The sequence below is a fragment of the Xenopus laevis genome, chromosome 9_10S, assembly GCF_017654675.1.
Source record: "Xenopus laevis strain J_2021 chromosome 9_10S, Xenopus_laevis_v10.1, whole genome shotgun sequence".
NCBI classification, from domain to species: Eukaryota; Metazoa; Chordata; class Amphibia; order Anura; family Pipidae; genus Xenopus; species Xenopus laevis.
The window spans coordinates 43,718,703-43,862,881 of record NC_054388.1 but is presented as its reverse complement, the minus strand read 5'-3'; the positions used below and the strand labels follow the sequence as shown (position 1 = coordinate 43,862,881).

General features: G+C 42.1%; 1 protein-coding gene, 1 long non-coding RNA gene and 1 pseudogene across 2 annotated transcripts; 1 reads left to right on the top strand and 2 right to left on the bottom strand.

Annotated features, from left to right (window-relative positions):
- Positions 1-11,326: 11,326 nt before the first annotated feature.
- Positions 11,327-22,586, bottom strand: metrnl.S (meteorin, glial cell differentiation regulator-like S homeolog). The gene is made up of 4 exons (XM_018238568.2): positions 22,098-22,586; positions 19,131-19,519; positions 13,042-13,101; positions 11,327-12,424 (listed from the first exon to the last, which is right to left on the bottom strand). Exons 1-4 carry the CDS (start codon positions 22,193-22,195, stop codon positions 12,111-12,113), a joined length of 861 nt encoding a protein of 286 aa, XP_018094057.1. The 5' UTR covers positions 22,196-22,586; the 3' UTR covers positions 11,327-12,110.
- A 5,883-nt stretch (positions 22,587-28,469) lies between these two features.
- Positions 28,470-141,082, top strand: LOC108702224 (annotated as a pseudogene).
- Positions 43,146-54,745, bottom strand: LOC121398998. Its single transcript, XR_005964682.1, has 3 exons — positions 54,588-54,745; positions 49,909-50,047; positions 43,146-43,232 (listed from the first exon to the last, which is right to left on the bottom strand). It is a non-coding gene; the product is annotated as an uncharacterized LOC121398998 (long non-coding RNA).
- Positions 141,083-144,179: the final 3,097 nt, after the last annotated feature.

Sequence of the window (144,179 nt, the reverse complement as noted above, 5' to 3'; positions counted from 1 at the left end):
TGATGGAGGGGGTTATATCTGATGAAATCTATCAGCTTTTGTACCAACAGTTTCCTAAAATACCTTATATGTACTTACTTCCAAAGATTCACAAAAGTTTGGAAAACCCGCCTGGTAGACCCATAGTTTCTAACGTGGGTTCTATATGGCAACCATTGGCCATTTACATTGATATGTACCTCCAGGTTGTTTTGCCAACTTTGAAACCATGTCTCCTGGATACAATGGATTTTTTGAACAGATTAAAAACGGTCACGATACCAACAGGTGAATTTTATTTATGTTCTTTAGATGTCAAAGATATATTTACATCCATTCCACATACTGAAGGCATTGAGTGTATACGCAGGTACTTAAGTGTCAGTAACCTTGCGGACTTCAAGGTTAATTTTCTTTGTAACTTGCTCGAGATGGTATTAACCAAAAATTATTTTTCGTTTTCTGGAGAATTTTTCCTACAGCTACAGGGTTGCGCAATGGGGGCCAACATGGCCCCTGCGTATGCTAATATATTTATGGACCACTTCGAGCAAGAGTATATTCTTACTAACCCTGCCTTTTGTCCTTATATTCAGAACTACATGCGTTATGTGGATGACACCTTTTTTGTTTGGACAGGGTCAATGGACATGTTACAAGCTTTTTTGGTGTATTTAAACAATGTCCACCCCACTATTAAATTCACCCTTGAAACTGACACCAATACATAACATTACATTTTCTTGATGTTTTTATACAGGTTGCAGGGTCCTCGTTTACGACATCTGTGTATAACAAACCTACTGACCGTAACAATCTGTTAAAAGCCACAAGTTTCCACCCACAAGGTCTATTAAAAGGCCTCCCAAAGAGTCAATTGCTTCGAGTTAAGCGTATAACCTCTTCTGATGCCCTTTATGCACAGGAATCTGAAAAAATGGTTCAAAAATTTGTGGAGAAGGGATATAATGAAACTGAATTAAACAACATTCGTGATGAGATTGGGGTACTCTCAAGGGAGGATACCCTTAAGAAAAAAACAAAAAAATACTACCAATAACCAGCGTATCCCTTTTGTAACAACATTTGATACTAACAATAAGGTCATTAGAAAAACAATTTTAAAAAATTGGGGAATTTTACAGTCAGACCCCAAATTGGGACACCTGTTTAAACAACCCCCAGTCTTTGCTTACAGAAGGGGTAGATCTATACAAGAGCTGTTAAAACCTAAAGGCACCAGCATGGAAAAACCATTGGGGAAATTATCTAAACAAAATACAGGCACTTTCCCCTGCAGAAACTGTGGGCATTGTAATGGAATAATTCCAGGGTCTAATGTGCTACACCCCCAACATGGTACAAAACACATAATTAAAGGTTTTTTTACGTGTGATACTAAAGAGGTAATATATTCCATTAAGTGCCCTTGTGGGTTAGTGTACGTGGGCCAGACAGGTAGAGCTATAAAGGTAAGGCTCAATGAGCATAAATCTATTATACGCAATTACAAACCCCCTGTTCCTGACACTAATACGGATCTAAACCCTAGGTGTAAGGTTGTTGAGAAATATAAAAGGGAGACATTGTTGGCAAAACATTTTTTTATTCATGGACATAGAGTTTCACAGCTGCGTTGGCAGATACTAGAAAAGGTGACACAGAAACAAGGTTTTGATATTAAAAAGCGTCTTTTGCAGCGTGAATGCTATTGGATATGGCTGCTACAATCCAGGCATCCTAAGGGTTTGAACGAAGATTTTAATATGACATGTTATTTGTGAATCTTTGTATTAATTCCCTGTTCCGCTTTTTCTAGATAACCAAGTCTTCCAGTCTTCTCGATTTCCGCACAGGGACAGACTTCCTTTCCTCTTCCCTTTCCTGTAGGGTAAGATAAGATATCTAGTTATAGTTGATACATTTCCTTGTAATGGATTAAGTACTTATACTTCGACACAATGTCAGCAATGTAATGTTTTTTGTAAATGGCTAGACTGTTAATAATGCTTTGTAACAATGTCCCCTTTCTTACAATAACTTTTCTCTTGGCTGCTGGACATTTTTCATCTCTGATCGGGTTTAACCCTTAGATTTTATAACGATTTTGTAAAATGTTTTTTTATATCACCATATATTGTGGGTTTGTCTTAAATACGCGTTTTGGATAACACTTTTTACCTAAAAATTTTTTAATGAGTCTTTTCATCTATTTGCACTATTTAAATATTTATAATGAACCTGTACGTGAATGTATTTTGCAATTTTTACATATTGTAATTTTTTATTATTATTGTGGTCACCAGTAGGTGGCGATAGGTTTGGATTTTTGTGTAAGTTCTCTTCTGCACACAGTGGTAATTAACCAATCACGTTGCCTGTGGCTTGTTAAATGTTTGTTCACTGTTCACAATTTTTATGCTTGACAAAGGGGTACTACCCCGAAACGTTGCTTCTCTGCAAATAAAGACACAAGGGATTTCCCTGTTTGAATTGCCGTGTGTGCCAGTGTATTTCTACTATTCACCCTCGGAAACCCAGGAACAGAGAGAATTAAGTTTCACAAGGGAGAGGCTGACACTGAAATATTCTAAACCCTCCCCCCCCATAATAATTTCCTCTAAGAGCAAATGTAAATTTCTATAAAGTAGAGATACGGCAAATCCACTATTTTGGGAGTCAGGCAAATCCCAAATTTTATATGAAGGATTCGGCTTAATCCTGAACCGAATCTGAGCCCTAATTTACATACGCAAAGGAGGGCAAGGAAGGTTTAAAAAGAACCCTGTACAACAAAAGAAAAAGATTGTGGTTTCCTTGTTTGTGTGATGAAAAGTCACATGATGTTAAGGTAGTATTGGACTGGGACACCAGGGGCCCACCATCAAACCTTAGACCAGGGCATACCATCAAACCTTAGACCGCGGGCCCACTCTCAGTACTAATATTCTTCATCTCCTCAATTAACAGTATTCTCCTAGTTTATTTTCTTTACATAGTATAATCTATTATTCCATCTATTTAGCCTCTTTGTTCTCATATAATTGGGAATGGCCATGAAATAGGCCAAAAGTTTAGCAGCATGAGGGTCCACTGACACCTGGGCCCACCTGGAGTTTTCCTGGTATCCCCGTGGGCCAGTCCGACACTGTGTTAAGGTTCTGGATTTGGCTCTGCGAGGCCTTTGAATTAGCCCGAATCTGAATCTTGTTTTAAAAAAAGGCTGAATTCTAAACCGAATACTAGAATCGATGCATCCCTGGGAAAAGAAATGGAGAAAAGCCAGTGGAGTAAATCGATTTTCCAAGGCCTTCCTGCAATATATTTTTGGGCACATTTCTGCAACCCCTTTCTTCCTGTCCTCCCGAGCACATGGATCAGAATGCATGGGTGCAGGCATGAGGGATGGTGCCAAGAGGGATGTGGGTCATTACTGGATCCTCCCTGCAGTTACAGAGTTTGTTCATACTGTAAGTGAGTATGCTTGTGGCTCTGTGCCATGGGATGAATGACTGTATTTAAGGGGAAGCTAACTTTTACTAAATTATAGACTGTTGTTATTATAAAAATCTATTGTTCCTGAGTTAACAGCTCTAGACACTGTCTCTGTCTGATTACAGTAGGAAGGGGGAGAGGAGCAAACTGAGCATGCTCAAGCCCAAGCCCAAACAGGAAGTCTGCTACAGAAACCCATGTATACACAATAGAGGGAAAGAAATGTGCTGTTTCTTTTCACAGAGGACGCTGAGCAGCATTACTTTGAGGGTTTACTAGTGTATTCATATAGCCCTTTCTGATACAGCTTACTTAGTTTAGACCTTTCTTTCTCCTAAGTGGGGCCCTATAGTTGCCCAGGCCCCAGTGTAATGGTGCATCCCCCAACTGCACCTTTTTTTAAATAGGTTGGTGAGAACAGTTGTCCCTGCTCTTAGCTGGGCTTTGTGGAAAAGCCTGAAGGATGTTACAAGCGTTAAAACCTTGGCATCAGGATGAAGGCAACATTATTGTGTTTTATTGTGTTTCAGCTACAGTTGTGTTGCGTCCAATGTTGCAATAATGACTCGTACATACCAGACTTTCCCAGAGAGTACTGAACTGTGCATGATCTGTGCAGTTTGTATCAGTGGCTTAACTACATGTTAATGGGCCCCACAGCAAATTCATTTTAAGGCCCCCCTATATATCCAGAGCAGTGATGTGCGGGCCAGCCCGATATCCTCGGGACCCATGGGTCAGTCTAGCTCGATCCGACCTCACACCCCCATTTGCGGGAGTCCAGGTCGAGCTCTTTTTCCTGTTCTCCCCGCCCAGCACTTTACACTGCGAGCATCCGACTTCCGGTTTTTATAGCCGCACACCTACTCGCCCCTTTTGTGACATCATCGGCGGGGCGGATCTATCAAAGGAACCCAGAAGTAGGGCTCGGGCGGGCACGGCTGGAGGGAGGACGGGTTCAGGTTGGCTTTTACGCAACCCCCACATCACTAATCCAGAGGTTGCCCTGTTTTACCAATATTTGTAGAAATTGCTCACTAATTAGGGTCTCCTGGGGCCCCCTATAACTCCTGGCCCTACCTGCAGCCGCAGGGTCTACTTCCTCTGCAGTTGCGCCCCTGGTTTGTATGTAGTGTGTTCAGTGTTGCATGCAGTACTGGTCAATATCATATACTAAAAATTCCATCAGCCAACTAGTCTGCCAATGCTCTCTTGGGGACTTTCTTTTTATTTCCTCTGCACGTGTTGCCAGTGCCAACTTTTCTTTGGGGTAAAGAGAGAGTAACCTTGTGCTGCCTTCTGGTTTAATGGGAATAAACCAAAACTGTTATTTAGTGGAAGAAATTGGATTTACTTGCTCTTAGTTTAGATGCTGCGTTGTCTGGAGGTAGAGGGAAGGAGGACCTTTCATTCAGACAATGTGCCAGCAGGTGGTTCATTCCTATACTGCACTGCCCCCCTCCCTTTCCCAAAACTTCTCTCCTCCTGACAACATCAAACCTGGACAGAATCCCTTCATGTATCCCCCAGCCCCCATGTCACGCTTCATTGGCAGCCAAGTAGGGAATAAGGTTTATTAAAAACATTTGCCCTGAGCAGAATAAACGCTGTGAAGTCAAGCTGTGTAAGTCCCTTCTCTGTGCTAGGCTCTTACTTGATTTAGTTTTAAGCAGTCCTTCTACTCTAAGCATGGGCAATAATAATTCATAATAATTAGTAAAAATAAATATATGGAGCTAGAGTTATCCATTCTTTTTTTATTTACAGAGAGTTTTATTTCCACTCTGGGGTGCACAACTAACAGGGACTCATGGGCATGAGTAATTTAATCTCTCATTAAAGACTCAGGGGGCCAAAGCAATTTCATGGGGACAAATCACAATCCACTAGAATGTTGTGTGACTGCACAGAAACCAGTGCAGCCTGCAGCATGTAAAAGCTGCCCAATGATTTTATCAAGTGTTGGTTTGGAACACAACCCTGGTGATGCACATACTGCACACTTCTACAAAAAGCCATTCTTCCCCCACCCCCCGTAGGGTGTCTGCACCCTAATAAAGTTGCCTTTATGTTTGCCTGTTATAGTGCCTGTTATAGTGTTTGTTCTAGTGCAATTAGATTGTTAGCTCCAGTAGGATAATAATAGATTTAAATTGATAGGAGGATAGATTTGAATCGTGAGGGTGACGTGCAGGGGTGGGTCTCCATTTCTCTGCATTTCTGTAAGCGGAATTAGTGATTTTTCTTGCTTTTTCTGGAGTTTGTCATGAAACAAAAAGGCCTTTATGCTCCGCTGATATCACTTCCAGGAAGGACACAACTTGAGTTTTGGATTCCTCCATCTGTGCTCATTGATTTAATATGGATTAATGATGATTAATAAGGGAGCTTGGTGGGCAGGAGCAGCTCACAGCACCCAGACGCCACAAGCACGGTTATCTTTTTTATCAGGAATATCTAACCTGTGCCCCTTTGGCTGTTGTTAGGGGGGATAGAAGTTGTAGGTACAGAAATATATATCTAGGGCTGCAGATTGGCCAATATGGACATATGGAGTTGCAATCTTGCCCTTCTGTTGCTATCTTGTGCTGCCAGAACCAAGTTAGGTATTATTGGTAGGCCCGGACTGGCAGTCTGTGAGTTCTGGCCAATGCCAGGGGGCTGCTGTAAGATGCCATAGACAGTCACTGTGGAGTGGGCTGGTGGGAGACTGTGTATTTACATGCCAGGGCCTATTTTGAGCCCCACTCGAGACCTGATTATTGGTGTCCAAGGCACTACTATATTGGCCTCCTGCCTGCTTGCAACCCCTACCTAACCACAGCCCCTGCATCCACCACCAACACACCTCCCCAACCAGTGTCTCCCCTCTCCCCCAGTTGTCACTCACTCCCTTCCTCACCACCAGTAACTTTCTCCCTCTCTCACTGCCCCTGCTAGTCTGTGTTTACTGTGCCTACCCCCCATAACCAGGGCAGCCATCAGGGGGGGACAGGGGGGAGAGTTGTAAGGGGCCCCGAGGGTAAGGGGGGCCCTGCCATGCTACACTTACTTGAATAGTAGGGCCCCCCAACTTTCTGAGAGTTGCTGACTTCGGGAAGGCATGGACGTTTAAGGGGCCCTGGCCACCAATTTTCTCATAATGTGGGGGGGCCCTGGCCACCAATTTTTCTTTTCTCATGTGGGGTCACTGCTCCTGTATAAACTATAACAAAGAAGGGAAAGTTGTGCTCACCACTATTTTTTAAAACCATTAGGCGGGGGTGCAATGAGAGTGTGACCACAAAATACATATAGACAAATACAAGAGTCCTCTGCACTCAAGCAGTGACCAGCTCCATGTTGTAGCTCCCACCCTTCCCAGCTATAGTCAGGTGATCCCACTGGTGTCTAATAAAAGGGCAGCCAAGTTTGGGAGTTTTACTTTGAAAGCAGCTAGTAAGTTGCAGGTAAAACTTAGTCCCTTTGTAAAATGTATAATGAAGCAATAGAATTCTTAATGAATCAGATGAAAATTGAGCGTAGGACTGGCCAGATATGAGATGACTTAGTCATGACGTAGTTGGCCATCTTAAATATATTGCAATATATGGACAAACAATCCCTGTTTTCTTTAAAGGGTAAGACATTTTTCAGTAGTGACATGTGGGAACCCTAGCCACCAATATTTTTTTGTTTTTTTACTGTGTGGTGGGGGGCGGACTTGCGGTGGGTGCAGCCCAGGGGGCCCAGGAAATTTTGTCGTATGTGGCCCTGCGATTTCTGATGGCGGTCCTGCCCACAACTGCACCATAGTCCAGTGCTTATCCTGCCTACCCCTAGTTCCAGTTCCCAACAATCATCATCTTCCCTATTGTATTATTTTGGCCCACAGTATTCTTATTGCCCTACTGTCTCCACCTTGTCCAATTTTTCCTCTCCTGATGTTCTGCTACAGGAGCTGCTTATAAGGGTGTGAGATTAACATTTTGTGTTGTTCCAGGCCAGGTCATATCTAGTGTCACTATGGTTGGGCAGAGCCAGTTGAATTTCTTGCTGTGTGGGATTCTAATCCTGGTGAGGCTGATGCTATTGGTGGGCCCTTGCTTCAGATTATGACTTTTTTTGTGCTGCAGAAAGGGGAAGTTCTTTCCTGTCCTTTTATAGATGACAATGTCTCCCTTAATAGACATTCACATTGAAATATCCCCAAGCCACAAGCTTGCCCAAGAGTTTAGTACATTGGCATTTTGTACAATCTACCTGACCGACCCAGTCTTGAGAATTGCCTTCATATAAAGGTAACCAGAATATACCAAGTGCACCTACATATTCCCCAAAGGTCCACGAGTGAGAAAACCCTGACACAATGTTATTTACCAGCCAGATGCAAGTAATGAAAATACACAAATCTCTGACTTCCCTGAGGCGGTGACAGACACTTGGGGTGATACAGAACCAGTTTTTCTTGTACAGGAGACGCATGGCCACAGTCTATGCACGTGCAATGGAGAGTGCAACCAGTAATGCCTGTAATATGAGAGGCGTCATTATGTCATATGGTATGGATTCAACAATATCAGGAGCAATTTTTGCCATTTTTATAACTAGGGAATAGTTGCCATGACTGTAAGCTCTTGGAACAAGGAACAAAGCGGTAGGATTCTCTTACAAAACAAAAAAAAAAAAACAAATTTACAGTGCGTGTAGCTGTATCCATATTACCCTAAAGGCAAATGTGTGACATGATCTTTCTAAACTTCAGACACTACTTTTTTAGATTTTGCTTTTGTTCCAGGGCTTCTTTTTCCCCTTCAAAGTGACACTGTAGAGATAAAAGTCCATTTGTGTTTTCCTGAAAATAAAACATGTCATGTGATTTATTCACTGGAAATAGGGGGGGGGGCTTCCACATTCCACAGCCCACCTTGTTCCACTTGATTTTATAGGGGAATAAACAGAAGCTAATCCTTGTTAGATAGGTAATTTGCCCCCTTATCTTATTACACTTTATATGGATTGGGGGTTGATAAAACAGAGGCAGTGTGGCTGGAATTGGCAGCCCAGCAGAGAAGCTCAAAGTGACACTTATGTTACATATATTTGTTGGGGTGGCATTTTAGTCTTATAATCATCTGTGTTATGGACTTCAAGTATCAGAGAGCCACATAACGCAGGTGACATCATAGCATTGATTATAACTGATGACATCACTAAGGACTATATTTTGTTGCTGTTGAATGGACAGCACTTTTTCTTTTATGATACTTAATAGAACTTTCAGTTTCCACGTTTTATTGGGATTTCCTGCCCGGAGCATTCCAGCTAAGTTTTATGGCAGTTCCTTCCCCCAGGGCAAGATCAAGGGTTATTTAAGTAGCTCCTTTTGTTTGCAATACCCATCAAGTGAGAACTCGGTTGGAAAAAGCCAACCAAAAGGAAAGCTGGGACTAGACAAGGCTTTGAAGATGTCTCCTAAAGCACCCTGTAGTGTCCCCTGCCCTGTAGCTATTGTAGCTGTGCTAGGAGGGCGTCAGCATTGTAATACCAAGGAAAAAGTTTGATGAACAGCACTAGCCTATGTCTTTTATTGCTGGTGCAGCCAAACACACTCATCATTGAAGACTTCTCTATAACAGACCAACTGCCATATATAATTATATAGTAATATATAGTTATTGGCAGGCTCACCAATCATATATTTCACCCACTTCCTCTTGTTCTGCCTGAGCACAGCACTTGTGAGAAATTATATCATATCAAGACATCTATATCATAGGTTGCAAATGTCCTTATTTAGGTGGAACAGCCCCAGCTGGCAATTCCAGGAGGTAGGCTATTGTGGAGAACAAAATACATTTCTTATAGGGCCACATTTGCCCCAATAGGCTTCCAGTAAAAGACTTTGGAAGTGGTTTGAAATCAATATTTAGACAAAGGGGTATGAAGGCATACATGGAAGTCCTTGGGTCTCTTAAGCAGGGTATACAATATTCCCTGGCCTCTAGTCATTCCTTAGGGTCACATAAAAAAAAAACCACAGACTTTAACAAAGATGAAGCTTTCCAGGAAAACATAATTTCCTCTGCCTCTTGATAAAAATATATTCAGGAAATAAAGGGAGATTTAGGAATTTAGACAAAAAAATACTGTTCATTCGTATAAAAAATGCAACCTAAAATAATAAGGGCAGTTAAACACCAGGAGATTAATCACTAGCAATGAATCGCCGCTTCTCTATGCAACTAATCTCCTGCACTCTCCAGTAAAAAGCTTTCCCATAAGCAATAATGTGAATCGCTGGTGGTAAAACCCATGTGTCGCTCCAGTCTCCTAAAATCACTTGAAGTTTCCTCTTGTAAAACTGTTGCTCTTGGGATTTTATCAGTGGAAAGTGTTGAAGAATGCACATCCCACACGACACATCAAGGTGTTAGATGACTTTTCCCATTTGGTTTTGCCTGCCCTTTGTAATGCAAATAAAAGTGGATTCCAAGTTGAGAGGAATCTTTGCAGTGATGGAAGTTTGGCACAGATAAATTAGCAGAATTATGTAGAGAATTTGATAAGATCGGTTGAGTGTGGCATCTCTCTCTGTGTCTCTGACATGACTTCTGACCCTTTGCTTTATTTTAGGAAGCCTCATGCACCCTGCAGTTCTGCTCATTAGAGACCTTTCATCATCCCTCACTATGCAATTACTCTGGGTATTTACTGAGGCTTCATTGTTACATGAACAACAATGTGTCTGTGTGTGTATGTATTGTATAAAATGCACGCAAGCTAGGAAAAATCTCATAAATATGATACTTAATGATGTCTCCCATATCACATGCCTTTTGCCATACTGAAACCTGTCTATTAAACAAAATAATGTATTTTAATTTACCTTGGCAACCTTATAGAGTCAATAGGGTGTACATTATCCCTTATAATAAGAGTGATACTCAGAGTTCCCTGTATAAATCAGCCTGCAGCCTTGTGCCTTTATATGGTCACAGAACCCCTCAGTGACTTCTAATATCCTTATAATTTACAGTAGGGGGTACATTATCCCATATAATACACAAATTATACTCAGAGTTTACTAGCCTTATTGTTTTTACTATGGGGTGATATGTCCCCATATATTAATATAATGCCAGCCTAAAAAGTGACTTCTAATAACCTTATAATTTACAGTAAAGGGTACATTATCCCTTATAATACATTAGTGATACTCAGAGTTCCCTGTATAACTCAGCCTGCGGCCTTGTGCCTTTATATGGTCACAGAACTCCTCAATGACTTCTAATATCCTTATAATTTACAGTAGAGGGTACATTATACCTTATAATACATGAGTGATACTCAGAGTTCCCTGTATAACTCAGCCTGCAGCTTTGTGCCTTTATATGATCACACAACCCCTGAGTGACTTCTAACACAATTTAAGGGGAAGTCATCTTTAGGTGCTTCAGAACTTGATTAATTATTTTTTTAAGCGTTTCTTAAAATCAGTAAGCTATACGCATTCACATAACTATATCACTCCTTTTATGCGCTCACAGGATACATTCTATGGTTCTGGTGGCTTTGCCCATCTTGGATGCAGTTAGGCTTCATTGAATTTTATGTACTAGGGAAAAAAAGGCGGCACTTCGGATAAAAAAGGTGGTGGTTTATTGCAACTGGTCACAGACCAACATCACCTGACATTTTTCGGGAATAACTCCCTTATTTATAGGCTTTATTGAATTTTAACTGCATCCAAGAAGTCTCTGAAGTGTAAGTCATTTATTAAATCATTAAGTTGTGTATGTAGTAGACTTAGGAGCAAAAGCATCAGAGTATCATCTGCTGCCTTTAAAGCAATCAACACAGACAAACAGAGTCTATTCCAGCAAATGTTTTATTTCTCTGGAACAGAAATGATTTAAAAGTCTGCATAAAATGCCAGACTACCAATGTACATTTTGGGGGGAGGAGGGGAAACAAAACAAACAAACAATAAAAAAGTTTTAGAGTCTTTTCATTTCTTTCATAAGAAACAATTTGAGAAACTGTACATCAAGCTTTTTACAAAGCAACTGTATTCTGAACAATCTGCCATCCTTTGTTTTAAAGAACTGGCACCTTTTTTATCGTTCATAAAAATCTTCTTTTATCACTGAGCGTTAGTATTTATCAGTCACAAGGCACTGGGTTTCCATCTCTGGAAAAGCCTTTTAATAACTTAATAATCCCAAGAGAAGAATTCAGTCTTTCTGGTTCTATGGCAGGCTTGAGTCGTACCTCCATTAGTGTTACAACGTGCTGTGTTGGGGGGGGGGACAAAGGTACGGACTGCTGTGAGCCCCAAACCCTCCAGTTGTTGGTTGGAAAGACTGCAAGGGATAGCAGGGCAAGAAGGCAAACATAGTGCAAGATGGTGACACTAACAATGCTGCCTAACCTTCAGTACTTGAGTGCAAGTCCAACACCAGATTATGGTCCATAGGGTCTTGGGCAGTCCTACAAAGTCTGACTTATACCAGGTCCCCCCATAAATAAGAAAGGCTCTAAATGCAGACCCCACAAAGCCTTGGCAGATACTTCAGAGGATTGTTGTTGGGAATCAGAGTTCTGCCCAACGTCCGTAGGTCAACGAAAATATGTTTGAATATTGATGACGGTCATCAGTCTGTGCTGATTTCACATGGGTTTAAACCTTGCTTTTGTGCTTCTAGGTATATCCTTTTAAAGTCTGTATACCGGGGCGTGCAGCCCAATCTGGGCTCCCCAAAGTGCATGCGTCCCGTGAACAAGAAGCTGCCTGTTCCGGCTTTAACCCCACATTCCAGAGGTGTCCGTATGGTTCCCTCCCATCCCCCATTTCCTTTGGGAAGGAAGATTTTACTCTTCTGCCTGTACAGTTTATCCACTGTGACACCGATAAGAGATTCCTGCAACTCCTCATCATTGGTCACGGTGCTGATTGTCCCTTTCACCACTGCAAAAATAAAAATGGAAAATTTTAGTGTATGGCTCCAAATTTATGTATGGATCTAGGCAGAGTTTTGTTTTGACTCTAAGTAGACAGACACAGTAAAATTGTACTATATAAACTGTATTTATACAATACACAAACTCAGTATCAGTATAGATTGCCATCATGGAATATACAATGGACTGCAATCAAAAATGGAGATTGGTATCATTCAGAGTAGATTGCAGTCATGGGGGTTACAGTGAAAATAAGGGTAAGGGCAATGGTAGACGAGAAGTCTAGTCTCAAATATCCTCTTCTGCAGAATTTACATAAATTATACAATTTCAATGGTTTATAAGTTATTTGTAAATGTTATTGCTACTTAAAGTAGTGCCTGAAGCAAAGCTGCAAAGCCGGCAGACCAGTCTTGGCTGGAAGAGAGCGGACTTAATAGACTGTTGCAAGAATGAGGAGTGGGACTGTACAAAAGAGTCAGAAAATGGCTGTGCAATTACATGTACAATGGTAAACCATTATCAATATTTAATGAACATATTGTAAAGATGTTCAGAATTATATTATACTTTATGAAGAGTACTGCTATTATTATTAGCTAGAAATCACTCGCAAGGACTTACCAAAATCACTAATACAGACAGCTAGCAGGACTTCTGTATCACTGCATGGACGGCAGGGATCTGAAAGAGAAACAGGAGAAATTACTTAGCTTGGGAGTAAAATGGAGAAAAACAAAATCACTTAAAGTGGGCTAACAAAACAGCACAGTAAATCCCTGCCCAGCAGAGCATGCAATCTAATATTTGGTGCCCAGTTTATAAGCAAATAAAATATCTAGGGCACTTTCAAGGAGTTCACATCACAAAAGAACTAGAGGGTTATATGGAGATCACAATGGCAATCAGGGCTTAATGGTAAAAACAGACAGGGGATCCATTGGCAGGACACAGAATCTCTTCTGCAAAGGGACAGAAAACCCTAATATATCTGCCCTTTCAGATGATAACATGACTTGATGTGCTGTCAATATTCCTTTAAGCCATAACCTTTGTCCCCTTCAGGGAAGATAAAAAAAAAAGACGGATTTACACTTTCAATCAACTGACTAAGGAAAGGTTGTGTAATGGCGCTGGGCAATGAGCAGAATACAAAGGGCATATTTCTGGTTCAGCAGGATGGGCCCAATTTATAATTACCAGCTGACTGATTCAGGAAAAAGTGTTCCTCCAAACCCATGAAGATCCAGGTAGCTGCACTGTAGCGGCCACTTAGGGTGCCACTCTTTTGGGAAAAAAATCCCCATCCTTCCAATATTTTCATATAAATTTCATATTAATAACATTGGCAGGGCCAATTCTCAGTAATGACAGATGAACAAATTTACTGTGCACATACTACATCAACGGCGCATTTATATAATGGCAGGCTGCAGAACCATAGAGCAACATGCTAATTGTATAGGGAAGGATCCAAAGCCTCTGCCGCTGCTTTACCCTAACAAACCCCTATTCATAAAGTAAAAAGAGCAGCATTTTACACCATCTCTCCAAAGCCCAGGGGAGTGTAATGCCACTAGCCCCAGGATAATGCCTCCATTGTCCGAGGGGAGATGCCAAAAGCTGCGGGGAATATCTTTAACAGACTCTAACATTATCCTTAGGTAACCTGAGGCGGTTGCTGGGCTGAGGCCGGTGCCCTCTCTCTCTCTGGCCGGCCCACGAAATGTAATTACGTTAGTGCTCCCAAACAGGGGCCACAATGATTTCTGCCTATGGGAAGCAACAAACTGAAGATCCATCCAGTTTCCTATTGACCAGACATGTGAAAGACAATGAAAACATTCATTGTTTCAAAATGCACCCATATCGCTGTCCCTACGTTAATAAATTAGGATTGTACAAGATATTAGGCAAGAAACATCGCAGGTCCTGCTCAAGTGCAGAAACATACAGAGAAGGACAATACGCAGGGCTGGGTTGCATTGCAGCAAATCCCTTTCTCCTGGGTCATTGGATTCCTAACTGCAAGATGAGGGTTAATGGTTTCACTGTAAGAAGTAACAACATATGCCCCAGGAATAGGCAGAAGTGCATTCAAGAACAGGATTAGAAGGAGAAGGGGGGGGCAGAAACCCAGGACACAATTTAAAGGACCTGTTATTTATATAATAATAAAGAAAGACTTTAGAGGGCTTAACCCCAGCTGCCTGGACGAGCACCTGAAGGCTTATTGCTTTTGAATGCCTACTGCGTCGAGACTCAATTCATGTCCAGCCCAGCAAAAGGGGGTCTCCTTTCCCTCCAAGCCCCCCTGCAGCTGTGTGTACACTCCTTCTAGTCAATTGCCAAAAAAAAAAACCTGAAAGTCTCACTATTGTTCCACTTCAAATACTAGCCCCCACAGCTGTCTAATGCCTAGCGAGCCAATGGACTGACCCAGATGTGCATAGTAGTAACGGCACAGCTGCCTTTATAGTGAATTTTCCAGACTATTAGAGGTCTAGACAGAAGCACTTATTTAACCAAATATAGACACTGTCCTGGAGTCTCATAGGGGATTGCTAGGGTAACCCATGGTCAGTGATCCCCAACCAGTAGCTTGTGAGCAACATGTTGCTTTCCAACCCCTTGACTGTCGCTTTTGCGGTCCTCAAAGCAGGTGATTATTTTTGGATTCCAGGTTTGGAAGCAAGTTTTAATTGCATAAAAACTAAGTATAGTGCCAAGTAGAGCCTCTTGTAGGCTGCCAGTCCACATAGGGGCTACCAAATAGCCGATCATAGCCTTTATTTGGCACTCCAAGGGACTTTTTCATTCTTGTGAAAAGCAAAGGTTCTGTAAGGGAATTAGTTTCTTGTCTCTAGATTTCAGACTAAAGCTGGCCATAGATGTTGAGATTTTTAAAAGATCCGATCCTCATCATGAGACCACGATCTTCTCAGAACGATCGTACAAATTGACCATCAACTAAAAAGACCAATTTGCCAGGAAAACAAAGGGGAGCTGCCTGCTTGGCCCTGCAAACATAGATAGATTGCACTGGGGCCGACAAAGATTTTTTAACCTGACCGATAAATTTCCTGACAGATGTCGGCCGAAAAATCGCAAGATGTACAATCGTTCGAATCCCACTAACTGCACGATAATTTCGAAGGATTGGTCGGACTTCCCTAAAATCGGTCGTTCGGCAAGAAGAATCGACACGTCTATGGGGAGTTTAACTCATATCTGGTCTATTTGTCTTATTGGGCCCTCCATTATTTAGCTTGGAAGCTGCCAGGAAAGCATTTGCTATGTACAGTACATGATAAGATTGTCCTCAGCCCAGTTCCACAGCAAACAGATTGGACATTCCATAAATAAAGAGCAACAAAGCCTGCACTGCAGATTAGCATGATTTCCTTCTCCCTCGTTTCCAGGCTATAGGGATTAGAGCCACAAATTGGGAGGAAATGAAGATTATTATCAGGGTGGGGGAAACAGTAATAGTTGTTTCTGCTTATTTCTAATTAACAGCCTAAAGGGACTGCCACTCTGGGAAAGTGGCTACTAGCCAAAGTTATATTTCAGCTTCAGTGGTCTCCTTTGATCCCATTAGGTGTTGTGTGCTAGAGGATGCTGGGAGTTGTAGTTACTTAAAATCTAAATAGCATACACTGATTGCATTAGCACTATTACTAACCCAAATCTACTGCCCCTTCCACTGGCACCTTTTGACACTCACTTTTCCAAAAGTTCCAGCCTATTCCCTGAAAAGAACATACCAGAAGGTTGGGTAGTTGACAGTTCTGGTAATGTTAGTATTTCCCATCCCATCACAGCTCTTGATTGTAAGCTGCTAGGGTCAGGATGGCTCCTTTTGACAATAGACTGTGAGCTCAGACTGCCCATATTACATATTAATTCCCCTACAAACCTTATACAACAAAGGAGCACTCGGCAGTAATACAAATACGTCAAGTAAGAACTCCCTGGAACCTTATTGCCGTAGTGCAAAAACATAAAGGTGAAACCAAAGTCACTTCCTCCCTGCAGTAACGCTCCCACCTTTAAAATCCAGTTAATGGGTTACCCATAACTGGTTAGTGACCAGTAAGGAAATGCCCCAGGCAAGGGACTATTACAAGCTGGGTGCCTATGTATGGATTACTAGCTAGGTGACTTATAAAGCCAGAGGGTAAGTGTATAGCATGCCCCCCACAACAACAATCTTATGGGCACTGGGGGGGAGTTTGTACACAAGGAGAGATGCCTGGGGCCGCGTAGATTGCTAGTTGCATACAAAAAGCAGGCAAAGCATCATTTATCTTTTTTTTGGGGGGGGAGGTTTGCAGCAGTAGCACTGTATATTCAGAAGGCAAATATTATTGATCTGCAGGAAATACTTGGCGCAAGAGTAAAACTGCTCCCAAGGTTATTGCACATTCCAGTAGTAAATATTGCAACCTTCTCCTACCAATGCAACAAACGCATGTTTTACTGCTGAACAGAAACTCCCTGCTGCACTTCTATAATTCCATTATCATTTTAGCAGAGCCTGCGACATATATTTTGGACAGATGTCTGTTTTTCTCCACAAGCAACCAGATTACTGCTGAATTGCATGCATTCCTTCTCAATTTGCTCCTGTTTACCTTCTTTTAACAATCCAGTGCCTGGGGGCTCCCATCCCCCACCATCTTATTTCCATACAACTATTCTGCTAAGTGTCCACTTATTATAGGTCGTCTTTTTCTAATAGCGCATTTCGCTTTAAAACTTGACCTGCTAAGAGGTTTTTATGGGTATAGCCTATAGTGAGCTCAGAGCATTCCTTCTCTGTATATTTGTATTTATACATAAGGGTAGGAATGATCATATTCTTTCCTTTCAGACAGTAAAGTATGAGGGTATAGCTTAATTTCCTTCTTTGTATATTTGCATTTGTAGATATGGGAGGGAGGTGCCATATTGTTTCCCTTAGACATTAGAACAGGGAACCCCAACCTTTAGCACCCGTGAGCAACATTCAGAACTAAAAGGAGTTGGGGAGCAACACAAGCATGAAAAATATTCCTGGGGTGCCAAATAAGGGCTGTGATTGGCCATTTAGTAGCCCCTATTGGGATTGTCAACCTACATCGAGGCTCTGTTTGGCAGTGCACCTGGTTTTTATACAACTAAAGCTTGCCAGGAATTCAAAAATAAGCACCCGCTTTGAGGCCACTGGGAGCAACATCCAAGGGGTTGGTGAGCAACATGTAACTCATGAGCAACTGGTTGGGGATCACTGCACTAGAGTATAAGAGTATAGCTGTGGTATTGTGTGCCCAGAACATTCCTTCTCTGTATATAGCGGTATAAAATGGGGTGTATTTCCCATTGAACCAGAGCAATAATAATAATCACATTAAATGCGAATCTATCCGTCCCCAAAAGTCTCTAAGAACCAGCACTAATCCAATTCCAATGTGATTTAATAAAATAAAAAAAAAGCCAGCTTGGCTAATTAATGCGTGGGCCCTCTGCCAGCAGTGACAATTTGTCAGCACTCCCGGAACTGTCAGCTTGCTCAAAGCGCCAATCGGTTTGCGAGAAGATTTTAGTCAAAGTTTTCAGAAAGACAAGCAGTGCTGGGAGGGTGGTGCGAATTAATATGCAGCGGGTAATGCCGCCTGGCACATCAATCAGTTTGTCAGGGTGAAAAAAAAAAAGGTTTAATCCAAAATCCATTGATTAGGGTGCAGGGAACCAAGAAAATCTGCTAACCTCTCTTACAGGAATAATTATACCCCTCCCAGCCATTAGCAACTGTGTTCTGTGTTGCATTACAATAGGACTTCCTGCTGTATGCAGCATATAATTGCTTCCCCCATGGAACACCGAATAGCAAATACCTTCAGATCTGAATATTTATACTCTGTGTGTATGGGAATGTATAGCAATCTCCTCTTTAAATACATCAGGCAGGGTGGCAATTAGTACAATTTGGACCTGGGGGGGACTGACCCATAAACACATCACTGTTATTATTTAACTTTGGGCCTAGGAGAGACTGACTCATAAACACATAACTGCCATTAGGCCCAGGTGGATGAAGGTGTGTTTAGGCAAAGTTAATGGCACATATATAACAGCGGGTGTGTGTAGGTAAGTGAGTGGCTATCCAGTAGGTGCACACCCAATTATTAAGACATTTATATCTATAAATATCAATTACCTTGCTGATCTCTGTGAGACTGACTGCACATAATCTCTGGGTTTTCCATACAGCAGTACCAGCCCTTCTCCCACTATTACAGTTGCAGAACACGGGCTGATTTGAACCTGCTCGTTACTTGCAATTATATGATTATTATGCAGCCAATCACTAACTGGCTTTACAGTCCAGCTTTCATGACGGCACCAGGACCGGCTGCTTTTGGATCCTGCTTGTGGGATTTGCACATACTAATGTTTTAATGGTGAGCATAGGATTTGAGCAGTAATCTGTCATGAACTCTCCTGTAGCAAACATTTCAGAATTATAGCTTTTAAATGATGTTTTCTCCACATATGCACCCTAATTAACCAAACTGATTTCTAAGCTAAATATTTAACCAACATTATTCCAATGGAAGCATTAGCTGTAGGTTTTGGTATTTTGCACCACCTAGTGGTCACCAATAATATTGCAACATACAAAGCCATTGGCGAGGTCCAGCTATGAATTCCGGGGATTAATTCCTTACCAGAAACTGTGTGCAAATCTGAGAGAGTCCTCTGGCTGATCAGTTCATACTGGAAACCAGTGATTTTGCGGCTAATATCTTGTGGGGGGGTGGCCTCGATATACAAACCCCCTCGATCTAGGCCAAAGCAGTAGACTTTGTGTGGATTGTTCTCTCCATCAGGCACCACAAGTTTGAGTTCTCCAGTTTTTTCGGAATAAATATTAGCTCCCTTGGAGTCTTTAAAAGGTTTGATGCAAACTGTTAAGTGTTTGTAGGCAGACGTTAAGGTGTTAGGCCTCAGGTTAATAACCATGGCACCCGTTGGGTAGAGCCATTCAACAGAACCTTCGGAGCAGCGGAGGTAGACTTGCTCGACGTCTTTCGAGTGGCCCTCGTGGGTCAGGCCGCTATTAGGAGACAGAAAGAAGAAATTAATACCATGGCCTAAGGCACAGCCTGAACAGGTCCGGACTGGCAATCTGTGGGTTCTGGCAAATGCCAGAGGGGCTGCTATAAGGTGCCATAGAAAGCCACTATTTAGTGGGCTGGTGTGGGCTGTTTGGGCCTCTTTGTGAGCTGATAGGGCCTCTGTCTACCTGAAATGCCAGGGCCTATTTTAATTCTCAGTTGGGACCTGAGCCTGAATGCCAATTATGTTTAGATTGAGGGGGCAATGCCTATATTATCTTCTAGATACCCATTAAAGCCCAGCTAGAAGGTTAGTTAGGGTGAGATCGGGGGGGTATTTACTAGAAGTACATATCTGATAAGCTCCAACAAAGGTAAAAGTGCAGTTTATAGATGTTATCTCAATAAAGAATTTTTGGTTGGGTTGGAGCCGGTTTATAAGGATTAAATATAAATGAAAAACCCTGAGTACATTTACCAAGTCATTTATGATGAGTGGGGTAGTAAATGTCCCAACAGGACAGTGGGGGCTATAGACATGGTAAATACTGAAACCCAGCAGACAATGGATATGCTAAAGAGGAGATGGTGGAGATACTAGTATCACTGAGTGGGCTGTAAGTGAAACTCCCAACCCCCCAATGTAAGGTAGCCCTTGCAATAAAGGCTGAAAGGTGTTTTACCATTAGCTGCTCTTTCCCTCCAAAACTGCACCCAACCCACCCCCTTTAAACAAAGTTATAGGAATAGTATCTGTTACATGTATAATTTATTATATTCCCAGCCAGACAGCTACCCTATGCTATATAGATGGCTACATATTACCTCTTCCCCTTATACTGAGTAAAAGTTGAATCCTCCAGAGATGCAGTACCTTCCCTACAGTGCACCAAACTGATCATTCAAGTTGTATCCTGGCACCAGGATTCACCATCCTATATTAGTCGATTTTCCTTGGGCAGATTTCAGTTTACTTTTACTCCCAGCACACAAACTAATAAATAAAAGTCACTGAACCAGGGAAAGGCAAGAACATTACTGAATGCTTCAGTGCCCCCAGCACCCCCCTGTGCATTGTGCCTGAAGGACTTTTAACCCTTTCTCTAAATAACATTTATATATATATATTAAAAATAACCCAAGCCCCTGATACAGGACGAAACTCTACATCAATGTCAATAAAAAAAAGAGTTGGTCTTCTATTAACTGCCCACTAAATAAAACTGCCAGCACCTCTATACAATATTAATCAACCTTTGCACCCATGCAACTGAACCCTAAAGCTGACCATAGACGCAAAGATCTGATTGTACGAATCGAGGATTCGTACGATTTTCGGACCGTGTGTGGAGAGTCCCGACATTTTTCGTCCGGCAGAGATCGGTCGTTTGGTCGAACAAACATGTTAAAAGATTTCTGTTGGCTGCCGATAATATCTCTGCATGTATTGCCGATCGTATGATTTTCAGAGGGAGACTGGCGACAGCTTTGGTCGGACTTAACTTTCGTACGATTGCTGTCAGGGGCAGAACATCGTCTGATCTGTTCTTTTCTACTTTATTTGATCGCAATGGTTAGTGGCAGGTCAGGAAATGGGGAAGTCTGATCGTACGTTGATCTTACAATCAGATCTTTGCGTCTGTCATGCCTGTTGGATATGGGAGCGTTGGGCTCTGGCCTGGGACGTCCCATTGTGCACAAACATCTGATGATCAGCTGGCTTTTACAATCGGCTCTAAAGGCTGACTAAACATTAGGCTCAGAATAACCCTTTCATTTAATCAGCTGCAGGTTATAAACACAGCAAACATACAAGCAGCCAGTTTAACGCCTGGGTGGCCAATTTCTCACTGGACATTCAGATTGGCACTTTAACAGGGAAAACCAAGTTGTGGACATATACATTGTATAATAAAGGGTTTCCTGTAGTTCCATAATGTCTAAATCTCAGAACCCTCCCTGGTACTACTATACTGGTAATACTTTACTTCTAGTGCCTAATCCCATTTCCCACCCTGTGGAACAGTGTCAGAATAAAATATATACCCATGAATTGACAACTTTTGCTCCCTGGCTGGCATTGGGGCATAGCAAACATCTCAGCACCCAAAATCTTCAGCACACACTCCACGTAAACCACATTCCATAGGAACGGAGCACGGTCTCTGGCCACGGTGTAAAGGAATTTAGCGTTACACATACAAGTTTGTTTGTGCCTCACAACAGTGTCAAACTGCTACTAACACCTGTCCTGTTACTGGTTACATTGCAACACCCAATGTGCCAGGTGCCCAGATTGATTGGGATATAATACAGTAACACCCTGAGAACCAGGTGCTCATATTAAAAAATATACAGTATATTTGAACACACAGGGAGCAAGGTGCCAAGTATATTGTAACAAAACCGGACTGGCTAATATGGAGCATTTACTGTTATCATTACTGAAAATCTTGATGCCACACACAGCATCAGAATCTTGAAAACTCCCCTTGTCCACCTTAGACATTGGCACAGCCTTTGCCTGATATGGCACAGGACCTGCATGAGGCAATACCAGGATCCCAAGGGTCTTACCTTCCTTTCCAATTGCACATGTCACTGGAGTACTGCTGTGAGGTCCCTCTGTCCATAAGAATCATCATGAAGAAGCTCAGCAGAACCCTCCTTAACATGTTGGCAAAGAAACTTGGTTAATCTCTGGGCTAAATGTGCAAATAAAATCCAAATCTCAGCAGCAGGCAGTAATCCAGGAGGGTTGGTGCAGGGCAATGCAAGGGGAGATAGACACCTCCCAGCCAGGGTTGATAAGAAATAATCCAGGGACCCCCAGCCTAGATCTCCCCATCACTTGGGAAGCTCTGAGCTCTTCCTCTGCTCCACACAGATGCTTCCTCTGTCCCTGTTAAGTGCAGACTGATAGTGCCTGCCTAACCTCCAAGTACAGAGTGCACAGGACACACCCACATGGGAGGGGCAAGGAAGTGGGCGGATCCAGAGTGCAGCCTGCAACAGTTGCTTTCTCTCTCATTCCTCTCTGCACACTGAGCTTGTTTTGGAAGGAATCTCAAAACAGCAGTACAAAGCCCACCTGAAAAGGCGGGGCAAGAAAATGGGTGTGTACAAATGCTTAAAGGGATAGCAGCCTAAGAAACTCTACTTATTCATTCATAACAAATAAAATTAATTTTTTTTTTTCCCTGTGTATCACAAAGTATTCTGTGTTGAGAAAAGCCACAAAGAGACAGAGGCACTGATGAAATGGGGCGAAGTATGGAATTACAGCCTTTCGAGGAGTTCAGCAATAGGGCCACAGGTTGTCATCGCTATAGGAAAGGCTGCAAGACAATAAATACTTGTGAATCAGATCATGACTTCAACATGAATCAAGTCTGAAGGGTGATTTTAGTTTTAGGATAATGTCAGCAGGCAGACTGGATAAGCCGGTTAGCTCTTATCTATAACACAGACGTGCTGCGACTAGAACAATGTGTGTTTAAAAACAGGGTAAACGAAGTAAGGGGGAAACGTTTCTCAATGTCTTAAATCCAGGAAAGTAACATGGCAGCTGCACATTCGTGTATACATTCAAATGGACAGAGAAAGAATGTTGTGTTTACAATTAGCTATACCTAATTGACCTTCAGGCTGGGTCCCCTTAGCTCATAACAACTTTACAGATATATATAGAAACATTGGGGTAACAGTCACCCTGCTATAGTTCCAGGGGTACCCAGGGCACAAATAAATACTCACCCCAAATCTCCCCCTAACTGGCCTTCAGACTGAGCCCCCTCAGGTCATAACAAGGTTACAGATATATAGACACATTGGGGTAACAGTCACCCTGCTATAGGTCCAGGGGTACCCAGGGCACAAATAAGCATTCACCCCAAATCTCTCCCTAACTGTCCTTCAGACTGAGCCCCTTAGCTCATAACAAGGTTACAGATATATAGAAACATTGGGGTAACAGTCACCCTGCTATTAGGGTTGCCATCTTTTCCTTTTCTGGAAAAAAATACCGGCCTTCCTATTTTTTTATCGGTTTTCCCTATAAATAACATTGGCATCAAGCTACATTTTTACCGGCCAGTCCGGTAAAATACCGGCCAGGTGGCAACCCTACCTGCTATAGTTCTAGATTTGCCCAGGACACAAATAAACACTCACCCCAAATCTCACCCTAACTGGCCTTCATGCTGTGCCCCCTTAGCTCATAACAAGGTTACAGATATATAGAAACATTGGGGTAACAGTCACCCTGCTATAGTTTCAGGGGTACCTGGGGAATAGATATATAAAACTCCATCCCCTGACATCACACCATATTGACTTATTATACACATTCCCATTCACTTTAGTGATAGTGGCGGTACTGGTGCATTTCAGTCTGTAAAAATTGCTAGATACTTTCAGTATATAAGTAAGTAATGTTTAGTTTTCTGCTGTCAAACTATTATTACCACACAGCTTCCAGCATCCCCTTTTACAAAATCAAGAGATGTTGACAAGGCAACAGTGTCAACATTGGGGGGAGGGGTGTTTCTCAATAACCAAAACACATTGAACCACAGAAAGTTGGAAATTTGCTTAAAATAATGAAGGGTGACTCTCTGTATTCCTGTAAGGAACATTTCACTCATGAATAATCACCCCATTGTACTAACACAAACCTGCCTATGTGTTTGTGAGTGGGATTATTTACAAAAAGACACCATACATGGCTAAACCTTAAAGGGGACACAATCAGTAAATTCAATTTTGGTATCTAAGCAATAATGCAGGTGGCCTTCAGCTTTGCTTTATTATTTTTTTTTTTTATTATTATTAAAGGAGAACTCAACACAAACATAACATAAGCTATTTGAAAAGTAAACGTAATTTCCAGCAACTTTGCAATATACATCACTGCAGACTTCTCATAATTTTTAATGGTTTGGAACAGTTCCCAAAGCCTAGCCCACTGCTCTCCTGCTGATCTCTCTGACTACTTTGCTAAGCTGCCTGACTACTGTTGCTTTGTATCAGCCGCCAGCTGTCCTCAGCCTGCATCCTCCAAACCCCACAATTCCCACAATCGCAGTGCAATGCATTGTGGGTTATGTAGTTTCTGCATGCTGTCTGCAAGCTGTGGAGAAGTTATTACAATTTGTAACATCAGTGTTTTGTCCATCCTTCCCTGCAAGGATTTCAAATGAGGCAGAAAGGGAAGAACTGTTAAATAGCTGGACTTCAGCATAGAAATGGCATTTATTCATACTTACTAAAAAGAAACAGGTAACTGTGATGGATATATTACGGGTTTCTGTGTTATGTGGGTCTCTTTATCAAATTTTGGTTTGGAAGCCGTAGTTCCCCTTTAATTATTGTTTATTATTAATTATTGTAGCCGTGTTATTTTAGTTTACTAGGTTCACTGGTCTTAGAAACCAGCCATTTGTTCAAGTCTCAGAAGAAAGGATGAATAAGAGAAGACCAGATCTTGTCCTATTCATGCTTTCTTTTGAGACTTGAACAAATGGCTGGTTGCTAAGGTCATTGAACCTACCTAGCAACAAGATTCATGCTCTATGTAACATGTGACTTACCTGCCAGATCTCTACCTTGTTTCACTGACCAGCAAAAAAGTACCCTTCCTTCATGCCCCTGGGCTACAGAGGTCACCCAGCTCTCAAGCCCTCTCCTCCCTGCTGCCCCACAGCCAATAAACTAATAAAAATCTTAAGACATTTGCTGGAATATAGAGATTTTCTGTTATTTGATGCTCAGTTTGAAACGGGGTCTGTGGCTGACAGAGGGGGGGGGATTAATTTCCGGCTTTGTGCAATGCCCAGTAACGCCAGTGATGGAACAGATAGAGCTTTTTTATCTCTATGAATAGTCACTTGTCAAGCTTGTTATTATTATTTTTTGGCTATTCTTTTGCACTGTTGGGCCCCAGCAGGGAGCCTTCGTATCACTTTACAGCCCGTGGAGACATGCACTGAATCAGCATATTTGCCTCTCTGGATATTAATTTGATTTCCTCTTAGTCCATGCAATATAATACTGAGGTTGCTGAATATGTCATGCATTGCACAGTTAAACTCTGTTATATACAGTTTGGGCATAGGACAGAGTTGACCCATAAACACATCACTGCTATTATCAGTATACATTGGGGCCATAAGGGCTACATTCTATGGGGAGCAGAATCCTGTCGTGTGAATAGGAGGGGAATACCCAGGAAGAGGTGACACTGAGGTGACAATGAGAGGGACAAGATTGGGGTGGAACACAATGAGTGACAGGGATATGATACACAATAGCAAAGCACCACAGCAGGTGGGGACCCAGTTTCATGTCACACTCTGGGGTGAGTTCTATTGTATGGATAGTGGCAGACGAGAGAAGCCCCTGTTGGTGCCAGTAGTATAAATGTGCAGGTGGTGGGGGGTCATTATTTGGGCAGATAAGATTTTGGCCATTGTCACACGTTAAATGGATTAATAAACAAACGTGATATTTCATGACGTACAAAACAATTAGGTATACTTGCCAATAATGGGGTTTAGAACAGGGAGGATCCAAAAAATATTATTATACTTTATTTATATAGCACTGACATATTCTGCAGCTATGTACTGAGATTATACAGCATGCCCATCATTCCCTGCATCAGTGGAGCTTGCAATCTAATTCCATATCTCATTCACACACTCATATCCTGTGGTCAGATATATGGGTAACCATATGTAACTCATATAAAATTTAGCAGCTGGTAGGTCTAGGCAGCGGCTGACAATCAAACTAGGCCAGGGATGGAACTAGTTGTAGGCAGAAGAGGCAGCTGCCTAGGGCGCAATAATAGAGGGGTGCTTGGCAGCTACCTCTAAAATTGTCTTCTGTCTACCCAGCTAGCTGGGTTTGCACCCCTTACTCTCCTCCCTCCTGTCACCTTATCCTCCCCACCGTCTCGTTCCCCTCCATCTAGGTTTGCATCCTTTTCCAGAAAAAAATACCGGCCTTCCTATATATTGATCATTTTTCCCTATTAATAACATTGGGATCAACCATAATTTTTACCGTCCAGGCCGGTAAATCACCAGCCAAGTGGCAACCCTACCTCCATCGTGTTCCCTGCCCCTCCTTCACATTCCCCTCCCCTCTGTTGCACTCTACCTCATCTGGTGCGCACGCAAGAGTAAACGCACGGGCATGAGGAGCGCACGGTGGCCAGCTGGGTTGCCTTGGGAGCCCGGTCAGCCTAACCTGGCCCTAAACTAGACCCTGGCATTTTGGGTGCACAGAGGTCCAAAGCCCCCCCACCAGCCCAATAGATAGTAACTGTCTATGGCACCTTAAAGCAGTCCCTCTGGCATTTGCCAGAACCCACAGATTGCCAGTCCGAGCCTGTTATTCTGTTTTATACAAGCCCTTGTCAAATAAAGGCTTTTTAAGGAATTCTTTCTGAACGTGTGGTGCTGTCTATCTGGGAGAATTGAATTTGTGGTTAACTCTCAGGGGGTCTGCAGGAAAGGGGTGTCCGGCAAGAGCCCACTTTCTCCTGCACCATTGCACCACCTGTGGGTACAGGGGCAGGGCTGCAGGAAATTAATGAATCTAGTTCTAAGGAGAAGGGAGAGTTCAGTAGGATGTACAGAGAGGGGTATAAACTGTGAGTGCAAATAGACGGGCATGTAACAGTTAGGGTGCTGTTCCCTGGTTGGTGCCGGGGGCAGTGTCAGACTGGGATGCCTGGGGCGCACCAGAAACCTTAGACTGTGGGCCCACCTTAGACCATGGACTCACTTTCCAAACTATTATTCCTCCTCTCCTCACTCAACCTCTTTATTATCCTAGTCTTTTATATCTACTTAATATATTCTTCCATTATTAAGCATTTGTTTCCCATAAAGAAATAGGGAATGACCATAAAATATGCTAAATGGTTAGAAGCAAAAGGCCCACTGACATCTGGGCCCACCGGGAGTATACCTGGAATCCCGGGGGGCTAGTCCGACACTGGCCGGGGGCCAGTTGAGGAACTATGAGACTGAAAGGCCATTTTGTTGTGCAACAGTTGCTCGTATCTGTGCTCATTCTAGTTGTGCTCTATGTGGAGTCATTGTACAGAATGCCATGCTCCATTCCTGTTATTTCCAACAAGTCACATCCAATCAAACCTGGAAGGTCTCCTCATTGGCCTTATTCTGTCCCTTCAGACCTATCACTCATACAATGGCCATTAGTCTGAGTTGGCATCCATCAGCCCATGTATGAGCATCTGTTGGTGATGACCCTACACATTCAAACAATATGCAACCCTCATTATATAAACTCAGTTACTGCAAGATCTTTAAGGAAAATAACATATACAGTAGGTGTTTAATGTCATGAACATACTGTATATTTATGTGGAATTGAGGGATAGCCAAAATCATTCAGATTATGTTTTACTATCCATAACATATACCATAACCAGACTTTGATCGTTGTTGTAATTTAATACTTGATTACGAATTTTTTCGGGCGAATTTTCGCGGGCGTTTCACGAATTTATTCGCTGACAATTTATTTATTCGCTCCGCAAATTCGCGCCTGGCGAATAAATTCGCCCATCACTACTGACAACTATCTCTGTTAAGCTGGCCATAGACGCAAAGATCCGATCGTACGAATCGAGGATTCGTACGATATTCGGACCGTGTGTCGAGAGTCCTGACATTTTTCGTTGGGCGGAGATCGGTCGTTTGGTGGATCGGACAGGTTAGAAAATTTCTGTCGGCTGCGGGTAATATCTCTGCGTGTATTGCCGATCGTATAATTTTCAGAGGGAGACTGTCACTAGCTTTGTCGGACATAACTTTCCTACGATTGCTGTCAGGGGCAGAATATCAGCTGATCTGTTCTTACTACTTCTGAATGGTAAGACTTTGATCTTTATGGTTAGTGGCAGGTCGGGAGATGAGAAAGTCTGATCGTATGTTGATTCGTATGATTGGATCTTTGCGTCTGTGGCCAGCTTTAGTAAACCACCCTCACTGTGGATAGGTCATATTGATGTGACAAGGGCATCTGAAGTTCATTCCCAAAGCTGGAAATTAATTGGAATTAATATGCAAAGGAACCATTAGCTTTGTTCTTTATAGCATCTTCCTGCTGATGGCACTCATTGTCTGTTTGAAGCCTTGTCCCATGGAGAATCCAGAGGTATGTGGACTGGGGGAGGGAATGGAAAGGAAGAAGAAGCCTGAAGTGGTAAGTTGGTTGTGTTTTGGCCAGATTTGTGTGAGTGAGCATTTAGGGAATAGTGATCATAACATGGTCTCCTTTGAGATTCTGTTGCAGAAGCAATTCTATAAGGGAGTAACTAAAACACTAAATTTCAGACGTGCAAACTTTGACAGTATAAGGGCATCTCTGCAACATATTAAGTGGGAAATGCTTTTAACAGGGTTAAACACAGAACAAAAATGGGAAGTCTTTAAAATGCTGCTTAATAGATATACTTGTCAGTATATTCCACTTGTAAGCAAGGAACGTCGTTGCAAAGCAAAACCTTTTTGTTTCAATAGAAGCGTTGGTGTTGAGGTGGGTAAGAAAAGACGTGCTTTTAAGGCTTTCAAGTTAGCTGGTACAGCCAAAACATTTATAAGGTACAAGGAGGCCAATAAATCATGCAAAGAAGCTATAAGGCAAGCTAAAATTGCTATAGAAAAGGATATTGCAGCAAGCCGTAAAAAAAATCCAAATTTATTTTTTAAATATGTTAATAGTAAAAAAATGAAACAGAAAGGGGTGGGACCCTTACTATCAGAGGGGGGTCAGCTGGTTGATGAAAACAAAATAAAAGCACAGATTTTTCTGTCTACACAAATGAGGAACCAGTAAGTGAAGGTTTCCTTCTTAACATTCCCAATTCTAGTAATACAACTAATGATGCATGGTTCACACATGAAGAAATTCAAAAGAGACTAGAACATGTTAAGATTAACAAAGGTCCAGGGCCAGATCGTATTCATCCCAGGGTACTTAGCAAGCTTAGCTCTGTGATTGCCAAACCTCTTTACTTAATTTTTCAGGATTCATTGAGATCTGGCATAGTGCCAAGAGACTGGCGAATTGCTAATGTGGTGCCTCTATTCAAAAAAGGATCCCGTTCTCAGCCTCAAAACTATAGGCCAGTTAGTCTGACGTCAGTGGTAGGAAAGCTTTTCAAAGGGTTAATAAAGGATAAGATACTGGACTTCATAGCAAATCATAATACTATGAGTTTGTGCCAGCATGGTTTTATGCGTAATAGATCTTACCAGACTAACTTAATTTCTTTTTATGAGAATGTAAGTAGAGACCTCGATTCTGGGATGGCAGTGGATGTGATTTACTTAGACTTTGCTAAAGCATTTGATACAGTGCCACACAAAAGGTTACTGGTTAAATTAAGGAATGTTGGCCTGGAACATAGTATTTGTACCTGGATAGAGAACTGGCTAAAAGATAGACTACAATGAGTGGTGGTAAATGGAACATTTTCTAATTGGACCAGTGTTGTTAGTGGAGTACCGCAGGGCTCTGTACTAGGTCCCTTGCTTTTCAACTTGTTTATTAATGACCTGGAGGTGGGCATTGAAAGTACTGTTTCTATTTTTGCAGATGATACTAAATTGTGAAGAACTATAGGTTCCATGCAGGATGCTGCCACTTTGCAGAGTGATTTGTCTAAGTTGGAAAACTGGGCAGCAAACTGGAAAATGAGGTTCAATGATAAATGCAAGGTTATGCACTTTGGCAAAAATAATATAAATGCAAGTTATACACTAAATGGCAATGTGTTGGGAGTTTCCTTAAATGAGAAGGATCTAGGGGTCTTTGTAGATAACAAGTTGTCTAATTCTGGGCAGTGTCATTCTGTGGCTACTAAAGCAAATACAGTTCTGTCTTGCATAAACAAGGGCATTAACTCAAGGGATGAAAACATAATTATGCCTCTTTATAGGTCCCTGGTAAGGCCTCATCTGGAGTATGCAGTGCAGTTTTGGACTCCAGTCCTTAAGAGGGATATAAATGAGCTGGAGAGAGTGAAGAGACTAAGTGCAACTAAATTGGTTAGAGGGACGGAAGACTTAAATTATGAGGGTTTACTATCAAGGTTGGGGTTGTTTTCTCTGGAAAAAAGGCGCTTGCGAGGGGACATAATTACACTTTACAAGTACATTAGAGGACATTATAGACAAATAGCAGGGGACCTTTTTACCCATAAAGTGGATCACCGTACCAGAGGCCACCCCTTTAGACTAGAAGAAAAGAACTTTCATTTGAAGCAACGTAGGGGGTTCTTCACAGTCAGGACAGTGAGGTTGTGGAATGCACTGCCGGGTGATGATGTGATGGCTGATTCAGTTAATGCCTTTAAGAATGGCTTGGATGATTTCTTGGACAGACATAATATCAAAGGCTATTGTGATACTAAGCTCTATAGTTAGTATAGGTATGGGTATATAGAATTTAATTAAAAGTAGGGAGGGGTGTGTGTACGGATGCTGGGTTTTCATTTGGAGGGGTTGAACTTGATGGACTTTATCTTTTTTCAACCCAATTTAACTATGTAACTATGTAGATATCAGTCGGGGGGAAGCCCGTCGGAAGGCCCCATACACGGGCCAATAAGCTGCCAACTTGGTCTGTCCCTCCCAGCAGTCAGGTTCTGACTTTGCTGGAGGAAAGCGAAGACAGGCGCGTAATCTCCCAATGTGCCATCAGCCTTGGCTAAGAGAGACCTAAGTTTGATTCATATGGCAGCTCCTCAAGCAAGTTAGTAAGTGAGTGGAGGAGACCGTTTGGGGTTTAGGTTGGGTGCCTTGTGGGCCTATACTACTTGTCTAAGGCCAGATCATCCTGCTGCAATCCACAGGCTGATTTGAGCCCTCAAACTCTCAAACCCTCAAACTCTAGCAAACTCCTTTTCTGTGTTCTCATCCAGAAGCCTTGTGTCGGCTCTGGCATGAACACACTCGGCAGATTTTGGCTCGAAATGCGAAGTCTCACGTTTCTTCGCCGAAAACCGATGAGGAGCCAATTAGCAGACAGGCAGGGGACCAGCCAGAAGTGCTGTACTAATCAGGGAAATGCTGGGTCCATGTTGGAACAGAAAAGTGCAGCAATATATTTTTTAAAGTGCATACTTTACGTACTTTGCATACTCCACCTTCACTTGATGAATGACCTGTTTAGTTTTGGTGCAACCATACACGTGACACTGTACTGCCTAGGTTTGGTAACATTTCTGTCAATTGTATATTTTTCCCTTTGTGACCTTAGTTTTGTAAATATTGTTTTCTTGGCATCTGGCAGCTGCAACGAGATGTGTGATAAGCTTCAGTATTTCTAAGCGCGCAGACTGAGTGCATGTTTGGGTCACATTGGATTATCCACAGGTCACAATGGAAGGAACAGCTGTTCTCCAACATTAACGTTTCGTCTTCTCTCGCCTTTTCAGAGCAAAATTCAGAAATCAGATTTCATTGTCTCAAGGGGATGGGGGGGGGGGTAAAACCATTTCAGAGATCTGTGCAAATTATGTTCCAAATACACAGCCGGCTTTGATTTATTGCTGATAATCTTCCTATACGAATTTATATTCCCTTCTCGCTAATAAAACCCAGGGGGGCAAATGAAATCCAGTTGTTATCATCCATCCATAAACTGAAATACATAAATATATTTTCCTTAGTGGTGTTACACAGAGACTCTGTACGCACAATGTAGAGAATTGTGCTTCATTGTTTTTTCACAGGTGATTGCAACTGATGGAAAGGGAAGCAGACCCCGCAGTGGGTGAGCAGGAGGCGGGCCCCAAGTGGGTGTGGGGGCCACTGGGGTTCTAGCCTCCATGGGTCTCTTAAATCCTAGCCCAACCCTGTCTGATGGCTAGGGATGTAGCGAACTGCCGATTTGGTGTTCGCGAACGCCGTTCGCGAACACCGGCAAAAAATGCGAACGTTCGCAAACAGTTCGCGAACTTCGAACACCCGCTAAAATCGTTCGAATCGAACGATCGAAGCATTCGATCGAATGCTTTTCATTCGATCGAATGCTTACAATCGTTCGAACGAATGGAAATCGTTCGATTTTTAGCGGTCGAAGGAATTCGAATGGTCGAATGGTTGAACGGTTTGTATTCGAATCGAACGCGAACTCAAAATGCGAACGTCGCGCGACGTTCGCGAACATTCGGCGGACGCGAACGGTCGAAGTTCGCGCGAACAAGTTCGCCGGCGAACAGTTCGCTACATCCCTACTGATGGACTGCCCACCTGATAGCTGGCTGAGTTAGATATCTTGCTCATTGATAAAGTCCTTTTCTGGAAGCATATGCAGGTTTACAGTATGATTTGATTGTTGGCCAGGGAAATAAAATCGTTGGATCAGCCTGATATGGTCACACTCACCCATATTCTGGGGCAAACTGGTTAGCATGCTTGTTTGGTGACCTTGCCAAACAAGTCACTCTTTTGATCAGTGATCCCCAACCAGTGGCTCGAGAGCAACATGTTGCTCACCAACCCCTTGGATGTTGCTCCCAGTGGCCTCAAACAGGTGCTTATTTTTTAATTCCTGGCTTGGAGGCAATTTATGCTTACATTAAAAAAAAACTAAACAGAGCCTCATATAGGCTGCCAGTCCACATAGAGGCCAAATAGCCAATCACAGCCTTTATTTGCCCTGCCCCCATGAACTTTTTTCACGCTTGTTTTGCTTCACAACTCTTTTTAAAATTGAATGTGGCTCCTGGGTAAACATAGGGATGGGCGAATTTGACCCGTTTATTTTTGCCAAAAATTTGCACGCCGGCGAAATGTCGCAGACGCCCATTAAAGTCTATGGGCGCCAAAAAAATTTTGCTGCGCTTTTTTTTTTTGATGCGTCTTTTTTTTTTTTGATTCGCAACGCCATACAAGTCTATGAGCGTCAATTCCAAGGTGAAACAAGGCGAAAAAATTTGCCTGTCCTAAACAAGTTTGAAGACCCCTGCTTTAAATGTGGCCAACTTTATTGTATAGGAATGCTTGGGATCTGGTGGTTCCCCTGCGTACGGGGTCTTTCCATAGCGCCTTAGGCTAGGGCCACACAGGGCCGAAATCAGCTTGTTGAAATCAGCAGGCCGATTTCAGCCCTTACCGCCGGCAGCAGCCTCCCTCTTCTGTTTGTGTCTGAAATCATTGTGCCGGCTCTGGCACAAACACACATGTGGGATTTCGGTGAAGATACTTTGCATTTCGCTCCAAAATCCATGGGGTGTGTTTGTGCCAGAGTGATCCTAGCCTTTAAGTTGCTAAAAAAAACATTAAAATGGCACATAATAATCTATTACTATGAAAGGACCCTCTACAATTCACCTTTAAGTCTCTCATGCAAACCACTTTCTTGTTGCTAGGATAGACTCGATCCTAAAAACCAGATACCTACTTAAACTGAATAAGGTGTTTAGAGATAATAAACGTCATACCTGTATTTATCCACTGATCTATCTATCTCCCTGCCTGTCTGTCCTATTTGTCTTTCTCTGTATATATGTCTTTTCCACATATCCCACTTTCCCAGACTTTGTACATCCCTACACAAAGCTGAGGCCAAACCTTTGATATATCCTCCAAAGGTAACTATGAGCTGAAGTGGGGGATATTCTTAGTGGAATTCTTGGCTTAAATGCAGTCTTCAGCTCCTGTCTGCTCACTTCAGTTGATATTGTCCATCCCGAGCCAATGTACTGTACTGTAGCGTGTAATGTTTTTTTCGAGCTATGAAGGATGCACATTGTCTCAACATCCTGCTGGAAAGGCACTGTGTTAGTGCAAAACATTTATTTTAGTGCAGAACATTTATTTCTACAAGAGAAAAAAAGGTAAAATTAAAGGGACTATGAACTGCTGAAAGCTGCCATGTGCAATTGTTTCCTTGGGTCACCAATAGATGTATTTGTAAGGGTCTTTCCATTAAAACCAGAGTGAAACCAGAGTGTTCATTTGTTCCTTTGAAGTCCATCATCCTTCCTGTGTACAATGCCGAGGTCTGGCTCAATGGGCGCTTGGAGTCTGTTGCACAACAAGATTTTGATGGCTGCCTGGAAGTCTCCATCTACAATGATGCCTGTAATGTAGGTAACGTTCCACCAGATGCACAAATACTTGCTTTTGTACTACTCTCTTACTATTATTGTCTTGTTGTGTTATAAATACAGGTTTCTTTTGTCCAAATATATTTATCTTGTGGAAAGTCTCTCTGGGAAAACAACATTTTTTTCCAGCTAAAGCGTATGGTGGCAGCTCTTAACATGTTGTCTTTATCTCCCTGAGAGCACTTAATGGATGTGTAATACAGTTGTCTGAATGAGCAACGTGTGTAATGTAGCATTCATATTCCCTCGTTCCATTTTGTTGGTGCTCATGAACACCAGGACTTGAATTTCAGGTCGGAGTCTTACAGAGACACACACATGCACAGATTGGGGCCAACAATTTCCACTGAGCTTTCTTATCAGTCCCTTACAGTTGGCATTGACCAATGCAACCAATATAATTCTAGTGCCACACAGGGACTGAAATCAGCCTGCTTAAATACACTTGCCGGTATGAGCCTGTACAGAGGCAGTAGTCTCCTTTTCTTTTCACCAGGCTGATTTCGGCCCCTGTATGGTACTAGGCTAAAGACCAATGCATCACAATGCAAAATCTGAGCCTTGCCCCAATTTTGTTCCTCAAGCCCATGTCAACACAAACTTCTTGTTCCCACTCTCTTTCTAACCTGTGTGTCCCTAGCCCATTTGGTTTGCATGTTGGGCCTTCATTTTCTGAATGATTGTGTTTGTCTTTTAGTGCCACACCCATAAGTACCAGGGCTTGATATCATCCCCCTGCAGTTATAAGTCTACTTTTTACTGAGTGCCCCCTTCTGATTCCCAAAGGAGGTATAGAGCTATCACCCTCTGCTATATGTATTGGCAGTGATGAGTACCATATTTCTATGCTTTTGACAGCCCAGCCTTGAGACAGACCAAGAACTCCTCCTGGAGCTTGTAGCATGTTCATCATGTACAGCAGCTCAGTCCTGGCAGTAATTGATTTTTATATCATTTTATACCTCTTTCTATAGGATGGCACTGCTCAGAAAATAGAAAACTGGAGAGACAGGCTTGAAGGACAGGGCATCACTGTCATTGTTGGGAGCCATAATTCTTCCCAGCCAAGATGAGGTATTTAACTACTTTAATTGTACATTTAATGGTACCTGGTCTGATAAACAGTGATTGGGAACCTAAGCCGTGGGTGAGACTAGAACACTAACGGCTGCTTACAGAGAGAGGGCCAAGGAGCTGGTAAATCAAGCACTCTGATAGCAACTTATAGTGGAATGTAAAGCTGAACATACATGATCAGATTTGGTCAGACAGTTTGGTTAATTTCGATTGTATAGACCAATCATGTGGACATGTGTGGCTAGTCATGGGGCCCCTCATACCACTATGCTGTGATCCTTGTGGAATGAGGATTATCAACCCTGAAAGAACTACTAGACAGCGCCCCCCCACACACACAAGTTAAAAACGAAAATTGGTGGCCAAGGTCCACCACAAGTTAAAAAAAACATTGGTGGTCAGCCCCCTCCCCACAATTTAAACAAAAATCATTGGTGGCCAGGGCCCCCTTCCTACAAGTTAAAAAAAAATCATTGGTGGTCAGGGCCCCCCTACAGATAAAAAGGGGTCCCCCATACTTTACTTACTAGATTAACAGTCCTATCATAGAAGTGCAGACTTCAGAAGGGAGGATGAGAGCTTAGGTGCCTGCCTATTCTTTCTGTACTGCCGATACGTCACAGAAAGTCCAGGTACAGTTGCAGAGGGATTGGATGGGTCAAGTTTGAATTTCTCCAGCCTATCCAATCCCCATGCAGCTTTCCTGGTAGAATTCAGTGGCCAATCAGCAGTAAAGGAAAGCTGATCCCCCCACCAGGGGCATAACTACAGAGGAAGCAGACCCTGCAGCTGCAGGGGGGCCCAGGAGGTATAGGGGTCCCATGAGGCCATAATTCATATACAATTTCAAGGGGTCGGTTGAACAAGTAAGTGCAGCACGACAGGGCCCCCCTAAGCCACAAAAACCCACAGGGCCTGGGACAATTGTCCCCTCTGATGGTGGCCGTGATAGCAGCACACAGTGGAAGGAGTTTAAGGGGCACATTTACTAAGGGCCGCCAGATAACCATTCGACCATTCGATAATTGAAGTACTGTCTCTTTAAAAAAAACTTCGACTTCGCCACCTTAAACCTGCCGAATTTCTGTTTAGCCTATGGGGGACCTACTATAACCTATATAAGCTTTTGGCTAAGTGGTTGAGAAGTCTAATTTTTTTAAAATCGTTCGAATCGTTTGAATCAAAGGATTTAATTGTTTTTAATTCGATCGAAAACGGGCATATTCCATCGAAAAAAAACTTTGACTATCGTACTACTTAAATTTGTTGGTTGGATTTCGAAGTATTTTCACTTCGAAATTCGACCCTTGGTAAATGTCCCTAAAGTGTATAACTAAAGCAGCGAACTTGACCAAAACAGTGATGGCGGCTTACATGGGGAGGGACTCAAGCAGTGGGCTGGACTCCAGTACTTTTTCTTGCATTACAGGAAGGAGCCTTGACTTTTTTAATGGTAGCTTTTAAGACAGAAAGTGGTATAAATCTGAAGCACTGAAGTAGTAATGTTCTCTAATTTACCATTCAGTATAATTATGTCTTATCTATTAATTAGGGTTGCCACCTTTTCCGGAAAAAAAATACCGGTCTTCCTATATATTTATCTTTTTTCCCTATTAATAACATTGGGATCAGCCATCATTTTTACCGGCCAGGTGGCAACCCTACTATTAATCCATGAGGTCATTTAACCTGCATCTCCCATTTACATTGTATTGATGTTCTGAGATTACTTTAAAACTGGGGATACACGCAAAGATATAGTCGTACTTCATTTTTAGATCGTCTGTGGGCTCAGAATAATTATCCCAACATTTTTAGTACCATGGTGATCGGTGGTTTAGGTGAATGGAAAGGTCAGAAGATTTCTGTTGGTTAATAATACATTTGCATATACTGCATGTCTGATGATATCCATGGGTGACTGTCACTATTCTTGGACATAACTTTCATATGTAAAAGTTCAATTAATGGCCAGAATATCGTCAGATTTGTTATTTTTCCTACATATTTTAATCTGAATAGTTAGTTGTAGATCATTACATTGAAACGAACAATCCTTCATGGTACAAAGAATAAAATCTGCACATCTATGGCCAGCTTAAAGCTATATAGAATAAGGACAAACTGCAAATGTTCTTACCGCTGCCTACCTCCTACTGCGTGTTGAGTTTAAAGTGAAGGGGATACAACTTCGCCAGTGTCTGTTTGCAGAGCAAAGTGCTAATTTTTGCATTCTTATTACACAATATTGAAAGGAGAGGCCATTTCTGCTTGAATGATGAACTCTGTGTGACAAGGAGCTTTATTCCAATGTAAATTTCCTTTTAGCAGAATTTCTCCCCCTTGGCTATTAATCAGGGAACACAGATCCTTTCTCCAGCAAAAACATAAACTCTGTATATACATTATGTATTTAAACGCGTGAGAGCCGAATTTGATGACTGACAGACACCACCCCTTCCTCTCCAAACCCATTCTATTCTTAAACATTCCCACATGACGTTTGTGCTGGGTATGGGCTGCATTTGTCAAACTTTAGAAAAAGCTAATTTTGGCCCCAAAAGGGATACCACGTTTTTTCTTTATTTACATATTTTTTGGCCAAGGCTTTATACATGTGTTTTGCTGGCTTGTTAGCAGCTTGAGAACTGGCATAAACCATTTTTTCCTATGGGAGAATTTTTATAGGCGTTGATGAGCAAAGCTGGCTGTACATGGGCTGTGAACTCTGCCAACTTGGAGGATAAGCAATTGGAATAGCCCTAGTGAGTGGCAAAGTTGGACAATGATCATTTCCAGTTCTAAGTGCAAAGTGCACAAATGGACGCAAAACTGATTACACATTGACACAATTGCTAAAGTCAAAGCTCCTGTAGTGGGTTGCATCAGTGGCCGCAATTTGTACCAGAGCCATCCTTTTGGATTGCAAAAATGATGCTGGAATTCTGGGGGAAAAATCAGGGAAACTGTTTCCAAAACTTCATTCATAATTGAGGCTTATTGCCATGTCAGCAAACAGGCAAGAAGGTTCTTTTTTCCTTAAAATTGCAGGCCAAAGTTGCAGCAAATGTTCCCATTTCTTTGGGCCACTTTGTATGTGTTGTGTGAGTGTGTACCCAAAATGCTCTTTTTGCAACACTATTTGTTGTGTGTTGTTTTGTAACTTAACTTGTAACCAGGTCCGGACTGAGAATTAAAATAGGCATTTCAAGTACACAGAAGCCCAATCAGCCCACACAGAGGCCCAAACAGCCCCCACCAGCCCACTAAATGCTGACTTTCTATGGGACCTTATAGCAGCCCCTCTGGCATTTGCCAGAACCCACAGATTGCCAGTCCGGGCCTGCTTGTAACCCATCTGCTTTGTGGGGCACTAATGAGGTTGCTGCAAACCAGATTAACGCATTCCTTCACTGTATCTCCAGCTACTAAATGGGATTTGTGTTTATTTGGTTAAAATGTTTAAACAGGGTTTTTGCTAAAATATGGGATCGCTCTCCCTCGTTCCACAGTGAGGAATGTTAATATTGTGTTGGAAATTACATTTTCCGGGCTGCCGCCATAGTAACAGAATTTTTCCTTTTTTGTTTCACAAAAGTTGCTAATCCTAACCGAAACCACAACTGTTGGCCCAAACGCAGGAATTTATTTCCACCTCAAACCAATATCAAACAAAAGGCAGCAGCCCCACTGATATATAGTTATTTCCCCTGTCCTGGGTGCATCCAAGAGAGTTTTTTCCAAGCCGTTTCCGTGGGGCGAGATCCATTAGTGAGATGGGAGCTGTCAGGCCCAGCTGTTCCCAGCATGTTAGCCAGACCCGCACCAGATGTGCTACAAGTTTAATTAGTTTGTTGCAAATACAAATATTATTGCAGTGATCGTATCTGTGAAATCTGAGTCCTGTGTGTCTGCATTTGGCGGGGGAACATTAGAGAATTTGTAGTTTTCCCATGCAGAAACTGTAACCTTCCAGAAAAGCACCAGGCATGGGGATTTTATGGCATTCTATGAGTCAAACAAGCAGGGACTGCTGCAGTTTTCCCACATGCCAAATTTGATTCCAAGAATCTGGGCAGCTGACTTCCAAATGCTAGTCCAATGATATCTCGGCTCAGTCGTGCCATCTTCAATGAAGCACTGCCATGGGTTGATTGGCCATGACTACACTGGACCCTTACATTTAAAGGACAAGGAAAGTTATATTTACTCTGGGTGCCAGTCTGTGAATTCACCCTTCAGTGAATATAATTACTAATTTTCAGAGTCTGGGCCGGTCTTTCTCTTCATTGAAAAGTGCACTAGCCTGATACACATCTATGTAAGCTCCGGCATCGACATCTTTGATACGTTTATTTTATCTTTCATACATTATCCAGGTGTTGCATGCAATGCATGTGCAGTGCAGTCATACTGTATGTTTTACTGTAATGCTCATGGTCCCTGACTACCAAAATGGATGTTATAGAAGCACTTATAGTGTACTGGGCACGTACAGAATGTGGAAAGTTGGCGGTGCATGAGCTCCCACATGCCTGTGTGTTTTTCAGTAAAAAAGAGGTAACGAATAGGGATGCACCGAATCCACTATTTTGGATTCGGCCGAACCCCCGAATCCTTTGGTAGAGATTCGGACGAATACCGAACCGAATCTGAACCCTAATTTGCATATGCAAATTAGGGGTGGGAAGTTAAACCATTTTTTACTTCCTTGTTTTCTGACAAAAAGCCACGAAATTTCCCTCCCGCCCCTAATCTGCATATGGATTTGGATTTGGTTCGGCTGGGCAGAAGGATTCGGCCGAATCCGAATCCTGCTGAAAAAGGCCGAATCCCGAACCGAATCCTGGATTCGGTGCATCCCTACTAACGAATTAGCTGCCCCAAATTTGTCCTTTAAGCTTGCCATACAGATTTAGCTACTTGTAGTCAACTCTAAATGTACCACCTGTTCAGGCATGTTTGCCAGGTCGTGGCAATTGAGAGATCATCCCGCAGTCCTTTCACATTACAGATGTTTACAGACATTTGAGAATTTTGTCTGCCAATGCACAGTGTTGAGGACAGCCGGGGCACTGGCAGATAAAGAAGCGGAAGAGCAGCCTCAGCTCAAACAAAGGGCACAGTAGAATGTGGCCATATGTGTATATGGTCAGTAGTAAATAATCTATCCATTCAGTCTGATGGTCAATATATTCTAATGTTTTATGTAATCATAAAAAGTGTCAACACCATATTCCTTCATAGGCCTTTACTTACCACCGCATGACATAATTTACAATGGCTGCTACAGGGCTTCCTATTTAATGCTGCTTCTTCTAACTCTTTATTAGGGATGTAGCGAACGGCGGAAAAAATGTTCTCGAACATATTCGCGAACTTGCGTCCAAAAATGCGAACGGTTCGCGAACGTCGCGAACCCCATAGACTTCAATGGGAAGGCGAATTTTAAAAGCTAGAAAAGACATTTCTGGCCAGAAAAATGATTTTAAAGTTGTTTAAAGGGTGCAACGACCTGGACAGTGGCATGCCAGAGGGGGATCAAGGGCAAAAATGTATCTGAAAAATACATTGTTGACACAGCGCTGTGTTTTGTGCTGTAAAGGGCAGAAATCACACTACGTCACTCAGGTGATGTTTCTGGACACGGAATGTGAAAAAGCTCACACAGCTAGGTGGCACTTGGTTAAAGACTGGGCAAACAATGCCTGCAAGGGCAACGTATACAGTAGTGGATACGGAATATATTATTGCTGCTGTAAAAACATCACACAGGTGATGTTTACGGACACGGAATTATTATTGTTATTTAGACAGAATGTGAAAAAGCTCACACAGCTAGGTGGCACTTGCATACCTCCCAACTGTCCCTCTTTTGACCACTCAACCCCCTGTCCCTCTTTTGTACTGGAAAGTCCCTCTTTTCTCTGCACTGAACAGCCAGAAAAAAAACAGTTTCTAACTTAATTGGCTTTTGGCAGAGAGCTCAGAACAGCTAACAGGTGCAAATAAGATACTTTGTAACAATTTTGACTCTGGTTGGTGCTGGTGGTGGTGAACTACTAGGAGGAGCAGCACACCAGTCCCTCTTTTCTCTGAACTGAACAGCCAGAAAAAAAACAGTTTCTAACTTAATTAGCTTTTGGCAGAGAGCTCAGAACAGCTAACAGGTGCAAATAAGATACTTTGTAACAATTTTGACTCTGGTTGGTGCTGGTGGTGGTGAACTACTAGGAGGAGCAGCACACCAGTCCCTCTTTTCTCTGAACTGAACAGCCAGAAAAAAAACAGTTTCTGACTTAATTAGCTTTTGGCAGAGAGCTCAGAACAGCTAACAGGTGCAAATAAGATACTTTGTAACAATTTTGACTCTGGTTGGTGCTGGTAGTGGTGAACTACTAGGAGGAGCAGCACACCAGTCCCACTCCCCAACACAGCTAGACTAATAGCACTGGGCTCTTATAGTAGCAAAGTAAAAAAACAAAAAAGAAAATAAAAGCAGTCCTTACAAGGACTATTGGGTTATTACAGCAGTCAGCAGATGAGACCAGAAGCAGTGCCCACAGCAGCTACATACAGAGCACTGCAGTAGAAGGTAGATTACTAGTCAGCAAAGCTAACTAACCTAAACTCACTGTCCCTCAAATCCCTGCAGAGTTCTGTCATTACAATACAGAGCAGTATCAAGTAGATTACTAGCCAGCAAAGTTACTATCAACTGTCCCTCAAATCACTAAACAGCTCTCTCCCTACACTAGCTCTTCAAAGCACACACAGGCAGAATGAAAAAACGCTGCAGGGCTTCAGTTTATATATGGAAGGGGAGTGGTCCAGGGGGTGTGGGGGTGGTCCAGGAGGGAGAGCTTCCTGATTGGCTGCCGTGTATCTGCTGGTCTGGGGTGAGAGGGCAAAAATAAGCGCCAGCTAAGGCGAACCCAAATTGGCGAACGTCGCGCGACGTTCGCGAACATTCGGCGGACGCGAACGGCCGATGTTCGCGCGAATTAGTTCGCGGGCGAACAGTCCGCGACATCCCTACTCTTTATTTTTCTGCTGTACGATATACTTGAGCACTGAATGGGTTCTTCATATCAGCAGCATTTTTACTTATATACTCTAGTGTGATTTCACTCATCTCAGTATCCAGAACTAAAAAATTAGTATTGCCCCAAGGCCTAATACTAATTGCCATTCAGGTTGACCTATCCACCACTACTTTCAGTGCTTGGAAAATACTCCCTGCTGATTGGGTACCTAACCAACTCACAATTGGTGCCAAACCAATATTGTCAAGTGGAGCAAACGTCTCCAAGCAAATGTGTTTGTTCACTTCTTAAATATAATACCTGATGCTTGATTAGCGAGTCTGTAATCCTTGTGTCTTCGCTTACATAACCCAAGTGGAACAGTATTTATGTGAATCACTCCGGTCTCAAATTCTAGTTTTGCCTTGTGCCTTCGTATTTGCAGCACGTCTGTAAGGGAAAGAAAATGTTTAAATAAATATTTGCAAGTGTTTCATAAACTGCATTCATAGTAAAGCACATGTATGTCAGCTATAGCTTCCCTTCACATAGCAGCCTTGCTCTTTACAATAACAAATTCCTCTCCTTTTCTGTGTTTTTCTTTTACTGTCGCTTACAGCATACAGCGGCGTGGCAGAATAATACGAGAATAATTGAACTGGCTTGTGTTTGTTATGACAGTTATACATTACTGTCTATTTTGTGAGTGCAGTATACAATGGAATTATTTACCCTCATCTGCTGAAAGGGAAAGAATAACTGACAAACAGACATGAAAACACACGTTTCACGCAGGAAGACCATTGGCCTCATTACATTTGGTGAAGTCCTGTTTTAGCACAATATTGTCCCAATGTACAAAGTCAGATCTGTACAGAATAGGTTTGTTGAGATGGGAAGAACCAACTAAACTGTAGGGAACCCCAAATGAGAGCCCAAGCTCACAAATGCTCGTGGCCAAACTCCCAGCAATAAATTTGCAGCATCTACTGAGAACCTTCACAGCTGAGTAGGGGCTGTTATAGCAGCAAAGAGAGGGGCAACTTCATATTAATTCCCAGTGGTTTGGGAATGAGATGAGGAATAGGTAGGGGAATGTTACCCACAATGTAATTGCAAATCCATGTTACAGACGTCCATTTAATATTACCTTGTGAAAAAAAAATCTGTACTCTTTATATGCTGCTGCCTGGGATGCCTTCCAAGAAGAAGATAATAAAAGAATAATTTTTGGTCATGCAGTGGAGACATTCTTAAAGTGCCAGAGGCTGTAAATCTCTTGAGCTAAGGCCACTCTCATTGTTTTATAAGGAATTCTGAAAGTTTATTGTCTGAAAATGGCCAGACAGGGGAAAAAATGGTGTGTATTGGCTTTCCCCACTTTCCTTAAGCTATATATATTGAATCTGTGTGATTTTTCTTGGAAGCTGGGACAGGTCAGACAAAGGGTAAGAGGCCTAGGCTGGCGTGTGCAGAGGAAACATTAAGTAATTTTGGAACGTTCCCCACATAAAAATGGAGACATTGGCTGAGAGTGGTGGGATATGTATTGCCATCACAGAATGTCCTGCTTATTTTAATTAGAGGTGCGATGAACATTGTTTTAGCTCCCCTTTAAATATTTTTATTTTAGTGTAATCTCACTATAGGCACAATCTTACCCTACTATACCAGCTATCTCACAGTACCTTCCAAGAGACTATAATCGCACTGTTACTTTAGGCACCATCTCTCCCTACTATACCTGCTATCCTACAGCTACGTCCCTTCCCAGAGACTATTATCCCACCATCAGGGCCCCGTACAACAACATTTTCAGGCGCCCAAGCCCCGCCCCAGACCCCGCCCACTCCACATCACAGTTAAAAGACCACACAGACATCAGCGCTAAAAAGTAACCCCCCCCACACAAGTTATAAAAAGCTATTGATGGTCAGGGCCCCCTTATAATTTAAAAAAAAAACCATTGGCGCCAGGGCCCATAAAAGTTTTTTTTTTAAAAAAAGCATTGGTGCCAGGGCCCCCCTGGGAAAATTTGGACCCCAAAATTTTTTTTAAAAAAAAAAAACATTGGTGCCATTTACAAATTAAAAAAAAATTGGGCCCCCCAAAAAATGTTATTAAAAAAAAAAACATTGGTGGCCTATAGAATATTAAAATAATACATTGGTGGCCAGGGGATTAAAAAAAAAAAAAAAAAAGAACACAAATTGGTGTTCAGTGAAATTGAACTCATGGCTTCAGGACTTCAACTTCGCCTCCTTTTATGACTTTGGGTCTTTATGTCGCTTCAGGACTTCAATTCCGGCTATTTTCGTTGCTTCGGGTCTTTTCGCCGCTTCAGGGAGTTCCGCTATTCGGCTTTTCGTCACTTCCGCATTTTAGGCTGTTCGCGATGGCCGCAAATCTTCGGCTCTGCAGCACTGCTGGGCCCCCCTTCATGCCCAGGCCCGGGACACTTGTCCCCCCTGTCCCCCCCTGATGGCGGCCCTGATCCCACTGCTACTATAAGCACAATCTCTCCCTACTATACCTGCTATTCCACAGTAACAGTCCATTCCCAGAGATTATTATCCCCACTGTTACTATAGACACCATCTCTCCCTACTATACCTGTATTCCCACAGTCACAGTCCATTCCCAGAGGCTATTATCCCACTGTTACTATAGGCACCATCTCTCTCTACTATACCTGCTATCTCACAGTCACAGTCCCTTCCCAGAGACTATTATCCCACTGTTACTATAGGCACCATCTCTCCCTACTATACCTGCTATCTCACAGTCACAGTCCATTCCCAGAGACTATTATCCCACTGTTACTATAGGCACCATCTCTCCCTACTATACCTGCTATCTCACAGTCACAGTCCATTCCCAGAGGCTATTATCCCACTGTTACTATAGGCACCATCTCTCCCTACTATACCTGCTATCACACGGTCCTTTTCCATGTGTTACAATTCCAATAGATTTCATGTAACTTAAACATTTTCATTTTTCTGATCTGGTTACACTCATGTATTTAAATAATTCATGAAATTCCTTCCATTCCGTTTTTTTCTTTGGCTGAGAGTTTCTTTTCATAAGTCTAAATACCTGTATTTATTTTATTTTATGATAGGAGGAAACAGGGGGCGGGTACGTTGTGGTGGAATGGGTTCATGGGAAACAAACTGTATACATTTGTGGGAGTGAGAGAATTTTGGAGTCTCACTGTTAATCAGAGGAGATCTATGTGAGTAGTATCTGCTAGTGATCCCTGATGCTGGGGGAACCAAGGGCATTCTGTTTCCAATTCACTCTCATCCCTGGGAAAGTGTTTGCCCCCAGGTGATTTTACAGGCCGTGGGGCTAAAAATATCCTTTTATTAATGAACTCTCACGGATGCTGCCTGTGCTACAATAGATTCCAGATGTCGTGATATCAGCACAGACTCTCACAATAACGCAGAGCTGCTGCCAAATTTTGTTTTAACAGCACAGCGTTTTATGTTGCATTTTTTAAACGTAATTTGTTACAACTTTTTTAATGTTTTTTGGGTGGAGGGGGGAGCAAAAAAACTGCAAAATTATTAATTGAGCTATTGCCCAGAAATACATTGCAGACTTCATTATCCAATCACCAGCTATATAAAAGGAACATGGGATAAAATATAATTTGCTTAATTAGTTTTATGCTCTCTCTACTGGACCTGGACTAAAAAAATCCCCTTAGATGAATAACTTCCCTTTAAATTAAGTTTTAGAATAAAGCAGACAGTGATATACTGACGCAAATTGTAGTTGGTCTTCATCATTTATCTTTTTTGTGTTTTTTTAATCAAACATTCAGGGTTTTGTTCAGCAGCTCTTCAGTTTGGCAATTCATGAGCTATCTGGTTGCTATAGTCCTGTTTACCCTAGTAACCAGGAAGCAGCGTGAATAAAAGACTGGATGATAAATAGGCGAGGGCCTGAAATAAAGATAAATAATTGAAAGTAATAATAAAACAGTAAACTCACAGAACAATAGTTTTTTGGGGGGAGGGGTTGGTTGCTGTGGGTCAGCAGATTGTACGTACAAGGTTAGTTTTTTTACCGTTAGTGCCCCATTCTGCTTGTAGGCAGGACCCTCCACCCAGGGGCCAGGTTACAAATTAGGGCCCTGGGATTCATGATGTTCCTGGAACTCATATAACAAAATATTATTGGCGCTTCCCGTATCAAAAGGAAGAGCATTTGTTTTGTTAAGAACCCAAAGGGGCCCCTATACATTTGCCCTGTTTTCCCAAATATCAGCTGGATCAACTTCCCATAGTGTCATACCCCTGCGTCAATGGTGATAGGCGTTTATCATTGTGAAGAAGATCCTATGCAAACCCTGAGCAATGGGTGTATCTGCTAAAGCTAACCTTGCTTGAGGGCTCTGGGTGGTGCACTATAGCGGCCAATGATATACATCTGAATTTATTAGGTAATTGATTATTTGGGCATTGATAATGAAATCAGTTCTATGTATCTGAATACCAAGTAGCTTAGATTGTGATTTGGCTCAAATGTGTCCCACGTGCAGTTTGGGATGCACAAAGTCCTGGGAAAGGGCACAGTATTTAACTGACATATTTACAACTGCTGCAGGATAATCATAAGCTGTCAATTCCCCAGAGTCCTTATACAATAAGCCCTTGTAATCATAATCAGCAATTCAATAAACGTCTCAGAAGAGCTGATAAGAGCTTGGCCAATAAAACTGTCAGTTTTCAGAGTTTTCTGTCTCTCCTCAAATTCAACAAATGCTATTTGTTTATTTTCTCTCATTCTGTTGGCTATGCAAAGAACCGCACCATTCTGCAGAGCTCTGGCCACTACTTGTGTTTCTTGGATTTGGCGAGTCCATTTATTGATCAGCAAATGAACTTAAAAAATAAACTGACCAAGATGTTTCATGGACTTTTTAAACTGGGAGTTTCCATAAACAAACGTTGCGTTTGCTGAGCCTTTGTCATTGATGTTCACTAGTCAGAAATTATAGGGCCCCGTACAACAAAATTGCCCACCCCAGCCTCCAAGTCCCACCTTAGATCCCAACCCGGCTGGGGCCCATTAGGGAAATGTTATTAATCGGGAAAAAAGATAAATATATAGGAAGGCCGGTATGTTTTTTTTCAGAAAAGGTGGCAAGCCTATATGACAAGTCTTTACCTGGGGTGAATGGAGTGTATAGCTTGCTGAAAAAAAATACCGCCTTCCTATATATTTATCTTTTTTCCCTATTAATAACATTGGGATCAACCATCATTTTTTACCGGCCAGGTGGCAACCCTAAGTGGGAATAAGGCTGATGGATTCAGGGTGAAACTTTGATTGTTTGGAGACTCACAGATAAGGGAGAAGAATATGATGGCAAAGAGTCAGTGGGTTTAGAGACTCTTTCAATTTGGACGCTTTTTATAGAATTGTCTGATACTCCGTTTGACTCTGAACATTTCACCCCCCCCCCATTTAATCAGAACAATGAACGTTTCAATAAGAGAGGATTCTGTTTTGACCAACCAGCATCTTTGTGATCACACCAGAGCAGCGCTGTCACCAAAATACTTTTCAATAATGAAAAGATCCTCAAAATAAGTGTTCTCTCCTTGAAAGGGAAAAAATCAACATTAAAGGCTATGTTAACCCAAAAATAAAAATATTTACTCAAAGATACATTCTAAGCTTTTTCCCAATACCATTCATTCCTAATTCTCACCAGTTTTACAATTATGTATACATGGCATTTCTGTTGAAAGCAGTGTTTGTCTGGCCACTGTGGATCTCTAGGTCTGACCCTCCTTTGATACCATGTTACAGAAACCAGCTGATTGACAGACCTGTGCATTCATGGCTAACTTGTACAGATCAGGAAAAACTCAACCTGCACCTGACCCTAACCTTAAACCCACACCTGACTCTAAAACACAAAATGTTGCAATTGTAGGACCAGCGCCCTACCGGTACCTGAGTGTTCTTTCTCTGTACACTACTTCTTCATACGCTAGTAACGCTACTACTTCATAGGCTTTTACTAAGTGTTTGTAACACAAAAGGCGTAAGGCTGTGGACACAATAAATTGTTTTACTTAGATTCAACTACCTGGTGGAAGATTGCCTTCATTTGAGTACCTGCTCTAAAGAATTTTCGGTTTGTCCGCTCCCCATGCTGAGGGCTCAGGGCAGTGCACCTGGGTATCTTCCTTTATGTGTTGAGTAATCATTTTAATACTTGGAGATCCTTTTTCAAGATTTATTATTAGTTGCTTAGAATGCCATATTATTTCATGAGGCAACATTTTCTGCTTGGAATTACATCAATACATAACAAAGGCATAATAGAGCAGGCAAAGGTTTCCAGCTACTGAGACATTTATAATTAAACTCTAATAGAATCTCAGCAGCTCCTGTATGTTATGAGATTAAAACCTGCTTCTTCAGGGTCAGTAGGCAAAAGGCCAGCGTCCCTCTTAAATGCCCTTGATCTTAAAGGATAGGCAAAGTGAGAGCGAGCAAAGGGTAAGTGCTGCTTTTCATGACCATCCTTTTTTTTTCTAAGTTGGGGTCCAGGTTCTCTTGTGCAGCCCTTTTTTCCCCCACACATGGGGCTGCACAGTAGTGATGTGCGGGCCGGCCTAATACCAGCAGGACCTGTGGGTTTACCCGCGGGTCGGGCGGGTTCGGGCCGACCTCGCACTCTTCCTCGTGGGTGGCGGGCGGTCAAATGCTGGCTTCCGACTTCCGGATTCGTCTTTCAGCCCCTTTTGTAACATCATCGACGGAGCTAGCGGGTCTATAAAAGCAACCTGGAAGTTGGATGCAGGCAGCAGTCTAAGGGAGGGCGGGTTAAATCCTGACACACACATCACTACTGCACAGCACTTGCCAGAGGATCCCAAAATGCAAGTGGGTATTGAATGGGAACCTATGGCTGATGGTTGTGGGGAACAGCTCTGCAGCACTTTTAATATTAATAGCATTAGTCTGTACCTATTTCTGTGCTTTATTTTGATAAACCTCAGTTGCTTTAAATAAACACTGTTAAAAGTCTCTGGGCCTCTGATGCAGAGAAAGGTGCTGTATAGTAGGTGTGGGAAGGAGAGAGGTAATTTACCTTTTTGTATTTGCCCATCTGGAGAAGGTAAGCTTGGGAAGGCATATGTTCTCAGCGCAAGATTCCATATTAATGTTTCTTCCGGGATTTGACCCTGCCGAGTAACTTTCTCACCCCACCCCCAGGTCTCGTGGAAAATCTGCAGTGAAAATGTGATGTTTTGAAGAGAGGTTGTTAAATATCTCAAGGTTCCTCTATATTTGACAGTTTGATCTTAGTTTGACAGTCGGTGCTGCTGTTTACACACTTGCATCCCTATGTTTGGACAAGTCCTCACCCCAACAGAAGCCCTTTTACTCGGAAATATCCAGGTACCCAGGACAGCTGTTGTTCTCTGCCATCATTATAAAGAAATAAAGGACACAGTCTTTGGCTGTGCATTAGGGAAAGGGCTGCTGGGAGAGGGAAGGGTGTCTGGAGCCATACAGGGCATAGTTTGTGGTCCATGGCTCAACTAAAGGTAGCCATACACGGGCAGATAAAGCTGCTGATATTGGTCGTTTCGTCTAATTTGACAGCTAATCTGCCCGTGTAAGGAGGCTTCCGATGGGTCTTTCCAATTGATATTTGGACACAATATCGATTGAGAAGGTTTGATTTTTCTCCCGACAGACCCGTTGGAGCCCATTGTGCTCGTCACAATCCGATCGTTTGGCCATAAGGCCAAACGTTCAGATTACCCCCACTATAGCCCTGCCGTTAGTGGCATATCGGGGAAAAGATCTGCTCGTTTGGCGATGTCGCCAAACGAGCGGATCTTATAGTGTATGCCACCTTTATACTCTCAGTGGGCAAAGTGTTACACCCGAGGGCTCCAGGTGTGAAGAATTTTTCCCAGTAGTGGGACATGGGGGGCACAATATGTAGTTGCAGGGAGGAAGTCTGAAAGGGAATATAAAGAAAGGCTTATATTCCCATGGAACACATAGAACGGCCTTCCTGCTGATGTAGTGGGAACTAACTCAGTAAAGGAAACCAAACACACATGGGATAGATAGAAACCAATTATAGGACCTAAATCAAACACAGTATTTTGTTTGAAGTATATGTGTTTCAATAGGTTTTTATCAAGTTTTTTTTGTTTGAGAAATCTTACAAAATGTAAAATCATACGGTAGCATTACACAATGGCAGTATACAGTATTAAGATTTGCCCAGAGCTTATATAAAGCAATGCCTTTACTCATTTTTCATCCTTTAATGTGGGCTAGGTTAGTAACTAACGTTGGAGAGTTAAGGTGCCCATACACTGTAAGATTTGCTTGTTTGGCGACTTTGCTGGGCAATATTGTGGTGATGCGATTGGCCCTAAGGTCACACACACACACACACATATATATATATATATATATATATATATATATATATATATATATATATATATATATATATAATGTTCAAAGTGGACCAGCACACCGAAGTTTTCAATCAAAAGAGCTTTATTTCAACATCACTCATGTGTCCAACGTTTCGGCCCACATTAGGGCCTTTATCCTTATCCTTGATAAAGGCCCTAATGTGGGCCGAAACGTTGGACACATGAGTGATGTTGAAATAAAGCTCTTTTGATTGAAAACTTCGGTGTGCTGGTCCACTTTGAACATTGTATACGCTGATTGACCAAGCACCCATATTTGAACAACAAGGAAGGAGTGCAGGTACTTTGTGAATGCTTATATATAGCATCTATATAGCATCTTTATATATTTATAAAGATGCTTGGGTGTCCGCACTCTGTCTTTGTCGCAGGCGAGTTGCACGATCAATTGGAATGATACAATCGATGCAGGGATCAGCACACTCTAGTAAAGGTGAATTAAAGTGTTTTTATTTGTAACACAGCATTGTCCAACGTTTCGGTCCCACCTGGGGACCTTTAACAAGGATATATATATATACAAACATGTATGGAATCCGTTATCTGGAAAGTTCCAAATTACGGAAAGGCCCAATAGGGGTATATTTATCAAAAAGTGAAGTTAGAGATTGCCAGTCCTCTAGAGTGAAATACCGCCACTCTCCATTTATTACTATTGGATTTTTAAATGAGTATTTATCAATGGGTGAAAGTGAAATTTTCTCCATTCATTTCTATTAATGGAGAGTGGCGGAATTTCACTCTAGAGGACTGTGGGGGTCTCTAACTTCACTTTTTGATAAATATTTAGTTTTAAATGATCCGAATTTGAAAATATGATTTCCTTTTTCTCTGTATTAATAAAACAGTGTCCTGTACTTTATCCAAACTAAGATCCAAAATAAGAAACTAAGAGTTTCACTATGTTTTCTGCAGGATTAACTGATGCAGTATTACTGAGAACTGGGAATCCTGGGGCTTCATTGCATGGTGCCTTCCCCTTGAATGCTAAGGAATACAACTCAAGTCAAGGAACAGGGTTGCTATGCAGAATCATATGACCACATTCACCTACCTGGCTATTTTTCTAATCCCCCAAGACCCACCCCTGTAGCAAGAAGCCCCACCTCTTCTGTTATGGTCTGGGCCTGAGATACCCAACCTTTTTACTCGTGAGCAACATTCAAATGTAAATAAAAGTTGGAGAGCAACACAAGTACACAAAAAAATCCTGGGGGTGCCAAACAAGGGCTGTAATTAGCTATTGGGTAGCCCCTATGTGGACTGGCAGCCCACAGAAGGTTCTGTTTGGCAGTACACTTTGTTTTTATGCAACTAAAACTTGCCTCCAAACCTGGAATTCCAAAATAAGCACCTGCTTTGAGGCCACTGTGAGTAACATCCAAGGGGTTGGTGACTAAGATGTTGCTCAAGAGCAACTGGTTGGGGATCATTAACAGGACTCCTGCCTGGCCAAGCTCAGATAAAGTAAACTGATGGTTTATTTAATGGAGACTATATAAGTTGTGTAAATACATTAAATAGTGTTAATATTTCACAGTCAATGTGTATATAGATGGAGGTTGTTTACATATAAGGGACCTGATTTCACACAGCACTACATTTGTAGTTCAGGAGCATCTGGGGCAGCCACAGATTTAAACTCCCTGTTTAAGGGCAAGCAAACATCCTGTATGTTGCATTTGGACTTGATGGCAGATTGCCCGTGTGATGAAGTGCCTTGTCTGGTTCTGTAAACAAACTCTCAAGTGACTGTGAGTGAGTTGGACAGAGGTCAGCAAATTAAATACATATGGAGAGAAGGCGTCTTATAGCAAGGAAGTGCTCTAATACACTGGGAAGAGAAGTGTAAATAAGCACTTTCCCTGCTGGTGGATAACAGAGCACCAATTCTGTTTATAGGGCCCCCGCTGATTGACTGTGCAGCTCCACGGGCTCAGCACTATAAATTATAAAATTAAAAAGTGTTGGGTGGGTGCAAATGGGTGCAAAGATGAAGTTTACCAGTGATCATTGTGCCTTTGAGCTCTACTTACTTGCAAATTGCAACTCACATTCATTATTAAGAAAACTGGGGTCAATTTTACTGCCAAGCAGACAGAGCAGAATGTAACTTTCAGTAGTCTTATTGCCATTGTCTGAGCAAAATTAATATCTGATCAATTCCAGGGGTGCTCAGAGAAAGAAATTTTGTCTAACAGCCGCTGACCTCAACTTCTGCTGTTCCCTCCACCCTTTGAGTGCTCAGCAGTGCAACCTATTTGACCCACAATGCCCCCTGTACACATCTTCCACTTACTACCCCCTCTTGCCCTGCGATCCCATGTTAGTTATGAAACTGTTCATAGCTAGGGGGCAGAATTCCCTATAGCAAAAAAGACCTGGTTTTATGAATTTATTCCCCACTTAGTAAATCTTTGGGCCCCTGCTTTATGGGCCCAAAGAATGGTATGATATTGAAAATCTTCCATTGTTCTTGGAAGGCATTGATTGATTAGTGACTTTGGATTCTAACTCAAGTCATTCTCCTTCTGTTCCCTCTTATAAATCTGATCCTGCGTCCATCATATCTGGAGAGAAGCCAAACACTTATATAGAGCAACTAATCTGCCACATCTTGCACGCCTGTTATTTATTTGTGTGTCGCTCTCCCCCATTCTGTCCCACCTCCCTTTCCAAAACTTGCTGTTCTCTTCCCTGTGTTTAAATGCATGAAATATCAGTCAGAGATCTAGTAGCCCACTCCTGTCTGGCAGGTGCAAACCAGACTTTCCCAAATAATCCTGACTTTGCATTTTAATCTCAGCTCCCTCCAGGCCCCCCTCCTGTTTATAAAACTCGCCAACTGGGATTGTGAGTTACACTTTCTGCTTGGATAGTTTGGCTTGACTAGTTAACCATTGAGCAGACCTTTAAGTAACTCAGAGGGTTGTACTGATCTGTGTTTGTGAGCCCTGTTCCAACATTATAGAAAATAATGTCACCCAGGATGGGGGAAAAAAACTCTATTCTGCACCACTCTACACGGAAAGGGCACATGTGTCTCTGCTGCCTTCTCTAACTCCAGCTCCATATTGCAGTGTTGTACAGAGAATATATGGAGTGGGAATAGGTGGGCAAGTGAGCTTTGGGGGATGGGCTTTTGGTGAGCAGGTGGGCGGGAGGGTGGAATGCAGGTCAAGCTCTGCCATTCGACCTGTAGGTAAGTTAGTCAGATACTATGTGGCATCAGCCATTGTATGGCCACCTTTAGTGCTGTAATTACACACAGCATAGCCCACAATGACCAGGTTGCACTCACCTTGGCTCTTAGTAATCCTGACGGCTGACAACTTGATGGCTGAAATGAATCCCTTATAAGAGGCCATCTGTGCCCCTCAATGTTCACGGGCCTTTCTCATTAAAACTCTTAATCCCCTAGACTGAGATGGAATCGCCGTGGAATGCGTGTCTGATTGTGCAAAGGTCACGCTCAAAGAGTGGTCAGATTGTGCAGCAATATATATTCTCTCTGCTCAGCGCAATAGGTAACTGTGTGACTTACTGTGTGAGTCAACCATTAATTAAGTGTTAGACACCAAATCAGATTTACTGTTTAACTCTTTTTTTTTTCACATGATGGTTTAGGCCAGGCAATGGGGTTTTTTTCAGCTGGCCTTATGTGCCCAGTCATTGACCAGGTAATGCTTAGGGGCAGATGTATTAAGGGTTGAATATCGAGGGTTAATTAAGGATTTTAATCCATCGATCCTTCGACCAAAAAAAGCTAGCCAAGCCTATGGGGACCTTCCCCATAGGCTAACATTGACTTTGGTAGCTTTTAGGTGGCGAACTAGGGGTCAAAGTTTTTTCTTAAAGAGACAGTACTTAGACTATCGGATGGTCGAATAGTCGAACGATTTTTAGTTCGAATCGTTCGATTCGAAGTCGTAGTCGAAGGTCAAAGTAGCCCATTCGATGGTCGAAGTAGCCAAAAAAACACTTCGAAATTCAAAGTATTTTTTCTTCTATTCCTTCACTCGAACTTAGTGAATGGGCCCCTAAATGTTTGTTCGGGTACACAGGAACATGTACAGAAAAAACATAAAACGATGTCAGCATGGGTATTCCCATATTCAGTTCCGTGAGTTTATGTAGAACGTTATTGGCGCTTTAAGGAACAAATGTTTTAATATTTTCATGTTTTTGTCATAATCTGTTTACCAAACCATTTATATCCTCCCAGCCAAACTCTGTAAGAAAAGCACATCTTTTTGTACCAAATGTTGATTGTTGTTTGTTTAACTTGGAACAAAAACAGCCCAAAGTCTCTCCCTGGCCAACAGGATGGCAGGCTGTGGATGAGCCCGGTTGCTGTTTGATTTGGCACTGCCACTTTGCTACAGTTGAACTTTATTTTCATTTATGTTGTTAATAAAAAGCCATTCGCTACTGGGAGAGACTCCTATTCACCCCCAGCGCCGCTGCAAGGGTTCCTGATGCTACTGAAGGGAGACCTTATACAGGTGCCTTTTTGCGTCCCAGGACAGAAGGCTTTGCCGCCCTTTTTGCCTTTATTAAAATATTTGCAGCTTGTTGATGTTGGCATTTGATTGCCACTAGAATCAGTTTTCCCTTTGCAATAAGAGTCTGGCTCCCCTGGAGGCACCCTCCTGCCTTTGTAATATTAACACCCTCCCCAAACCTCTCATTTTATCTAAATGAACAGAGAAAGGATGAAAGCCAAAGTACATTCTTTCAGCCAAGAAAAATCTCATTATTGACCCTTTGTGCATTGGATAGATGTAATCCTGCTCATACAGCTCACAGAATCATGATGCCAACAGGGGGATTAACATATCTACAGCCTGATAAACAGCACAACCTGTGTGTTTTTGTGCAGAGAGTCATAATAATATTTAATGTAATATCAATGCTGAGCTCCAAACCATCAGTACAAGAACTATCCATGTGGAGTATGATGGTGGTGGGGAGTGTGTTGAGCAGTTTAGGGAAAGGTTCTTTGCTTTTTCAGCAACACATTTTCCCCATGCACAAAGCCAGGTTTGTACAGAATGGATTGCTGAGGTGGGAAGAACCTGACTGTATAAAGATCTGACCTTAAACTCAACTTGGAATGAATGAATAGTAACCCTGATTGACCCAGGCATGACCACCAACATCAGTTCCCAACTTCCCAACTAGATATGGCTATATCTATAGAAATAAGTCAAGTCAACTGGACTTGTGTTTTTTTTCCCTTGAAGACGTTTCATCAGTCATCCAACTGGGTGAATTGTGAAACATTTTCAAGGGAAAGAAAAACACAGCAAGTCCAGTTGATTTGACTTATTTCTATAGATATACGATGACCTGGATGAATGAGAATCTTCACAAACATGTTGTTATGGCTGAATGACATCTAGTAGGAAAATTCTCAGAAGAGTAGGGGCTGCAAAGAGAGGCGCAACTTCATATTTATCCCGTTGGTTTGGGAATGAGATGAGTTGGACAGACAGGTGCTGGGATACTTGTGGTCATATAGCATACATGTTTGTATTTAAAAATATGTGATGAAGCTGCCAAATTCCTTTCTCTGCAGATGTAATTTAAAATATGATCCAATAACTACAAATACATCATTACTAGTAGCCATTTTATCAGGTGTAGAGCAGAAAGCATGTGTGTTTTTATAGAGTAGTAAACTGAGCCTTTCTCCTGGGGCGCCTCTGTTTTGCTGCACAATTAGAGCACTATGTAATGTGTATTGCTTTGGCCAGCGTAACATCTCTTTTAAAACCAGGTGAGGCTGAGTCCCCTTCAATTTCAGCATTAATCGCATTCTGCTGATGTTTAAATATATTACCTCTGCCAACAATACGCACCTTGTCTTAAACCCCCCACCCCATGCGTACTCACTCCTGATACCCACCATGTGGAAACCAGGAGCCGGCCTGGTGCCTGACTTTCCAATAGGTGAATGAGATCACTGATCTTACCGTGCGCCAAACATCTGTCTTTGTTTATAGAGACCCCCTGAGGGGATTCAACCCAAATAAAGGCCAATTTTATTCTGACATCTTTCAGCAAACTGCGCGTCCGTCAGGAAGAGTGTTTGCAATTAGCGAGTTCCTCCGTATCCGACTCACAGCATTTGGCTTCTGTTTTAGTCTCTCCTGCAGTGTTGAGCTCTGTCAGCCCCTGTGTGCCCTTGCCAGTAATGCAGCCCCACCAACAAGCTTCTGGTTCCCATTCAGCCACAGTCTGGCCCTGGATTCATCTTTCTGTTCTAGAAATATCGGTTTAACCAGCAGAAAGGTTCCTGTTCCTCCCTTTTTGTAGAATTGACATAAAGCCTGCAATCACTGGAATGCCCAAAAAAAATTTCTTTCTGCATGTGCCATAGGCACCATGGAGTCTAGACTTTTTTCTTTGTGGTCCAACATTTGGTCAGGGCCCCCCCTTTAATGTATAGCAAGGTTATATTCAACAAAAACATTGTAGAATGAGTCGCCTGTGCCTAATTGGCCATCAAACTCGGCTGCAAGGTATCAGTTTGGGCCTTCAACCACTTCTTTGAGGTCCCCATGGCAGCCAGCCCCAATGTTTGTAAATCTCTGTTTCATTTGTCTTATTGCAAGACCTGAAGGAGCCTCTTGGGCCCTCAAGCTAGAGTAGCCAAGGCCAGTGCCGAGATTGCAAATATATTGACAATGTAGTTGAGCCCCTAGCCTACCCCCAATCCAACTTGATCCAAAAACAATGTTTTTCTTCTCCAAGTAGGGATCACTTGCTAATGTGGTGGGTCTTAGAGGGGGGAGGGGTGTTCCTTGTGTTCCAGTTGTTCTTTTTATGACTTTTTCTGTGATTTGAAAATGGACTGGGTGAATAAAAGCTTGAGGAACTCTCTTTGGGCATCTCCAAAAGAAGCATTGTTTGTGCCCTAGCAAACATATAAACGAGATAGGGGAACTGTGGAGTTTGGGGCAATACAATGGTAAGAGAAACAATGTGCTCCAGATTATAATGTAGATAACTCACCAGATTGTAGATATGGTCCAGGTGCACCAGCCCAGACCTCCAGCTTTAGGGAGCGGCAAACCAGGATATACATCAGAAAGAGCAGGAGTGTTCGGCACTCAATGGGATCCACAGGACCAAAATATTTTAGTAAAACAATTTCTTTATTAGTCAAAGATAAAAAAAATGTATACAGTACTTTCATCTCCATCTGCCCTACGCGTTTCGCACCCACAAGGGCACTTAATCATGGCCTATGATGTCACCCACAGGAAATTAGCATTTATACAAAAAACAACCAATCAAAAAATAATTAGGAAAAAAAAAGAAAAAAGCCTTTCTTAAAGGGACAGTGTTGCATATATCTTTTGAAAGAACTACATTATCATATACAAAATATACAATGAACTTATACAATAAATATCATTTAAATGAACAAGGTGTGGACATGAATGGTTGTACATTCATGTAGAAGGTATTAACATCACATTAGTTTACAATAGCATGAAACATCGAATTCTGAATCTGAATCAGTTACAATTAATATATTGACTAAAGCCACAAAGGCTTTTTTTTAATATAGGGGCAAATAGCACATTGCTTTTCACCATTTTTTAGATACCTATTGTCTGTAGCCAAGTAGGACTTTTTTCTTTCTTAGTTTTGATCATACTGGGTGAAAGCACATTGTTAACGCAAGTCCTTTACTGCTGACAAATTTGCTCCCTGAACTCATCTACTGCATTTAAATTACCTTCAGTCCGTAGAATAGAGACATTTTTTTTCAATAATACGTATGATCAATGGACTTTAAGTTAATATGCACAATGGTTTGTCAACACTTGGTGACGACTTTTTTCTACCTTGAGAATTGGGAATGTATTTCTGAAGGAGAGAATCTCTGAGAGTTTAATCATTGGAGCCTTAATGCTTTCTTGTATAAGGTTACATTTTTCCCCTAGTGGGTTAAATGTTTTTAGGAGGTGTGGTTAAGGTGCTTTTATTAAGACTGGTGGGGGGGGTGTTCCCCATGCTTCTGAGGAAGTGGCAAGTTGCCACGAAACGCGTCAATCGTTGGGGGTGATGCTATACCCATACCATATGTTGATTTTAATGGATTTTCAATAAACCTTTAAAGTTTTAATCTGTCTGGCCACTGTGTGCTCCGTACCTATGTTTTACAATTGCATGAAGCCTGTCTGGAGTGAGGGACGTGATACATGTTGAAGCACCAGGGTTGCCGGACCCACGGGTTAGGAGCGGGTGAGTGCTGGCACTTTTTTGTCGGTACAATTTCAATTGTAGTGCCTCCATTTTCATGTTATTTGTCAGCTCCAGTACGTACTGGAGAAAAAAGAATTCTGCTGGCAACAGATTAATTTGCACCCTAGTCAAGGGTCTCCTAAGCTCTAGGCTCTGTGTACATTTGCGTTTTGTCAGGATTTTACCATTAACCATTTCTGATGATTATTCTAATGTTACAAAGATGAAACATCTGGATCTAGCAACTTTGGCAGCAGAAATTTGACCTTTGTACCTGCAGCGCATTATACTGAATCGATAAATAAACATAAAACTATTGTGCCCAACAGTAACAGTTATCTCTAACCTTGGGAAATCAACCAGCCTCCACCCTAGACTGACTCCTCTATGCTCCGTGTGCCTCCCAGTGCATTTTATAAAGATATGAAGGTCATTGTGCTGCTCCATGCCATGTTATTGCTTCTGTCAAAAATTGACTGGCTCATTTCTGAAAGCTGTAGAATGTGTTTGGCTACTTTGAGCAGTCGAATACCATGTTCTGCAGCTCCCCGCCCAATCAATAATCCCAAAACGTAATAAACATTATCGCAGTGCAAGTTAATAGGATGTTTTTAACTATTTCAGAAAAAAACTTAAGACACAACTTTGCCCTTAGGCCCCTGACACACGGGCATTTGGTAGGCCTTGCACAGCCCCATCTTGTCTATAATTCAGATAATTCAGACATGCGATTTAGGGAGTGCAGTTGGGTGCAAGTCCAGGAGAGGCCTGTATTTACTACCTACCTATATGTGGAATTAAAGGGGGGGGTTCACCTTTAAGAATGTCGTACAATGCTCACTTCTAAGCAACTTTTCAATTAGTTTTCATTATTTATTTTTTAGAGTTTTATAAATATTTGCTTTCCAGCTTTCAAATGGAAATGTAAAAACAAATGCTCTATAAGGCTAAAAATGTATTGTTATTTCTACTTTTTATTACTCATCTTTCTATTCAGTCCCCTCTCCTCTAATCATATTCCAGACTCTTTTTCAAATCAATGCATGGTTGTTACGGTAATTTAAACCCTAGGAACCAGATTGATTTACTGTAAATGCAAGCTGGAGAGCTGCTGAATAAAAAGCTCAAAAATAATAAATGAAAACAAGTGGCAAATTGTCTCAGTATATCACTCTCTACATCATACCAAAACTTAAATCAAAGGTGAACAATCCCTTTAAGCCTTTTTGTGCGCAGCAAAGTGTCCCATGTATGGATAGTAAGTGGTGCACTATATAATATTTATATTATATAATTAGACTTCAAGTAGGGGGACTTATTTATGAGCCCTTGTAGCACAGAACCAATAAATATATTTTAAAAAGTGTAATTTATACATTTTACCTTAAAAAAAATTTTGCATTTGAGATTGCAATTCCATTCTACTCATTCTCCTAAAATAAAAACAAAAACCTATGAGCCACCCCACTTTGTAGAAAGAGAAGAGGGAGTGATTGCAGAAAAAGATCTGATCTCATGTGAAAGGACAGTTTACTGTTTATTTAGTCATATGGGGCAAATTCACTAAGATGCGAAGTTGCGCCAGGCGCAACTTCGCCGCACTTCGCCGCACTTCGCCAGGCGTAGTTTCGCCAGCGCTCCGCAAATTCACTAAAATCCGAAGTTGTATTTAGGGGTAGCGTAAGGTTGCGAAGTTACGCTAGCGTTGATTCGCTATGTAAAGCGAAGTTACGCTAGCGAAGGCTAATTTGCATACGGCGCCAAATTCAAATTTCAATGGAGGAATACGTATCAGCACTACAAATGCATAGAAAAAATTCAAATCAGCAAATAAAAATTTTATTTTGTCCTACACATGTGCCGACTGTCTAGGTAAGTTGCCATGAGTCAGGAAATGTAGGGGGGAAGGAGGGGAGCACCAAAAAAATTTTTGATCTTTTTCAGCCTATCACCCATAATGTAGAAAACACGCCAGCGTTTTTTGGGACTTAGAAAAAATTTTGACTTTTTTTCAAACAATCCCTATCTACTCTATTGCGCTTCGCCAGGTCTGAGGTGGCGAAGGAAGTCTAGCGTAAAAGGTAGCGTTCAGTACACTGCGCAAGTTAGTGAATTTGCGTAGTTACATCGCTAGCGAAAATTCGCCTGGCGTAAGGGTGCGAAGTAACACTAGCGGAACTACGCCAGCGTTCGTTAGTGAATTTGCACAGTAACGAAAATGCCAAACGCTAGCTAATTAACGCTAGCGTTCGGCGCTTCGGCGCTTAGTGAATTTGCCCCAATTGATCTTTGTCCGTGGCCTGCAGAGTGCAGCAGGAATTTGGTGTGTGGAGGTCGCGCAGAGCCGGTGTGACAGGTGCATTCAGCAGGAAGCCGTACCAGACAGGATGTTCCTCCATCATAATAATATCACTCATTCATGCAGTGACAGCCCGTCCCATATCTAATTAAATGCTCTATCCCCAGTCAGGGAAGTGCTGGCTTTCGGCAGTGCAAGGGTGTTACAGTTTAGCTCTCAGAATCCATAAAATTCCCCCCAGTTTTCTACGCCTGTCACAATGTAAGTGCTGAGTGTTCTGACTGAGCGACACTCTCTGCTGGGTTTCTACTTAATCTTCTAAAAACATGCCTGGAATTTTTATTATTTGGCAGAATTATATTGCTTCTCAACCTCTTAACAGTCAAATGCGCAATGAAAAATCCCTGGTCACACGGCAAGCTGACTTATATAATGCCCTTTTATTGTCTGCTTATCCATCTAACAGATAGAATCTCAGCCGTAAAGAAAGAAGCGACTGCTTCTTAAAATAAGGGCCAGGTAGGATCTTTGTCACTGTACTCTGTTATAAAGAAGAGATATGGAATCTCTGCCATAAAGCAGGTCAGGACTGCTGCTTACAATGGGAATGAGATAGGATCTGTGTCACTGTGACAGAATGCTCTGTTATAAAGATAGCTAGAATCTCAACCATAAAGCAGGGCAGGACTGCTGCTTACTATTGGTGTCAAGGTCTGTGCCACTGTGTCTATTCAGCTCAGTGGCACAATACTGATGCTATTTTATATCCACGCTGTAGTGCTGTTGGGTTCTATTAAATAAATACAGACATATTTGGAAATTGTAACGGTATCACCCCAAGTGCCATCTACTTGTTCAGTACCAAGCTTGCCGGTATCAGTGCCAGGTACGTCAGGAAGGAACCATATTGTACCGTGTAACTGGCAAGTCCAAGTGTTCCAACATTCCTTGCATAAATACAATTTGTTCTCCTCCTTGTGTTTTTTCCAGTGTTTTCCATTTAATGTCCATAGAGAATCCATTTTATGACTCATATTTTTCTGACATCTGCAGATTTGAAATAGAGAAGCAATGCCGGGGCTTGGCATTCATATTCCATCCCACCACAGGCTGCCCGGAGCTGTGACTCACCATTAGCTGAATGTTCCCCTCCATCGTTTCCCATGGGTTGGGGGGGACTTCCAATATCTCCATCTTGCCTTGCTTCATATTTAGGTGTGGTAGCCATTGTGTAAACAGATTGTGGCTTGTTGTTTTATAACAATGGAAGGAGATATGTGAATTGGTCTGATTTGATGGAAAGTGATATGTGGCCTGTGGCTCCCCATCAATATGGCCCATGTTTGGCAGCACCTCAAAGGTTGGGACAGTTGGTTCTAAGCTTGGGCTCCTTGAATTTCATTTGTTTGGTACCCATTCTGTATACTTTATACTGCTTTTACCTTGTCTCCAGGGAAAGTCAGGCTTGGCTTTACCATAAAATGGACTTTAGTTCTAAGGCAGGGCTGCCCAACATGTGGGATGTGGCCCCTTAAGGTACTTGTTATAGCCTCCAGTCTAGCCAGGAAATCATCTTCCCTTTAAAAGGGTGGTTTGCCTTTATATTAACTTTTAGTTAGTTCATTTTTAATTATTTGCCTTCTTCTGACTAGTGTATAGCTTTGAAACTTTTTACTGCTCATCTTTCTATTCAGGCCTTCTCCTATTTCAGTCTCTTATTCAAATCAGTGCATGGTTACTAAGGTAATGTGGACCCTAGCAACCAAATTGCCAAAATTGCAAACTGTAGAGCTGGTGAATTAAAAAAAGCTAAATAACTCAAAAAACACAAATAATAATAAAAAAAAAAGAAAACGAATTGCAAACTGTCTCAGAATATCACTGTGTACATTATATTAAAAGTTAATTTAAAGGTGAACAACCCCTTTAATCTGGCCCTGGAACACGTGGAATGGCAGATTTGCCCCACTCTATGTTAAAAGTTGCTCAGCACTTGGCCAAAAATATCACAAAATAATAAGATGAGTATAACAAGAAGGCATTACCTGACAGAGGCACTACAGGGTTAATATCCAGAGCAGAGTTTTTATTGGCTCAAGACAAATTGTGTCATTTTGTGGCTGGCTGGGCATGCATACTGGTTACAGTCCTTTTCCAAGGAACATGTAAGGAAACAAGAAGCAGCAGCAAGATAGTCACAAACAAGTGCATAAATGTCAGAAATGTGTAATCCCAAAAAATATAATGTGACTGATTGATTTATGGGCAGTCTAACAAGTTAGTTAACCTTTTGTCTTGGGCTGGGGCTCTTAGTATCATGGCACAAAATAACTTGTTTGTCCTATTGTCCCACCAGTCACTGCACTTGATATATTCTCCTCCGTTCCTTAGTGTTTGTTATATACACAGTAGAACCCCCATTTTACGTTTTTCAGGGGACCAGAAAAAAATGGTGTGAAATCCAGGAAAATGTAAAATCAGGGAAATGTATTATGCATAATATATAGGTGGGACCACAAAACAACAATGTAAAATAAGTGAAAATTTTTAATCAGGGCACAAAGCATGTGCTGAAAATCAGCAGAAAAGAAGATGGGGATTAACTGGGGGCATTTCCAGGGGCACAGATCTTCCCTGATCAAGTGCTATAGGAGCCTTGCGCCAGGACATAAGGTGCAACATTTGTAGCTTAATCCTTTGCTGAGTTTCTCCTTTAAAAGCTTAAGAACATCTGTATCCACAAAAATGGTTGTGTTTTGTTTTTGCAGTGTAACGCTTGCAGCCAGTCTTCAGCAGACCCACAGAGACCCATATCAGGCTGAATGCTGGTCCAGATCTGACTGATTGGCCACTCCACCATGAAATGAATGTACCACACTGCCCTTAAAGGAACAGTAACACAAAAAAATGAAATTGTATCAAAGTAATAAAAATAGAATGTACTGTTGCTCTGCACTGGTAGAACTGGAGTGTTTGCTTCAAAATACTACTATAGTTTATGTAAACAAGCTGCTGTGTAGCCATGGGGACAGCTATTCAAGAGAGAAATAAAGAAGATAAGGCACATATTATATAGCAGAACAGATAAAACACAGTTGTATTGGCCAGGGCTTATCTGTTATGTACTATGTAACCTGTGCCTTTTCTCATTTTCCAGCTTGAATGGCTACACAGAAGTTTATTTATATTTATCAACTATAGTAGTCTTTCTGAAGCAAACACACAGCTTTTACCAGTGCATGGTAACAGTATAATGTTAATTACATTAAAATGCTTTAATTTTTTTGGTGTTACTCTTCCTGTGGGGATTAATGTAAAAATTGGGGGTTTTTCTCATTATCCATAGTTTTAGGGTTGGGGCAGACGGGCAGATTCAGGGAGATTTAGTCGCCTGGCGACTAATCGCCTCTTCTGCGGGGCGACAATCTCCCTGAACTTCCTTCCGTCTGCCTTCCGCCTGCTTGAATGAAGAATCGCCTGCGCTAATGCACTTGCGGAGCTTCGATTTCCAAATTCACCCGAAGTTTCCTCGTGCAGGGTCTGACTGGGGGGCCCAGGTAGGGTTGCCACCTGGCCGGTATTTTACCGGCCTGGCCAGTAAAAATGATGGCTGATCCCAATGTTATTAATAGGGAACCAAGACAAATATATAGGAAGGCTGGTGGTAGGACAAAATGGCTTGATTAGGGAAAGATGATTATAGTAAGACTTTATTTCTGTGCTGCCCAACCCACAACTTTTCAGTTGTTCATGATATATAACCCCAACCAGCAATAAAGTGTGTTCAGTGAATGCTGAAGGGCCCTGTAGTGTTTGTTTTGCCCTGGATCTCACCCCTAACAACAGATGGTATATTTTAACCCTTTTGAAGAGAAGACCATGTAACTTTTCAGTGTTGGTTTGTAAATGCATACTGTTTGGTAGGGAGGGAGTAGGAGGTGCAGCAGTAGCCCCTTATCTTTGGGGCGAAGATCAGTCTGGCAGTGTTGTGCCCTCTATAAACTGATTGGCAGGGAACTCACATTAAATTCCTCCAGGCTTCTCAGTAGGAAAGTCAGCATTCCTTTACACTAGGGCCACGTATGTGGAATCTGATTGGCTTCTAGAGCATAAGGGATACAACACCTCTCAGGTGGCTGAGATAAGCAGAGCTGGTTAGACTGAAAAGACAGATAACTGTAGGTTATTTTTGTACTCGCTGTACAAGTGGAATCCACTTAAGAGGGTCAGGCAGCTAAAAACACATGTGCCTCATGTGCTCCTCTCACAGAGATTGGCCTGGCAATGCCCCCTGCCAAGAATTTCATCTTAGCACACAATCTTTAATATTGCTTTGTACAGAAGAACACAGCATACTCCCATCTGATGTATAAATATAAAGATGCAGTTCTGGGCACACAGTAAGCTATACCCTCATACTGTACTGTCTAAGGGAAACAATATGGCACCTCTCTCCCATATGAATAAATACAATTATACAGAGAAGGAATATATTTATCCCTTTTACAAGGGAAAGTTTTGCTCACCACTAATTTTAATAACATTAAGCGGGGTGCAATGACATTAACCAATTAACAATATTTTTAAGACATTGTGGCATTTTGAGCCTTAAGCTACAAAAAAAATCCCTTAACCTTTAAACAAAACAGGGATTGGTTGTCCATATATTGCAATATATTTGAGCTGGCCAATTACGTCAGTCATCCCTGGTTTGGCCAGTCGTACACTAACTAATCTGATTCATTAAGAATTCTATTGCTTCATTATACATTTTACACAGGGACTAAGTTTTACCTGCAACTTACTTGCTGCTTTCAAGGTTAAAACTCCCAAACACAGTTGCCCTTTTATTAGACACCAGTGGGATCACCTGACTATAGTTGGGAAGGGTGGGAGCTACAACTTGGAGCTGGTCACTGCTCCTGTATAACTATAACAAACAAGGGAATGTTGCACTCACCACTAATTTTTACAAACATTAAACAGGGATGCAATGAGGCTGTGACCACAAAATACATACAGACAAATACAAGAGTCCTCTGCACTCAACCCATTATCAATATATTTAAGACAGAGACATTTTGTGCATACTGCTACTAAAAAATGCCTTACCCTTTAAACAAAACAGGAATTGTTTGTCCATATATTGCAATATATTTAAGGCCAACTACATCAAAGTCATCCCTGGTTTGGCCAGTCCTACATTCAACTTTAATCTGATTTTCTGAAATCTGAAATTCTTTTGCTGCATTATCCTTTTTATGCAGGGACTAAGTTTTACCTGCAACTAATTATATATATATAAACACAGAAGGAAAGTTCTGAGCACAAAGTCATAGTCTTTGATACCCCAAACACGAGTTATTTATGTTTTTATGTTTCTTTGGAGAGCAGAATGTTAGACCACAAAATGGGAGGGGTCCAGGACTCTAAAAATTCTGAAAATCGTCAGTGATGAGCACACTACACCAGGGGGACCAGAAGTGGGTAGGTATCAAGCCCATTCCATGCCATTATAAATGTCTTGGCTATTTTCATGTCTTTGGATGCTGTAACCTTATTATAGGTTGTAGGGGACACTAATGCTAAACCACAAAGAAGAAGAAAGGGGTCTGATGAAGAAAAAGTCTGAATAGCATTGAATCACCCTGGCATATAGTTGTGTGGTTGATAAACTGTGTGGGACGGGAGTGTATCCACATCAAGCCAATGACATATCAAAATTGATGTTATGGCAACCCTCCACTTCTCATGTCATGTTATTCCTAATTAGGCAGCACAGTCCCTATTTGCTCACCCAAATACATTTGTATGTATGTATGTATGTATGTATGTATGTATATTTTTATTTGTAAAGCGCTCCTTGAGGGCAAAGCACTGTACAACAAAACAATAAATTAGTAGTAACAAACAAGGGGTCATTGGAATAAAAAGTAACAATAAGTGCATTATTAGAATACAATTCACAAAAATATAAAATATAATTACAATGCAGATTAAGTGCTCAGTGTCAAGGAAACAAAAGGCTAGAGGACCCTAACTCGTAGGGCTTACAGTCTAAATGGGAGGGTAACATACAGACACAATTCAGAGGGCTATTAAGGTGCTGTGGGTTACAGTTTGTTACACTGTTATATAAGTGCCAGTTCAGGTGTTATCCAGGTGCTACCAGAGGTAGTCTTTGAGTTTTGTTTTAAAAACATTGAAGGAGGATTCTCTCCTGAGAGATTCAGGAATGGCATTCCAAATATAAGGAGTCGCAAGAGAGAAGGGTTTGATACGGGAAACCGCAGTAGTAGTGGGGGGTACAACCAATCGGTTGCTCTGAGAGGAGCGGAGGTTTCGGGCAGGAACATATAGAGAGACAAGAGATGAGATGTAGTTAGGTGCAGAGCAATGAACTGCTTTGAAGATTATGAGGTCATGAATGCATTTTTATTAAAATTGGAGACAAACTTTACTGATGATGTTGCTGTTGCCCGTAGCAAACAATTAACAATTGTTGGTCCAAGTTGAGTTGAACCACAGTTGTCCCACCATGTGGTATGGTTAAAGGGATAAGATCTCCCCAGTTTAAAGCTTATCTCAAATCAAAAGAAAAATCCCAGTATCTCTTTAAGTGGAACCCTTGTGCTTTTTCTCCAGAGTTGAATGTGAACCAAAATAATGCTAACACAAGCAAAGCCTGGAGAATTGCAATTGCAAACAGAGCCTGGCTATAACTTTGGGATCTTCATTTGTGTATTATAAATATCTGAGGACACCACTGGTGTTTAGAAGCCCCTTCATTTGCTGGGAACTTACCAGCTTACAGGAAATAGATGTCACAAATAGCTGCTGTCTGAGTGATGTCACAATTGTGTTTTTTGATGGACAATTTGCAGGTCACCAGTCCTCTCCTTTCTCTCCACATACTGATTCAGAATGCATGAAAAAAGGCATTTTATTAATTAGAAGATAAGTGACAGACGGCATGCTTGGTATGAGAAGTGTGCATTCCATAAACTCCAGGCATTGCATGCCATTGCCTCTTACAATACAGCACTAATCCCAATGCCCTCAAGGGGATGTTATACAAATTATGGACTTCAATAAACTGTAGGGTGGGTCATACCATGGTTCTCAGGCATGTTTGGATAAAGACTTATTGCTTGGGAAAGGCAGGTTTTCCACAATTTCCCATGACAGCTTGCATTAGGGCTCAGGGATGAGTTGAAGCAATTAAGGTTTCTACCGGAGATAAGGACACGTACGCAGATATAGAACGTACAGTTTGCTATACCACTGTGTACACTTGTGTATAAATACAGTTATACAGAATCTTTACAAAACATACAGTGACTGTAAATAGGGTATAGATGGAATTCATGATGAAATACTGCCCGGTGGCTGACGTGGAACGAAGGTACGGACCATAGTTGCCAACTAAATGAAAGTGGTGTTTACCTCAAAACACAAGTTATGTTTTTATGTTGACTTTAAATATACACTGAGCTGGCAAGTCTGATGCTTAATCATTGTGTTATTTCACTTGCCCTTAATTTGTGTTATTATGGGACAGCTAAGCAACTTGAGAAAGTGTTGCACCAACAATGGATGGTTTGTACATTCACAAGGCTCTGCCAGCCTGATAATGGCACTGTGTAAGGGTTTATTGGCTTTTCTACAAGCACAGGTCTGAAGTTGATGACTTAATTAAAGGATATATTGTCCAAATGTATCATTATAATGAGATTGACACAGTAAACTAATACTGGCCTCCTTGCACCCCCTGTTACATATCTGAGGTAGACCCCTCACATCTCTTCAGTACAAGGCAAGTGATGGACAAAAGATCTGATTCTCAGCCATAAAGCAGGACAGGACTGCTGCTTACAATGGATATCCGGATCTATGCCACTGTGACTTATAAATTACGTTGTGTGGTTCCTGTTTTTATCCCCATGTAACTAATGCATGGAGAGCGCAATCATGACCCATTTCGAATTGTAATGACCATAAAAAATGAAAACATGCCTTCATGCGTGAAACTTTGGTGTTCTCATTCTAAAGAACTTTTTGTGCTCCCAAGAAATGCACCAGATCCCCTACCCGGATGTGTCACTTCCCAGGCAATGTAAAGTGTCAGTGGTGTGTAACACATCTGTGAAAAAGCAGCCCAGTCTCCAGCCAAATTCTGAGTCAGTCTGTATTATGCCTGTACCGTCTCCATTGCCTGTTGTTCTTTATGTCCAAATGATGTCTAGAAAGAGGTCCTTACTGGACTGCAATTCCCATTATGCCTAGTTATCATTATGCATAGGCCCTGGGCCACTCTCTAAGGGTAAGGGCACACCTGGAGATTCAGGGAGATTTAGTCGCACCCGACTATTCGCCTCTTCTTTGGGGCGACTAATCTCTCAAAACTGCTTCCCCGTGTCTTCCGCCTGCTTCAATGAAAAAACGCCTGCGGCAATGCACACGCGGTGCTTCAATTTCCAAAGTGAACTTCACGCGGTGCTAATTATATAGTGAATAAAGTACCCTCTTTTGTAAAATATAAGGATATTATACTGTAAGTTACCGAGGAGTTTCATGACCATATAAAAACACGATATTTATTATAATACACAAATTTCAATGAGTCATGTGACTGAAATGACATCAGAACTCACCGTTTATAACTGATGACATCAGAACTCACCGTTTATAAGGATATCATTTACAAGATATTCATGGCTTTTGTGTATTATACAGAACTTATGTCTGACAGGTGCTTGTGTGTCAGTCAGATATCCGCAGGTCTGTATGTGCAGCATGTTGTCCAAATTCCTATCACTACATATTGATGAGGTACCAAGCAGTACGTAAATATATTATGTGTGCAAACAACAATATTGTGTACGTGTACTATGAACCATGGGAGTGCAGATACTTGCTTGGTGCCTATTAAACCTTCCTGTAAGTCTTCACCCACTTGTGCTAAGCTTTTGCCCCTGACACTTATTAGGCAAAAACATTGGTGCTTTGGGAATAATAAAGTGACGTCTATTAAGCACATCATAATTTATATCACATTAAATGAAGTATATGAGTGCAAGATCTGTTTTTGAAGGATGCTGGGTACTGTAGTTCAGTATTTAGTGGGCTGGTGGGGGTTGTTTGGGCCTCTGTGGGGCTGTTTGGCCTCTGTGTGGGCTGATTGGGCCTCTGTGTACCTGAAATGCCAGGGTCTATTTTAATTCTCAGTCCGGACCTGATTCACAGCACAGGAAAGGTGTGATCTTCCCCATATCCCTGCGAGCCTCTCTGTAGGATCAGACATGCACCTCCCCTGTTTACTTTCCCTTTACAAAGCTTCCAAACTTTCCAATCTGTCATGTCAACATTCTTCTTTTTTACAGTTCTCCAGTCTGCTTTTAGAGCCAATGAAAATGGCTGCAGTTGTTGCACATATTAATGTCATTTATTAAAAGTACTTGTGTCCTAAAATGCTACCTGTACTTCCCTATTGTTAAGTTAGGCACCAATGCACCCCCTCCGGTTCTTCAGTCAAATACAAGAGCATGGACTGACCAGGGGAACCCAGAAGTTCTTGCCACTTTCAGCCTGGTGGTAATTAATGTAGATGTTATTTTGACGGTCAACAGAAAAACAGCATCCTGAGTTTGCAATTTAAACTAGTTACTATGATCCCCTGGCCCTAGAAACCAGGCTGAATGGTAGCCTGGCTGCTGATAATTTATTCTATCCAATGTTCTAATTAAGCGATAAAGGGTACAAGCGCATAAAATATATTATTAGTGATGGGTGAATTTCTCCCTTTTTGCTTCACTGGAAAATTTATGAATTCCCTGTGAAATCCGGGAAGCGACGAAATCCAGGCAGAGAAGGGTCAATACGATAAACAGTCAGTCAGTACACAGGAATCAATAAGACAAAGTTATAATCACACCCAGGCATACACAAAGTAAAACCTATACTTGGGTAAGGTTGCAGTGTTCAAGCTCCTTTAAATACGCCTGATTCTGACGTTCTGACGCCGGCGACCAATCAGTGTGCGAGAAGACACTGGCGTCACAGTGCTGCGACCAGCAGGACCCACGTGGAGGAACAGGGCGCCACCATCTTGGACCAGAGTGCCACCATCTTGGACCAGAGCATGGCGTCGGTGTCGGTGAGTATCAGTTTCCTTTACAAATAATCAGGTCTCTTGAGGGAAACTGTGACTTGCATCTTGAGGGCAGTGACACACGGTAAGATTCGGGGAGATTAGACGCCCCTCTTCTTCGGGCGACTTATCTCCCTGAACTGCCTTTCCACTGGCTAGAATGTAAATCACCGGCGAGGAATGCTTCGTCCCAAAGTTGCCTCACAAGGAAATTTCTGGCGACTTCGGAAAATGAAGCACTCCGAGTGCCATGCCGCCGCCGATTTACATTCTAGCCGGGAAGACAGTTAGGGGAGATTAGTCGCCCGAAAAAGAGGAGATTTTTCACTGGGCGACTAATTTCCCCAAATCTTAGCATGTGTCACCTTCATTAGCAAAACTGTAATAATACATAAAAAACTCAGAAATATGTTCAAACTTTAATAACTTGCCAAATTTTGTAAAATGAACACTGTAATTAGGGGGTGTTAATACAAAAATGGGTGTGGTCAAAATTTCTAGCACAAATCTTTTTGTCCCTATTTCTATTTCAAAATGTTGTCCCTCTTTCTATTTCTATTTCAAAATGTTGGGAGGTATGATTTATGCGTTTCCTCTGGTTCATTGTGGAAATTAATGTGGCATAGTTGGCCAAAGGGTATATTATTTATCCATGTTGGGTGGCGGTTACTGCTGGATAAAACATAATTACAGCAACATCAATTTCTTTAAAAAACATTTTAAAATGAATTTTCCCTTTTTTCACATATATCTCTAAATTTTACACTTATTTGACTAGAATTAAAATTCAATGAGAACTTCAAGTTAAAATCATTTTGGTTCAGGGTTTCTACATATATGAGTAGTTCTGACTGTGGGCCCTGCCCTATGAATACAATATAATCTATGAAACAGAGCTAGAGAACATGACTCGTGCCCAAGTTCGGACTGGGTCCGGCCCCCGTACTGTGAGGTGCCGCTCGGGCCACACGCATGCAAGCGCAGACGGCGCTTCGCGGTGCCGGAAAAAAACTATTTTCTTGTGCCATTCCTTTAACGAAAGAGGGGTCTGGCTCGGCGGGGGCCCATGAGGGTCGGGGCCCACCGGGTTTTTTCCCAGTTTCCCGCCAGGCCAGTCTAACACTGCTCGTGCCCAGCTTTGGATTGATTTGCTGGTTCTCCCAATAACCCATCAGGAGGTTGGTATAGCTGGGTGTGAATCTTGTTCCCATTGTGTGTTAAAATATATGAAATGGACTTTAATATAATTATTTCTGTAGGGGAGGGATTTGGTCATCAAGTAAATAATGTACAACAGCTTTTAAACTTTGATCATATCTGATCGATGTGTACAAAATGTTACATCTTATGTGCACAATAGCATATTGGCTCCCATTTAAACTCCTAAAGCCTTTGTATTACTTGTGTGGAGTATTATCCACGTATTCAGGTACATTACAGGATAATTAATTCATACCAAAGATTATGGGTATGGTATAGCAGGCGGATCATGTACATTTTTGTATATTTTTGGTAGGTAAAACACTGGTATGGCCACTGGAATTTTTGGAGACAATATATTTTCTTCCATTTTCACATACCATTCCCTCTAATCCTGCTTCCTCCACTAATTTTAGCAATTTATTGTTAAAAGCTTTTGTGGGGTAACTTTTCAGTTTTCTATAGGTGCCCTCATCTCTGAACTGTTTATTGCACATTGCCCTTCATTTTGCAAAGTTTGTTTGTTTTGCAATTTTAACTGTTATACTGAGCAATTATACTTACCAACTTCAGGCTTTGTAACTATCCCATATTCATACCCATGGCCCTTTTTCCAAGACTTCTAAACAGGTCCGGACTGAGAATTAAAATAGGCCCTTGCATTTCAGGTACACAGAGGCCCAAACAGCCCCCACCAGCCCACTAAATACTGACTTTCTATGGGACCTTATAGCAGCCCCTCTGGCATTTGCCAGAACCCACAGATTGCCAGTCCGGGCCTGCTTCTAAACACGTATATACAATACATGCCCATGCCAAGCCGGCCGAGCACCCAAGGAAACCCCGTTGGCCACTTCATCCCCTCCCCAGCGCGCACCAGATGTTGGGGGGGGAACAAGCACAGAGTAGCACAGAGTAGCATGCTGGAGAGTGCCGGTGGGTGGACAAGGGTCAGGTAGGTGAAAGCCTCACAAAACCCAAAAGAAAAGGGAGGCCAAAAAAAGCTCACAGGTTACAATGTGGGCACAAAATGGGAAGCCCACACCTGTATCTAGATTGAATCTTGCTGGGCATATAGCAGGGGTCTATTTTAGCACAGGGCTAGGACCATGGGTATGCCCACATCTGCATTTCTTTCCAATAAGTGACAATTTGCATATTTTATAGTTATAATTTGCAATTTGCATACATTCTTCTCCATTACCTGTGAATCATGTCCTTGTGTCCACACAGAAGTAAATATAAACAAAAGAAAAAACACAAAACAAAAACTGTGTTTCACTTTTATCAAAATTCACCAAAAGAGTGAGGAGGGAGATCCAACCTCCCTGTTTAGTAGATAAAAATAACAGGAGTGAGGAGAAAGTCAGGTGGTCTTAAAGTCATGATCCATTTTCATTGGCTGTGTCCAGCTAATCTGGAAGGGGCAATACTGCTGATTGTACTGACATGGAGGGACACAGTAGAAACCAAGCCCATATATCCCACCTGTCCCGATCAGGTCCCGATTTTGACAGCTCGCCGTCCCAGCTTTTTATTAAAAAAGTCCCCCGTTTCTCTTTGATCTCGTGCACTGACACCAGAAAATGATATAGCATTTATGAAACCTAATTAAAATAAGAGTTTTTTTGGCAGAGAGCACTCAGCAATTGCACTTAGATACATTTGTAACAATATAAGATAAGCAAAGATACAGTTGTAACTATTTAAGATAAGCAGGATAGTGATGTGTGAGGCGGAGATTCAGAAATTAGTTTGTCTCAGCTGCCCGGACAGTGTACTATAACTGGGCACTGTTTTGCTCCAGTCCAATAGATTCTGTGCAGCCTTAGGCCCATGTATAAACTAGGCCTGTTATACCACATGGGCACTGGGAATTCTACTGAGCAGGGCAGCAAGCTGGACACACCTAAAAAGAGCAGTTTTAGATTCAATTAACCATGTATTTTCCAATAATTTTATCAGGAACCAGTGGTGGCAACATGAGCCTGGGAATCTCCTGCTGTGCAGAGACAAAGGAGGGCTGAGTTGGGCTCAGTTATTCCAGCGAGTAGGAAATGTAATTATGACAGCAGTACATTTACACTTCCCAAGGCACAGCTTACATGCACTCACTGAGCTTTGTCCCCTGCCTCCCAGGGTACTCTGGTTACTGCCTGTAATTGCCTTTACTCTGCCATGGGGTTCTTGGCCTGAACCAGCAGCTGATCATACTTGGCACCAGGCAGAGGCTGGCAACCATTCATGGGTCTGTTCAACCTGACTGCAGCTCAGGTCTCCTTGTATTCAGAACTGACATTGTCAAACTGCTAATCAGGACCGAATCGGCCTTAATTGCATCGGTATAGAGTGGGCCAGATTGTGCCACCCTTAATTAAATTCACTTTATATTCAGCTGTTGTCAGCCTGCATATTTTTAAAGGCTGTGAGAAGATCAGCTCAGTGCCCCCCACTATATTGATTTGAATCCAATCAGCTAATGCTGAAGTCAGCCCAAATACATGAAGGAGGCATCTCTGGGCTGACCTTAGCTTCAGCTCCACTGTGTGTGAGCACACACAGGCTGGAGCAGGGGTACTAAGCAAATTTGCTGACAACAGCTGGAGCCTTCAGTCTGTGTGTCCTGGTATTTTCTTCACAGATCAGTGATGCATTAGGGTTTTAATAAACTACCTTAATTGTGTGTTGGTATGGAGTCCAACGAGGAGGTGTCCTGCACTCTTAGGGGCAGATTTATCAAGGGTCGAATTTCGAAGTGTAAAATACTTCGAAATTCGACCATCGAATTAAAATACTTCGAATTCAAATATCGAAGTCAAAGTATTTTTCACCGAATTTGGCCATCTAACGATTCAAACGATTTTGGCGTACGATTTTACTTTGATGTATAAAGACTTAGAAAATGATTGTAGAAGGTCCCCATAGGCTAACATAGCACTTCGGCAGGTTTAATTTGGCGAAGTATTGAAGTCAACGTTTTTTTAAAGAGACAGTACTTCGATTATCGAATGGTCGAATATTCAAACTATTTTTACTTCGAATCGAATTCGAAGTAAATAGAAGTCGTAGTATCCCATTCGATGGTCGAAGTATGCAAGATATTACTTCCCTCGAATTCACTTCGACCCTTGATAAATCTGCCCCTTACTGTCTCAAGAATATAAGTTGATGGGTCAGTGCCTCCTAGGCCCAAAGTGTACTAATGGCAGTCACGTGTTTATGGATCTGTTCTATCTTGGACCAAATGGTTTTCACACTCTCTCAGGATCAGTGCCAGGGTAACAAGATACAATGCCACAGGGGGTTTAAATGCCACAAACCTCCCTATGTAAATATGCCTTTAATGCAGTGTAAATCCTGGGGCGCACCCTGCATTAGCTTACATACGCTCTCAGTCTGTAACTGACATGTTAATGAGAGATGTATTAATGTTATTGTCTGTCTCTGGATATTTATCAGACAGTGGGCAGGTTGCTTTGATATGGAAGCAGCTGCTGTTTGTGTTCCACCAAGAGACCAGTCGGGAAGGCATCCAGGCCATGTCGTTGGTTAGAAATATTGCTGGGGGTGAAAAGGATGGGGGGATACTTTTCAGGATGACGTGCTTATGACATCTTTTTGCATTACAGATTTATTGATGGTTGCTAATGTTGCCAGAGTCCCATAAACACTTCACTAGAACCTGTGATCAGCTCTCTACCACAGGATTCCATCCCCATTATTTTTAGGGTATATATGTGTATTTATGGCTGTATCTGTGATATTAAACCAGTGGTACTTTGGGCACAGTTGGATGCATGTTGGGTATATGCCTATGATCTAGGGTAGATCTGGGGGGAGGGGGACAGTTGACAGCAAGCAGATAGATGGAATTTCACACTGGGCAGACGAACAAGTAAAAAGATATCTCAGAATCAATTGTAAACTATCTTGGAGAGTGCAGCATACCAATTAATTGTAGGGTTAATGTGCCCTTACAATGATAAATGGGAGTGCTATTAAGAGCAGATGGAAGCCCAGCAGTACAGCTCACGTATGGATGAGGGAAGCACTGAGGAAATAAGAATTAGGAAGGAAACAAAACACAGAAATATGAACCAAGACTTTCTCTGTTTTGCTTTGGGTGTTCCCTCTTCTTCTCCTGTGCAGATTTTAGTGCATTACCAGAACTTTTTTCTGGCGAGTGCTGATTAGGGATTTAGCAGTGCCTATGAAGAAAACACTGTAATCTGCCATGGACAGAGATAGTACTGTCCTGTTGAGTTTAAAGAACCCAGGTTCAGTATTTGTAGATATCACAATATGACATTTCAACAGATTCTTATCCCTGACCAAGTGCCAGTTGAACAGCCCCACAGCAATGTCGGAGTTAGCAGTATAATGGCAGGCACTACAGCAATCCAGACTATCCTTAATAGGGAATCTATGTGATTGATTCTTGTAGATCAAGTCTGAGCCAAAGGGACTTGCCCCGGTTTCAAAGGCACCCACAATATACTATAAATATATAGTGAATAAAGTACCCCCTCTTGTAAAATATAAGGATATTATAAGTTACCGAGGAGTTTCATGACCATATAAAAACACGAGGCCGAAGGCCGAGTGTTTTTATACGGGTCATGGAACTCCGAGGTAACTTATAATATTCTCATATTTTACAACTGGGGGTACTTTATTTATTATAATACACAAATTTCAGTGACTCGTGACAGAAATGACATCAGAACTCACCGTTTATAACTGATGACATCAGAACTCACCGTTTATAAGGATATAATTTACAGGATATTCATGGCTTTTGTGTATTATATCCAAGATATATGTCACAAGGCTCAATTCTAAAGCTGGCCATAGACGCAAACATCCGATCGTACGAATCATAGTCCGATCGAACAGATGCGCCGATCTTCTGCCCCTGACAGCAATTGTACGAAAGTTATGTTGACCAAAGCTAGTGACAGTCTTCCACTGAAAATCATACGATCGGCAATACACGCAGAGATATTCCCGCAGCCGACAGCAATCTTTTAACCCGACCGATCGACCAATCTCCGCCGGACGAAAAATGTCCTGACTCTCCACACACTGTCCGAAAATCGTACGAATCCTCGATTCGGATGATCTCAAGTTAAGCTTAAGTTAAAAAATATTATTACAAATCACATTTAAAATGGTGCATACAGACCCCACGTCGCCCACCTTACGCGTTTCTTACCCTCCGGTACTTGAGACACCGGAGGGTATGAAACACCATTCTGACTAATTACAGTACTTTATATGCAACTCACTGAATCTGTTTTGCTTTTATTCTGCATTAGTCTTCAAACGTACGTTACCAGATATAACCCCTAATTCCTCTTGACTACAGATTATTGGTTGTCAAGTACTGAGAGTCCCTGAGGGGGTCTCAGAGCAATACACAAGATGGATTAGCATTTTGACTCAGGAACAGCTGCTCACACAGGTAACACTACATACAGTATGCATATTTGTATATATATCAGTATATCAGTATATATCAGTTATCAATTTGAACTGCAAGCTAATTGTTGTTTATTTCGACTAGGGAATAGTCCAAATTCAATTAGAATTTGATTTTTTTTTTTTTTTTGGAGTCAATTGGTGGACTTTGAAAAATCAAAGGTTTTTTTTCGGAAAAACTTCGATACAAATGCGATGTTACTTAGATTCATACAATTGAAATTTGTAATGAATTCGAACTAATACAGACTATTCACCTGCAATTAATTAACAAATTTCGGTTGGTCTTTTTTCATTCGAATTTCGAAGTTTTTTAAATTCAAAATTTGACCCTTGATAAATCTGCCCCTAAATGTCTCTTCTGTACTATAAAGAATAGTGTCCCCCCTACTGTAAAATATAAGGACATTAGTCACTGAGGGGTTCTGTGACCACATAAAGGCACAAGGGTACTCTGAGTATTACTCTTGTATTATAAGGTATAATGTACCCCAACTGTAAATTATAATGATATTAGAAGTCACTGAGGGGTTCTGTGACCATATAAAGACACAAGGCTGCAGGATGAGTTATACAGGGAACTCTGAGTATCACTCATGTATTATAAGGGATAATGTACCCTCTACTGTAAATGATATAGTGAATAAAGTACCCCCTCTTGTAAAATATAAGGATATTATAAGTTACCGAGGAGTTTCATGACCATATAAAAACACGAGGCCGAAGGCCGAGTGTTTTTATACAGGTCATGGAACTCCGAGGTAACTTCTAATATCCTCATATTTTACAACTGGGGGTACTTTATTTATTATAATACACAAGTTTCAATGAGTCATGTGACAGAAATGACATCAGAACTCACCGTTTATAACTGATGACATCAGAACTCACCGTTTATAAGAATATAATTTACAGGATATTCATGGCTTTTGTGTATTATATAGTGAATAAAGTACCCCCTCTTGTAAAATATAAGGATATTATAAGTTACCGAGGAGTTTCATGACCATATAAAAACACGAGGCCGAAGGCCGAGTGTTTTTATACAGGTCATGGAACTCCGAGGTAACTTATAATATCCTCATATTTTACAACTGGGGGTACTTTATTAATTATAATACACAAATTTTAGTGAGTCATGTGACAGAAATGACATCACTACTCACCGTTTATAACTGATGACATCACTACTCACCGTTTATAAGGATATAATTTACAAGATATTCATGGCTTTTGTGAATTATAAGGATATTATGGAGGTATTTATGTATATTATTCAAAAACAGATGAAAAACACGTTAGTGAAACCAAAATAAGTGGGATTAAACCAATATAAAGACAATTCTACTTAAATTCTAAAAGTATGTGGAAATATATAATTTTGCAGCCGGGGAGAGGTAAAGCTACGCCCTTCTGTTCTCTGCAAAATGAGATGCTCATAGTTTTGTTTCCATATGATTTTAACAGACAGGACATTCATTCAAGTGCACTCTTTAGTCTCCTGTCAGCAAATACTGAGACCACAATCCATTTATCAGTCTGTGTAGCTAAAATATGGAGACAGAAATGGCCACTTCTCTGAGCTCTTAATGAAGTTCACATTCAAATGACAGATATAGACTGAAGATAGATAAAATCCACACACAAATAGATTTTCTTGTTTTGCAAGGTCTCCAAACGAATGGACCTTTGCCCAAATTGGTCATCTGTGCGTAGGGTCAAATTGGGTTGAACTGATTATAGGTCGGGGGGGGTAATGAGTGGATCTTAATTAGGGCCAGAAATCTTGGGCCCTGTAAGACAAATGTTTCTGGGCCCCCTTGGTCCTGCCCACCTCCACAAAAGGCCACTCACCCCCACCACATTTCCCACCCCAGACCATGCACACCCCATACAACAGTAAAAAGACCTCACAGACATGAGTTCTAAAAAAACAGATATTGGTTGGACAACCCCAAGTTAAAAAAATCATTGGTAGTCAGGGTCCTCCTACCCCATTCAAAAATAATATTGGTGGTCAGGTCTGGACTGGGAGTCAAAATAAGCCCTGGCATTTCAGGTACACAGAGGCCCAATTAGATCTCCACCAGCCCACTAAATAGTGACTTTCTATGGAATATTATGGCAGCCCCTCTGGCATTTGCCAGAACTCACAGATGGCCAATCCGGGCGGTTGGTGGTCAGGGCCCTCACAACACAGGGGTTTAAGATAAATGAAGCAATAAAGAAGAGGATGCGATGCTGTGTTGAAATGGTGTGCTACAAAGCACCTCCAAAATTTTTATTTGTGCGGAATGTGGCCCAAACGTTTCAGGAGCTGCCTGCTCCTTTCTTCAGTGGATAAGTGCACAATGATGCAAAACATACAGGCAGTTTAAAAAACCTCGAGTGGCTTAACCCCTCCCACCTAATTCAAAACACCCAATGGTCACTTCAAGTCCATACGCGTCAATCCCGTCATCAAGGTATGGTGTGTGTTCTCGTATCAAATTACCGGAAGTGTCATCATCTTGTGGGTTGTAATGATCGCGTACCGGAAGTGACGTCATGCCAACCAGTCTCTGCTTAATACGGCGCCATCTTTCCAACCAGCCGTCAACATTAAGCTGCAGTTCTACAAATGATCTTATGGGTTGTAATGATCGCGTACCGGAAGTGACGTCATGCCAACCAGTCTCTGCTTAATACGGCGCCATCTTTCCAACCAGCCGTCAGCATTAAGCTGCAGTTCTGCAAATGATGTCATGCCGACCAGATTTCGGCTGACAGCGCAACCAATGGGAGATTATTCACCAGGGTGAAGACAATTGTGAGCGCAGGTAATAATGTGCTTCAATGTGATTTACAAACGTGTAGTGAAGGACTTATATTAACTGAAAAAATACAAAGTCATGTGTCAAAAAAAACATCACAAGAAGACCTGCAACCATTCATATGTTGTATCATATCAAAGTGCAATACAAAACATACCAAAATAAGATAAAAATAAAATCCCTTTTACAAAAAAAGTCTTTTGTATTCAATGTACTTATATACAAACGGGGTACTGCACACCCAGGTGCCTACCCCTCAAAACAATTATAATCTATATATAAACTTATAGACTATAAGTAAAAGACTTACCATCTTCGGGAAACCCCTTTCCAATGTTCATATTAATCTAGATGATATTTAAGGTCATTTATCTTAAATCAGAGACTTGGTACAGATAGTTAGGCTCCAAATAATTTCAACAACTTTATATAAAGCAGTGATATTCAATGTGTTCATTAAGACCATATGGCGTAACCGTATTGAGTCTAAAAGTCCATCTTGCTTCGCATTGTAATAATTTCCTATCCCTGTTTCCACCTCTCTTCGACCTAGCAACCTGTTCCAATATTTGAAATCTTAGCTGGGATGCATTATGGCCTTTTTCTCTAAAGTGCCTGGCAATAGGGGTGTTTTTATCTGTAACGATATCAGATTTATGCTTCGATATCCTGTCCTTCACATGTTGAATCGTCTTACCTACATATCCCAGACCACACGGACACTTTAGATAATATACCACATGGGTACTCAGGCAGGTATGGTAGCCTGAGATTTGAATCGCTTTTCCCGTAGTGGGGTGCATCACTTTATCCCCCTTAATAATGCTGTTACATTGTGCGCAGCTCCTGCAGGGGAATGTCCCATCTAATGGTTTAGAGAGAAAACTTTGTTTTAAGCCTAATGGTTCCATATTAGCATGTACCAGCTTATCTCGCAGATTCCGCCCTCTCTTGAAAGCAAACATAGGTTTTTCTTTAAAAATCTTACCAAATTGGAGATCATCCTGTAGGATGTGCCAATTTTTCAAAATGATATTCTTAATATCATTTGATAGCGGACAATAAGTCTGTACAAATACTGGTCTATCCCGTGGTGTGCTGAGTTTGCGGTTAAGTAGGGAATCTCTATCAATTGTATACATCTTTGTTCTGCAGCATCGAGGGAAGTTTGTCGATATCCTCTTTGTTTAAATTTACCTTTCAGGTCATTAATTCTACCTGGTAAAAGGGACTCATTGCTCACTATTCTCTTGATACGGAGCATCTGACTGAATGGGATAGAACGTACCTGTGATCTTGGGTGGAAACTAGCAGCATGCAAATAGCTATTGGTAGCCATTGGTTTCTGATAAAGATCAGTCTCTACTCTGCCCTCACCCTTGTAAATCCTCACATCCAGGAATTCAACAGTATCTACGGAAAAAGTGCAAGTGAATTTAATTGTAGTGTGACAGGTATTCAGATACTCAACAAAATCAATGAGTTGGTTTTCAGACCCCGTCCAAATCAAAAAGCAGTCGTCTATATAGCGACACCACCAATGTATATAGTCAAAAAATGTATGTTGAGTTTCCACATACTGTTTCTCAAATGCTGTCATAAAGATATTAGCATAAGAGGGCGCCATATTTGCCCCCATTGCTGTCCCCTGAATCTGCTCATAGAACAATGACCCATACCTGAAATAATTCCTAGACAATACTATCTGTAACAATGTTACCAAAAATTCAATTAATCTAGGTTCCAGGTTGTCTTGTTCTAGTCTTTCTCTGCAGGTCTGTATACCCTCCTCATGTGGTATAGATGTATACAGACTCTGCACATCTAGAGTAGCTAGAATAAAATTATTATCTGGCATTTGAATCTCTTTTAATTTATTCAAAAAATGTGTAGTGTCTCTCAGATATGATTGCCCCGCCTGGGCTAGTGGTTGTAAAAATTTATCTAAGAAGACTGCTAATGGTTGAAGGACAGAGTCAGTTCCAGCTACAATTGGACGTCCAGGAGGATTTGTTGAATTTTTATGTACTTTCGGTAGAGTGTATAATACCGGGGTTATCGGGTGTCTATTGATAAGAAATTGTGCCTGTGTATCATTAATTATACCGTCATCTACTGCATATTTCACTTCTGTGGCTATCAACTTCATAATATCAAAGACAGGGTCATTTGGTAATACTTTATAATGTTTAACATTCCCCAACTGTCTAAACACTTCCTGTTCATAGTCAGTCTTATTCTGGATTACAATTTGTCCCCCTTTATCAGCCGGCTTAATTACAATTTTTTGTTATTTTCGAGTTCACGGAGTGCAACTCCTTCTGCTTTAGTCAGATTATATGTTTTAGGTTTCCCATACCATGGGAGACTTCTGACTTGTTGTTTGACTCTATTAACAAAAAACTGTAATGAGGGTTGGCTGATGGGTTCAGAAAAAGTACTTTTAGTCCTAATAGTCGAGAGGTCATACTTATCAGGTATGGATAAGGAAAGGGGTCCCCCAGATGGTTCATCGTTTGTCTCTCTTCTCATTTGAGGAGCTTGGGCACCTGAAAAAGTCATTTTTAAGTTTAAAGTGCGAAAAAATTTAAACAATTCAGTATGGACATTAAACAGATCACCTTGCGATACTGGTACAAAATTAAGTCCCTTTTGTAATACATTCATTTGCTCCTTACTTAAAGACATGTCAGATAAATTCAATACCCCTTGCCCTTTTTCTGTAATCTTGTCTGAATCGTCAGACTGGATCCTATGTTTTCTTGCCCGCCTCCGCCCTTGGCGTTTTTTTGAGTCCTACCAAGTGGGACTGGGGTCGAGGGACCCTCTACAGAAGTGTCCGAATCCTCTGAGGTCGGTGCAGATGATAGGAAATGAGGGGTACTCCTTCCTCTATCCTTTCCTTTTCTAGAGAAAGTATTCTGGCAAAGAGAGAATACTTTCTCTAGAAAAGGAAAGGATAGAGGAAGGAGTACCCCTCATTTCCTATCATCTGCACCGACCTCAGAGGATTCGGACACTTCTGTAGAGGGTCCCTCGACCCCAGTCCCACTTGGTAGGACTCAAAAAAACGCCAAGGGCGGAGGCGGGCAAGAAAACATAGGATCCAGTCTGACGATTCAGACAAGATTACAGAAAAAGGGCAAGGGGTATTGAATTTATCTGACATGTCTTTAAGTAAGGAGCAAATGAATGTATTACAAAAGGGACTTAATTTTGTACCAGTATCGCAAGGTGATCTGTTTAATGTCCATACTGAATTGTTTAAATTTTTTCGCACTTTAAACTTAAAAATGACTTTTTCAGGTGCCCAAGCTCCTCAAATGAGAAGAGAGACAAACGATGAACCATCTGGGGGACCCCTTTCCTTATCCATACCTGATAAGTATGACCTCTCGACTATTAGGACTAAAAGTACTTTTTCTGAACCCATCAGCCAACCCTCATTACAGTTTTTTGTTAATAGAGTCAAACAACAAGTCAGAAGTCTCCCATGGTATGGGAAACCTAAAACATATAATCTGACTAAAGCAGAAGGAGTTGCACTCCGTGAACTCGAAAATAACAAAAAAATTGTAATTAAGCCGGCTGATAAAGGGGGACAAATTGTAATCCAGAATAAGACTGACTATGAACAGGAAGTGTTTAGACAGTTGGGGAATGTTAAACATTATAAAGTATTACCAAATGACCCTGTCTTTGATATTATGAAGTTGATAGCCACAGAAGTGAAATATGCAGTAGATGACGGTATAATTAATGATACACAGGCACAATTCTTATCAATAGACACCCGATAACCCCGGTATTATACACTCTACCGAAAGTACATAAAAATTCAACAAATCCTCCTGGACGTCCAATTGTAGCTGGAACTGACTCTGTCCTTCAACCATTAGCAGTCTTCTTAGATAAATTTTTACAACCACTAGCCCAGGCGGGGCAATCATATCTGAGAGACACTACACATTTTTTGAATAAATTAAAAGAGATTCAAATGCCAGATAATAATTTTATTCTAGCTACTCTAGATGTGCAGAGTCTGTATACATCTATACCACATGAGGAGGGTATACAGACCTGCAGAGAAAGACTAGAACAAGACAACCTGGAACCTAGATTAATTGAATTTTTGGTAACATTGTTACAGATAGTATTGTCTAGGAATTATTTCAGGTATGGGTCATTGTTCTATGAGCAGATTCAGGGGACAGCAATGGGGGCAAATATGGCGCCCTCTTATGCTAATATCTTTATGACAGCATTTGAGAAACAGTATGTGGAAACTCAACATACATTTTTTGACTATATACATTGGTGGTGTCGCTATATAGACGACTGCTTTTTGATTTGGACGGGGTCTGAAAAACAACTCATTGATTTTGTTGAGTATCTGAATACCTGTCACACTACAATTAAATTCACTTGCACTTTTTCCGTAGATACTGTTGAATTCCTGGATGTGAGGATTTACAAGGGTGAGGGCAGAGTAGAGACTGATCTTTATCAGAAACCAATGGCTACCAATAGCTATTTGCATGCTGCTAGTTTCCACCCAAGATCACAGGTACGTTCTATCCCATTCAGTCAGATGCTCCGTATCAAGAGAATAGTGAGCAATGAGTCCCTTTTACCAGGTAGAATTAATGACCTGAAAGGTAAATTTAAACAAAGAGGATATCGACAAACTTCCCTCGATGCTGCAGAACAAAAGATGTATACAATTGATAGAGATTCCCTACTTAACCGCAAACTCAGCACACCACGGGATAGACCAGTATTTGTACAGACTTATTGTCCGCTATCAAATGATATTAAGAATATCATTTTGAAAAATTGGCACATCCTACAGGATGATCTCCAATTTGGTAAGATTTTTAAAGAAAAACCTATGTTTGCTTTCAAGAGAGGGCGGAATCTGCGAGATAAGCTGGTACATGCTGATATGGAACCATTAGGCTTAAAACAAAGTTTTCTCTCTAAACCATTAGATGGGACATTCCCCTGCAGGAGCTGCGCACAATGTAACAGCATTATTAAGGGGGATAAAGTGATGCACCCCACTACGGGAAAAGCGATTCAAATCTCAGGCTACCATACCTGCCTGAGTACCCATGTGGTATATTATCTAAAGTGTCCGTGTGGTCTGGGATATGTAGGTAAGACGATTCAACATGTGAAGGACAGGATATCGAAGCATAAATCTGATATCGTTACAGATAAAAACACCCCTATTGCCAGGCACTTTAGAGAAAAAGGCCATAATGCATCCCAGCTAAGATTTCAAATATTGGAACAGGTTGCTAGGTCGAAGAGAGGTGGAAACAGGGATAGGAAATTATTACAATGCGAAGCAAGATGGACTTTTAGACTCAATACGGTTACGCCATATGGTCTTAATGAACACATTGAATATCACTGCTTATATAAAGTTGTTGAAATTATTTGGAGCCTAACTATCTGTACCAAGTCTCTGATTTAAGATAAATGACCTTAAATATCATCTAGATTAATATGAACATTGGAAAGGGGTTTCCCGAAGATGGTAAGTCTTTTACTTATAGTCTATAAGTTTATATATAGATTATAATTGTTTTGAGGGGTAGGCACCTGGGTGTGCAGTACCCCGTTTGTATATAAGTACATTGAATACAAAAGACTTTTTTTGTAAAAGGGATTTTATTTTTATCTTATTTTGGTATGTTTTGTATTGCACTTTGATATGATACAACATATGAATGGTTGCAGGTCTTCTTGTGATGTTTTTTTGACACATGACTTTGTATTTTTTCAGTTAATATAAGTCCTTCACTACACGTTTGTAAATCACATTGAAGCACATTATTACCTGCGCTCACAATTGTCTTCACCCTGGTGAATAATCTCCCATTGGTTGCGCTGTCAGCCGAAATCTGGTCGGCATGACATCATTTGCAGAACTGCAGCTTAATGCTGACGGCTGGTTGGAAAGATGGCGCCGTATTAAGCAGAGACTGGTTGGCATGACGTCACTTCCGGTACGCGATCATTACAACCCATAAGATCATTTGTAGAACTGCAGCTTAATGTTGACGGCTGGTTGGAAAGATGGCGCCGTATTAAGCAGAGACTGGTTGGCATGACGTCACTTCCGGTACGCGATCATTACAACCCACAAGATGATGACACTTCCGGTAATTTGATACGAGAACACACACCATACCTTGATGACGGGATTGACGCGTATGGACTTGAAGTGACCATTGGGTGTTTTGAATTAGGTGGGAGGGGTTAAGCCACTCGAGGTTTTTTAAACTGCCTGTATGTTTTGCATCATTGTGCACTTATCCACTGAAGAAAGGAGCAGGCAGCTCCTGAAACGTTTGGGCCACATTCCGCACAAATAAAAATTTTGGAGGTGCTTTGTAGCACACCATTTCAACACAGCATCGCATCCTCTTCTTTATTGCTAATTGGATACATCACGCAGGGTCACGTGACTGGAGGAGACGCCGAGCTGTTAAGTTATTACACATTGTATCCAAGTTCCGTGAGTGTATACAGTTTCCTTATTTTAAGATAAATGAAGAGCATTGGTGTTCAGGCAGGTGGGCTTCTTCCTCCTCGATGGGCAGACTCGACAGGCAGACTTCTTTGTTCTTTTCAGGCAACAGCTTCTTTGTTCTTTTCCATGGTAGCTTCATTTTTTTTCCATTGCAGCTTCTTTGTTCTTCTCCAAGAGCGCCTTCTTCTGCAGCACGGCCGGGCCCCCTTTAATCCCTGGCCAGATACCTGGCCTTTGGACAACCTATTTATAGGGCTACAGGCCAATGTGCTGCTAGCTTTTCTGGAGGGGCCAAGTTGCCAGGCTTGGTTTGATTTTGTGTGCTAGGTCTTTTGCCCTTTGTTAATGTTGCTCTACAATTTAGTCTTCAAAACATAAAAGAAAATTCCAGGCAAGTCCACCTTTAGATGTTGAAAATAGCCTTGCTCTCCCTTTCATCTTCTGTTCTAGTCAAATCCACATTCTATTTACACTTTATAACTGCATTTCTAGTCCCTTGCTCTTTCTCTACTGTGGTCACTTTTGATATTGTATTATCATTGGGCATCCTAGGGCTCACCAGAGAACCTGACAATAAGGATCTACTCTCTTGATAAATCTGTAGATTGTTATAGGTTTTATACAGGCTTAAGATGGGGATAAGAAAGGTTTGCAGAAAATAGGCCTGCCCTTGGCTTATCTACTGGTATATCCTCTGGTACTGTGGCAGGGCAGTCTGACCCCTGTGTCATTGAGGTGAATAGCATTATTTGATTTAGTCAGATTCATGTGTAGTACTTACCCCTCTAGGCTACTGGAAAGGTCAGTGATGCACAAGTTGCCCCACAGACACTGTACTCTTAATAATAAGAATTATCTTCTGATTGGACATTTATTTTGTGGAGTTTTGTGGAGTTGGCTTCCACGTACATAGCATGTTTGTGGAGGTCAAATTGGGGGAGAAAAGTAGAAAATGAGTTTGTTGTTGTTTGACAGGAGGATTTTCACAATTGCTTTAGGGCTGAGATCACCAGTAAGCCCAGAATTGCAGCAATCTTGATGGACATGGATTAAAGAGTGCTTATCAGCTTTAACAAAGTACCTATCGGCCCATGGCTTTATGTCCAAAATCCTAGTTGCTTTTTTACCGAAACTACTTATTTCCAAGTTAAGGGTAAGGAAATATTGAACAAAAGGTTCGTTTGGTTTGAAATATTTTATTTGGTTTTCACAATAAACCATAAAAATCAATATGATAAATAGTATGCAGAATAAGAAGGTTAATACAATGACATATTATACAGAATGTATAACTTACAATGAAGTAATATATCAAATAAAATAGAAACTAACAAGAACTAACTAAACCAGTGGACGCAAAGACATTCTTAAAAGAAAAAGAAGAAAGAAAAAGCCCTCCCCCCTACAAACATTTTACAATTGAAGAAACTGAGATATTTGACTTCTGGTATTGGAGTCACAGAACTCAAAGTAAGGAGACCATATACGTCTAAATGATTCTTTGAGAACAAAAGGTTCTTACGGAACGGGTGCATAGAGGAGGCAATACACAAATAAAAAATCTTGGAAAGGATGCAGAATGAAGTTTCCTGGTATTTTCTTTTTCAGCTGAACCCATTCTTATAAACTTACTGGGCTGGCAATGTAATATGCTTTCCCCCACATGCATTTTGTTAGCTGCACTTCATAAAAAATATCACAATCCCCCCCTAGAGATGTCCTCTGGTACAAACCCTCAGGCAACCCGTGGGAAGTCACGCATCCTGCTGTGTTAGCATGTGCAACTCTACCTGCCTGGATTTATCATTAACTGGCCTTGCCAATCCCCTTTAAATGGGCGCCGGATTAAGTGTTACAGGTTGGAAACAGGTGCAGCTTCTGCGGTCTGACTCTCGGCTTTTGAAACTGTTGCCTGCTAGTCTCTCACTCTTAAAGTTCCTCCCAGGGAGCAGGAATAAGATGCGAGGCCCCTCCACATGTGCTGCTGTCCGTCTTACTCCATCCTCTGCCTCCTGTTACTCGCCTTCTTCAGTCCATAAAAAAATACTCTACAGATGTTTGCTCTGTCCTTCAGCAATAGGAAAGAAAAATATCTGTAGGGTGTCTTTAATATATCAGTATGGATAATTTTAGGGCGCCCAGCCTGAAGGCCAGTTAGGATGAGATTTGGGGTGAGTGCTTATTTGTTTTCTGGATACCGCTGGAATTATTGCTGGGTGACTGTTACCCCAATGTTTCTATATATCTCTAACTTTGTTATGAGCTAAGGGGGCCCAGCCTGAAGGTCCGTTAGGGTGAGATTTGGGGTGAGTGCTAATTTGTGCCCTGGGTACCCCTGGAACTATAGCAGGGAGACGGTTATCCTAGTGTTTCTAATGTTTAAATCTGTAACCTTGTTATGAGCTAAGGGATGCCAAACCCATAATATGAAATCTCTCAGTTTCTCTCACAGTATTCCATTGAATAATATCAGTGCCATGTTATCCCACAAAAAGTTTGATTTTCAGGTGCTTAATATTCTTTTCTCCAGTGCATGGGGTTGGATTCTGGTTAAGAGTCAGACTATGAGAAATCTAACATATAAAATGGCCTTGGCAGCAGAATTCCCAGCTTGAAGAGAGCAATTTGGACCCCGATGCTCTTACACTTGGATATCAGTGCTGAAACCTTGGACTGATGCTGTGCAGGGAGGATTGCTGAAATGCCACAATGGTGATTCACTCAGTGTTTTGGTCCTGGAACCCTTTCCTCCCCCCAAATATTATGGTGGAACAGTAATATGTGCTAACGATTGATATGAACCACGCTGCTTGTTTTGGAGGAGGACGTGGGAGAATGGACCTTTACAGACAGAACAGAGATAGTAGTGTTGTGGATAAGGATGTACGGTATGTCAGTGTAAGGAGTTGGGTCATGATAACTTATAATGCAGTAGCGCTTCACTACCCCCATCCGTGTGAGCCTCTCCATGTATTACCTTCTGTAAGTCACCCACTTAGAGTATCAGCTCCTATATGCAGGAATCTCCTACCTATTGTTTCTCTCCCTCTGCCATATTCCCAGTATTAAAACCCAGCTAACTCTTCCCTTAATAAAAAGTCATTTGGTGTCCCCTTTATGCGCCGTGTTGAGCAGAAATGATATTTGACAGTGCAGAAATCTGAGCCCCTTCTAACACACCAGGCGAGTGCATATTTTCAGTTAAGTGCCGTGAGACAAGAGCTAATAGTGAAGGGATAAAAGCACAGAGACATTGTGCTAAATACTACAATACCCTGGGGGGCTCTTTCCATTATTTTAGAACTGTTATTCTTTTGACAGAAACATCGGCCCCTCTCGGGCGTTAAAATATGGGAAAGAAGGAGAGTGTTGCCTGTCACTGACACTGCTGGCTCTGCTTTCTGTAGCTGTTGCAACCCCATCCGGCCAAGTAATATGCAAATAAATGGTCTAGAGTCCGTAAAGAGTCCACATCAGGCCGGACTGGCAATCTGTGGGTTCTGGCAAATGCCAGAGGGGCTGCTATCAGGGGACATAGAAAGTCACTATTTAGTGGGTTGCTGGGACCTGTTTGGGCCTCTTTGTACATGGAATGCCAGGGCTTATTTTGACTCCCAGTCCAGACCTGGTCCACAAAGGCACTAGAACTCTCAGGGCTCATTTATAGTCGTTCGACTATTCGACCATTCGATAGTCGAAGTACTGTCTCTTTAAAAAAAACTTCGACCCCCTAGTTCGCCATCTAAAAGCTACCGAAGTCAATGTTAGCCTATGGGGAAGGTCCCCATAGGCTTGGCTACCTTTTTTTGATCGAAGGATATTCCTTCGATCGTTGGATTTAAATTTTATCCAACGATCAAAGGATTATTCCTTCGATCGTTCGATCGTACTATCTGCGCTAAATCCTTCGTCTTCGATATTCGAAGTCGAAGGATTTCAATTCCCAGTCAAATATCGAGGGTTAATTAAACCTCGATATTCGACCCTTAGTGAATCAGCCCCCTAGCGTTGGACTTGAAGTATCTCACCCCCTGTAGTGGACCATCATCTCCAGGGACCAATGTACCTATATATACCTGTGTACCAATTTACTTATTTGAGTGCACTTGAGAAAGGAGGCTGTGCCTCCGAAATGTTCTGGGGATCTCAATAAAACTTCAACCATTTAGTACGAATGCTTCTGTGTGTGCCATCTGATTTTCTATGAGTATATAGACCTAAATACATACCTAGATAAAGACATAAATGCACCTTTCCCACTGAATAAGACAGGGGTGGCCAAACTTTTGGCTCGCTGGGCCACATTGGAAAAAGAAAAATTATCTGGAGCCACACATGAAATACACAAACACGTTTGATTTGTAAAAGTAAAGGAAATACACAGAAAAGAACTACAATGCCAGTTGGATAACCAGATGGAGCTATACACTGGAATATGGGACACCTGGATATTAAATAGACATTATATTATTATTACTAACTGGGCAATGGGCAGAGTCCCCCCTCCTCCTATATCCTTTGCGACATGACGTTTCCTCGGGAAACAAGCGTTTCAAGCTGGGCCGCATTCATATGCATCTTGGGCCGCATGTGGCCCTCGGGCCGCAGTTTGGACACCCCTGGTATAAGATATTTGTGGGCACTATAACCCTGCAGCAAATAGAGGCCCTACAGCCGTGACATACATCTGAAATGTAACCTGGTTTCTTTTTTAGGAACAGTTTTCATAGGGATATTCTTTGGGCTCTTCCTTGGTGTGCACTCTGAATGCATTCCCCCACAGGCAAAGGATGCCATATACTTATTATGTTGGCTTTGAAAAAGCCAACATCTTGATCTACTAGTTATATATAATGCCCTGTGACCCAGCCAGACCCAACACCCATCTCCTTATTGCAGCCTCTGGCGTTCCCCTGAAATAACGGAGCGCATGCAGGGCCTGGAGAGGGGGCTTCAGCCTCGGGCAAGCAGCCAGTGCTCAGCTGGAAGTGACTTTGGCAAAAACAAGTACCTCTTTGTGTATCTCCGCTCTGTGCTTTGCAGTTAACCTGTGTTCTACTGAAGCCTTGCATGGGCGATCACAGAGAGGTATTTGCCTTGTAAGTGACACAGAGCAGCAGTGAGAACCTTGTTATTCTTACCTACTACCAGACTTGTTTCCTGGCTGGGGATGCTGGGAGTTGTAACTTCATGCCAGATGGGAATCTGAGACTCACCGCAATCCAAACAAATTGTGACAAGCATGTTAACTGGATACTAGTCAGCAGCTGATTGGACCATGTATAAGGCCTATTTGACCTCAACACACAAGCAAATCTGTGGGTCCGAATTCAGCCCAGTGGACAAAAAAAAACAACCTTTGTGACGCTGGTTTGCCTTCATTGGGAACTATACAATGAATAATGTTATATGTCAAATGAACATATGAATGAATAGTGTTTAATTATACTAAAGCAGTATGGCAGCCCGTTCAACTGAATTCAAAGGGAACATTTTGTGCAAGCAGAAAAATGGCAGCTGTGATGCACCCAAGGACTTGTGGGCTGCATCCTGCCTTCATTTGTGGACGTCATGGATTTCCCAAAAGTTTTACACAGTGACAAATAACAACAGGGTAGCTAGTAAAATATACACTCTGCGCAACTCCAAATTTTTATTTTCACCCCCAGAAAAAGCTAGTGCTTATTTATTGCCTTTATTGCCAAGGACCTGGGAGCTTCTATCAGGGTCTTAATAACTGCTTTAATTTCTAATGGAAGAGAGAGAGAGCGACACCCCACCCCCCAATTAATCTGATGTAATCCTTCTGAGTGCTTGTGGTGACTTCAAGGCCAAATTGAGGCCCTTGTGTCTTTTTGGCTTGTTAAAATGTTTTCTTTGGGACGCACATTACTTTGGGTCCCCTCCCCCCCCTTTAATCTGGTATTATAGAGGCTCCTGGTAGATAATAGTGGCTAATTAGTATGATTTGCAACATAAATAACCCAAGACCGTTCTACTAATTGGCCCTACTAGAGAATAATAGCAGGTCAGAATGTCAACCCATAATACTCCCTGTTCAGCATCACAATTACCTGCTTTCATATCTGCAGCCCTGGAGGGGTATGATTAATATCAGGGGCTTTAACTAGAGCCCTTTTTAGTGATGGCTAACAATAGGAACAGTGTCCAGAATTCAATCGCCTGCTACTTCTCTCTATAATTATAGTTATACATACATATGGGAGCTGCCACATTGCTTCCCTTAGCACAGTTTGAGAGGGTAGATTATTCTCTAGTTCTGACTCATGAAACAATGCAGCAGAAGTCAGTTCTCCTCCAGGCAGTAACCAGCTGACTTCATTGTTTCAGAAGTCATGACCAGCAGTGCAGAGAATAGCAATGACCAGCTGATACTGCTCATAATAACAGTTAAACAAATAACTGTGTAATGACTGTATATTCGGAAGTTATTGGCCTCCTCTCTACTCCTGCCATATCGGTCTCAGGGATAGGGAATCAGCAATCATTTTCCAATGGAAATATTCAGATATTTTCCCGTAAAGCAGAACTTGTCGGAAACTTGTCTCTCTAACTGAAAGTGAATTTATCAGCCCTACCCCAGAACATTCTAAATAAAGAGTGGTGCTTCTCAGTGCTGAGCCCCACACCAGAGCCTTATCATGAAAGAGGGAAGTGTATAGTGTGTGACTCAATGTGACTTCCTTCTCGTCACATAAAAGCAGGTTATTTTGCTCAGATGATAACTTGCTCTATTTTTTCATCTCTTGGGCTCATTAAAAGTCAACTATTATGGTCGCTGTGTGCGTGGGAGGTTGCTGCTGCTGCAACGTGTGACTGATCCTCTACCGCTCACAGAAGGTGTGAATCATTTCTCCCTGTGATTGGGAGCGGTGCGAAAATAACTGTGAATATCTCTTCCGCGCCATGCAAAAATTGCAAGCATTCAAAGACAAAAAAAAGTTACAGCCTGCCTTTATTCACTGCTCAGTTGGGAGGTTCTGCTTCTCTGCCCTTCTTTCTTTTCATTAAAACACCTGTATCTGCAACTCCTATCACCTTCTTGTTCCAGGCTGCTTAGCCTTAAAGGAGAACTAAAGCCTAACTAAAGAAGTAGCTAGAAATATTGTACATTATGTTTTGGGCTTCTGTACCAGCCCAAGGCAACCACAGCCCTTTAGCAGTAAATATTTATGTCTCCAAAGATGCCCCAGTAGCTCCCCATCTTCTTTTCTGCTGATTCACTGCACATGCTCTGTGCTGCTGTCACTTACTGAGCTTAGGGACCAACTCACAATATACAGTACACGTAGAATAGAAATGTCACAATATAAGGCTGATTAGTAATTAATACAGATAATTACTACATGGCAGTACAGAAACCAGTGCAATTAGCATCAGAATTTAACAATCAGTCCTGTAGCATCATCTTATATTACAGACAAACTTCATTTTCTGCTGGATAATTTGTGACGACCCCTAAGCTTAGCTTCTCAAAAACTGCTCAGAGCCCACTGACATGTGAGTGTCACAGACACTTTCCAAGATGGTGACCCCCTGTGACAAGTTTGAAGTCCTGGATCATTGCTGCTATTGAGAAGCCGACACTTTACATTGGTGCAATAAGTTCAGTATATAAAATATTGCATTTTTAGCCGCATTCATATTTAGAGTTTACTTCTCCTTGTTTACTTCTTATATGATCATATAACCAACTGCCGGTAATGAAAAATTCACAGCATAGCAATAACAGGAACAACCCCTAAGTTTGCTCATGGGCTGTACAGAGAGATCCCATAAAACTGTGGCACCATAGGTATTATCCTGTACTAAGCACAATTCAGTAGCAACAGACCCCTGTTTGCTTGTAGCCTGTACAGAAAGATACCATAAAACTATGGCAGAATATTTATATATTCCCTTTTACTAAGCACAATTAAGCAGGAACAGCCCTATAAGCTTGCTTGTAGCCTGTACTGAGAGATCCCATAAATCCATATATGAATGCAGAAAACTTCTTTTACTGTATGATAAAACATAGTTATGAAAAGCAGCACATTCTGTGTAAGCTGCAGCAGTAAACTGAAATCAGCCCATTTGCCTTTAGTCCTGGAACCCCTGAATGCGGCATGGTCAGGTTGATAGAAATGGTTTGACTAGTGGGGGGTGCTTTTACCAGGTGGCAAGGACAGGGGTCTCTGTATATTTACTTTAGTCTGGATCCATCTGATCTCTGCAGAGCAGATGTTGACAATTAGGCAGGGAACAGAGGCCCCTCTGTGGTTGGCCAGCAGGCTATGTTGCACGTGGCTGGAATGAGGCTCAGGGATGTAAGTGCTTCCTGTCAGCAGGGCTGGGTGACAGCGGAGGGAGCGAGTACAGGCAGCCGCCCAAAGAGAAACTGACAGTCTCTTTTATATTACCCCCACTTCCTTCCCTATACAAGCAAAGTCATTAACCCCTCTGGCCAGGGGGCTGTTTTTGTGATATGTACTAGCTGGAGCCACGTCGTCTCTCCTCTCACTGTGTATTAGTTTAATGCTGAGATGACAATAAAGTTTACTTTGACTTTGGCTTCTGGTCCACTTTTTTGATGTCACAACTGGGGGGACTAATGGCAGTGCTCATCTCTGTGTGGCTCCATTAGGATAAAGCAGTTCCAGAAGCAGTTTTCTGTGCACCTTCACATCAGCGTCCAGAGAGCCCTGAGGGGGCTGCGGGCCCAGGTACGATTGTACACCCTGTAGTTATGCCCCCAGTGTGGGCCAGACCCCTCTCCCGATCAGTTTGTTCAAACTTTAGGCTTTAGGCCATGCGCGCAGCGCCATTCATGCAGGAGCACCGAGCAGGTGGCACCTTTAAGCACTCTCTGCGATTCACGGTAGGAGGGCAGGGGGGCCCTGGACAGTAGTCCCGGTGGGCCCCGGGCTCCCCAGTCCGACCCTGTATGCTCCTGTCTTCAAGTCATATCTAGGGTATATGCATAAAAGCAACTTGTGGCTCTAAGCTGGGATCAGTTTGGCTTGTCTCAAACCAATTTATAACTAGAAGTTGTGACTGCAGGGGCAATTTAAGGGTGGTCCAGCCACAGCTTACAAATGAATAAAAAAAAAAAACTGTGGGTTTTGGCCTCGCTTGTATCTCACTAATACATACCGCCCAACATTTTCGAAGTAAAAAGAGGGACAAAAATTTATTGCAGCAATATTTTTTGACCATGCCTCCTTCTGTGGCCACACCCCCTAATTACCATGTTCATTTTACAAAATTTGGCAGGTTATGAAAGTTTGAAAATGTTTCTCCTTATCTAAACTGTTTTTTTGTGTCTCAAAATTGTAACAAAGTATCGTATTTGCACCTGTTAGCAGCTGTTCTGGCCTCTCTGCTAAAAGCCAATTAAGTTAGAAACTTTGTTTCTTTTTCTGGCTGTTCAGTGCAGAGAAAAGAGGGACTTTCCAGTACAAATGAGGGACTGCAGGTTGAGCTGTCAAAAGAGGGACTGTCCCTCTGAAAAAGGGACAGTTGGGAGGTATGCTAATATGAATCCACCGAGCCATGGCTGCCTCGACTGATGCAAGGACTAGTGATGAATGAATTTGCCCAAAAAATTCTCGAAACTGCAAAAAAATAGCAAAGCTGCGAAAAATTTGAAGTCAATAGGCATCAAAAATGTTTTTACATGCAACAAATTTTTACACTTGCAACAATTTTTTCTCACTCCAAATGCATTAAAGTCAATGGGTGTTTTACTTGTGGCGACTCTTTTGTCTTGGTGACTTTTTTGCAGGGATGCACTGAATCCAGGATTCGGCCTTTTTCAGCAGGATTCGGATTTGACTGAACCAAATCCGAATCCTAATTTGCATATGCAAATGAGGGGAGGGAAATCGCGTGACTTTTTTGGCACAAAACAAGGAGGTAAAAAATGTTTTCCCCTTACCACCCTAATTTGCATATGCAAATTAGGATTCGTATTCAGATCGGTATTCGGCCGAATCTTTTGCGAAGGATTCCCCCCCAAAAATAGTGGATAGGGTGCATCCCTACTTTTTTGTCAACATGCATTAAAGTCAATGGGCATTTTTTCTTATGGCGACTTTTTTGTCTCTGCGCTAATTTTGTCTTGGCCACTATTTTGTCACTGTGAAATTTTTTGCAGCGAAGTTTGGAAGCCAGTGGGCCCCCCGTGCTCCAGTCCAAACAATAAAGAACTTTATAACAAACCACCTGAACATGACATTTCACTTACTTCTGGATGCCTTCATGTGAAATGCACTGGGCCATACATATAATGGACTGTCCTCTCCACCCACATTGTATGTAAAACTGCAAACATTCTGGAAATATATTCCCAGTTTGGTGGGTGCACCTCTGAGAGTAATGGGATCATCACTTAACCCTTGTTGTGTTTGTGTTTGAATACTCACAGTGTTTTTATGCATGTAGATGTATGTGTGCATATATATATATATATATATATATATATATATATATATATATATATATATATATATATATATATATATATATATATATATATATATATATATATGGATTATATATACATATATATATATATATAGATATATATATATATAGTGAAAAAAGTACCCCCTAGGAGTTCCATGACCATATAAAAGCATGAGGCCGAAGGGGTACTTTTTTCACTATATATATATATATATATATATATATATATATATATATATATATATATATATATACACAGTATATTTATTTTTTTTATTATTATTATAATACACAAGTTTTAGTGAGCCATGTGACAAAAATGACATCACTACTTACCGTTTATAAGGATATAATTTACAAGATATTAATGGCTTTTGTGTATTATATATGCATACATACAACTACCAGAAAATGATACCCTTCCTGCAGTGACTTTGCTACAACTCCCATCATCCTTACCCAAGGCTTTGTATTATCATTTAAACATCTGACCTTGGCAAAACAGCTTGTAGCCAGCTGTGGCTTGTTCGACCTTGTGTCAATGTACCGATTCCCTTGGCTGTGGTTTGTGTTATTGGTTGGTTTTGGTGCCCCCTGGAAATGTTAGTAATGGGCAGAGGGACAGATGAGTGTGAGTGTGCCAGCTGCAGCTTGTTAGGGTCAAGCATGGAGTCAGAGGTTAAGTGCTCGCAGTCTCCTTCACTGTGATTGACCGAAGGATAGGGTATAATTAGCAGTCACTAATTGCCACTGTCCTGCTGACCTGCCCCGGGACACTTTCAGCTTTGTGTTTCTTAGAAAACAATGTCAGATTGGTAGAGATGAGGCTTCGTAGTCACAGCAATGTGGGAGGAAGCGTTTGCTTTTGTGGCCAAACCACTTCACTTTCAGCCAAACATGCGGATATACAATACACCAATGCACACCCCCCATATATATCTACCTGCAGCAGGCTCATTCCTTAGTGGTGTAATAATTGTTTGTACTTGCATTGTCATGTAGGACAGTCCATTGCCGCCCTCACTTTCACTTTCTGTACTGCTTGATTTGACATCTTCCCTTGCTCACCATGATTGCACTCTCTTTTTCTGCTTTCCTATTTCCTGTCCTTGTTTTCTGTTGTTCTTTGTCCTGTTAGTGACTTGATTCATGAATCAATATATAGTGAATAAAGTACCCCGAAGGCCAAGTGTTTTTTTATAGGTCATGGAACTCCGAGGTAACTTCTAATATCCTCATATTTTGCAACAGGGGGTACTTTATTTATTATAATACACAAGTCACATGTGACAGAAATGACATCAGAACTCACCGTTTATAACTGATGACATCAGAACTCACTGTTTATAAGGATATAATTTACAGGATATTCATGGCTTTTGTATATTATATATATATATATATATATATATATATACCCCTCAGGTCCGGATTTACATAATGGCTGCCACTAGACTGTTGTGCTGTTGTTCATCTCCCCAGTTCCCTCCCCTTTATACATGAAAATTTTCATCATTGGGACCAGAGCAATGGGAATTGGCGCATGTAAAATTTAAAGAATTATCATATCTCCTGCACATACCCAGTGTTTCTGAACCAATATGAATATGGTTGGGCAACAAAATCTTTCCGCCCTAGGCCCCGGCCTTGGTGGCCTTTCCACAAATCGGGGCCTGTGTTCGATCCATCCTTGGTTCATTCCATTTCTTTTTCTGCTTTCTTAGTTCCTGTATTACTTCTGTTTCCTTTCTGCCCCGGGTTATTCTATGTTCCATTTTATTTGAGTGTCCAGTGGGAGAGCAGCATGGAAATGTGCTGACTATAGGCAGTAAATTTTGCTGGAAATGTAGGTTTTGTGCAGTGTTTGGGGAGAGGGAAAAGCAAACAGGTGGCTGGAGACAGTGAGGCTTGAGACCTACAGCAGGAGCAGCCCTGGAATCTGTATCACTGCTTGACTAATGGGTCCCATCATTGCTGCCGCTAACAGACAAGGGCTTAACAGTATCCCTCATCCAGCACAGGTGTCTTGAGTAATTGCCAAAACAGACAGATCCCTAAATCCTGTTTGTTTTTCCCAGAGGGGGGGAGAGGGCAGCAAGGAATTGGGGCTGTGAATGCTTCCTTACCTTGGCTACAGAACTTGGACAGGGTAAAGGTGGTAGAACTAGGTTGGTACCAGGTAATTCTCATGGTTATACACAATCCTATCCATTTGACTTACCTGGCTTTTTTGTGCTGTAAGAATAAAGTTGAGTTAAAGCAGAGTACCCAAAATCACTGAACATGTACCATGTTGTATACGAAGGGAGCAGTTACTGTATGTGATGATGGGGCTCATAAAGGTTTAGTTGGTTGGGGGTTTATCTCAATATACTTTGCCCTATTGAAAGATCAAGAAGTCACCCTAATGCAAGGGCATGCTAGATATGTTATCATTTTTTGGCAATGGGTACCCCGAAACTATAGCATTGTGGCAATTCTCCTTCAGACTTGTTATTTACATGTCCTTCTTACGTGACAGAGAGTGCGAGAGCATCGCCATGAGCCAGCGGCTTCCCCAAACTTCCTCTTTGGCCAGTGGTAAGTGTTTACACAGCTTGTTTGCAAGAAAAGAGGAAGCCACGGCGCTCACTGCGGTTTTTTAATGGACAAATGTGGAAATGGAAAGTACAACCTGGTGATGCGGCTGCAAGGCCTTCACTAGTCACCAGATTAGATAGGGAGGAAGTATACTCTGCACGTGCCTGTGAATACACTCTGGGCTGCATACAGTTAAGCATATTCCCTTGTACTAGGCACAGTTCAGCAGGAACAGCTCTTTAAGTTTGCTCATCATAGCTGTACAGAAAGACACCATAAAACTATGGCAGCATAGATATACCCCTGTACTAAGCACAATTCAGCAGGAACAGCCCCTTAAGTTTTCACATAGCCTTTACAGAGAGACACCATAAAACTATGGCAGCATAGGTATTCCCCTGTACTAAGCACAATTCAGCAGGAACAGCCCCTTAAGTTTGCACATAGCCTGTACAGAGAGATACCATAAAACTATGGCAGAATAGGTATTTCCCTGTATTAAGTACAGTTCAGCAGCAACAGGCCCTTATAGGGGTGGTTCACTTTTAATATGATTTAGAGAGTGATATTCCCGAGACAATTTGCAATTAGTTGTCATTTTTTATTCTTTGTGGATTTTGAGTTATTTAGCTTTTTATACAGCAGCTCTCCGGTTTGCAATTTCAGAAATGTTGTTGTTAGTTTCTAAATAACCCTAGAAACCATGCACTGATTTGAAGAGACTGGAATATGAATCGGAGATGGACTGCATAGAAAGAGGAGTAATAAAAAGTAGCAATAACAATACATTTGTAGCCTTACAGAGTATTTGGTTTTTAAACGAAGGTCAGTGACCCACCATTTGAAACCTGGAAGAAGAAGAAGAAGGCCAATAATTGAAAAACTGTGAAAAATAAATAACAAAGACCAATTGAAAACTTTAGAAAAGATTAGAATTAGCCATTCTATAACATACTAACATTTAACTTAATGGTGAACCACCAATTTAAGTTTGCTCATAGCCTGGACACATGATACTACAGTAATAAATCTGTGGGTTCTAGCAAATGCCAGAGGGGCTGCTATAAGGTCCCATAGAAAGACAGTATTTAGTGGGCTGGTGGGGGCTGTTTGGGCCTCTGTGTGGGGCTGATTGGACCTCTGTGTACCTGAAATGCCAGGGCCTATTTTACTTCTCAGTCCGGACCTGATTCCATCTCTTGGGGTCTCCAGGCTTCCTGCATTGCTGGGGCCCTCCTTTACTTCCACCTTATCCTAACCTTATTATAACATTATTAGTAACCTCTGGAAGTCATTAGTGGGCCCTGGTAACTACTATATCATTATGAGAGTGGATGAATCCACAGACACAGAGGGATGGGATAGGGGTGGGATTGGTGCTGTTGGGTGCGGCATGGCAGTGCGTGACACTGATGATATAATATTTTGATGGAATTAAATGTTTTTGGGAACCCAGGGGAGCAGCTCAGTAAGAGGTCAGTGTGCGTGCGGGGAGAATTTGTGGTGGGCCTCACCCTGATGTTGCACAATGCTCCAAGGAGGCTGCAGGGAGATTACATCCAGATCTAATGTTGCAATCCCTGCTCTGCGTGCTTCTTAAGGGGACATAAAGTATTTTCTAGTAATAGATTTATTGTAGTTTCATTTCCTATAAATTATTCGATATACAGGTATGGGACCTGGGGCTTTCCAGATATCAGATTCCATATATATACTATATATATATATATATATATATATATATATATATATGTGTGTGTGTGTGTGTGTGTGTGTGTGGGATCCGTTAAGTTCAGAATTACGGCAAGGCCATCTCCCACAGACTCCATTGTAATCAAATAATCCAAATTTTTAAAAATGATTTCCATTTTCTCTGTAATAATAAAACAGTACCTTGTACTTGATCCAAACTAAGATAAAATTAATCCTTATTGGAAGCACAACCATTTTATTGGGTTGATGATTTTCTAGTAGATTCCAATTTACAGAAAAACCCCAGGTCCCGAGCATTCTGGATAATAGGTCCCATACCTGTATATATATTTAGTAGTGAGAACTGCCATACTACATAGCTGTTTAGTGTATACACCAAAAAATGTACATTGTGCTTTTAGGGAATGCTGGGAGTCAACTATCCAGAGATAGGGCATCTGTGTTTTTGTGGGAGTTTTGACTGGAAGGCAGAGCATAATCCATTTTGCCCCCCCCCCCCAACCTCCGTAAATTCCCTTCCACCAGCAGATTTATGGCTCATTCACAGAACTTTCCAGTTAGTGATTGCACGCTCCAAGACACAAAAGAACATTCATCTCCCTCATGTCTCCTTTCCCACATATCCCATGTGAAAGCTCCTGACTATAGAACTAGCAATATAACTATCAATGTAACCAGGTTAAAGGAACAGTAACATCAACAACATCAACAGTAACAACACTATGTTTTAAAGGAATAAAAATATAATGCAGTGTTGCCCTGCACTGGTAAAACTGGTGTGTTTGCTTTAGAAACACTACTAATGTTTATATAAATAAGCTGCTGTGTAGCAATGGGGGCAGCCATTCAAAGGAGAAAAGGCTCAGGTTACACAGCAGATAACAGAAAAGCTCGGTAGCACATAATGGTGTTATCTTTTATTCATTATTTAACCTGTGCCATATAGCCTTTTTTCACCATTAATGCATTGCTTGTTTATATGAACTATAGTAGTGTTTCTGAAGCAAACAGATCAGTTTTGCCAGCGCAGGGCAACAGTACATTATAATTTCATTGCTTTAAAAACCTTTTATTTTTTGGTTACTGTTCCTTTAAATAGCAGATAATGTAACTAGTCTATATAATTAGATCATGTCACTAGTCTATATCATCAACAACAAAATAATATAACAAAACAGTAAGATAGACTGCTGGACATGGGGGCACTCCCATCATTCTCCTTCTTACTGTTCTCTGTTTCCAACTCCTATGTGTATCCCTTCTTTCTCCAACTCTTGTGTGTGCCCCTTTTTTCCTTTTCCCTTCAGTGCCCATATGTGCCACTTCTCACTGTTTCCAAATATATGAGCCCTTTATCTCAAGCCATGTGTGTCCCTTCACTCCTTTTCTCTGACTCAGGACCCTATGCTCCTGCTCTTCTCCTCCTCTCTACAACTCCTGAATGTCTATCTCTTCTCTCCAATTGCATTCAGCTACTTTGTGTGCCCTTCTCTCCTTCTCCCTATAGCTCTCATCTGTGCTCCTTATCTGTCTAACTTTGCAGCTACAGTTGCAGTCTTCTCTCGCCAGCTCCCGACTGTCCTTTTACTCCCTCTCTCTACAGCTCCTGTTTGGTATTTTCTCTCGGTCTCCCTTTATCTACTTTCTATGACCCTTCTCTCAATTTCCCTCCAACTTATATTTGTGCCCCTTTTCTACCACTACCTACAGCAGTGATCCCCAACCAGTAGCTCGTGAGCAACATGTTGCTCTCCAACCCCTTGGATGTTGCTCCCAGTGGTCTCAGAGCAATTGCTTGTTTTTGAATTCCAGGCTTGGAGACAAGTTTTGGTTGTATAAAAACCAGATGTACTGCCAAACAAAGCCTCAATGTAGGTTGACAATCCACATAGGGGCTACTAAATGGCCAATCACAGCCTTTATTTGGCACCCCAAGAACATTTTTCATGCTAGTGTTGCTCCCCAATTGCTTTTACTTCTGAATGTTGCTCACGGGTTCAAAAGGTTGGGGATCCCTGACCTACAGCTTCAGTGTGTGTTGTTTCTCTCCCCAGAACCTGTACCCCTTCTTCACATTTCTTTGCCTCTTGTGTTTGTCCTTAAAGGGCATGTAAAGGCAAAAAAATAAAATCCCATTTTTTCTTTCTTTCATTTCATGAAAAAGAAACCTATCTCCAATATACTTTAATTAAAAAATGTGTACCGTTTTTATAAGAAACCTGACTTTATGCAGTGAAGTTCTCCCTTCATTTACTGCTGTGGATAGAAATTGTCAGACGGTCCCTAACTGCTGAGCAGGGAAACAATCATACTTATGAACAGCAGGGGGAGCCCCCGCCTTACTTCCCAGCCATGCAGAACTCAAGCAGCTTTGTTTATGATGATCCCTAAGCAGCCCAGACCACACTGAGCATGTGCACAGTCTTAGTCTTGCAAAGATGTTTAACAAAGTTACAAGATGGTGACCCCCTGTAGCCAACTTTGAAAGCATAAATCATTTGTTTGATTAGGCATGTGGTGCAGTAAGTTCATGTTTATATTTAGTATACAAAATACAGCATTTCTAGCCTTATTCTATTTTAGACTTTACATGTACTTTAATCACCTTCTTTTTCCAGCTCCCCTCTCTCTATAGCACCTGTGTGTGCCCCTTCTCAATCTTTTTTTTTTTTTTTTGCTCCTTTATGTGCCTGTGGAACTGGCTCCTGTGTTATAACAGCCTGGGGGTTAAATATATTTATTTCTTACACATTTATAAAGTCGTGTGACCGCTGCATCTTTTCATTTCATTTAGGTATTAAATTATCCTGAAATAAAGTATAGCAACCACAAGAATATAAAGAGTGCTCAAAGCTTGTTAGTGATGTGCTCAGTGACAAGAACCTGCTGAAAAGTGCATTTCTCTATCTTAACGGAGGAGATTTCTTGCAATCTATAAATAAACCAACCATTTCCTTTAATGAGACTAATGACTAAATTCATCACAAGGCGGCTCATAAGTGCCTGATTTAGATCTATAGCGAAACAGCCAAATTATTGTATGTGTTAACTCTGTCAGTTCTAAGTACCTCCTCCTTATGCAGTTACAGGTTAAACATACAGAGAGGATATATGGGTATAAAAAAAATTCATGAGCAAAGCTGTCTTAAGGGTGATTGAACATGTATAGCAGTTACAGTAGGGAGAGATGGTGCCTATAGTAGCAGTGGGAATAATAGTCAATGGGAACCGACTGTGACTGTGGGATAGCAGGTATAGTAGGGAGAGATGGTGCCTATATTAGCAGTGGGATAAAAGTCTCTGGGAAGGGACTATGGGATAACAGGTAAAGTAGAGAGAGATGGTGCCTATAGTAACAGTGGGATAATAGTATCTGGGAAGGGTCTGTGGCTGTGGGATAGCAGGTATAGTAGGGAGAGATGTTGGCTATAGTAACAGCGGGATAATAGTCTCTGGAAAGAAACTGTGGCCTCTAGGAAGGGACTATGGCTTTGGGATAGCAGGTATAGTAAGGAAACAGTGCCTATAGTAGCATTGGGATATTAGCCTCTGGGAAGTGACTGGCTGTGGGATATCAGGTATAGTAGGGAGAGATGGTGCCTATAGTAGCAGTGATATAATAGTCTCTGGGAAGGAACTGTGACTTAGGGATAGAAGGTATAGTAGGGAGAGATGGTTTCTATAGTAGCAATGGGGATATTAGCCTCTAGGAAGTGGTTGTGGTTGTGGGATAACAGGTATAGTAGAGAGAGATGGTGTCTATAGTAGCAGTGGAATAATAGTCTCTGGGAAGGGACTGTAGCTGTGGGATAGCAGGTATAGTAGGGAGAGATGGTGCCTATAGTAACAGTGGGATAATAGTCTCTGGGAAGGAACCATGACTTACCGATAGTAGGTATAGTAGGGAGAGATGGTGTCTATAGTAGCAATGGGGATATTAGCCTCTAGGAAGTGGTTGTGGCTGTGGGATAACAGGTATAGTAGAGAGAGATGGTGTCTATAGTAGCAATGGAATAATAGTCTCTGGGAAGGGACTGTAGCTGTGGGATAGCAGGTATAGTAGGGAGAGATGGTGCCTATAGTAACAGTGGGATAATAGTCTCTGGGAAGGTACTGTGACTTAGGGATAGTAGGTATAGTAGGGAGAGATGGTGTCTATAGTAGCAATGGGGATATTAGCCTCTAGGAAGTGGTTGTGGCTGTGGGATAACAGGTATAGTAGAGAGAGATGGTGTCTATAGTAGCAGTGGAATAATAGTCTCTGGAAAGGGACTGTAGCTGTGGGATAGCAGGTATAGTAGGGAGAGATGGTGCCTATAGTAACAGTGGTATAATAGTTTCTGGGAAGTGACTGTGACTGTGGGATATCCGGTTTAGTAGGGAAAGGTGGTGCCTAGAGCAGAAGCGGGGAGAGGTTTGTGTGCAGAGCCAAGTAAGGAGGCACAGGGAAATGGCATGCTAGTCTTCTTGTTTATCAGGGATTGATGCCAATCCCTGATCTGCGCCACGTACAGATGTGTGGTGACCTCTCCAGGCCAGTAGAGATATTGGTTCCGGTCCAGCATTGTGAAAGTAAAAGCAGGTGACAAACAGGATGAGGAGTAGGGGATGTTATGGCTGGGATGGAACAGGAGAGGGGCTTCCTGTGACTAGGGTTGCCTCCTTTTCTGGAAAAAAATACCGGCCTTCCTATATATAAATCTTTTTTCCCTATTAATAACATTGGCGAAAATTCGCCAGACAAGCTGCGGTGAAGTGCAGCAAAGGCTGCGCTAGCGTAACTCCGCAGGTAAATGAATTTGCGTCATGGTTTGTAACATAAAACCATACACGTGCATAGGATGTGTGTTTGGTTGAAACAGGAAAGAAAGGGATCAGCTTTGAGGTGCACCGAGTTTCAGGAAGACTTCTGTTGGGTGAGTAAGCAGTTAACAATAAGAAGTTTATTCTTACCCCACCAACCCATATCACCTTTGCTTGTCTGATTTTTTCTCTGAAACCAAAAATGCCAGTGACATATTTATGGGTCAGTCCCTCCTAGGCCCAAAGTAACTGTGTATTAATCGGGTGCAGTCATCTCGGTTTTGGTATGTGCGGCGCATCTATTGTGCTTGCGCTTGTTTTTCTCGGTACAGTTTCCTCTTTTGCTGTTTCAGTAATTTGCACTATTTCTACATCATTTTTGAGAATCTTGAAATTCTCTTGTCACTTTTGATTCATTTTTGATGCTTCCGGACCATCAGGCAGTGTGTTAAGTAGGAATTCTTTGGCCCAGTTACAGGCATATTTTTCTTTCACTGTACATAAACAAACAGGCTGCAGTTGCACTCAGGTATATCTTATGTTCTAATTGGCCGCTATTCCTGGGAGCTTGCACTCTAAATTGGATAATAAGAGGCACTAGTGTATAATGAGAACCCCCTTCAGATAGGACTTATAGTCCAGTTGTATAATGGGAAACCTTTTCCTAAATAGCCAATGGTCTAATAGTATTAACACAAAAACCTTGCATAAAGAGCTTGCATTCTAATAGTATAATGAGAAAGCCTATATCTAAGAGTTGATCAGCCTTATAGGATAATGGTAACTCTTGTTGCAAAAAGCTTATCTATCTTTCTATAAGGCTTACAGTATGAAAGTGTTTATCACTACTGTCTAATAGTATAGCAGACAATCTTTTCTAAAAAGCTTACATTCTAATAGACTTTTTTCCCAAAAATCATACAGTCTGGTCTGACCACTTTGCTATTTCTCTAACTGTGCCCATAGAGCTTTCAGTCTAGTGAGATGGCTCTAATATAGCCATCATGTCTCCATCATGCCCTGCTGTCTCCACCGTGTCCTGCTGTCTTAATCTTTCCCTGCTGTCTCCACCTTACCTCGCCATTTCCATCTTGCCCAATAACGTCTTTCCCTATCTTTCTCCTACTGTCATCTGCAGCTGCCATCTTGATTTAATACAACAACATTGGTAGGGATGCAGATTGCCCAGTTGAGATGAATACCTTTTTGTTATTTGTCTATCCTTCGGGTCGAATATTGGGCAGTGATGTCACACGGGGGTGGGATGATGACATAACTGGGCAGTGAACAGAGTGGAGTGGAAAGGGAAATTGGCGGGGGGTCATGAAAATGGGCAGAGTAGGTGGAGGAATGGGCAGGGAATAGGCAGATCTAACTACTGTATATAAGGGAGAGGGGTTTATTGGATGTTGGGAATATACTGGCTATTACATTGATTAGAGAATTTTTAATTCCAGTCTCAGCTGGGGATTTATCCCAGTAGCCTGGTGGCAACCATAGATGTATTGACAGAGAAAATTGTGTGTGTTTTTAATCTCCTTCTGCATATTGGCTGATACAGGGATACTTTAATGTGGGGGTTATTTTTCTAAAAAAAACATTTTTATTCTTCTGTTCAGATGATCTTGTTTTTGTCAGATCAGCACTATTCGTCTGTGATTTATGGGTAGACATTTACTGACTGGTAACTATTGTCCCTTTTGATGCAATTGCCCGGGGTTTGCAATATTGCATTCCATTCTGTAAAGCCCTGGCTTGTCTCGCTGTGTCCCCCAGAGAGGGGACCTGCTGTCTGTAAGAACCCCCCCCAAAATTCCATCTTAATCAGATTAGCCTTTTATTTGTGAATGTGATGTGGCATCAGGGACAGGGCTTACTGAATTACTTTGGAGCATTCATAATGATTTGCAAAACTTTCTCAGAGTTGCCATGATATATTTTCAGTGTCTTTGCCTAAATCCCCCATAGACGTAACAATTACGATCTTTCTTGGAAACGATCTTTTCAAGTAAGATTGTTCATTTCAATACACACGTGTAGAGCTGAATCATCAGATATACAGGCAAAAATAATAGAATTCTACTTGTATTTGATGATTCAACAGTAACAATAGCCGATGTTGGCGATGCCTTCAAAGGCACCAATAAAAATTTTCTGTCCAGCCCAATCGACAAGCCGATCAGTATCCAAGTCTTTTGCCAATATCGGTCGGCTCTTTTGCCGCCATACACACATCGAATATTGTACAAAATTTTGTTTTGTATCATATTATCTGTGCGTCTATGGCCACCTTTACAGTGACGCCCACACTTGTCCCCAGATGTCTCAGTGGAGCAGTGTAGAACCACAGAAAGTGCCCAATGCACACGGGGCAAAGTCTGAGCTGTCTGTAGGTAGTCTAGGGGCAGGAGTCATCTAAATATTAGGACCCCAACAATATCTGTTTTGCTGAAGCCCCTCTACGAAAATCAGTCCTGGGATACCAACTCAGTACCAAGTCACTAATAGTATTCAATCCCAGAAACATGTTTGTTCAGCGGTTCTTCCTCTCTCTTGGCCCTACAGACTGTCGGTAAACTATAGAGTGGGAACCATATCGGTAAGTCACAGACCCCTGAAATACCCCATCTGTGTACAGTGTCGGACTGGGCCTGCGGGACACCAGGAAAAAACCCGATTGCTCCAGTCTGACCCTGTCTTTGTACATAGGAAGCAGACCCTGCATGTGCAGGATGTATTGGAGGACACACAAAGCCCAATTTAATTAGCAATTTCAATATATTTACAGCAGGGAAAATAAGTATTGAACACGTCAATGTTTTTCTCCCTAAATACTGTATATTTCTAATGGGGCTATTGACATGAAATGTACTCCAAATGTTGGTAACAACCTAAGTAATCTATACATACAAAGAACTTAAAACAAGTAAGTCCATACATTAAGTTTTGTGTTGTAGAGTGGAATGACCTCTCATTTTCAATTCTTCCCATAGATTTTCATTTGGATTCATGTCAGGTGATTGACTGGGCCATTCTAGCAGCTTTATTTTCTTTATCTGAAACCAGTTGAGAGTTTCCTTGGCTGTGAGTTTGGGATTATTGTCTGGCTGAAATGCCCACCCTTGTTTCATCTTCAGCATCCTGGTAGAAGGCAGCAGATTCTTATCCAGAATGTCCCGTTACATTTCTTTATTCATCCTTCCTTCAATTATACTGTATGAAGTCTGCCAGTACCATATGCTGAAAAACAGCCCCACACCATAATGTTCCCACCTCTAAACTTCCCTGTTGGTATGGTGTTTTCGGTGTGATGTGCAGTGCCGTTTCTCCTCCAAACAAGGTTGTGTGCAATGACATCCAAAGAGTTTAATTTTGGTCTTATCTGACCAGACTATATTCTCCCAGTATTTCATTGGCTTGTCCAAATGTTGCTTCAACATGCTTTTCTTCAGCAGTGGAGTCTTGCGTAGTGAGCATGCATAGAGGCCATGTCTGTTGAGTGCATTACTTATTGTTTTTTATTAAACAACTGTACCTGCTAATTCAAGGTATTTCTGAAGCTCTCCTTGATCCTGGGCTGTTGGACAACTCTTCTGGTTCTTCTTTTGACTGCTCTTGCGAGGAGCACCTTGTTGTGGCCAGTTTAGGGTGAAATGATGTTCTTTCTACTTCCAGTGCTCACTGCAACATTCAGAAGTTTAGCAATACGTCCGTAACCAATGCCATCAATACAGTATGTTTTGATACAATAAGGTTGCAAAGGTCTTGAGAGAGCTCTTTGCTTTTACTCATCATGAGATGCTTCTTGTGTGATACCTTGGTGATGAGAAATTGATCTCAATTGATATTGGTAAAAGAAGTCAACTTCTGGACATTTTTATGGGTAGGGTTGCCACCAGTTTCGTTTTGGGAAAACGGACAGGGAGTGGGCAAGTGATGTTGGGGGTGGGGCTGATGACATCGGGGAGGGGGCTAGTGACATTGGGGGCAGGACTGATGACATGGTGGTCAGCAATTGGCTGCTTGCCACGTCATTAACTTCAATGTCCTGTCCGGATTTCCCGAAAAGCCCCTCCTGTCTGGGTGAAATCCCTATAGTGACAACCCTATTTGGGTGGCAATAATTAATTTGCTGTCGGGCCTAGGGATGGGCGAATTTGACCCGTTTACTTTTGCCAAAAATTAGCCGAGGGCAAGTCTATGGGCCTCAAAATAAATTTTATCGTGTGGCGACCATACACGTCTATGGGCGTCATTTCCGTGGCGAAACAAGGTGAAAAAACATATAACCACTGCCCAGCTGAAAATGCTGTGTGCCCAACTGAACGGAAAGTGATTTTGTTCATTCACCCTTAGGGTCAGGGCACACGCTCAAATTCGGGGAGATTAGTTGCCCGGCGACAAATCTCCTCTTCTTCAGGGCAACTAATCTCCCTGAACTGCCTCCCGCCGGCTAGAATTGCACTTGGAGCGATTCGTTTTCCGAAGTCACCTGAAGTTGCTTTACAAGGAAACTTTGGGTGACTTTAGAAAACTATTCGATGCGAGTGCCGTCCCGCGTCGATTTACATTCTAGCCAGCTGAAGGCTGTTCGGGGGGGGTTAGTCGCCCGAAGGAAGAGGAGATTTGTGGCCGGGCAACTAATCTCCCCGAATCTGAGCATGAGCCCTGAACCTTAGCTTAGATCTCAGCCACCAACTCTCAGTCACCTAGTTGGTAATTGCAGTAGAAAGATGGTTATATCCTCCATGGCTCAATGCACACGTGGCTGGTACAACAGATTTCAGTCCGAATACACTTAAATCTTACAGTGCTAGTGGATTTCATGATGAGAGTTGTCATTACCAGGTTCAGACGGTTTTTCTGCCATGGGAAAATTGCCAGTGCCTCATGTCCCATGAGCCTAAGTCTAATTATCACACATGTCAGTGAAGGCATTTCTGTATCTGCCGGGCCTTCCCCTGGATTTGTCATTAAGTAACAGGACATGGATGTTTTCCTTGCAGTATGTAGCAAGCTGGGTGGGGTGCAGTTGTACAAATATACAGCAGCCCTGCGCGTGGCTCTGTGCGTCATCTCACTTTCATCTTTAATGAATCTCCGAAGACAAACGGACACAGTGTTGACATATTCCTTGCGGGTTCTGTCTTGACCCTCATCGGGCGTTTCCTGAGCTCAGTGTGTTTGTCACCCGGGCACTGATTGTCTCTGAATCCATGGGCGGCAATTACTGTTTCCGATCCATAAACATCTAAGAGATGAATAAGGGAGGGAGATGCACACTCATACTAATTCTAGTCCTTTTAGCCCACATTTTGGCTACTGGATCTTTATAACAGAGCATTCTGTCCTATCTGATACCCATTGTAAGCAGCAGTCCTGCCCTGCTTTATGGCTGAGATTCTAGCTATCTTTATAACAGAGCATTCTGTCACAGTGACACAGATCCTATTGGATACCCGTTGTAAGCAGCAGTCCTGTCCTGCTTTATGGCTGAGATTCATGTTGGCTGTACCTTCCTAGTCTCCGGGTGCACATGGGCAGGTTCCTCTCTGACCGCAGCAGGGATTCTTGGCGTGACTCGCCAAGGCCATAAAAATGAATTTGCTGTGAGGCTCACAATTATGGGAACCTGTTTCTTGAGCATGTCTCTCCTCTGTTATCTCACCACAGGTGACAGACAGTGACCTTCATGGACTAAATTATCTCAAGCCTTGGCTTTGTCTGTTTTAACCAGCACATTGCGTCCTTGTTAGTGGGTCTTTGATAGCAGTGTTGCACTAAAATACTTAAAGGAATTCCGTCATGGGAAAACATTTTTTTTACAAAATGCATTAGTTAATAGTGCTCCACCAGCAGAATCCTGCACTGAAATTCATTTTTCAAAAGAGCAGACCTTTTTCAAATTTCATTTTAAAAACTGATAATGGGCTAGACATGTCAGTTTCCCAGGTGCATTCAGTCATGTGCCTTATTCTCTGATAAACTCCAGTCTGTTGTACTGCAAGTTGGAGTGAAACCACCCCCCCACACACACACAACAATGAGAGGATAATCAGATAACAGCTCAGACACCTGCACTGCTAAGAATGCTCCCATGCCCCACCTAATGGTAGATATGAGAGACAGCACTCAAAAGTAACAATCAGGGCCGCCATTAGAAATCATGGGGCCCGTACAACAAAATTCACACCACACAGACATCAGCACTAAAAAAGGTAACCCCCCCCACACACACACAAGTTATGAAAAGCTATTGATGGTCAGGGCCCCTTATAAGTTAAAAAAAACTGTGGCGCCAGGGCCCCCTATAAAAGTTTTTTTTTAAAATTGGTGGTCAGGGCCCCCCTACAAGTTAAAAAAATAATTGGTGACCAGGGCCCCCCATAAGTTAAAAAAAAACATCGGCACCAGAGCCCCCCATAAAAGTTTTTTTTTAAAAAAACATTGGTGCCAGGGCCCCCCTTACAAGTTAAAAAAAATTGGGGCCCCAGAGAATGTTTTTAAAAAAAAATTGGTGGCAGGGCCTGTAGAGTATTAGAATAATACATTGGTGGCCAGGGGATTAAAAAAAAAAAAAAACACACACACATTGGTGTTCAGTAGAATCGAACTCGTGGCTTCAGGACTTCAACTTCGCCTCCTTTCGTGACTTTGGGTCATTTCGCCGCTTCAGGACTTCAATTTGGCCTGTTTTTGTGACTTTGGGTCTTTCAATGCTTCGGGATTTCGGCTGTTTGGGAATTCGGAAGGACACAGCTTCAGCGCTGTCAAGGGGGGCCCGGCTCTTTCAAAAAGTTCCCCTTTCAGGCCCGGGCCCGGTACAGTTGTACCCCTGTGCCCCCCTGATGGCGGCCCTGGTAACAATCTAAGTTGGACTACCCAAGTCACAACTCCTTCAGTTACATTGGGTAGGAGAAACAATAGCTTATCCAGTGGCGGAACTACCGGGGGAGCAGGGGGTGCGGGCCTGTGGTTGGAGAGAACTACAGTAATCAGATGGGAATTACAGTCAATTTTGGGACCTGTTTGCACAGATATATTGGAAATGTACACAGGATTGCAAGTTGTGCCAGAGCTAAGTAATGTTTCATGGTGCCACCTCTCTTTAAGTAACCCTCATGGCAAAGTGTTATGTAAAGGGAGTAGTGATGGGCGAATTTGCGCAGTTTTGCTTCACCGGAAAATTCGTGAATTTCGCATGAAATTCACGAAACGGCGAAAAATTTGCAAAACGGCCCCGGCGTCTCATTTTTTACGCCGGCACCCGTTTTTTTTTTTTGGGCAATTTTTTTCGGGCAAATTTCCGCAGGCGTTCGCGAATCACGCAAATTCGCAGCGAATTCGCGCCTGGCGAATAAATTCGCCCATCACTAAAAGGGAGACCTTTTCATCTGAAAAACATTTTTATAGCACCATAAACAAACACAACAAATATACATTTGGTACAACAATGTAAGAAAAGTTTACACGTTTTCAAGGAAAAGCAGCTGTACATACTGTATGATGCTTCTAGTATATATAGGTATAATACACAAAAGCCATGAATATCTTGTAAATTATATCCTTATAAACGGTGAGTAGTGATGTCATCAGTTATAAACGGTGAGTAGTGATGTCATTTCTGTCACATGACTCACTAAAATTTGTGTATTATAATTAATAAAGTACCCCCAGTTGTAAAATATGAGGATATTATAAGTTACCTCGGAGTTCCATGACCTGTATAAAAACACTCGGCCTTCGGCCTCGTGTTTTTATATGGTCATGAAACTCCTCGGTAACTTATATCTTTATATTTTACAAGAGGGGGTACTTTATTCACTATATATCTTATATAATATACAATTAGATAAAGTCAGACAGAAGCTATAATGTACTATCTAACGTAAAGTCGTACGTCAGAAGTCCTTAATCGGGTGTTACCTAGTAAACAGTTAATTTTAACAAATGAATAGTGATGGGCGAATTTATTCGGCATGCGCTAATTTGCGGAAAAAAAATGGATGTCGATGCATTTTCACCAAAAAAACGACGGCGTCTAAAAACGGACGCCGGTGTCAAAAACGAGACACTGGCGCCGTTTCGCAAATTTTCAGCCGTTTCACGAATTTCACGCGAAGTTCGCAAATTCTTTGGTGAATCACTACAATTAAACACTACACAAAATAAACAAAATATTGTGGTGTGATGTACAGCTATTTACACTTGTAAGTGAAGTAGACAACCAATAGCATTTTGTTATTTACCGCCATAGGTCATAATCTATACCTGTACTAATTGGATATCTAGTTGTATATGGTTCCCAGATAGGGTTGCCACCTTTTCTTTTGGTCCAAAATGGGCAGGGGTGGGCTGGTCACGTTGGGGGACAGGGTGGGTGACACGGCGAGGCAGGGAGGGTAATATCAGGGGTGGGGCTGATGACATGGCAATCAGCGATTGGCTGATTGCCATGTCATTCACTTCAATGTCCTGTGCAGCCCTTCCAAAAACCAGGCTTTCCGGTGAAATCCTGATAGGTGGCAACCCCATTCCCAGATCTCCCTAAAGTTTTTAACCTTATAATCTGTTTTTTAACCTTAAAATCTGGGGGATCAACCCTTCCAGTGTCTGACTATAATCATTCTGGCAGCTGAACAAATTGTATGTATCAATAATGTGGTGTATTTGCTATAAACTAAATCCGGGGGAGACAGGTTGAGTAGAACCATTTTAGAGTATGGGCATAGTGTTAAGTCACATTTTTGAAGACAAGCTCTCTTACTTTCATTACTTGAGTGCCCTCCCACCACATATGTCATATACATATATGTGCCCGTCTCTCCGCAGCCGCTGAAACATGTGGAGGGTACGTTGTCCTGCATTTGGAGTTTTTGGGGTGTCATGTACCACCTGGCGATGATTTTATATCTATTCTCCTTCAGTAAAGTGTAAAGGGAGACATTTTGATGTTCATTAAATCTGTTTCACATACAAGTTGTGCCTTGTTAGAAGCCTCTTTCATTGTGAAAGGTTTGGGCATCTGGTCTGAAAGGGCATTAGTGGCCCCTACATGAAGCTGAAACATCTGCCAACCAATAGACAAGGCAGCAACATCCTTCCCGGATGCCAACAGCACACCCTGTGCCCTGGCTTGCCTATCTCCCAGGCTTAGGCCCAGCTCCAGGTGACCCCTTGAGATGTGAGACGCTTGTTCCGGGGGCACTAGAAGGAGACATGAATATTATATATTGATACATTCAGCAGAAGTGGGGCCTTGGATCTGTCGCTTGTAGGGAAGGCGACTCACACAGTCCAGCTATTTTGTGGTCTGCCAGGGAATGATGTCATAAGCAGAAGGAACATAATGGCACTTTTTGTGCACCCACGTGATTCACCAGCATCTGGGCAATGAGCACACTCATCGAATGCCTTCATATCATAAGTCAGCAGGATATGGGGCTTTTTCATGTGGTGGGGGGCTGTGATGAGCACAGCATCCGGCAATACAAAGGATTAACATTTTTGCTGCCAAAATCAACACGGAATACCAATCACATTCATTGTGCACCCTTTAAGTGGGAAGCATCCCCTGCAGTTTGAGGGTTTATGGTTATTAGCATCTGCCCTCCTCTGATTTCTACTTTTGTTAAAGTGATACTGACACTAGATATGACTCTTCAAAATATTACTGTACATTAAAAATCACCTATAGGTTGTTTTTGGGTCTGCTTTGGTATATTTGTTACTTGAAGTTCCCCAACTTGACTGTTTTGCCTACCTGACTTTCCATTCTCAACCTGCCAGATAGAATTTCTACTGCTGCACTACTAAATTAGCAGGGCCTTCCCCACCAGTGGGTCCCAGTTATTATAACAACCAATTCAATAATCCCTTTAGTCATGTATAGACCCTTTAACAGGTGAAAAAAACACCCCATGAAGTAGAAACACCCAGAAAGTTGGTCCCGGCAGTGGGTTACTGCACTCAAGGGCCCCATGGTAGATGGAGCCCCAACTGAACATAACTGGACTATCCAATGCACCACCATGATGGCAATCCTGGCCAAAGAACTTATACTTTATCCATATGGAAGTTTACACAAATTAGCGTTTGTTTTTAAATCTTAGTTCTTGTGGTGGTTCCCTGGATTGTCCATCTCTGACATCCTGTGTAAATTCAATATAATGTGGAGGTTGGGAATCAATCACAACAGCAGCTTAACTGCAATTCAGCTTTTTATTGTGTTAGCACACAACATGTTTCGGGGACACTGGCCCTTTCTCAAGTGTGTACAACCAATTGTGAAGTGAACATATTTATAACGCCACATTTATTGTCCCACCCACCAATTACCAAGTGCAAGGTAATTAACCCTTCAATCCGTGTTCATGGCTTGGAAAAGTTATTTTTCTTTTACAGCATATTAACAGTTCATGTGCCAGTGTTCAGTGCCAAAAAGTGAAATGTGGCCAATTCCCTGTTGATGGCACAATAATTATTTGTCCATGGTCAGAAATCCCAAGAGTCTTTGTGTTAAGTGAAGTTAAACCAATTCTGTACATAAGTACTTGTATATACATATACACGGTACTGTTCTTGTTCTGAACCTACCCTGAAGACACTTGAAAAAGTAAAATTTTTCTGCCCGTATTTATAGTAATAATCAATTTATTTTACCATTAGCGTAATTTATTTTATTTTACCATTAGCTGGTGTCTATAAAGTGAATATTCTAGCAACATGCTATTCTAGACTGGGCAGTCTTCAATGTCCGTGAAGAAAAACAAACACTTTATTATCCCAAAAATGGTATGATGCTCCAGTGGTCATTCATGCCTTTTGAGGCCATTGTATTAATTTTTTTAATCCAGAAGGCCTCCTTTTGGGCCAGGATTTTCTCATATCTCCTCCCCATCTTTGCTTGCTCTAAAATCATCCATTTTAATTGGCTTACATTGTGTCCCTCCATATGGAAATGTCTAGAGACAGATGTATCTCTGGCAGTTCCCATTTTGAAGTTTCTAATGTTACCCCTGTGTTCCTTTATTCGTTCCTTGGCTGCTCGGATGGTTTGGCCTATATATATTAGTCCGCAGGGGCATTTTAGCATATAAACTACGTGTTTTGAGTCACAAGTAGTGTAGTGTCTCAGCTTCACTTGAGTGCCCTTAGTGGGGTGACTAACCGTATTCCCTTTTATAATAGAGGCACAACACACACAACTTAAGCAGGGAAAGGTTCCTCTCTTTGGTTTGCCTAAAAAGCGGCAGTCATTCTTTTCGTGGCTATCCGAGGGGCATAGGGTATCTTTTAGTGTGCGACCCCGTGTATAGTAGAACATGGGAGGTGTACGGAAAAGGTGCCTATAGTATAAGAGTTTATACTTTAGGTCTTCCCATTTGTCATAGTTTTCTCAGGATTGCCCTCCACCTCTGCCCAATAGTTGGGTCATCTAGTTTTGCTTATGCCAGAAACATCAGCAGCCAATGTCTTGTGTGTACAGGACAAATTATTAACCCTTATAGTATAGATCTGGGCTATTGTTATATTTATTCCATTGGACAGGCTCCTGTTAAGCTAATACCCAGGCTTAGAGTAATGTGCAGCTTGAATAATACATAGCTATCACTGTTATCCTTATAGAAGCTTCTGTCTACACCAACCATTAAAGGGCCCGACGTCATCTCATTCGGTGGCACTTTTCATCCACAGTATCGTCGGCACTGGCTTCAGAGGAGCGAAGCTGATTATGTCATGTTGACAGAACCTGCACGGGGCGACTTGTCTGAACAAGATCCCATTGTCCCGTGCGCAGTCCTTCATTCAAGGGCAGGGATCCCTTTATATTTGTCCACTGACAGTTAATGTCGGGAGCTATTCATGAAACAAGAACGGCCAGCTTTGTTAACAACAGAAGAACGGTGGCGAGAACAGGGCCGATATTATGCCTCGGGGGGAACTTGGCAATGAAATAGGAGGGATATGACTTGGCTGTACAATGTGTATTCCTCCAGCAGCATGGGAACGGTGTTCATCACTTGGATGAATTCAGATATACTCAATGTTGCCTGTGGGTTTCTTTCCGCAAAGTCTCCCTGTGATTTGTGGTGGGTTTCCTTTAATAGTCTAGGTACATATAAAACTGATTCTTGTCTTGAGTTAGTAAATGCTTGTGCAAATGCCAGCGTATTGCACCAATAACTCCCTTTATTGAGCAGGTGTCAGTGTTAAATCAAAGGGTAAACTCCCTCATGGCTAGACATGAGGACTATGAGGAATATGTGCCCCAGAAATGGGCAAGAGTCGGGGTAAGATTTCAGTGTTTGGCTCACACTAGTTTAAAAGTAAATATGCAGACTCTGTCCATGAGGCATTCCATCCATTCCATTGTATCCTTGGCTGAGAGTAAGTCTGGGAACTCTCCTACCAAATCCACATTATGGTCAGCAGGGATTGAATTTGTTGCCATTTATTTGCAAAGCACCTTTAAAATGATTCTCTAATCTCTTGTGCTGGAAGAGAGCAAATGGTACAGAGAGAAGAGCTGGGGGTTGGATTCATGTGCATCTGGAATGTACGCTCATAAGTTGTTAATGAAATGATAGACATATTGGAGTGCAACCAACTGGTGCATAAGAAAATCAGGGCAGTGGTGCGCCAAGTTTCTCTGTAGATAAAGCAATCAGGGGATAACATGTGGCTGGGTTAAATGTATAATGTGACTGGCAGGGGCTGGCAGATTCCACCAATAAAATATTCATTCTTGTTTGATTTGCAGGTGAAAAACTTCTCGTGAAAACTTTTCATTAATGATATTTTATAGCTCTGCTCTGTGCCATGGAGGTTTTAGTTTGAACACAGGGAATAGCAGGGAATAAATAATGTACAAAAGGGATATACTCCTCTTTTGCAGAAAAATGAGGCCATGGGTAAAACCACATGAGATTTGGTCAGCATGAAAGCCAAGTCAGAGTCACAATGAGGACTTAAGCAGCACTGCAGGCTACAGGTTGACTAGCTACGGGGGCATTTCTGGTAATTTTGTAGCCCACGGCAAAGTAGTTCATTATTTTAATAAAATAAGACTGTTTTACTGTAATCATGTGTGCTTCAGCAACTGAAGGTCTTCCAATGAAATTGTAATAGTGGTTAGTGTAATACATGACATGGTGACACATCTGTGTAATAAGTCAAGGTTGCAGTAATGTTCCCAGAGATACACTGGTACAAAGAAAAGGGGGTTCTGCAGGATTCACTGACACAATTAGACAAGGTTTCCTAAGATACACTGACACAGTGAGATGATGTTCCTCAAGATACAATGACACAAAGGCATGAGGTTGATGAGGATGCAACCCCACAGATGAATTTCTCCAAGATACACTAACACAATGACATGTGGTTCCTCAAGATACTCTGACACCACCATTCCTCTGGAATTATGGTAAAAGAACATGTCTAGGATTGTGGTTAAGGATTGGGAACGCATACAGGCAGATGAGGTTCTCCAAGACGCTCAGTGAGTTGGACAAAGATGAACTCACACATTCAGATGAGGCCAGGAGAACTCTAGCATTCCCTTGCATATACTGGTAGCCCCAGGCTAGTTCTCACTTTCTGCAATATTTGGTTATTTGCAGGCAGGAACAGCCTTCAGACAATAATTCAATATAAAAGCTCCAAGGTGAGTGTAATTCCTGTATTGAATAGGTTTGTTTAGAGCAGCTGTAACCTCGTCAGATCCAGTGGTTAGAATATGGCCCATAATACACACAATGCAGCTGATATTAGTATTAAGCTTGGTGGGGAGACTAGTACAGACCAACCACATAATTGTCTAATTGTTATTATTGTATTAGTCTTCTTAAGAGGGATGTCCCAATGGACCATAGATTTGTTTGCTCATTTTTTATTGGGGTGAAGCTGCCAACAGGTTTATGTGATTGTACTTGGTGGTTGCTGGCCTGCATAGTCCCTTTGAAAGTAAGAAGGGAAGGGGGGTAAATAAAGTTGGAGGTACAGCAGATAGTTATATCTGTGGGCTTGCTGCCTTCCAGCACCTGCAGCCCACTCCTTGTATTTAAAGGCTAAACATCAGCTTGGGCAATGCACTTTGCAGCCTCACGTGAACTGTTGAACCTGCACAATCAGCAATAAATAGCAGAAGTTATACTGGACTGTGCCAGATGGGGCTCCAGGAGTTGTTGGTTATGAAAAGCAGAAGTCATATGTGGGCTGATAGTGATCAGGACACTTGGTAAAGTATGAGGTTCAGCTGTAAAGAGACACAAGTTCATCAAGTTCTGTAAAGCTGGCCATAGATGTAAAGATTTTTAAAAGATCCAATCATTATCGTGAGGCCACGAATATGTAAGATGTATCCATGAACTAAAAAGACCATTTCAGGCCATATTGCCAGCAAAACTGAAGGGTAGCTGCCTGCTTGGCCCTGATTGCACTGGGACCGAAAAAGATTTTTTAACCTGGCCGATCAATTTTCTGACAGATGTCAGCCGAAAAAACCTAAGATGTACGATCGTTCGAATCCCACCACTGCATGATAATTTCAAAGGATTGGTCGGACTTCGCTTAAATTGGTCGTTCGGCAAGAAAAATCTTTGAGTCTATGGGGACCTTAAGATTCAACTTAAAATCACGTTACTTTAAAGCGATGGGCAATGGAATACTAATACTGCTCTTTGTGGCCCTATCATATCTAGGGGCATGGGCGGGGTGTTGGGGCTCATGATATTGGCATCAATTACCATTCCAGCCAGACCAGTATTATTCCTGCAAGATGGCACTGGCACCCCTACCTGGGCCGTCACCCCTCTGCACATGTAAGAACATAACTAAATGATGTTAGGGGTTCTTAAACTGCATGGTGGCTTCTGCTGGAAGCAGCAAATAGGGGGGCCCACAATACGAATATAGCAGGGTGACTGTTATTGGAGGTTCTATTTATTTACAGGTATTTGGGCAATGGTGCATTAGACTCCTTGCATGTTAGCTGCGGGGGCTGTAACCTTCTATGTGCTGGAATAACAGGAACTATATCACGCAACTTGCTTCACACCAGCCGCAGGAAACATCCTTCTCTCTATGTTACAGTCAGGCCCGGATTTGTGGAAAGGCCATCTAGGCTCAGGCCTAGGGCGCAGGATTTAAGGGGGGGTGGCATGTTGCCCAACCACACCCACATTGATTCAAAAACACTGGGTACAATAATTTCTTAAATTTCCAGTGTGACAATCCCCACTGCTCCAGTCCAGATGATGAAAATATGCATGAATGAAGGGGAGGGGACAGGGGTGACGAACAGCAGTGGGCCTATGTAAATCCAGTCCTGATTACAATCATACAGTATATCTATATCAGTTTTCTGCAACCTTCATAAATACTGGTTGAATTGCTTTTAATTTAAAGGGGGTGCAAGTGGATTATTTAAGGGTGAATGTGAAGGGGCATAAGATCCCCCCCAATTGTACAGCGTAGCTCGGAGCATTTGGAGAATCTAATTGGGCCCAGATATCCAAGAGACCACTAAGCCCCCCCGGGACAATAAATAACCTTCCTGGGCTTCCTGTCTATTTTCTCATGTCAGCTAATGATATCAGGGTCCCTTCATGGCTTCTGATCAAACAACTCCATAAAGCCTCTTGGTGTCAGTGGTTTATATTAGACAAGTAATGTGTCAGGCCAGTGTGGCTTTTGTCAGTAAATAAAAACTCTGGAGGGGCCCCAGGGCTCTGGAACAAAGGGAAGCATCAAAGTGCTTTAACCTTTGCAGCACCTCCAGCCTCTCCAGAATTCCTCTACACTTATAGAATCTTATGGATCTGGTAGACTCCCCCACACACTTACAGTCTGAGGCTTTAAATCTGTTCTGCTGTCCCTTCTGCCTATCCCGGGACACTTAATATGGTTACAGCATTGCTGTCACTGCCCTATAATAATATAATGGCCTTTGTAATGTCTTGCTATACAGGCTATTGTCAAAGTAAGTACAGCGCATTACTTATGCTGCCATAGTTTTACAGTATCTCTCTGTATAGACTATAAGGAATTGTAGGGGCTATCCCTGCTGAATTATGCTTAGTATAGGGGAATACCTATGCTGCCTCTATAAGCAATTGTCGGGGGCTGTTCCTGCCATCACTGTGCTTGTTCTTACTTTTTATCTTACTTGACAGACCACCCCCCACTGCTCTCAGGACATGCTCTGTAAATTATGTGAATTTAGGCAAATTATGTTAATGTAAGCAATTCCTCAAACTCATTTGGTTGTATTTGGATATGTACTTATTGTAGACTAACAGGAATTGGTTCAGAGGAGATAAGAGATAAGGCAGTGTCCAAGGGGAAATATCCCACCACCTGTTGGCTGCTGTGTGTCACAGTTCTTTGGTTTCTAAAAAACATCATCACCCATTTGTCTTGTTGGTTTATTTATGGGACTCATCAATTGTCAGATGTGATTAAGTTGCTAGAGACAGATTTGCTGAAGGATGAATGAGTGTACCTGATGATGTACCTTCCCAGCACTGTATAAAAAAAAACCCTCCATCTGATTGGATCCCCAACAAGCAAAATGCTTCTAATTTAAGTCTTTTAACCAAGATGTTATCAGAGTGCCATCAGCAGATTTGAAATCTACAATAAAGATCTGATTACACCTTGGCCACACCCTAATTACATGGAACATGGAAGTAAAGCACTGGGTGCACTGATTAATATCATTTTATGTTTCATTACTAAAAGATTTTCTGATCCCTTTGGGCTGTGAAACTCACAATGATGCAATGGGAAGAAGAAATCGCTTGTAAACGGAGCCAAACTGGAGGAAAGTAAACAGTATGTCTGGTCCAGTAAGAGAAGACGCTATCCTTCCTAACCATGCCCTGTCCAGTAAGATGAGATACTCTGCAAACCATGGCATGTCCAATAGACTCTACATGAATTCTCCATGTCGTGACCAGTAGATTCCACAGTTAAAGAAGAGAAAATAATGTGCCTTCTTCTAACCATGATATTCACAGTAGACTCTACAGTGAAGAAGAAAAGATACTATGCCTTCTCCATGGTTTGCCCAGTATACTCTACAGTCGGTGCCCCCCCCCTGAGAAAAAACAAAAAAATGAGTTTGGGGCCATACCACAGCAAGGGACAAACTTCTTCGCTCAAAAGCCACACAAGTTAAAACAATTTTATTTTAGAAGAGAGCGTAAGCAGATCCAAGAACCGCTTCATTTTCCTACTTTATTGGATGGAGATTGGAGACAGAGACCTGCTCTGTGACAACTACACGGTGTGCATCCTCCCATCCATGTATCAGCAGTACTAGTCCTCCAGGCACTTGTGCAACTTCAGCGAATGTGGAAGGCGGAAAATGCTAAAACCATTTCTGGGCCCCTCACCTCCTGGGCCTTTCCAGGTCTGCTTTCCCTGTAGTTATGCCACTTTGCCCAGTAGATTCCAGATAAAAGACCAGATTGAGTTTCTTCTGCTAACCATGCTTTGCCCAAAAGACATTATAGCTTAATGTCTGCCAACCATGTCATGTCAATAGACACCAGAGTTGAAAATGAAGATGGTGTATCTTCTGCCAACCATGTTGTGTACAGTAGACAGACTAGTGTAGTGGGCAAATGGCCAACCAAACATTGTGGTGGGGCATGGTTATACCAATAAGACCAAGAGGCTACACTGGGAGATCATTTTTAAGTAGTGATGGGCGAATTTGCGCAAAACGGTGAAAAATTCACGAAACGGTGCCGGCGTCTCGTTTTTGACATTTTTTGGCGCCGGCGATTTTTTTCGGGCGAATTTTCGTGGGCGTTTCACGAATTTATTCGCTGGCAGTGAATCGCGCAAATTCGCTGCGAATTCGTATCTGGCAAATAAATTCGCCCATCACTATTTTTAAGTAGCTCCATGTGTAATAGGAGCAAAGTTACCATGCCATGGTCTTCATAATGGCTTTGTATTAGATATGGAGCTGCTTGAAACACCAGGAGCAAACCAGTTCCAGTGCCTTCATTAAATACTGCAAACTCCTTTGGGCAAAGAAAGGACAGAGTTCTTTTTTGAATGTGCCATTTTTGAAACACCAGGCACCTTTATCAGTGCAGCCAAGACTATTAATTTTTTCTGCTATTAGCCAAAGACGGCTAGTCCAGTTGGCACATTGGCACGTGGAACGTATTCCTGTTTCGGGCTATTTCATGTTGTAAGAGTGTGTGTTGTTTATTTACCTCTCATTGAGTGTGGGAGATGTCTGAACAATATCCGGGATGTTAGTTATCTGAGAGGAGTCAGCTTACACCCTTGGGGAGCAATTCCTGCCCTACAGAAGCCCAAGTTGTAAATATTTAGTTTTCTTTTTGCTGGAAATCTGATTCTGTACAACTAGTCACTAGTAGAACAAAGCTCCCAAGTGCTTGTGCCCTTTCTGCCCCCACTCCCTCCTGTGTGTGATGCTACACTTGGTTGGAGTTGTACAGAGAAATAAGTCCGCTAATAAACAGTGCTTGTGTTATGTGCAGGCCGTGTCATTCCTACATTGTGACTGCACCAAAATACTCGCTCACTGTGACATCACTACCTGGCTGGAAAAAAGACTTCACTCTGATTAATACCCATTGTGCTCCAATCACTCGCTATGGTTTTGGTCGGTAAACCAGTGAATATGCCATGCCAGCCCCCATGGCACACCCTCCTTTCATTTGGAAAGTGAAATAAAGCTGAAAAGTGTTACTTGGAACTTATTCGATAGGGCAGTGCTGATGGCTAGGGGACCTCCATTAATGCTGAGGTAAAGATGCCTCTATTCACATGGGAATAGGCGGTTCCTGCAGAATTTGGCTGAGTACAGGATGGAGACATCTGGATTTTCTCTTCTGTTTCTCTCCAACTCAGGATTAAAGCAGAAGTTTCCCAGTAGGTGCAACCTGGATCGACTCATTGAGTTTGGTGTTTTCTTGGGGGCCAAGAGATGGCAAAAGAGTAGTTTATAGTCTGGGGTTCTTTACAGTGTGCTGGCTGATAAAGCAGAGTGTTGCTCCAGCTGTATTGTGTTCTCCTCCCTCAGAATGGCCTGTCGGGTGAAGCCATTTAGATAACAGAGAGAGGGATCTGTTTTCCCTTCAATTAATTACCTATTTGTCTCTTTTCCTTTAATGTAAAATAAACTATGGAGGGGCCCTCTCTCAAGAGTGAAATGACATCATCGGCTTTATACATCATAGACAAACTCTTTGATAATTGGTGACCAGGCAATGACTGCATGTGCAGTTGGGGCTTTATTGCACCATACGTGTGGCTACATTTAGGGCCTAATTTTGTCCTGAACCTGACTGGACTTACTGTAAAGAAACCATTCCTATGCTGATGGTAAAGTCTCCTTTCATCCCCACCAATAAATCACTCATTCCGCCTCTCTTGGTAGGCCGATTCCATAACCTGACTGCCCTTATAGTAAGAAACCCTTTCTATTCTGATGGTAAAATCTGCTTTCTTCCCCAAAAATGAATTACCCATTCCATTCTCTTGATAAGGAATCCAGTAACCTGATCTTTTGTATCTATATAACCAATACTTGGCATATTGGGCTTTTACCCACAGTCACCGCAAGGTGTTTTGTCTTGTTGTTGCACAGAAGCTTATTTGTTGCTTGACAGTTTAAAGAGACGCTGACACCATAAAAACATATTTTAAAAAAATAATACTTTGTTTGAAGTTACCTATAGGTCATGCTGTCGCTTGGTGTTCATACCTGCAGTTGCAACATCACCTGACCTGCGAGCGTCAGTCTGCACTATGTCATGTATCAGGGAGCACTGTCCCCATTTGGGCCAGGGCCCTGCATAAAGCTCTACAGTATTTCTCCATTTGGTGGCAACATCAGCAGATTTTATATCCTCTCTGCTTAAGGCAATATGACTTTGTTCTGTTGAGCAATGCGGCACGTTCAGCCTGAGATCGATGCACAGTCCTGCTTTATTTATTCAGGTCTTAAAGGATAAACACACCTAAGAATGTGACACAATTAGAAAATGACAAAAGGACTGGATATGTCAGAGCTTGTATGCATTCCTGCTACAATATTTCAGGTGCTGGTTTCTTGCATGCTGGTGGGGGGCACTTTCCTTTGCACCTTTCATTTCCTTTTATCCAAAAATGGGTCCAGACTGGGTTTCAAAATAGACACTGATATTTCAAGTGCTCTTAGGCTCAAACAGACCCCCACAGGCCCAATAAATGACTGATGTACATGGTATCTTCTAGTTTCTTTACTGTAAGTGCTATTAAGTTATGGGATTCCCTACCAAGAGAGGGGAAATGAGTGATTCATTGGTGGGGAGGAAAGGGGATCTCATAAGCAGCATGGGAGGCTTTCTTTACTGTAAGGGTAGTCATTTTATAGTGTTCCCTACTGAGAGAGGGAGAATGAGTGATTTATTGGTGGGGAGTAGTGATGAGCAAAATTTTAAGTAAGTTTCACCGCAAAATGACAGCCATAGACTCTAATGTGTGAAAAAACGTATTGTGTGTCAAAAAAACTCGCCCATAGACTTCAATGCATTTTGGTGAATTTTATTGAATTGGGTCAAATTCGCTCATCACTAGTGGGGAAGAAAGGGGATATTGCTATCAGCAGATGGAGGGTGTCTTTACTGTAAAGGCAGTCAGCTCATGGGATGTACCATAGGGCTGCAGTGCCATAAAGCAGAATGTGTCTCTGCATATAATATAATATACATGTCCTATATTAGGACAATACAATGTAAACAATGTAAATGTATAAACTCTTGTATAGTACAGCACTACAGAATATGTTGGAGCTCTATATATAATGCTAGGTACAGCTCCGAGGCTTCGGTTCTCAGGGGACTCTAGGAGTAGCAGATAAACAACAGCTGGAAGATGTGGCTTTGGGAATCCTGGGGTGGGGGTGATAATAGCTGGGAAGTTCATCTGTTGAAATGCTGCATTTTATCAAGTTTGACTCTGTACATGTCAGTGTGTGTGTGTGTATTCTGGGATCCCTTAGCATCACTTCATCCAGAATACCAGCACTGGAGATAACCAGGGTGCGGGTGTGATTTTCCTCTGGCCTTTGTCTCCAAAGCACATTCCGGGGACTCTGCAGCACAGGGAGGTTTCTCTCGTCCCCAGACTCATATTTCTTACACTTTAAAATGATAGTCAATCAATAAGCCACAGTATAGAGTGTGTCGTTCACTGGAGACCAATCAGAAGATTGAATGATTTCTCCACCCCTAGTGACATGCTGTGCCTCATTGATTTAGGGTGCATGGGAGTAGCTGGTGAGTTGGCACCAGATCCCCCCTCATTGCAGACACTGGCAATCGCCTGAAATCACTCAGAAAAGCCACTTGAGCATCTCACATGGACTCTTGTCAGTCTCATTGGAGGATCAGAGTCCCCCCTGACTGTTGATGCGCCATGTTGCTGATCCAACCTGAAATTCCTGACAGACCAACCTGGCTAGTTTTTGGGAAAGGAGATCCCAGGGGCACCCCCAAGTGATTGTATTGACTTACCTGAAACCCCAGGCCGGTGCTCCTATCAGCAGAAAACTGCACCAGCCTGGGGTTATACCAGCAAGCACCACGGAGCGATCTTCCATCTTCTTCTTTCTTCAAATTTCGAAACGCATGCGCAGTTGAACGAAATAGCCGACAGGCTCAGCCATGCGAAAAAATCTGGAAGAGGATCACTCCGTGGTGCTCACTGGTATAACCCCGGGCCAGGTTATTAGTAAGGGATTAGTTTCCTCTTGTAACCTGACCAGGGCCCCCGGAACTGTATTGCTAATACCATTACCTCTCTGTTCATTCAGCAATAGGGCAAAGTTAAACAGGCCCTGGCAATTCTCCCGGCACCCTTGGATTTAGCCGCCACCTCCTTGATTCAATCAAAACAATAATTGGCCCCAATAGCAGGCTGACAGTTCATTTGTCAACACAGACCTATAAAAACTGCCAACTTGGCCCCTCCAAATTAAGTTGTCAGTTTATAGGCCCATGTGTATGTGGGGGGAGTGTTCTTCATGGTCGGCCCAATTGATATATAGCTAATAAATGGCCAGATATCTGTGGAGCAGGTTTAAATATTCGGTTACATTGCACTGATGCCGTCCTCACCACATAGGGTCACTTGGGACCAACAATTGGATTGACTTAGTCAAATTGGACAAAGATTGAGTTTGAACACCAACACATAAAGAGTACCAATAAATAGGCTAAAATTACAGCCTGACCAACCAATGTTTGGCCACATACATTATGTATGTAGGCAGATTTTAAACCCCATTGGGTGAGGTGGGTGGAACTACTGTAGTCTGTCGGAAACTCACGCCAGCACAAAGCTGCATGTGGGGAGCCTGGATGCACAGCCTGCACCCAGGCCTGAGAACTACTAGTTACATTACTGGGGTGAGTCCTTGATGGGGCCATTGATAAGGTGGCCTCCTGAAAGTATTGGACGTATTATGACTATAAGTGCCTTGATTCTCCTTCCATTTGATTGATAATCCCAAAATATTTGCAGGCCCAGCCATTATCTATTTGTGTTTAGAGACTTTATTGACTGTGACTAACCACAATATCTTATACTAACAGCAGTGCTGGGCCCCTGGGGTCAGGGCAGGTCCTTATCAGAGGATGTTGTGACTCTTTCACCTCTGGGCAGGGCCTGTGCAACCCTTGTCTGTTTGACATGTCTGATAAGGGATCATGGGAGACAGCAGAGTGCTCAGTACATGATGGATGCCTCCTGTGACCTGACACGCACACGATGTTAGTTTATATCTTTCCCATTGGATTCCATGTTGTCATGTTATCTGACATCACCTCTTTAGCAGAAAAGCTTTTAGGGTATAATGGGAGTTTTAGTTCAACTACAATAGAACCCCCAATTTACATTTTCAGGGGACTAGTGTAAAATCCAGGAAAATATGAAATGAGCGAAATGTATTATGCATAAAATATAGGTGGGACCACAAAACACCAATGTAAAATGAGGGAAAATTTTAAATCAGGGGATGTAAAATTGAGTATTGTCATTCTCTTATGTTTGGGTTCCTATACTCCTACATACAGCAGTTGTTCCACAGGCTCAGTACTGTGTAGGCCACAGGGCACTTACCATTATTTAGATCCCCCACCCCTCACACACACACACAAATACAGCTCTGGTGCCAATATTCTGTCAAGGGCACAGTCTCTGGCATGGAAAGGGTTTAGCACTCCCTTCCACCCACCTCCTCCTAATGCAATTAGACTGGGAAGTGCGGAGGAGGCAAACGGTCTGTGATTCATCTTTCTCCATTCTCCAGCCCCAAAATCCTGTTGCTCCAACCCCCAGCAACGGCTCTGCATGGGAACCCAGAGACAGCACCAGGGCCACCTATAGGGTTGCTACTTTTTCTGGAAAAAAATACCGGCCTTCCTATATATTTATCTTTTTTCCCTATTGATAACATTGGGATCAACCATCATTTTTACCAGCCAGGCCGGTAAAATACCAGCCAGGTGGCAACCCTAGCCACCTACCCCAGAGTAAGACCATGAGTAAAACTTACTACGGCCACCCTCATCTGGAACATGTCCCACAATCCTCTTTGGCCATTGATCAGTTAGCTGCGCCAGTGCAAGAAACTTAAGGATCTGACAGTAGCAAAGCCTGAGAACTTCCCCTGCATCCCAGTTATATGGTGACTTTTATCATGGTCCTCCCAGGAATGGCCATACACAGCCCCCCCCCATATAACAACACAACTAAAACTCAGGCACTAAAAATACCATAACACATATATTTCTAAAGGTGGCCATAGACGTAGAGATCTCTCCCCGATATGCTCACATTAAAGTGGGCAATATCGGGCTGATAGAATTGTGGGCCCTAGGGCCCAACAATCGGATCATAATGAATTCAATACGGGCAGATTGTGGGACCACATAGACGCACAGATGCGGCCGCGATCCGACAAAATTTTTTAACCTGACCGATCGCGATCTGCCTGACTTTCGGCCAGATATCGATCGAGGAAGCTCGTCTGATGGCCCCATATGCGGGACAATAAACTGCCGACGCGGGCTGCAGCTTTTATCAGCCTATGTAAGGGGGCCTTAAGGCTAATGGCGCACCCAAAAATGCCATTGACTCAACTGCTAGAAAATCATCCCACACCTCCCTTTACTCACTACTGTTCCTTATCTCTTCCCTCCAATGCTGTAACCAGAAGGTCATTCTATAGGCACATTCAGCCCCTCGTTCCCATATGTCTGACTCCTCTCCTTCTCTGGGGGCTGATTATTCACAGTCAGTAGTAGAATCCCAACCTCCTGGTCTTGACTGAGCTCACTGGGTGGGTCTTGGTTGGTTTGGAAAGACGTAGAATTTAACCCTTGTCACAATCCTATAATAAGATTTTTTCCAAGTGAAATCAGGTCAGGGTGATGAGGAGTGTGCACCCGCCCCCCATGAAGATAAGGAGGCAAGTTTTAGGCAAATAATGCAAAACAATCGATATAGTATATCTACAGGGTAGAATATAAATAATTATACTGAGTCCAGTTTATAAGGGTGCAGAGTAAGAACAGCCTGTTTGGATTTGTTTTATCTGGGGTGGCTAAGTAAGACCCCAAGCAGATTTTTTGCATTCTAGTCCTGTCCCATAGCAGAGGAGTCATTTAGGGCTTATGAATTATATACAGTAGCACTGCCCAACCTCTGGCCCTTCAGCTACTGATGAACTGCAACTGCAAGCATGCTGGGAGCTGTACTTTGGTAACAACTGAAAGGTGACAAGTTGGTATAGTTTTACTCATGGTCTTACTCTATTGCCTTCATTTCACAATCATGTCATCACCTTGTTCTACTGCTGCCATCTTGCCCTATTGGTGCCATGTTACCCTAAAGTCTCCATCTTACCCTCCTGCCTCTATTGCTCTTCCTGTGTACAACTCTGCACCTTCCTAAAGGCACCTCAAATGCGACCAATGACCAACTTTCTTACCATCTTCTAGACTTCTGATTGGGCTCTCTTAAAGAAACAATAACATCAAAAAAATGAAATTCTTTTAAAGTAATGAAAATATAATGTACTGTTGTTCTGCACTCATAAATCAGGGGTGTTTGCTTCAAAAACTCTACAATTGTTTATATAAGCTGCTGTGTAGCCATGGGGCAGCCATTCAAAGCTGAAAAAGGAGAAAAGGCACAGGACACACAGCAGATAACAGATAAGCTCTGTAGTATACAATGTGATTCTTCAGAATGTATCTGTTATCTAATGTGTATCCGGTGCTTGAATGGCTGCCCCCATGGCTAAACAGCAGTTTGACAAAATAAACTGTAGCAGAGTTTCTTAAGAAAACACACCAGTTTTACCAGTGCAGGGTAACACTACATTATATTGTCATTCCTTTAAAACACACCATATTTAGATGTTACTATTCCTTTAAGGGGTCAGTTCCACAGTTTGGGAACCTCTGAGTTATTAATAATATGGGTGGCAATGTCTATAACTACCCTGCAAGCTGATTGAACCAGGACAGGTAATGCATTATAGCTTATAGGTGATGACACAATAGGTCAATAAAGGGTTACATGACTGATGTCACAATAGGGCCTGCTTAGAAATTCCTGCCCCAGTGGCTTATACTTTTAAATGAGTGGTGTCTAACTGGTGGCCTGCAGGCCAGACCCCCCCTTGTGTGGCCCCCCACAGGAAATTCTGCATGCTGTGACTGAGAGATGTTTGTATAAACAAAAGTATCTATTTTTATCTACCAATTTTTGGTCTGATCTATACGTGGTCTACCAGAGTGCCTTGCACCAACACTTGTTTGTCCATACCTCCTAACATTCTGGAAAATGGAAAGAGGGACAAAATGTTTTTAAACACACACCTTTTTGCGGCTACTTCCCATAATTACCATGCCCATTTTGCAAAATTTGCCAGGTTATGAAAGTTTGAACACATTTCTGTAGTTTTTATGTTTTATTATAGTTTTACTAATAAAGGTAAATTGCCCTTTAAGCTGTGAGTCTAACCTCTCCCAAGGGACAAAACTGTTACAAATGTATCTTAAGTATCTATTCTGGGCTCTCTGCTAAGAGACAATTTCTTTAGAAACATTGTATAGTTTTTGGCTGTTCAGTGCAAAGAAATCAGGACTTTCCAGTACAAATGCAGGACTGCTGGTTGAGTTGTCAAAAGAGGGACTGTCCCGCTCAAAACGGGACAGTTGGGAGGTATGGTTTTTCTGCTGTGATTGCTTTCCTTGTGTAAGCTTTAAAAGGCATCGGTTCTGAGAGACAGAAAGAAATTGTCAGCGCTCGGTCTAAACCTCGCTGTGGCATCGACCAGCTGCTAGAAGCACCCTTGTGCCACAGCTTTCTATGTTTCATGCACAAATTGTAGCCAAATATTGCCTATAGCTGTCATTCAGCCTTTAAAACAGGGAATTATTTACAGGTGTATGTTAATGGGCTGGGGCTTAAAAAGCGCAATACTTTTTCACTAGATCTCCTGATTTAAGGGTAAGTGCACTTTGGTCTAACTACTCAGTCATACTGTTTGCTGGGGGACTTGATTTTAAATGCAATACAAACTTAGAATGCTAATGGATAGTGTAGGACTCACGTACAATGAGGGGCCATTGACGTGGCACTGGAGTTTATATATTTTGGCTAAAAACACCTCATTTTTTTGTAGTAATTAGTTTTAAAGGCAAACCGTGCGCTGCCAGTTTTTCTCTTTCTTATCAGTACTGAGAGTAACTGGCCCCTGAATTCTTTACACCTTAAATTCAAAACAGCAAGTAGTCAGCACAGCGATTGTCAGAATATTGTTGATGCGGTGCACATTACTTCAATGGCCACTTTCCATTGGAATCACAATAGGGAGACGTTTTTTCAAACAGCACCACCAAGTTTTTCTGGTTTCCTAAAAGCCTTTATTAGTGCTTTTGGGCATCACAGCAACGTTTCAGGCCATGTGGCTTTTTATCAAGCTTGATAAAAGGCTGCATGGCCTGAAACGTTGCTGTGATGCCCAAAAGCACTAATAAAGGCTTTTAAGAAAACAGAAAAACTTGGTGGTGCTGTTTGAAAAAACATATACCTCAAATTCAGATAGTAAACTCATGCATTGTTCACAACTGCAACGCTTCTATTGTTCACACCCCTAAAGCCCTGTACTGTTCACACCTCAGACCCAGACTGAAACTGTCCACATTGTTCAGATGTTCACACCTCATACAAACTGCTGGAGAGGCACCAGCATTGTGTCACTGTATGTAGCACTGTATGAACATCTTAGCGTCTTGATAGGTTTCCCTGTCTCCTATTGTATTCTGCCTTTCCAATGTTCCCCATGTGTGTCATACTCTGCTTGTCCTATACTCTCCATGTGTGCCATACTCTGCCTGCCCTATACTGCCTGTGTGTGCCATACTCTGCCTGTCCTATACTCCCTGTGTGTGCCATCATCTGCCTGCCCTATACTCCCTGTGTGTGCCATACTCTGCCTGCCCTATACTGCCTGTGTGTGCCATACTCTGCCTATTCTACACTCCCTGTGTGTGCCATACTCTGCCTGCCCTATGCTCCCTGTGTGTACCATACTCTGCCTATCCTATACTCCCTGTGTTCTGCCCTATGCTCCCTGTATGTGTCATACTCTGCCTGTCCTATACTCCCTGTGTGTGCCATACTCTGCCTGCCCTATGCCCTTGTGTGCAGGTCCGAATAGTTCCCATCCCTTCATTTGTGCAAATGCGCAAATATTCCCTATTTGGTCTAGAGCACTGGGGATTGGCACATGGGAAATTTAAAAAAAAACTATTGTATCTCCTGCACATCCCCGGTGCTTCAGAACCAATATAGATGTGGTTGGACGGCATTCTGCCCCTTAAAATCCTGCCACCCTAGGCCTGGGCCTTTGTGGCCTTTACCCAAACCGGGCCTGCCTTTGTGTGCAATAATCTGCTTGCTCATTGCTCCCTGCGTGTGCCATACTCTATTTGTAGGAAGTGAACCTGCTGGTGGTTTGTTAGCATTTGGAAATACTTGTTAGGGGCCCCTAAGGTGTTGCTGTGTTATTCACAGGGGAGGATGAGGCATATCCATTTAAGGGTATGTCTTAATTTAACAATTAACTTGTTTCACATATCCTTACAATGAGTACCAACCATTTGTTTGTTAGGTGTGCTACTACCATTAATGTGGGCATGGTCTTAAAAGTTATTGTGGTAATATGGGTGTGGTTTAAGGTGGGTGTGGTTTAAATACAGGGAGTGGTCAACACTGGCTTCCATTATCAGCCCGCCATGTAGGCCACAAAATTCTGGCCCTTGGTACCACAGAAGTAGGACAGCATTGCTCTAGATTATCAGATCCTTAGAATTATCTCTTGTTGTACCTGTAGATTGCTCGTGTTTTGGTTTACTATCCTACATCTCACCTGTATTCCCTGGCATTAGACCCTGTGCTCTCTCCACTGCTCCACTCCATTGGAGACCAGATAAGTGTTTGGATTAGTGTCAGTTCTTGTGCCAAATGAGAGGTAGCGGTACAAGTCCTATCAGGATGTGACACTGCACTGGCCGCACATTAATCTGAGCAGAGAGAGGGAGACTAATGGCCAGGATTTTGCTGCATATGAAGAAGTTACAGCATCAGATAATTGATGTCTGATGTGTGGCCCCCACAAGGCACGTCCTGTCTTGTCATTCCAACTCCTGAGTTTTTCATGTCAGCTTGTGTGGCTGGTTTTGGGAGTCTGCAGTAACCCATACGTGCCCAGGTATGATACAGAGACTGGAATGAGGAGGCCCTACAGAGCCACAGATGTGAGTAGAAAGAATATAAAAAATAGCAAGTGTAAACGGACAAGATGGAGACAGTAGGCATGACGGCATTAGTAAAGAAAGATAGTAACTGTATGGCAAGTGAGGACAGTAGGGCAAGATGAATTGGTAGGGCAAGAAGAAGACAGTAGAGCAAATGATGAAGATGGTACAAGCTGTTGGCAGCAGGGAAATAGTTTGCAGATTAGGGGGTGTTTGATTTAAGCTTGGCGGCTCCACCACATTAAATAAATATGCAGACACATGGCAAAATAACCCAAGGGCATATTTTTATTGAATATTATTATTATTTACTGAATTAGAGAAATTCTAACTGTGACACACTTTCCCTTTAAAGTGACAGTTTAGTTTGCTGGTGGAGATGGGAGCAGGTTTGATTGGGCAAAGCTGAATCTTTGTTTCTCATCGCCGGCAGCTCCGTATGTTACATGTGTAAACAGATGTGTCGGCTGCGTGTGACAGGCACTAATCCCTGCAAGTGGAACAGGCCCATTCCTAGTCTCTGAGAATCTTTCCCACCTCAAAAAGGAGAACATTCCTTTATCCCCCCCCCCCAAATGGGTTGGGGGCCCCTTTGGATGCTTTTGGGCTTGGTGGGAGGCCATATGTCATGTAGTTGTATAGGGTTATTGAAAGGATTGTTCCCTGTTGGTCGCATCTTGTGGGAAAGTTCATTATTTCAATGTAACTGTCTTTAGGGGAGTTCAAGCAGGACCTATTGCGCCGGGTGAATCTCTTTCTGTGTCCGAGCAGCACAGCAATCATATGCAACAGGAAAGTAAACGCAGATTTATTGTTTTGTGTGAATAGTAAGAGCAGTGAGTGTAGTAAAGCAAGCGAGGGTAATGTGTGTGTATAGTAAGTCATGGCAGCGGCAAAACACTTAATATTGTGGTTATGAAATCTACAGCCTTGGGGCAATTAGTTCCTGCAGTATATTGCAATGCTGCACAATATGTTGGCGCTCTAAAAATACATGTTAATAATAATAATAATATATAACAGCCCAGGGTGTTGGCCTGCTTCCATCATGGTGAGTTGGGTATAGGAGACTCTCTGAAGCCCCCCATCATCCCCCTCGCCCCGTGTGAAACCACTGCCCAGCCCTGTTTCATGTCAGCCTTAAAAACCTGAGGGTGAACTTATTGCTGGTGAGACAGTCACCCATCGTCTGTACACATACTCTCATTTGTCATGGGAAAATGCATTGGGCTCTGATGGTGCATCCCATTGACTGCCGATTCTTTGAGGTCCAACCCAATGGCAACTTAATGTGTCTGATTATTCTCCATTCCCCTTATTCGTTGGTTAAAGGGGAAATACAGATTTAGTATATAGGGGTAATATTCCCCTTTACAGATACAAATGTTGAAACGTCTGGGCTCACAATGAGCAGCCATTGTTTTCTGATATTTTTATGTTTATTATTTTCTTGTAATGGGCACATACGGTACAAGGGGAATAAACCCTGCACATAAATGCGGTTAGTTTCCCTTTAAAATGTTAGACTCTGGTACATGAAGTGCTAAAAGGGGACAGACTGGGAGTTCCACATGCCTGTGGGTCATTCCGTAGGATTTTCCCACACTTTCCCTACATATACAGGGGTGGTTAAATGCACAGCGCAGCCTCACTGCTCACCTGCACTGCTCCCCGGGGCCACCTGGGATTTCTCACCAGCCCCCCCATATGCCTTCCGGATATTCTGCTTTCCTTCTGCTCTGCGGCAGGACATGTTTGCTAAACACAGGGTGGAAACCTCTGCTCGGCCCATTCCTGTACTGATATCTTTCCAACGGCCAGACCCAGCCATGTTTAAAGGGAAGCTAAACCCAAAAATATAATGATAATGTCATTTTAAAGGGATACTGTCATGGGAAAACATGTTTTTTTAAAACGCATCAGTTAATAGTGCTACTCCAGCAGAATTCTGCACTGAAATCCATTTCTCAAAAGAGCAAACAGATTTTTTTTATATTCAATTTTGAAATCTGACATGGGGCTAGACATTTTGTCAATTTCCCAGCTGCCCCTGGTCATGTGACTTGTGCTCTGATAAACTTCAATCACTCTTTACTGCTGTACTGCAAGTTGGAGTGATTATCACCCCCTCCCTTTTTCCCCCCAGCAGCCAAACAAAAGAACAATGGGAAGGTAACCAGATAACAGCTCCCTAACACAAGATAACAGCTCCCTGGTAGATCTAAGAACAACACTCAATAGTAAAAACCCATGTCCCACTGAGACACATTCAGTTACATTGAGAAGGAAAAACAGCAGCCTGCCAGAAAGCATTTCTCTCCTGAAGTGCAGGCACAAGTCACATGACATGGGGCAGCTGGGAAATTGACAAAATGTCTAGCCCCATGTCAGATTTTAAAATTGAATATAAAAAAATCTGTTTGCTCTTTTGAGAAATGGATTTCAGTGCAGAATTCTGCTGGAGCAGCACTATTAACTGATTCATTTTGAAAAAAATTTTTTTTCCCATGACAGTATCCCTTTAAGCAACGTGACAATATCCATTCATTCCCACTATGATTTGTAAAAGTAATTGCTATTGAAAGCAGCATCTGTTTATCCTTTTCTGCACTGCTGGTTCTGAGTTTTGAAACAATGTAACAGACAGAAGCAGCAGTGAAGGGGGGGGAAGCTCCCGGTCCCTGTGAGTTGATGTTTCATTTATCCCTTTTCCCTGCAGGTCTATCCCTCTTATGGTCCTACTGTTATCATGCCCACTTGGTTCTGCTCCAGGGAGTGGTTCCGCCATGTTGGGAGTTTGTGGAGGATGGCAAGGTAAGGGCGGATACACTGGATAGGCTGCTAATATTCCCTGTGCTGTAGCAAGAGCCCTGTGCCACATTCAGTATGAGTGGTGGGCAAATAATCCCATAAGATCACCCCCAGTGAGTTGCAGTTGAGCTTTTCCCTTTGACAGAGCAAGTGTTCCACCTTCTGGAGAACATGGGTAATTGCAGTCCCAGCATACAGAGTGATCAGCTTGATATGGCTAACAAGGGCAATAGCTTGTAGGAAGTTTGATAACATGGTCCCATGGAACACATTGAAATGGCGAGTGCTCATTTTAACCTACAAATACTATACTGCCATTTTTCACACACATCCTATGGCTTCTGTGTTGGGATTGCTGGGCTGTTAGTAGGGTCCCCTCTCCTGAATCATGGCATAAGCCACTGCCCTGCAAGCACTTAGTGAATCATTAGGAGGTGTAGGACTGACCCACTGTCGGGCACTGTGCTTACAGATATCTATATAAGGAGAAACTAGGAGCTGGCCACTCACTGCATTGCTGCTTATCACTCCCCAAGAGGATTGTTTCGCACACTGTCCCCACTGCTGAGCATTTCTCTCGCCCCATAGTGATGAGAACAGCCTGACGCTGTGCCAATATCAACCATGTCTGGCCCAGCTGGCTGCATCCAATGAGGCATGTGATAGAGTTCAGCCTGTCAGTGTATAGTAAGGTCAGCTCTCAGGCTCTGTGCACAGTGGGGTCATTGGCCAGATGAGCAGCTTAGCACCTACACCACTGACGCAGTCAAAACTGTCCTGTGTAGCTGCAGCGAATTCCCAAAGTCCCAAAGGATTCCACTTCCCACTAATAACTCATTCCTCACCCCATGAGCTGACAATTTAGTGACTTATAGGAGTAGGAGCGAGTGTATTAGAGACTTGTGTTGTATTAAATTGGCCATCTGGCCTGTGCCAATGATGAAAAACTGGATTTTATTACCTTATCAGTATGAATAAAGGTGGCACAGGAACAATGGACACAAGGTGCTATTCAAGGCTACTTTCCATGCTGCGGCTCAAGTCAAAGGCTATTCAGTTGGCCACCACCTTCCCTCTGGGGAACTGGGAGATGAGGAGACTCTTGTGCTTGTGGCACAGGCAAGTAGAAATGTAATTGAAAGTTGTAACCAGGAGGAGAAAGACATTCAAACAAAGCTAAACAGCTGGCAAACTACCATGTCCCCATGCATGCCCCCCAGCTGTGTATCTGCCTCAAGTTCAGCATCACCCACAGGGGGCAGATATCTGTTGCCAGTTGGGTCTCTTCTGACCATTATTGCTCTATAAGTCCGTCCAATATGAAAAACATGCACCATCTCACAGTTTGTGGTCCCCTGTCTCAAAAATACTCATCTCTCTCTTTTTTAGGGATTCCTGGTGGACCTGCTATTTTTCGATGAGCCCCTTCGGAAAGGAGGTGGGGTGAAATAATGTAGAGATGTCTGAGGAAAGGGAGCAATTGCTTAAGTTGCTGAATTGAAAATTGAAAGTAGGGCTGATGTCCAATACGCCCCCTGGTGCCAAACCACAACACAGCAGAGCCCACGTAAAAACTGCAATGTCTATACTTGTGCTTTCAAAAGTATTTATTGATATAATAATACACATAGTATCATAGTAAGTTAGATTGAAAAAAGACACTTGCCCATCAAGTTCAACCTTATATAAAACCTATATAACCTATAAAGTCTATATAAGACCCACCTAACTGCCAGTTGATCCAGAAGAAGGCAAAAACCCCATCTGAAGCCTCTCCAATTTGCCTCAGAGGGGGAAAAATTGCCCAGATTGCCAGTTTGTCAAGATCATGTTACAAGGATGCCACATCCTGGATGGAATTAATTGGGCTGGATAGTTTTGTGTCATCTGCAAACACTGATACATTACTTACAATACCCTCCCCTGAGTCATTAATGAGCAAGTTAAGTGGCCAATAAAAGTGGACCCAAGTCCACTGTGGATATTAATATAAAATTAATATACAGATAAACAAGGTTCCCTTTGTAGCAAAACCAACAGCCAAAGGTTCTATTCCCAGTGACAGAGATCCTGATTCCCATTGTAAGCAGCAGTCCTGCCCTGCTTTATGGCTGAGATTCTAGCTATCTTTATAACAGAGCATTCTGTCACAGTGACACAGATCCTGTCTGATCATTATTTATGAGCATTATTAGCATGGCGGCAGGGAAGGGATTACAGAGGGTAGATAAAGTCATGTGGTGCCTTATGCTAACTCCTAGCATGTGAATTGCCTCCGGCACCATTCCCTTTAATATAATTCAAGACAAGATATTGCTGTTCGCTCTCTTCAATCCATCACGCTGCTCCTGGACACGCCTTATTTTCAGCATTGAGCTTTAGATTACCACTTCCCCTTTAACCCCTTTTAGAAGCAAAGGCAGAGTCAGGGCAGGTAGCGTTTGCTTTTCTACCTACAGTAGGTCCCTGGCTCTGTGCTATATGTGACACATGATACTCTGGCATCTCAGCTGAACAATTTGCTACCCACAAATAGACACAGATATTACAGGAAAACTATACTCCCAAAATGAACACTTAAGCAACATCTTTTTATAGAGACCTACATTGTTTGGGGGTATAGTTTTCCTTTAAGTGAACTTGTAACTTGTTTAATCTCATATCCTTTTAATTTAAGGGCAGAACGTTTATTACATTGCCTATTAGAGGTCTCAGTAGGGAAAAAATGTGTGTGTTGCTACATCTCTTATATGTACTGGGACTGTGTGACACATTTAACACACACCAGTTTGTTTTATTGGCTCCAAGTAGTATCCAAGTAGTAAATAAAACCAGGTGCCAAAATCTGAAGCAACTAATATATTCTTGGCATGTGTGGGAGGAGCAGTTCTACCCTGACCCATGCACGGGTGCTTTCCATGAATAGGCACTGTGAGCACCACTTGCCCCGGAGACATTTTTATTAGGGATACAGTTGTGACTTAGCCCTGGGATTACCCTCACCTAAATTATCTGATTTGCTATCAGGTTGTGTGTGTATGTGTGTAAGGGTAAGGTCACACTGGGAGATTTGGGGAGATTTAGTCACCTGGCAACTAATCGCCTCTTCTTTGGGGGCGACTAATCTCCCCGAACTGCTTCTCCCTGTCTTCCGCCTGCTAGAATGAAAAAACGCCTGCGGCACGGCACTTGCGGCGTTTGTTTTCCAAAGTCGCCCAAAGTTTCCTCGTGGGGCAACTTCGGGTGACTTCAGAAAATGAAGCGCCGCGAGTTCCATGCACAGGCAATTTTTCATTCTAGCGGGCGGAAGACATGGGGTAGCAGTTCAGGCAGATTAGTCGCCCCAAAGATGAGGCGATTAGTCGCCAGGCGACTAAATCTCCCTGAATCTCCTAGTGTGACCTTAACCTAAGGAGGCAGATTTGTGTAGAAATTTATCTGCTGCAAACTTACTGGGCTGTTCCTGCTGAATTGTGCTTAGTACAGGGGGATACCTTTGGTGGTTTATGTACAGTATTTCTAGAAATATTAACTGGGTTAATGGCGGCCATTCAAGGGCATCAACATATACTGTTCTCCCTTCCAACCCAGCCCAGGCAGTTCCCAGGGAGTGTAAGAATTCCCACACTGTACCTATTGCTGTAAGGCTCTTCTCTTAACTCCTGCTTCCTCGCTTGTTTCAATGAATCCTACAAGTTCCCACTGCACCTGTCCTGGCTCTCGCTCAAATCCTCCTGCTCCCCCCTCCCAAGATCTAATAACAGGTTCTGTTCATGGCTCATTCCCTGGGGGGCCCTACTTGGAAAGCAAGTGCTTTTTTGGCTCGGGAACTAGGAATAGTGGGAGTGGCAGCTGAATGTCAGTGGGGTGCATGGTGTAATTGTTTAATTTAATAACCCAGAATCCCTCTCCTGTGCCAATGGGAAGCTCTTCTGTTAGACCTGTAATCTGAGAGTGGCAATATTTACTAGAAGTTGGCGCCTCCTCTTTGGGGATGGGCACGGATGGGGGGGTCATTGCATGCCATGCTTTAAATCAGTAGAACAGTAACACCAAAAACTGAAAGTGTTTTAAAGGAATGACTATATAATGCATGGGTGCCCTGCACTTCTGAAATGTCAAGAGTCAAGAGTGAGTTTATTGTCATTTCATTCATATACATTTGTACAGTACACAGTGGAATGAAACAACGTTCCTGTAGGACCATGGTGCTACACACAACATAGATGTACTGGACAACAGACAAAAAGTGCAAAAATACAGTGCACACTCAGCAGATGTAATATGTTAAGTAAATAATGCTAAACATCAGACATGATGGGTGTATCATTGTGACATGACAGAGTAGCAAGAACATGATAAAGAACATGATAAAGTGCAGATGTACTCATAGAGAACAACTGTATCCAATGGCTATTCATCCATACAATGGCGTACAGTGGCAGTTCCCAGCCCAGACAGTGATACAGCTGCTCAGGATGCTCTCGATAGTCCCTATGTAGAAGGTTTTGAATATGGATGGTGGGAGATGGGATTTCCTCAGCTTACGCAGGAAGTAGAGGCGCTGTTGGGCTTTCTTGGCTAAGTAGCTGGTGTTGTGGGACCAAGTGAGGTTCTCCTCCAGGTGGACTCCAAGGAATATGGTGCTTTTAACGATCTCCACATTAGAACCATCGATGTACAGTGGCAGGTGGTCACTCCTAGTCTTCCTAAAGTCAACAACCATCTCCTTTGTTTTGTCTACATTGAGAAACAGGTTGTTGGCTCTGCACCAGTCTGTTAACCGCTGCACCTCCTCTCTGTATGGTGACTCGTCATTATTGCTGATGAGACCCACCACGGTCATGTCGTCAGTGAACTTTATCATGTGATTTGTGCGGTTTGTGGCTGTCATGC

Bases quoted from the DNA above. Each gene is read 5' to 3' on its own strand.
- metrnl.S (XM_018238568.2), bottom strand. From the start codon at position 22,195: ATGTTAAGGAGGGTTCTGCTGAGCTTCTTCATGATGATTCTTATGGAC. The intron at 19,520-22,097 runs GTAAGACCCTTG...GTCTCCTAATAG, and splicing joins ATGTGCAATTGGAAAGGAAG to CGGCCTGACCCACGAGGGCC. The intron at 12,425-13,041 runs GTAAGTCCTTGC...TTATTTTTGCAG, and splicing joins TGTCTGTATTAGTGATTTTG to TGGTGAAAGGGACAATCAGC.